This window comes from Bos mutus, chromosome 21 (genome assembly GCF_027580195.1).
Source record: "Bos mutus isolate GX-2022 chromosome 21, NWIPB_WYAK_1.1, whole genome shotgun sequence".
Taxonomy (NCBI): Eukaryota; Metazoa; Chordata; class Mammalia; order Artiodactyla; family Bovidae; genus Bos; species Bos mutus.
The window spans coordinates 63,120,107-63,263,752 of NC_091637.1; the positions used below are offsets into that span (position 1 = coordinate 63,120,107).

The 143,646-nt window shown below is 51.8% G+C and overlaps 1 protein-coding gene across 4 annotated transcripts; it reads right to left on the bottom strand.

Moving 5' to 3' along the window:
- Positions 1-13,755: 13,755 nt before the first annotated feature.
- Positions 13,756-115,939, bottom strand: BCL11B (BCL11 transcription factor B). Of its 4 annotated transcripts, none has more exons than XM_070357936.1 (4): positions 114,933-115,939; positions 101,237-101,602; positions 74,278-74,493; positions 13,756-20,770 (listed from the first exon to the last, which is right to left on the bottom strand). In XM_070357936.1, exons 1-4 carry the CDS (start codon positions 114,988-114,990, stop codon positions 18,699-18,701), a joined length of 2,712 nt encoding a protein of 903 aa, XP_070214037.1. In that variant the 5' UTR covers positions 114,991-115,939; the 3' UTR covers positions 13,756-18,698. The 4 variants fall into 4 exon arrangements, with proteins under 4 accessions (XP_070214037.1, XP_070214036.1, XP_070214039.1 ...); XM_070357935.1 differs by having other exon boundaries at positions 101,237-101,605; XM_070357938.1 differs by lacking the exon at positions 74,278-74,493.
- Between the last annotated feature and the right edge of the window lie 27,707 nt (positions 115,940-143,646).

Genomic DNA, 143,646 nt, shown 5'->3' on the forward strand with positions numbered 1-143,646 from the left:
ACACTCTGCTTACCTTGAAACACTACGATGGCTCTTCTCACACCAGCGACACCAATCAATATACGCCTTTTCTCTTTGGGAGCCAGGAAACTCAGAGACAAACTTGCCAATCAAACTTTAGAACCCTGTGTCTTGAGTGTTTTTATTCTCACTTCCTCTTTTTAAAGCAGCATTTGCCCTAATTTCATTACTCATATTATTCTAGTTTACTAAATGTCTTTCTTATCAGCCATCTCTTTATTTTTTTTCTTATGTGTGTGTGGAACAGTGCACTGAAATGAATAAATCATTGACTGTCTGTGGGTCACATCAGATATTCCCACTAACCTTCCATGCGAAATTCCTGACCTCAGCTTTTCATTCTGTTTATCCACTCCAGCCCCTTGCAAGCTACTAAAAATACCATTGGGTATTTAACAAGCCTAACTCTTTTAAGTTAGAAGAGCAACAAAGTCAGCTCCCTGCCAGCCATCTCTGAATTGCAGACTTCGCCAGCACCTGGTGGGCATGAAAGTGAAAGTGCCAGTCCCTCAGTCATATCTAACTCTGTGACCCCATGGATTGCATGCAGCCCACCAGGCTTCTCTGACCGTGAAATTCTCCAGGCAAGAATAATGGAGTAGTCTTGGTAGCCATTCCCTTCTCCAGGGGATCTTCCCGACCTAGGGATCGAACTTGGGCCTCCTGCATTGGCAGGCAGATTCTTTACCATCTAACCCACCAGGGAAGCATGGTGGGCATGAGACGATGGAGAAATGAGAACTTGTCCTGGCCCCACCAAGACAGTCATGCCTTAGATATGACTGAGGCATGGCAGTGGAAGCCGGCTGCCGGGGGAATGCCTGGTGTGTTGTGCTAGAGTGGTTACCGGGGTCTGGAGTCCCAGCAAACATGACATTGTAATCTCAGTTATGTTTTATTTATGGGAAGTGGTGGCACAGCGAGGGTGTGTTAACAAACAAAGATGATTGCTTCTGAGCCACTCTCGTCCTGAGGTAATTAACACACAGTAATGCACCAGTTGGGGGATTCAAAGAGCCGACAACCTTTTCCATAGGAAAATGATCTGCAACACCCAGGCCGAAAGGGTGGAATCTGGAGGAAGAAGGACGTGTTTTATCTTTGGTTAAAGGTGTCTCATTAAAAAGCACTGGCATAAATTACCCTTCCTTTAAAAAAAAAATCCATATAACATTAAGAAAACTACAGAGTATAAAATGTCAGAGGCAGAGATGTGTGGATTTGCAGCTGTTGGTAAAGTGGGCCGGGGGCTCCCTGTGTATCTTGCATGGCATAAATTAAAAATATTGACTGCAACCCAAATAGCATTTGCAATCAGCTCAATGTGGCAATGTGTTATACAGACCATTTGCTTTTAAAAAAATTAAAATATGAATCAAACTTGGATGACAAAGAAGTTCAACTTCTCGGGAAAAATCAAATACATCATCAAAAGGTCACAATTCGTAGACAAATTGCTGTTAAAATTTATGACTTGTTTGCAAAATGTACTGTTGATCATTGGTAACTGCTAAATGCTTGGGCGCCTTCTGACAAAATAAATAAATAAATAAAGCACTCTGCATTCATTAGGGAGAAAAATATGAAAAACTACCTGGGATGCTAATACCTAGCTGAGGGAGGGTAGGATGAGGCTGCTAGTCTGGGCGGAGGAGGAGGAAGGAATCCAAAAGCAAAGAGGAAGGAGCCACGGTCAGGCGAACACACGATCGCCCCTGGGGAAAATCTGAGATGGCCAATTGTCTACAAAGCACAGAAGTCAGAGCATCTGAACACTAAGCAGCAAGGTTCCTTAGGCCCCAGGGGACGTGCTTAGAGATTCTGTGCCATTCTACCCTTCCCAAGGGTGCCCCCGCTGACCCTCGTCTGGGCCGGGTTCTCCAACGTCATTCCCTGCAAATCTCCAAAGTCGCTGGTGGCAGAGACCATGCCCAGGTCAGAAGGATTCCCCACCAAACCCAGTGCCCAGCAGAGGACCCAGCATGGAGCAGGGCACACCAGAGGGCTGTGGGATCTCTCGCCAGCGTCTTCCGCCCTTCCCTCACTGGGTGGCACCTATAATCTGGGGTGGGGTAGAAACTGCCCCCCTCCATTCCCATCCTAGCCTGCCCCGCACCTTGCCAGCTGACTGATTTAGGAAACCAGGATTAACCAGCACCTGACTTTCTTCTGGCCCAGGAACTGATTCAAGAACCACCACTCGGACCGAAGGCTCTGCCTTCTCTCTCAGGCGGATGAGAATGGAGGGAAAGGCGGCTGGGGAATTCTAGGAAAGACGGTTGCTTCCTCTTCTGAGAGAGCCCCTGGGAATCTGTGCTCTCCCTCCTGGGGACCACGTGAGGTGAGGCTGAGAAATGAAAGGGAAGGGGGTGGAATGGGGCAGGTACACGGAACCCAGCAGTGACAGAGAACTCCACAGTGAAGCCCCCGCGGTGCCCTCTGAGGTTAGGTTGAGGCCGTGTCATTCGGCCTGCTCAAGGGGATATGGGGACAGAAGTGATAGTCTCCACCCCCAGCCCTGACCCAGCGGGGCATCTGTGTGTCACTCTCCATATCTCCCAATGCTGATGGCTCAGCACCGAGGATCCAGCAAAGACCCCTGAGATCCAACAGAGACCCCCGAGAAGACTAATCTTCAGAGGTGGACATGTCCTGTGTAGGCTGCCTGGTTTGATGGCCACTGGTCACCTGTGGCTACTGAGCCCTTGAAAGGTGGCCAGTGCAACTGAGGAACTGAGTCTTTAATTTTATTGATTTTAAAAATTAATTTGGATTTAAGCATTTGCCGGTGGCTACTACAGTTCTAGAACATGTCAGCAAAGCGAGAAAGAACGGGCTGGAATCCCTGAATCTCTCCATAGGAAGCTGCCCAGCAGCCACTTTATGGGACTGTAACATTAACAAGAAATCAACCTTAATTATGATAGAATGAGTCACTGGGATTTTGAGATGGTGTCAGCAGTGAATGGTCCTGACTGATGCTTATTGAGTGTTGACTCAGTGCCCTGCGTGAGCACCTTGCATGCCATATCTTATTTACGCATGGGGCTCCCCTGGAGGCTCAGCTGGTAAAGAATCCACCTGCAATGCAGGAGACTCTGGTTCTATTCCTGGGTCAGGAAGATCCGCTGGAGAAAGGAAAGGCTACCCATTCCTGCATTCTTGGGCTTCCCTTGTGGCTCAGCTGGTAAAGAATCCGCCCTCAATGCAGGAAACCTGGGCTCGATCCCTGAGTTGGAAAGATCCCCTGGAGGAGGGAAAGGCTACCCACTCCAGTATTCTGGCCTGGAGAATTCCATGGACTGTATAGTCTGTGGGGTCGCAAAGAGTGGGACACAACTGAGCGACTTTCACAGCTCACAGCAACAACTGGAGGACATCAGTAGCATTATTACCCACGTGTTACAGATGAGGAAACTGAGGCCCCAGGTGGTCACTCGTATAGAAAGAAGCTGAATGGGATCCCAACCCAAGTCATCCAGCCTCAGAGCTAAAATCAAGGGACCCATGATGGATGCTGTAGTCGAGGCCCAGAAGGAAGGCAGTGGCTACAATGGAGATGATCCCCAAATGGTTCTATCATCTAAGGGGGATCAGAGAAGAAGGCTCATGGCAAAAGAGGTGCCAGGGACCTGGTGGTCTCGGCCCTGGCTTTGACCTCCTCCCTGCTGCTGCCTCGGAGGGACAGGCAGCTGATTCCTGGGGTTTTGCACTCCCCCTACAGCAGGTGGGTGTCCCTCCACTGAGGACAGTGGGACACCTCCTCCTTCCCGAACCCATAGCCCTTCAGGACTCAGGGTGTTAACCGCCACAGGGGACCACGCCAGGGCTTAGGTGTCCATAGGTGAGAAAGCGTCAGGTGGTCTGCCAAGCAGGAGGTCCAGGAGGGGGCCTTGAGCCATGAGTCCCACAGGACACGGGGAGGTAGGAAGGGACAAGAGGAGGCAGGGACATCGTGGGAAAAGACTGGGTGTCTGGGAAGAGCCTGCGGTGTTCCCAGGGCAGGAGGCTTCCTCTGAGGGATGCACAGAGGCCAGTGAGGTGGACTCGGGGTTGTCATTCAGTTGCTAAGTGATGTCCAACTCTTTGCAACCCCACGGACTACAGCACACCAGGCTTAGGGAAGCCTGTCCTTCTCTATCTCCCAGAGCTTGCTCAAACTCATGTCCATTGAGTCAGTGATGCCATCCAATCATCTAGTCCTCTGTCGTCCCCTTCTTCTCCTGCCTTCAATCATTCCCAGCATTAGGGTCTTTTCCAATGAGTCAGTTCTTCGCATCAGGGGGCCAAAGGATTGGAGCGTCAGCATCTGTCCTTCCAGTGAATATTGAGGGTTGATTTCCGGGACTTGGGGTAGCCATCATTTATGTGGTTGTTTATTTAATACATCTGGGCTTCCCAGATGACTCAGTGCTAAAGAATCCACCTGCCAATCAGGAGTCCTAGGAGATACAGGTTTGATCCCTGAGTCGGGAGGCTCTCTTAGAGGAGGGCATGGCAACTCACTCCAATATTCTTGCCTGGAGAATCCCATGGACAGAGGGGCCTGGTGGGCTACAGTCCATGGGGTCCTATAGTCAGGCTCGACTGAGCACACACATTTATCATATCCATCACTTCCTACCATATATCTAGGAATGTAAATCCTTCAGAGCCTTTCCTCAAGCATCAATTCATCAATCCTTCAACCATGCTGTGGGGGGAGGGGACACACATCCACCCAGTTTGCACAGAAGGAAACGGGCTGATGGGACTGGCTGGAGCAAGACCTGGGAGAAAACACAGATGAGGAACCAGGAGGCGTGAGCTGGCAGGGACGGGGTCTGGGGAGAGGTCAGCTCTGAGGATGAGCACTCATTTGACCCACACGGGGCTTCTCACCTGTGAACTCCCCCAAATATCCTGCATCAGAATCTCTCAGGATTTATATTTAAAATGCACATTCCAGGCCCCAAACCTGCTGATAGAGAATCTCCAAACAGCGTGAGCTGGGAATCTGTATTTTAAGTGCAAGCTCCATGGGTTTTGGTGTGGGCGCTTTCCAGGTGGCACAGTGGTAAAGAACCGCCTGACAATACAGGAGACACAACAGTCACAGGTTCGATCCCTGGATTGGGAAGATCACCTGGAGGAGAAAATGGCTACCCACCACAGTCTTCTTGCCTGGAGAATTCCATGAACAGAGGAGCGTGGCAGGCTGCAGGCCCTGGGGTCACAAACAGCTGGACACACTGAGCGACTGAGCACCATGGGCCATACTCCTACAAGAAAGAGTGTGAGAACTGGCATGTGGACCAAGCTTGGGGGCTCCACGTCCTCAGGGAGCCTGTGGGGCTTTTTCCAGGGAGGAGCAGGCTTCTGGACAGGGCCACCGGTCCCTAGAGCCCTCAGGATGACCCAGATGGGTGTTGCGCAGCGTCTTTGCCCAGAGGGACGCTCCCTGAGGTGTATGCACTCTGGGTGTGCAGTGCAGGGGAGGGAGGAAAGAGCAGAGACGCAAGAACAGAAGGAGAGATGGAGGCAACTCAGCAATGACAGACAGACAGAGCAAGAAAGCGGAGGGCGAGGGAGGCGGGGGAGCAGGAGAGAGACAGGAAGACAGAGGGAGACTGTGCCACGTGATGGCTCCCATCTGCCAGGCCCCGGCCCCTCCCACGAGCAAGGGCAGGCCAGGCAGACCCGCACCCCGCCCACAGAGCAGCCCCCACCCCACATGCCAGCCACCCCCTGCCCAGCTGCCAGGCGCTCAGGACTGGGCCACGTGGGTGTCTCCGTGACTATGCCCAGCGAGGCGCCCCCAGACACACACACGGTGGGGGCAGGGCAGGAGGGGGCAAACCTTCCCAGAGCCCAGGAGTCTAGGGTGGGAGACCGCAGATTCTCTGCAGACTGAGGGGTGTGGGCAGGGGTGGGAGGCAGGGGGCAAAGAGGCTGGGGTGTGACAAGGGGCACGGTTGAGGGCTTGCTGGGAAGCTGAGACCATGACCCAGAAATGAAAGGGACAGCAAGTGGAATTTTGTTGGGCACCTTCAGGTATCAGGGGCCTTGGCTACCTTATGCTATTCGACCCTCACAGTTCTGCAGTGAGGCGATCTTGTCCCCATAGTGCAGATATGAAACTGAGGCCAGGAGATCACAGACCCCAGAGCCAAGACTCAGTCTCAAGTGCTTCCAATTCTAAATCCCACATTCTTTCCACTGCACGCAAGTTTCCAAGTTCACAAAACAAGGAACAGTACAGGAGACTTTGAAAACAGTTCAGATGGACAATACCAGGCGATCACAAGCTAGTCAGGACCAACCATAGACAGAGAAGTTCAGGGGTCTGGGGAAGCAAAGTAGTTTCAGCAGAATGTCTTGGGATGGCCCCAGGTGTGGAGGGAGTTATCTATTTATTTATTTACAATTCTCTAACTCACCATCTTCTAAAAAGTATTGAGGAGGTTACAGTAAGATCATATGTCCACGGTGCGTGCTTAGGCATCAGTCGTGTCTGACTCTTTGTGACCCCATGGACTGTAGCCCACCAGGCTCCTCTGTCCTTTGGATTCTCCACGCAAGAATACTGGAGTGGATTGCCATTTCCTCCCCCAGGGGATCTTTCTGACACAGAGATGGAACCTGCGTCCCCTGCATTGGCACCCTGATTCTTTACCACTGAGTCCCCTGGGAAGCCATTACATGTCCAGTGAGGCTACCAAAATAGAAACTCAAAAATAATATTGAAGAAAGGATATGTTTTTACATCACCACATGGATCAAAGGAGGAATATCTTTTTAATCTCAACCTAATACTGACTCTGTGATTGAACATTAAATTTATACGGAGCTTCCTGGCAGCCACGGCTTGAAAGGAAATGCAACACTTCACATGATTCAAATACAAATGAACTATATGGACTTATCAAAAGAGAGATTTATTTCCCAATGCTAAGTCCCGGAAATCAGGGATAAGGGTTCCAGATGAATAAAATGTCACAAACATGTGTTTTCCTGTTACATTTTTATATACACAGACTTACATATACATAACTACATACATAAAAGATATGTATATAACAATAGAGTAGTTATATACTTGTATATATAACTCTATGTATGCTTATAGTTTCATATATATGATCGTACAGACCTGTATAGCTTTATATACAGCTGTAGTTGTAGAGTTATACAGTATATAGTTATATATAGCATATGCATGCATCTGTGTGTGTGTATCTAAACTCAAATAAAGGGAATCCTTTCACGATAAACCATAATAGAAAAGAATATGAAATGAATACACGTGTGCTGCTCTTAGTTGCTCGGTGGTGTCTGACTCTTTGTGACCCCACGGACTGTGGCCCGCCAGGCTCCTCTGTCCATGGGATTCTCCAGGCAAGAATACTGGAATGGGTTGCCATTTCCTCCTCCAGGGGATTTTCCCAACCCAGGAATTGAACCCAGGTCTCCCTCATTGCAGGTGGATTCTTTACCATCTGAGCCACCAGTGTGTTAGTTCCTTGTGTGTATATATAAATCACCATGCTATACACCAGAAACTAACACAATAAAATCAACTGTAAAAAAAAAGAAGTTGGATGTAACTTGCCTTCCCTTGTGGCTTAGTGGTAAAAAATCCATCTTCCATGGAGGAGATGCAGGTTGGATCCCTGGGTCATGAAGATCCCCTGGAGGAGGCTATGGCAACCCACTCCAGTATTCTTGCCTGGAGAATCCCATGGACAGAGGAGCCTGGCAGCCTACAGTCCATAGGGTCTCGAAAGAGTGGGACATGACTGAGCAACCAAACAACAACAACAAAAAGCGGGAATCCTGGAAAGCAAAAGGAATCACAGCCAAAGCAGAGAGAGCTGACTCCACAGCAAGTGGGTTGCCAGTCCAGGAACAGAACCTGAACTAAGGGGTTAGAGTTCTGGCATCCGTCCCCATGACACTGGGCACCTAGAATGGATCCTTCTTCATAAAGCCTGGATTCTGAAGAACTGCTCTGCCAACAAAAGCTGGACAAGAAATGCTACACCGTCTGGAACACGAGGAAGAAGTGTGCGATCTCTCTGGACTTTGGGTGGAAGAAGTCACTGGGGCCAAGTGTATGTGGGATCCAGGTTTGCACTACCTTTCCAGACCAGCTGAAGACACTGGGGCCCTGCAGAAGCAGCCATGAATGTGTGCTAAAGCAGCTTTTATAGCAGAAGTCATCAGATTCACCCAGAGGGGAACTCACAAAGATGAACTCAGTCGGAAACCACAACCACCTCGGAGTCGGATCCACACCGACACTTAGCTAGATCATTTGGAATCACAGCATACGAATATTTTCTCTTCTTCTAAAAGTTGACATCATCTCAACTATTACCAAAGTCTTCAGCCCCCTCATTTCCAATGGATATAAATATTCCACTTGAACAAACTCTTTTTCATTCTCTCACTCCTTTTTTGTTGAATACAGAGGCTGCTTCTAACATCTTGCCATCGTGTATGTCATTCACCAGAATGCCTTCTCCTCATGAATAATAAGCGACGTGTCTATGTTTCTTTTTTCCCTTTAGGTACCAAGAAATGTGGATTCAGATCTATGATTTGAGTGTAGCAGCATATAGCCTGCTTCTCTAGGCTGTAATTTTACATAGGTGTATATGCCTAGCTCATCGTTTCATCTCTTATTTATTTATAACCCTGCTGCTTATTTATATTTTATTATGCTTCCTATTGGCCTCCTCAGAAATTTGTGGACCTGTTACAAAAGAATTTAATGAAATGTCAAAGTGACCATCTGTAGGCATATAACTCTTCCTCTCTCTAGGAATTGTTTGGTGGTTCAGATGGTAAAGAATCTCCGTGTAGTATGGGAGACCTGGTTTCAGTCCCTGAGTTGGGAAGATCCCCTGGAGGAGGGCATGGCAACCCACTTCTGAATTCTTGCCTGGAGAATCCCATGGAGAGAGGAGCCTGGTGGGCTATAGTCCACAGAGGCTAAGCACAGCACAGCACATACTTAGTACAGTTGCTGAGAATAACATGACCAGATCAAATGACCACAATATCATTTACCTCTTAATACACACAACCCCAGAGCTTTCAAAAGAAGATAGAGGAACATGGTTGAAACATGATAGAGGCAACAAAATGGAACCCTCAATTACAGCACCAAATGCAGGCCCAAAGCCTGAGTCAGGCTGGTCTCAAAGATGGGGTTGGAGGGCTGGGAGCCTCACCTGTGGTCTGCCTCTGAATTTCTCTCTTTCATTTACCAGCTCCTCACCGTACCATGGGGCGTGGAGTAGATGCTTTGTACAATCTTGTCAATGGAAGGAAGGAAGAAGAGCCAGGAAGAAAGAAGGGGAGGGAGATACCATCTCTGATCCGCAGTAGCTCCTGGCTTTCCTGCACGACCTGCCTACCCTTTGGAAATTTCAGCCTGCAATGCATTTTGAGCCAAAGACATTTCACATGGCTTGTCCCATGAGCGACATGTCAGGCTCGTTATAGCATCGTGGGGCTTGAACAGAGACAGGGACCACCCACTTCTAGACAGGACCTCTGGGTTCACCTCCTGGGATATGTCCCACACTAGACATTTCTCAATTTCATAGTTACACATTAAACCTCTCTTAGCTCCAGAGAAATGGCACCCTACTCCAGTACTCTTGCCTGGAAAACCCCATGGACAGAGGAGCCTGGTATGCTACAGTCCAAGGGGTCTTGAAGAGTCGGACATGACTGAGCGACTTCACTTTCACTTTTCTCTTTCATGCACTGGAGAAGGAAATGGCAACCCACTCCAATGTTCTTGCCTGGAGAATCCTAGGGATGGGAGCCTGGTGGGCTGCCATCTATGGGGTCGCACAGAGTCGGACACAACTGATGTGACTTAGCAGTAGCAGATGTTTCTTATTTTTTACATCTTTGATTATAGAAGGTCACGGGACACAGGTATATTTCGATCATGTCCTGTGAGAAGGAAACCACAGTAAAGGGAAACAGTTTGGATGGCGGCAGGACACATGGATGCCTGGGACAAGGACGGGGTTTCCTAACCTGTAACGAAGGACACGTCTCCTCCAGCCTCCTGCTGGACTCTGTGCTCCCATCCGAAAGACAGAACTCTTACTGTCGGTTCACTCACTGCATCCCCAGCTAACTGGGAGTCATCCAAGCCCTGGACTGCATCTCCAGGGCCTAGGAGTATGGAGCACTCAGGAGGAGCTCTGGGATCATTAAGGAAATAAACAACTGAATAGATGGGTGGATGTCCCCTTCTGCCCACTAAAAGGTAAACCCCAGGAAGGCAGGTGTGAGTCTTGATGATCTGTAACTTCTGAGCAGAGTCTCTGACACAGCATAGATCTTTGATAAATGTTAATTAATGAACAACTTGTAGATAGTTGGCTGGATGGATAAATAAATGGATGGATGATGGATAGAATGGTTGGATAGATGGACGGATAAAAGGATAAGAGGGTAGGTGGATGGATGGATGGATGGACAGGTAGATGGGTGGATGGATAGATAGATAGATGGGTGGATAAACAGACAGGTAGACAGACGGATGGCTGGATAAACAAACAGATGGATGTACTATACTTTAGGGTTTGGGAGAAGATACCTGTATTAGACGGATTTGTACTAGATGCTTTTCAGGGTCCAACTAACTATATGACTTTGCTTCTCCGTGGGCTTTACTGTACTTTCCCAACAACCATGTATTTTCCTGTGCCATAGCCTCTGCAAGACAGGCCATTTCTCCTCACCTGTGCTCATCTTCCTGGTGAACCCTTACACGTTTTTCAAAGAGCAGCACAATTTCCCGAATCCTCCCTCTCCACAACTGATCACTGCCTCCCTCCTCCAGGCTCCTCTCTGCCCACGTTGCCCCATCCTGCAGCCTTGTTTCATAAGGCATTTCTCTCATTAAACAAGGAGGCCCCCAAGAGCAAAGACCAGGCCTGACCTCCTGTGTGCCCAGGCCTGACCTGCAGCTCAGTCTTGGCTTTGGGAACTAAATAGACTTTTAAGCTCGCTCTGCTTTGACTTCTTTAGCACATCCTAAACGGTCTTTAACCAGAATCCTATAAAATTGTTTTGAAGGTTAGGCAGAGCAGGCAATTAGTGACTAAGATTTTACCGGCACATAAGAAAGTCAGAATTTCATCTTCCCTGGCTTGAAAGTCACAAGTTTCATTATCTGTTTCATCACATTAGCGTTTTTTATAAAAGCTCTATTCATTTTGTTTTACCTCCAAAGTAGAAGAGGATGTTTTCCAGCTTTAGTTGCTGAACTTACAGCTGAAGAGTGAGCTGTTCAGCAGCCTGCTCTGAGGTCCCTGTCATGCTTGGGACCACCTGGAAAAAGAGGAGACGAGACTCTATGACTTGAGACTGGCGACTCCGGGGTACAGCCACCAAAACCACGGGATTTTCTGTTGAGAACCCATTCTCACTCTGATTTTCACCAGCTAAATACGGAACATTTCGGACTTTAACTTTCCCATCAAATTTTGTTCCTCTCTGTGCACACGACATGCTGATCTGAAGGCTAAACGGGTCCTTCCAGATGACCTTAACACTCCATTTTACAGATAGGGAAACTGAGGCCCAGAAAAGGGAAAGGATTGGCCTGAGGTCCCAGAGCCACTGGTGAGACAACGAGGACTGAGTGGAGCTTTTCCTGTGTTTGCCCTGCTGGTGATCTCTAAACTGGGCTTCCTTAGAAGGGCTGGGCTGGAAGGGCCCCGCTGAGTGTGAATGACACGTCATCCCAAGCACTTTTTGTGCTCAGATTAGGTGCTTGTTCCTCAACGTTCAGATGGAGGTTCTTCCCCAAATGAGCACGTTCCCTCGTGCCCTAATCAGAAGGCAGCTTAGCATTTCAATTCTGCTATTTGCTCAGTTTTCTAGGCAGGAAAAATCACATGGCTCAGACAGGCATCCTAAAGCCAGTGAGAGATAGACTTGGAGCCCAGGACCTACAGAAAAGAACATAATTCTTCACAGGGAGTTTTTATTCTCAACACCCTAGAAATTTTGTTCATTGGAGGGACTGATGCTGAGGCTGAAGCTCCAATACTTTGGCCACCTGAGGCAAAGAGCCGACTCCCTGGAAAAGACTCTGATGCTGGGAAAGACTGAAGGCAGGAGAAGGAGATGACAGAAGACAAGATAGTTAGATGGCATCACCAACTCACCAACGTGAGTTTGAGCAAGCTCTGGGAGATGGTGAAGGACAGGGAAGCCTGGCGTGCTGCAGTCCATGGGGTCACAAAGAGTCCGACACGACTGAGCGACTGGACAAACAAACAAAACAAAAAAACAGCCTAGAAATCAGGGCAGGGCTTCTCCTGAATGGTTACCCACTCCATTTTGGGTGCTGGACTTTAAAGTTACCCAGCACGTGTATCTTTAACCCTGTATCCGTCCAGTGCTTAGATATGTTGGGAGAATGGTGACTTTCTGGAGACAGGACACAGAGGCACATATGGCCCTCACTCCTGCGATCACCTCTGTGGGCAGAACCCACACAGCATCTTCATAAACATAGCTCGGTGTTGTTTTCATTTTTTGCAAAGTCTTTTGCGAAGATTCCCAGGCTGCCCACCTGGTTTGTGAATGGCGTCCAGTGAGTTTGCAGAAAAGTGACTTGAGTGGAACATTTTTTGTGTCTTAAAGAGCCAGAAACATGAGAAGAGTAGTCAAGGGGGACTTCCCTGACAGTCCAGTGTTTAAGACTTCATGCTTTCACTGAGGAGGCTGCAGGTTCGACCCCTGGTTGGGCAACTGGGATCCCACATGCCTTGGGATGTGACCAGAAAAAAAAATAATAGTCGAGAACTCGGTGGGTCTTTGATCCCTTTTCACTCAGGGCTGGGCTCTGCCTCTCACTCGTAGAAGGAAAGCAGTGGTTTATTAAGTGGCTGAAACCCAATGGGAAGCTGTCATCTTCCCCTTCCATCTTGCTGACTGCTCCAAGCCCAGCACTGGGAAAAGCCCAGTGAAAGGCTATTTCCTTCCAAAAGACCATGCCTCCTCCTCTGGATCTGTGATATTATCCCCGAGAAAAGCATGCTCCAATCTCTCAACCTGTCACACAGCGGGCAGGAAGAAGGTGGTGCTCCTGTGTGATTCCATTCAAACTCATGGATGGGTGGAGATGCTCTGTACTCAAACAGCCTCCCTTCACGATGGGGACCCAAGGGTACCAGACCAAGGACACAGGGCAGCCAGACCTCTGTCCTACTCATTTCTGACCCCTCACCCAGTGGCTCTCCCTGGAAATTCAGGAAATGTTAGCTGAAAGAAACTAGACCCAAGTCTTGTCATTCCCAGACGAGGGCTTTTACTTTTATACCACTTGGTCTCAAACTTGGCTGTTTGCGAGTCACCTGGGTCATTTTCAAAAATACCGATGCCTAGATCTCGCCTCGAAAGAATCGGATAGAAATTGGTCTGGGGCGGGGCCTGGACACAGGGATTTTGAAAAACTCTCACGTGATTCCAACGTGTAACCAGGAGTGAGAACCACTATTCCGCATCACAGCCTCACAGAGGTCAAAAAAAGCACGGCTGGTCTCTCAGGCCACTACTGCCTGTGCTCTCGGACACGAGAGTAACGGGCCTGCGTCGGGAGAAAGATGGAGAGAGACCTTTAATTCACCCTTGGAAATAAGCTGTCCATCCCCTACCCTAGAAAGACACAGAAAAGGACAAGGTTTGGAGATCAAGTTAAATGTCCAATTTATTTTTATAACTTGAAACCAGAACAAACTTGGTTTTGAACAAGCGTACAAATGAAATGGCAGACACATGCTGAACAGAACATTGTGACATTAAGGGAAAAAAAAGAGGCCCAAAATCTTGTACAGAGAATAAAAGGAACAATAAATATTTTACTAAGCCATATTGAAATGACCTCCTGTCATCTCAACATTTTATCCATAATAAAAAAAAAAAGTGCCCGTTTCTTAAACAGAGCACAAATACCAAGCAATAATAAATAGTTCCAAACTTGTAGTAAAAGACAGAACCTCCAAGTAAACAACAAAAGCTCATACAATAAGTAATAGAAAAGGTAATAAAAATATTTCGCCTTGCCAGTACAAATGCAAACAACTTAACTCAATGTAACTTTGCTTCGCAGAGCTGATACAAGGAGCACCAAAATTCATGGGTTTGCCTGTGTTCCACAAAAATCCTTGACCGTCACTTAGGACCAGAACGAAAGGCTGACTTCCCTACTTTTCACATTTTTGCTTAGAGGAAGTCAGCCTCCTCCTCCTCCCCCATGAAAGACCCTCAAATGGCAAGTGGCAGGTTCCAATTGGGGGCATCTTTGAATCAAGTTGTGGCAGTGTGGAAAACCGGCCTGGGGTCAGCGGGGTCCCCCCAGGGCCCGGGGCCTCTCTCACTGGGTCATCTGCTTCAGTGTTGGCTTTTTAAACACAAAAAAAGAGAAGCAAAAATGCTCATTTCTCTGCAGTCGACAGAGACACAATCTTTGTGCTTTAGGATGGCTTGATTCTGGCATCGTGGTGACTTTGCGGAAGCTGGTGAGAGCTGGCTAGCTTTTGTAACTACAGGAGGATTGCCTTGGAGGCTGCTCAAGGACGTCCCCAGGGCACCCGGAGAAAAGGGCAGCCCGTGGGGCTTCAGGTCAAACAGGCAGGAAACAAACATCTCAGCTTGATCTTCTGCCTCCTCCCCCCTTTTTACTTTGCAAAGGTAAGTGGCAAGGAGGAAAAGCATATTAAACAGAAAAGCGCCCAGAAGAGAGATTTCTGCATTTGGTAAAGAAATTGCCCGAAAGGATGCTTGCTTATACTTTCATAACCTGAAATATAATGGTTTCTTAGAGTTCCTGAAATAAAAAATGGCTTCCTGATATAGGTATTTTTTTAAAAACGTATTATTCCCTCATCCAAAAAACCACCACTTTATTATCTTAAAGCTACTTGGCTTTAAAAAAAAAAAAAAAAGAGGGGCAGGGGTGGGGGGACAGAGAGGGAGAAATAAATCTGATAAACATGAGCACATCGAGGACCGACAGAGGTGGGAAGATGGAGAGGAAACACGTGGGAAGGAAAGAGAAAGAACTATGGAAAGGCACCGAATTCGTCCCAGGCCCTAGGCATTTGGAGACTGACGAATGTAGGTTCTGGAGAGAAAGCAGCGGAGCAAGTAAGAAAGACAGCAGGCCACCACTCTCCACGGATGAAAAGGTCCCGGCTGTGATGGGGACCCCTTCCTGAAATTCAATTTGCACTGGTCCCAGCCGCAGACCACGTCACCTGCGCCTGGCTGATATGCCAGCTCCCTTTATCACATTTTGTTTTGTTTTGTTTTGCTTGCTTGTTTGACGTTCTCTCAAGGACTAGAGAAAGCTCGGTTTGCATTTCTTTCTGCTCTGAAGGGTGGGAGAGGTGGTGGTGGTGGTGGTGGTGGTGGTGGTGGTGGTGAAGAGAAGGCGTGCGCTCTCTCCCCCATGTCTGACATCTTTACAGATGCCTCGTAGAGAAGGGAGGGCTCTGTGAAATGGTACCGACATCTTGACAAAAACTGATTTCTCCACTCAACGCGAATAAAGAATTTCCCATCCGGTCTGCTGTGGCCACACCAGGGAGCCTTGATGCAAGGTTCAGGGCATTCAGACTGAAGCCCTATTTTGAACAGTCCTTGGTAGAGGCCAATTCTGACAAAAATATATACAACTAAAATGATTTGTGAACCAAAGCATTTAGCTACTTCCTTTTGTTTCTTTTCCTCGAAGGTTGTCAAACAACCCTTTTTTTTTTTTCCTCCTGTACAATAGGACTTAACATACAAATTTTTTTTTTGCAATATTTTATCCTGCCAAATTAAAAAAATATATTATGGCAGCCTGCTTGTTTTTGTTTTTTTTTTTTCTTTTTATTTCCAAATTCACTAACAAAAAGGTACATTAAATCCCTTTAAAAGGACAAGCTTACAGTTAAAAAATTACAAGCTCCAGTAAAAATACAGCAAGTGCCTACATCATATGAACCAACCAATATATCCATTCCAGAGGGAGGTGGGAGGAGAGAATTAAGCACAGATCAGAAATGTGGGGGTTTTTTTTCTGCAAAGCAATAACAATATTAAGCACTTTTTTTTCTACATACTTTTTCTACATGGTGTAGCAATCCCCTTTTAATCCCCAAATACAAGTTTCTATACATTTTTTGAAATAAAAATTCAACACCCAAGGCAGAAAAAAATTTACTAAAACTCCGACTTTACAGTTACTGTGACAAGAACAAATTATTATAGACCCACCATTTAAATTTTACTGCAACATTTTCAAGGAAAAGAAAAGGGTTTTTTTTTTTTTCTTGTTTTGTCAAATGCCCAGGCATTCTCGATTATTACAAATACTGGTCCACTTTTACAGTAATCAAGAAATTTTCATATATATAATATATACTAAAACCCCGTCACCAAAAAAAAACAATATACACGCAGCCACTGTGGCATTTTTTTTAATAACCTATTAAGCAAACTTTGAAAAAAACGATCGCTCCAACACACATACACACAATTTTTTTTTACCCTTGTATGTATCCAATACTGTAAACGTATTTTTAAGACAGAGTGCACTAAATTTAACTTTAGAAAAAAATTAGCCATTGTTCCTGAATTGTTTTTTCATTCAACAATATCAACTTGTACCTTGTGTCACTTGAGTTTTAATTCAGCAGTAAGTCACCTCCACTCCACATCTAAGCAGCGTTGTCCCACAGGCAAAAGGGGCTGAGGTTAATTCAGCTAATGGATATCCAGGGTTGTGCTGGGTTTATTTCTTCATTTGATTGGGTCTTATGGCATTTTCACGTCTTCAACCAGGATTTTTGAAAATTTATTTAAAGTAAATGTGGCTTTGTTTCTAAAGAAATGTACTTTTCTCGTTTTTTTTTTTTTAAAGTCTTTTCATTGCAAAAGAAAAAAAAAAGTTTTGCATTTGTCTCAAGAGACTCAAATAGGAAGATCAGTTTTCAAGGCACTCACATCAAATTGAATGGCAGTAGAAACACTGTCCAATAAATTATTATTTTATTTTGTTCTTTATAGTGCCAGTACTGTGAATGCCACGCTTAGCAATACTGACACTCAATCTCAGCCATCCCTTACAGTTTAACCCACCTCTGGGCCAAAAAGAAGAAGATGCTGCAATTTCTTGTTGAGAAGCCATTTAATTTAAATGCAAACAAAAGCTTTAAAGTGCGGGTCAACAGAATTCAAATTCTAATCTGAACAGTCCAATGTTTAGTACCTTCCAACCTAAGGGGATAGAAAAAACAAACAAAAACGAAGTAGCGCTGGGCACCTTCAGATGGGACTCTTCCCACTTTGCAGTAAAAGGGGACTGAGATTGGCAAGATTCCCCCCACCCCATCTGTATAATGTCATCAGTGTGCAGAGGGAATACTAACTCCCCTCCAGTCACCATCAGGACATTGTCTGCTTGAGAAACGGCCTGTTGTCACTGGTAGCAACGTATGACTTAGGATTTCTGTGGTGAGGGTGATAAAAAGAGAGAGAGAAACTGTCAAGCCAGAAGAAGCCTGAAAGAACACGGCTGGTTTCTTTCCTTTCTGTGTTATTGCAGGCCACCACCATCTATCTACCCCCCAAAGTACCTTCAGCCTATTTTATTTAGTCTAATCTATGGCAAATAGCAGAAATGGCATTCCACGGCACACCGACATTCCAAGAAACGGATGGGATCTGCTGGGAATGCACAATTTTAGAATGCTCTTGGGCCATTTCCTGGGGCAAAGTCCTCAAAAACTCCTGTTTCTCTGGCAGTGCTGAGTATTTTGTTGTTGGGGGGCGGGAGGGGGCGGCGGGGAGGGAAGGCCCACCATTCAAAGGTTTCCTTATGTATGGCAAGGTTGAAGTCAACATAGAAAAGGCCTCCCTTACTCAGGACATCATCAGTGCTACATCTCCATTCCAATTCTGAAACAAAGTGCTACAACTTTAAAGATTGTTATCCGCTGTACATCCACCCCCCTCCCCCCCAAAAAACGCATGCCACTTTTTATTTCAGGACAAAAAAAAAAAAGGAATAAAAAAGTAAACAACTTTAAAAGTCATTTAAGTGTTGGCTTCTTCACAAGAAATTACACATGCTTAGCTTAGATTTCAAAAAAAGCAGCGCCCTCCCCACCCCCCAAATTATAATTTAAAATATAGCTTCCCCTCTACAGAGCTCAGGAGTCATCGCTCAGGCTACTACTGGGTTAAAGGAAAAAAAAAAAAAAAAAAAAAACTAAAGAAGGGATGGATACCCAACAAAATCTCTTAAAGGAATTTCAACAGAAAGAATAACAATAAAAAGTACCTGCACATGCCAAAAAAATTACAAAACCCAATAAATACAGAAATTATTGCACAGTTAAAAGGCTCCACAATTTTTTTTTGTTTTTACTGCCTTAATCAACCCTCGGGTTTCCATAGGACTTCGCAGACACAGGTTAGGTTGGAGGGCCACCTCCCCTGGGCCCCGGGGACCCGCGGGGGGCGCCGAGCGGCGGTGACGCGGAGGCAAGTGTCAGGTCAGCATTCTCTCGCTTGGCGACGGGGCGACTGTACAGGTGCGCAGGGTGGGGCCCGGGCCCCCGCGCGCGCGCGCACACACACACACACGCGCGCACACGCGCTTAGCTCCTCTCCGCCTGCTCGATTTTGACGTCGTTAGTCAGCAAGTGCTCGCCGTGCCACTTTTTCATGTGTTTCTCCAGGGTGCTATAGACGCTGAAGGGCATTTGGCAGATGTCGCAGCGGTACACCTCCTTGCCGATCTGCCCGTGCGTCTTCATGTGGCGCGTGAGCTTGCTGCTCTGCGCGCACGCGTAGTTGCACAGCTCGCACTTGTAAGGCCGCTCGCCGGTGTGGCTCCGTCGGTGCACCGTGAGGTTGCTGCAGTTCTTGAACACCTTGCCGCAGTACTCGCACGTGTCGCTGCGCCGCCCCTCCTTGGAGCTCGGCCGCCCGGGGCCCGGGCCGCCCAGATGCGGCGTGCTGCCCCCGCTGGCCGTGCCGCTACGGCCCGACAACCCGCCATCCAGCAGGTCCCCGGGCGGCGTGGAGAAGCGCAGGCTGCCGTTCTCGGACGAGTGCTCGGACGACGTGGCGAAGGGCGACTGGCGCGCGTCCGTGAAGCCCAGGAAGGGGTCCTTCATGAAGTGCCGCGACGCCGCGTAGCCCACCAGCCACTGCGAGTACACATTCTCCGACGGGATGAGCGCGGCAGGCGGCAGCTCTAGGTCCTTCTCCACCTTGATGCGCTTGGCCGCGCTGTTGAGGCCGGGGCTGGGCAGCGGTGCCGGCTTGCGCGGGAAGAGGCCCGGGAAAGGCTCGGTGCCCGGCGCGAAGCCACCGCCGCGCCCGTTGACCGCGCCCCCGGGGCCCGCGTCGCCGCAGCCCCCGGCGTCATCGTCGTCGCCTGGGTCCCCGCCGCCCCCACCGCCGGCCGCGCGCTTCAGGAAGGCGCCGCGCTTCTGCTTGTCAGCCAGCAGGTCGCCATAGGGCGGCAGCGCGCCCAAGCCCACGTTCTCCATGACCTTGCCCAGCACCAGCGCCTTCTCGTCGGCCAGCGCCTTGGCCGCGGCGCCGCCGCCCGCGCCCGGCACGCCGGCCACCCCGCCGCCACCGCCGCCGCCACCACCGTTCTCCCGGTTGCGGCTCAGCTCCGAGTCCATGCTGAAGCTCGACTCGGGCCGGCTCTCGTTCTCCAGCAGCAGCTCCTCCTCCTCCTCCTCCTCCTCTTCGTCCTCCTCCTCGGGCTCATGGCCCAGGGAAGGGTCGCTCTCGTGGTGGCGGAAGTCACCGTCGGCCGCCTTGAGGCCCTCGCCGGTCAGCTCGCTGGTGCCGGGCTCGGGGGAGCTGGCAGCCGAGAGCCCGTCGTCGGAGCGGCCGGCCAGCGAGCCGGCCTTGTGCATGTGCGTCTTCATGTGGCGCTTGAGCTTGCTCGCCTGCGAGCACGCGTGGTCGCACAGCTGGCACTTGTAGGGCTTCTCGCCCGTGTGGCTGCGCCGGTGCACGATGAGATTGCTCTGGAACTTGAACGTCTTGCCGCAGAACTCGCACGACTTGCTCTTGGCCGGCGGCTGCGGCGGCGGCGTGCCACCGGGGGGCATGGGCGGCAGCGGCGGCGTGCTCAGGAACGGGGACTTGGGGCTGGGCTGGAAGGGGTTCAGGAGCCGGTGCATAGGGTTGCCGCGGCCCGGGGACACGGGCGGCGGCGTGGAGCTGTTGCCCGCCAGCTCGCGGAGCCGCCGCGAGAAGTCCATGGCGGGCGAGTCGATGGCCATGGGGTTCAGGCGCATGACTCGGTCGAAGGCACTGGGGTGCTGGGCGACGAGCCCCATCTCCTCGGCGCTGAGGCGGTGCGGGTCCAGGTGGTGGCGCGGCGGCGGGCTGAAGAGCGGCGGCGTGCCAGGCAGGCGGCCCTCACCAAAGCCTGGGTGGTCCCGCAGGATGGGGCCCGTCATGCGCAGCAGGTTGAAGGGGTTGCTGTCACCCAGGAAATTCATGAGTGGGGACTGGGCCACGGCCTCGGGTCCCAGCGGCGGCGGGATGGTAAGCCGCGGCGTGAGCGAGCTGCTGGCCGGCCCGGGCTCCAGGTAGATGCGGAAGCCGTGCGTGTTCTGCGCGTGTTGCAGCAGGAACCACGCGCTGTTGAAGGGCTGCTTGCATGTTGTGCAAATGTAGCTGGAAGGCTCATCTTTACCTGGGGAGACACACGGACAGAAAGAGGCAAGAGAGACGTGAGATGCCGGCGGCGTCGCAGCTCTCAGGGGGTGGCACCAGACCACTGCAGAGCAGGCCCAGGCCAGCGACCCCCTGGCAGACCCCCTGGCGGACAGGCTAGAGAAGCCTCTGTGTGGCTGTTACTCCAATTGGTAGACCTCGCTCTGTGCCCTTATAACATGGTGTCTTTAAACCCATCATCTCAGAAGCCAAAGGAGATGTTATTTGTGAGAAAGCCTGATTCCAACAATGGGAAGTATACAAAGGCTGGGCTGCCTAAAAGATAGCAAGGCAAAGTTCAGCCATCATATAGATCCTGATAATTCTTTGGGGGTGGGTGGGCCACCTCATGCCAAGAGCTGACTCATTGGAAAAGACTCTGATGCTGGGAGGGATTGGGGGCAGGAGGAGAAGGGGACGACAGAGGATGAGATGGCTGGATGGCATCACTGACTCGATGGACTCGAGTCTCAGTGAACTCCGGGAGTTGGTGATGGACAGGGAGGCCTGGCGTGCTGTGATTCATGGGGTCGCAAAGAGTTGGACACAACTGAGCGACTGATCTGATCTGATCTGATCTGGGGAGTGGGAGGGGTACTGCCCTGTGCCTTGTAGGATGTTTGGAGGCATACCCACTAGAAGCCAGTCACACTCCCTCCCCTCCCAGTCATGAGGATCAAAAATCTCTCCAGGCATTGCCAAAACTCTTTGGGGGCCAAAACAACTCTCCCCCTCTCCACCCAGTCATGACTAGGCAAATCTTCGATCCAAGGAAGTTCTAAGAAACACAAATCAAACTGAATCACCTCGCAAACATTTTAAGAGCACTAGCTGATAACCTCTGCGTCATTTGGGAGTTGAACTACCGGAAATCGTAGGGTTTCATACACCAGTGTCTGTGCAGAAAGCACCGTCCAAGTTAAACAGGGATGCGTGTAGGAACAGGACTTCAGCATCGTAAGAACATCACTACTGGCGGACAGCTGCCCACCGCCCCCCCCATCACTGCCCTCGTGGCCTCATATACCCACATGCACATACACACACACACACACCTAACCACAGCATGGAATCTGGCCTTGAGACCCCCCGGGGCGGGCACTGGCCTATATGAGGTCCCTTGCCAGAAGGCTGAATGAAAGAGTGTCACCTCCGACAGGGCGATCGGGATGAACAGTGGCAAGTGTGAGTTTGTGACAAACTGGGCTCTGGCATTGGGAGCCCAGTGTTCGTGGACACTGGTGGCATGGAGCCGAAAAACCCTTGTCTTTGTCCATCATTGGGGGCGGTCACAAAATGGGAGCCTGGACCTTCCAACCAGCACCTATTTCGTGGCCGACATCCTCAACCTGCAGGTAAAACTGGCTGCTTCTCCAGCCTGAGGCTCTCCTAACACTCCACATGAAACAGGACAGGTATGGGCAGGCCCTGCCCTGCCCTGCCCCCTCAGACTCGCTCACTGGCCGGAGAAGGGAAAGGGAATATGGCATCACAGCCGAGGTCTTGAAAAAAAAAACCCTTTTTGTTTTTTCAGACTTCCTTGTACCTGGAAGATTTTAACACTGATAAAGTACAGTAGCTGCAAACTCCCCAGTGAAGCCAGAGGTGTGTGTTAGTTTCCAAACCCGGGATCAGGAAGGGAAGGGGAAGTACAGTCCCTCCTCAAAAGAGGGATTTCCGAAATCCCATACAGAGATGGAGTTTTTGTTTCTTTGATTCCCACCCGAGAAGAATGTTTCTTGGGGGTTTCACCCTTAGCAGTCAAAACTCTATGGACTCTGAGAACAAATACCCCAAGTTCCTTATGGGTTAGACTTGATGGCTTCAAAGGAGCCTGGACCTCACTGAGCCATGCAGTGTGGGGGGGGGCCTCCAGGAGTCAGGGGTCCGCGTGGAGATTCTCTGCAACACAGAACCAACTGGGCCAGATCACCCCCGCTGGGAACTAAGACATGCCTTCCAAGCCTGGTGGTCCACAGTCATCACTGCACACTCGTGTCCAACAGGACATGTGTCTCCAGGTTTGGTAGTGCGGAAACCAGTGGGTGGGTGATGGGGGAACGGACAGAAAGGGAAAAAGGATTCCAAAGCTCAGCTTCCCCTCGTTTTTAAACCCAGCTCCAAGAGAACTTCTGAGGCCATTTTCTTTCTCCAGGGTGTCTGGGAAACTTCCTTCTCCCAGCATGTCTGCATAAATTCAGTTCCCCGTGCCGGAGCCCCTCGGGAGAATCTCCCCCCGCGCCCCAGAAACGTGCAGGGAGGCCTTCCCAAGGCCCTGGGCAGCTGTGTTCCTCACTTTGGGAGCGGTAAGGCCACACCGACACTTCAGCCTTCCCTTCCTGCATGCCTCCCCACTGTCGCAACCAAAGGCCATTTTTTGGGGGGTGCATTTCATGGTCACATGACCACTGAGGGAGGCCAGGCCAGGACCACGTCCCTGCTGGCACATGACGATGCTACAGCCCAGAGATGCACAGCCTTCTTGGAGGTGCCATCTCCTGTCCTGGCTTACTAGGTGATATATGTGGGGAACAACAGAACGGTTCACCTCAGTCTCACGGGAGAGCTGGCCAGACGCCATAGTGTTTTGTCCTCCTCAAATCCTTTTCTGGAAACAAGGCAGAATAAATAAATAATAAATAAGACGATAAAGAAAACATCCCTCTCTGACATCAGGAGCTAATAACACAAATGAAGCACCACCTCCCACAAGGCCATAGATCTTCCAATTAAAGAGCCCTGGACTTCCCTCGTGGCTCGATGGTAATGAAGCCGCCTGCCAGTGCAGGAGACGTGGGTTCGATCCCTGATCTGGGAAGAGCCCACGTGCGGCAGAGCAACTCAGCCCGTGCACCTCAACTACTGAACCTGTGCTCTGGAGCCCAGGAACCACAAATACCTACCGAGCCCATGCGCCCTAGAGCCATGCTCTGCAACGAGAAGCCACCACAGTGAGAATTCAGAGCACCGCAACTAGAAAAAGAGCGCACACAGCAGCAAAGAACCGGCACGGCCAATAAACGACTTTAAAAATCCATTGGTTTCAACTGTAATTCAATAAAAATAAAATAAAAAAGAGCACTCTGGACTCTGCACCTGGGCTCCAGCTACTCTCAGTAACCGAGTTCCACACACACAGCAGCTCTGGTTCCTTGTATTTTCAAGTTGGGCCACCTCCCTTCCCCTAATCTCTTTTTCCATCATCTTCATTTCCTTGGGTCTCTCTGGAGCACTTCCTGTTTCTTGTTCTGATGGCCACACACTTTCTAGAAAGTTCTATTGCCCCTGAGGAATGCGGGTATCAAAAGACAGTGCAAAATTCTCAGGCAGGCCAGGAATGAAATGGCTGATTAAAATATATTTTTTTAAACTCAAGCAGCAGCTTCTGAGAAGCATGTAGCTGCACGTTCTGAAGAACTCAGAGGTTTCCATTTCTTGTATTTTTTTTTTACAGACAAAACAAAAAGAGTGGAAGACATTTATAAGACTCTATCTTAGAAAAGTCTAAGGAGGAAGTTTTGCTTGCTGTAGTTTCGTCCTTCAGTCCTGTCCAACTCTTTCGCGACCCCATGGACTATAGCCAGCCAGGCTCCTCTGTCCATGAGATTTCCCAGGCAAGAATACTGGAGTGGGTAGCTATTTCCTCCTCCAAGGGTTTCTTTCCGACCCAGGGATCAAACCTGTGTCTCCTGCATTGGCAGGCGGATTCTTTACCACTGAGCCACCAGGGAAGCCAGAGGAGGAAGTTAACCTGTTTGGAATTTATCATCAGGTGGGGAAGAGCTCTGTGCACCCACCAAATCGGACTCCAGGGTCCCAGATCATGCCAGGGTAAACGCTTTTCCTTGCCTTTGAACAATCTGGTCCCCTGACTTCCCTCCACACCAGGGCAAGATTCACAGCAGGGGACAGTCTATCCCAGGATCTGACAGCTTCCAGTGTTTTTAAATCTCCCAGTCCTCAAAGACCCTTCCTATACAATGCTCTTTCCACTCTCCCCCGTAACTTTCTTTTTTAAATAAAATGTTCATTTCCATACTTCCACTTCACGGTTATCTGTTGCCTAGAAGTAGCCTTGAGCACTGGGACTGCTCACTTTTGAAAACTGAACAATGTCAGAAAGGCTTTGAAGAGCCACTCAGAACATTCTTCTATTCAAAAACTCACTAAATATTTTAAAAGGCAACACACAGTCATGGACGGCTCATTTTTAAACATGGCAGAAGCCCCTTGGTGAGAGGGCTGCTTCGGACGCGGGGCTGTCCCTGCTCCTGGAGCTCAGGGCCACTTGCCCAGAGGTGAGTTGGAAGCTCCAGCTGGTGCCAGCTTTGCTGATGGCCCAGACAGGGGCCATGCCCCAACACGCTGCCACCGTGGCTGCCACCAAGGTTCCAACCGAGAGGTCAACGCCTAGATTATTTTGAAGCAACTTGGAAGTTGCAAAGTGTTAGTTGCTCAGTCGTGTAGGACTCTTTGCAACCCCGTGGGGTGTGGCCCGCCAGGCTCCTCTGTCCATAGAACTCTCCAGGCAAGAATACTGGAGTGGGTTGTCATTCCCTTCTCCAGGGGATCCTTCTGACCCATGGATAGAACCCACATCTCCCGCAATGCAGGCAGATTCTTTACCATCTGAGCCACCAGGGAAGCCCTGAAGCAACTTACCCAGCAACATCAAGCCTGGCCTACAGACCTAGAAATGTCAGCTGCATTGGGATCACTACATCGGGCTTGGCGACTCAGAACCCAAGGCCAGCGTGTTTCCTTGTTTGCTTCCTTCCCTTTTCCTTCCTCAGACATTTTTGGTATCCGTTGGCAGAAACCCACACCGGATCTTCTTTGCTGTACTGGCTTTCAAGAGAGACCCTGTGTTTTTCTTTAATTCAAAACCCTCCCTGAGATCACTGTTACAAGAACCCTGAACAGTGGCACGAGTTCATATCTTGCCATTCCCTGCAGGAAGATGTCAATCAAGGGGCTTCCCAGGTGGCTCAGTGGTAAAGAATCTGCCTACAATGCAGGAGACACAGGTTCAATCCCTGGGTCAGGAGAAGGAAATGGCAACACACTCCAGTATTCTTGCCTGGGAAATCCCATGGACGGAGGAGCCTGGCAGGCTATGTGTGTTGTGTCTGTTAATTGCTTAGTCGTGTCCGACTCTTTGCAACCCATAGACAGCAGCCCACCAGGCTCCCCCGTCCATGGGATTCTCTAAGCAAGAACACTGGAGTGGGTTGTTATTTCCTTCTCCAAAAGGAACTATAGAAATAAAGAAAGTGAAGTCGCTCAGTTGTGTCCGACTCTCTTTGACCCCATGGACTGCAGCCTACCAGGCTCCTCCATCCATGGGATTTTCCAGGCAAGAGTACTGGAGTGGGGTGCCATGCCTTCATCCATGGAGTTGCAAAAAACGAGTCGGACATACCTAGCAATTAAACAACAACAACGTCAACCAAGTCACTTTACCTCTCTGAGCTTCATTTCCTCATCGGTAGAACTGGAGAAGGCAATGGCACCCCACTCCAGTACTCTTGCCTGGAAAATCCCATGGATGGAGGAGCCTGGTGGGCTGCAGTCCATGGGGTCGCTAAGAGTCGGACACGACTGAGCGACTTCCCTTTCACTTTTCACTTTCATGCATTGGAGAAGGACATGGCAACCCACTCCAGTGTTCTTGCCTGGAGAATCCCAGGGACGGGGGAGCCTGGTGGGCTTCTGTCTCTGGGGTCGAGCAGAGTCGGACACGACTGAAGCGACTTAGCAGCGGCAGCAGCAGAATGGGAATAGCATGCCAGCTTCCGAAGAGGGCTGGGGGAGCAAATGAGATCCCACGCGATCCCTATAAAATCCACACATCCCCACGCATGCACGTATTATGGTTGGGCTTTGTATGTTTCGTGTTTTATTATCCACCTTGTACCTCGCAGTGGATGTTTCAGATGGTGCCCTTCTGTGTAACTCTGGCTGTAATAAAACCCTGGAGGAATTTTAATGCAGCCGGCCTAATGCATTAGAGGTTCCAGGGAAATAGAAACTTGCAAACGTTGAGGAAACATCATTTTTTATTGTGACTCTTGGGAACCAACACACAACTGGGCTCCTGCAATGAAATGCTGCTCTCCCTCTGCTAGCAGGGGGTGTGTGTGTGTGTGTGTGTGTGTGTGTGTGTTTGTGTTAATAAGCACTGAAATAATTGTTCCTATTATGCTGGTTACTCTAATAATACCAATAAAGGTATCAGGGATGTTCAATAAAAAGCACACCTTTAATTGAGTTATTATTCAATAAAAAGGCCGTAATTGAGAGCAATAGTTTAAAAGGGCTCTCCTAAGGCCGAGTGATACCAGCTAGAAGGGTACTGCTGCCTGCGGGGGATTTAGTGGTTCAGGGCTTCTCCAGAGCCACAAGCGGACACCGCCACCCAGCTCAAGTGGGGCCTGCAGTGATCGTCAGCCAGGGCCTTCCTCTACCCAAAGGTGGAGGCAAAAGTGACAGTCCTGACACTGAATGCTGAAGAACGAACTGAGTCTTGGCTTCACATGTCCCTCTATGGCTTGTGAAGCATTTAACAGTTGGTTTGGCATTTTCACAGCCATCAAGGCATTTCGCTCACATATGACCTCTGAGGGGGCCAGGCCAGGTCCACATCCCTGCCGCACACAAGGATGCTGCAACTGAGAAGCAAGAGCCCCCTCTCCACTCAAGAGCAAAGGGAGGGCCACGCCCCTGCATAGGCTTCCCCACCCCTGGCTCCATCCCAGCTGCCCCCCAGCAGCACCTGAGAGATGGACTGTTCTCTGCACACTTGTCGGGGCCTGTTTCACAATGAAAAGGTCCTCCTGCCACACTGTGTGTGTCCTCCCAGTGAAGGACATCGATTACCCTTTGGTGGAAGCCAGTCAGGTCCACTACGGGCTTGTCCCGGGAGTGGAGATGTTTCACAAGAGCAGGTGAGTCCCCAGGACAAGAGGCCACTCAGGACCTGGAGAAGAGGTGATGAGATGCTGGGCAGTCAGACGGAAGGGCAGGCTGCTGGATCCAGGGTCCCCCACCCTGGCCGCTTTCCCTCTCTGGGTTTTACGATGCCCAATGCCCAAGAAGAGGGCTGGATTTACTGGCCAACCACCTAGTCCTCCAACAGAATCTATGCCTGCTAACAGTGCCGTCTCTTCAGTCCCAAAATGATAATAATTATTATCACTATTATCAGATCCCCTGGATGAGGGCATGGCATCCCACTCTAGTATTCTTGCCTGGAGAACCTCATGGACAGAGGAAACTGCTGGGCTACAGTCCATGGGGTTGCAAAGAGTCGGACACAACTGAAGCAACCAAAGGACATTATCTCTAGATACGTAGACCCCTTATTAAAGAGTGTCTCCCCTTTCATGATCCCAGAAAGAAAACTGTCAATTGGTTTCCTTGGGTCAGGGGGAACCTTTGTAAGTTTCATGTTCATATCATTTCTGAGCATAGTCATCTACAAAATCTACAAGCACCCCTGCTCGTTCTGAAACAGTTCAGTTCAGTCGCTCAGTCGTGTCCAACTCTTTGCAACCCCATGGACTGCAGCACACCAGGCTTCCCTGTCCATCAGCAACTCCCGGAGCTTGCTCAAACTCATGTCCATTGAGCCGGTGATGCCATCCAACCGTCTCATCCTCCGTCATCCCCATCTCCTCCTGCCTTCAATCTTTCCCAGCATCAGGGTCTTTTCCAGTGAGTCAGTTTTTAGCATTAGGTGGCCAAAGTACTGGAGCTGCAGCTTCAGCATCAGTACTTCCAACACACGCTACCAAACAAACCTCAGCCTCTCCAAGAGAAGTGGTGGAGATGGGGGGAAATAACGGCAGCAGTAACAATCAACCGTCGTTAAACCCTTCCATGAGCCGCACACAACTAAGGCGGACTGTCTTCACAACAACCCTCGAGGTCAAGGACTGTCATCAGCACCACTTCACAGATGAGGAAACTGAGGACTGGAAGAGAGAAGGTGATCCGCCCAGAGCCACACAGCCGGCTGTGGTCTGGATAAAGGCCTGGTCATGAGAGGAAAGGGTGCAGACTATGGGGTCGCACAGAGTCGGACGCGGCTGTGCGACTTGGCACACACGGCAGTGGTGCTGCTGCCATTACCACCAACCGGCACCGACACCCAGCAGAGCACACCCACTGCTTCTGCACTCGATAGTCAGCAGAGTTTCACTGAGCTGTTGCAGTTCTCGCCAAGAACAACACGTCTCCACATCACCTAGCATGTGGCTGGGAGGAAAGGTAAGCGATCCCAAGGTGTACACGGCTGCCCTGTCTCCTGCCCCGGGTCCCCTGACTTGGGACCCTCGGAATCCTCTTGAACCCAGAGCTCTGGACAGCTGCGACTGCCATCCCTGGACCTCAGCTCACACAAGCCCAGGAAGTGGGGAACCAGGATACAGGGCTGAATGGGCAGGAAGCAGGGTGTGGCCTACACTTGCCTTTCATTCACTCACTGAACAAGCAGGAGCTGGCCACCCTGGATCCACCAGCTATTCTGCTGGTCTCCAGGGATGCAGCTCTCGAATCCCGGAGGAGATGAGAGTGCCTGGTAACCCTCTCGATCATTTCATGAAAAATATGAGTGTTAGGGTCAAGTTCAAGGTGCCGGGAGAGAGAAGCATGCAAGGGCTTGGCTGACTTAGGGGCTGAGAACCTGCATCACTCCATGTAGTCCGCCAACTCTATGCCTGTGATCATTTGCGATAGAGGCGGCTCAGAGAGCGCAAGCAAGCTCTGCGAGGCCACCCGACTGGCCTTGGGTTATTTATTTAAAATCCATCACCGGAATGGGAGTCCAGGCTCCCTGAGAACCGAGCTGACCCTGTCCACTGCCAGGACTCTGGCCACGCATAGGGTGATGAACGCACACGTGCTGCAGAGTCAGGTGTGCCTGTGTTAGCTGGGTTCTGTCTGCTTGCTCCCCTGCAGTCGGGGTCCCTGGAGTCATCAAAGGTAGGAGAAGGGCATCTGCCCGGGTTTGGGTGAACCTGCCCTCCAGGTGAGGCTCTCTGGGCGAGGCCGCCTGGGGAGCAGGGCTCAGCTCAGTGTTCAACAACACCCCGCGCCCCTGGCTTGCCAGGCAGAGCCCCACCCAGCACGCCCACGCCTCTCTGCTGGCTGTGTTCCACCCACCGGAGCACTCTGGGATCCAGGTGACTCCAAAGAATCTAGACACTCTTCCATCGCCCCGACCCACCTCTGAGCCACCCCAGCAGAGTGGGCAGGTAGGCGGGCCAGCAACCCTCCTGAGTCACAGCCTTGATGGTCCTGCTGCCCAGAGGAAGCGCCAGGCACTCAGCCTTCAGCATATGGCTGGACTCACTGCCCACCAGTGCCCTGGCCCCCACCCCCAACCCTCCTGGTGCTTGCCTTGCCCGTGCGTCTCACAGCTCCGTGCAGCTGCCATCCCTGCCACCTGGAAGACCTGCCCTTCCTTCTCACCCTGCAAGCATCTTCTGAGACCCGGCCCCAGGACAGCCCCTCTGTATCCCCACAGCCTTGCAGGTTTAGCTGCTCAGTCGTGTCCAACTCTTTGCAACCCTATTGACTATAGCCTGCCAGGCTCCTCTGTCCATAAGATTTCCCAAGCAAGAATACTAGAGTGGGTTGCCATTTCCTCCTCCAAGAGCTCTTCCCAACCCAGGGATCAAACCAGGGTCTCCTGTGTCTCCTACTTGGCAGGCAGATTCTTCACCGCTGAGCCACCTGGGACGCCCCCACAGCCTCAGGGGATTGCTACTTGACGTTCATCACTGCCTGCCATCACCTTTCCTTGACTTTGGTGGGCTTGACCCACATACAACCCGCACGAGCCAGTGGTGGCCTTGTGCTCTCCAAGGGGCACTCACAGAGGCTCTGAAAAGTGGGTTCTAATCCAGGTTCTGCATAAAAAAGAAACTCAGTTTCATCACAGTTAAGTGAGGGGCCCCAGGGCAGACAGCTGGGTCGCAGAGCCCAGATTCACACCTGGGTCTGAGCCCCGGGCCTGGGTTGTATCCGACACACACCTGGCTGCCCCTCCACCGGGCCTGCAGACTCTGCTGTAATCCGCCTTGAGGTGGGGCCTGAACCCACCACGGCAAACCATTCCACCGGCTTCCGTGCACCCCGGCGAGCTGACCGGTGCCGCAAGCTGCAGGCTGTGTGCAGGAAATGCCACGCGGAGCCTGGCTGAGAACAGAGCGGCCTAACATGTGAGAAACCTCACTCCACCGCAGTCCACTCACTCTGAGAGCATCCTGTGGCAGAGGTCACCTCTGTGCTCCAGGTGCCCGGAGTTACCTCGGGCTGGGGGACTGGGCCTCCAGCCTCCACCACAGCCTCACACTGAGGCCCCACCGTCCCGAGACGGCCCAGGTGCACAGAAACACCAGCGGAGCGAGAGCAGCATCTTGGGAAGTTACTCCACCCAAGGAAATCTAATCTTGTCCCAAATGGTTTAGGGACAGGCCTTTCCCATGCATTCATTCATTCATTCGCTCATCCATCCAGTCGCCATGTGCTGGGTGCTAGGACCCACAGCAGGACCTACTTGGAGGGATCAGCCGCGACCCCTCCCCACCCCCAGGAGACCACAGGTGGGGACCGGGGAGCAGGAGTGTGCTAAGCAGTGACACAAAGGATTCTGAGGCACACCAGGGCCTGCCGAGTGACCTCAGAGCATCCAGGGAGCAGGCAGGCAGGAAACACCACATGGAGGTGAGTTTCAGACAGACAGAGGGAAAGCGTCACCTGCCCAGATCCAGGGTGGGGGGCCGCTCACGAGTACCTTTGGGTGAACTGAACAGAAAGCAGCTCTGGTGGCTGCAGACGGAGGCAAAGGGGAGCAACCAAGGGAGAGACGATGAGGAAGGCCAGGCTCTGCGGAAAATTCTGCGGGCGTTTTCATATGAGGCGTCCCCCGCTGGCTCTGCAGGTTTCCAGCGCAGGGCTGTCTGCCCTCACCCACACACACCATCCAAAGCCAGGGCTAAACGGTCAGTGTGAAGAAGGTGCCCAGCTTTCAGTATTCTTAGTCTCCTCCTAAAAAGCCAGGAGCCCTTCAGGACAGCACCCAAGGTCACACTCCATCTCTACCCAGAGACCATACTGAGGAAGCAAAAGCCAGGAGGCTCTTCTCAACACGTCTATCCCTTTGTTCCTTCCTCCTTTCTTTCCTTCACACAGGCAGGCAGTATGTTCTGTGTGCCAGGCCGAAGCTGAGCAGAGGGATGCCCACACAGAGCCTGCACTCCAGAGCAAGAGGCTACTGACTCCATAAGCATCCACTAAGGCTTAGACCACTAGGTCACCAAGAAAGCATGTGCCCGGACCCAGAGGAGGAGAAGGTAACAGGCTGGGAGGACGAGGGGGACTTCTCCCGAGAGGAGACCCTGGGGCTGATCTCAGAAGGAAACGTGAGTCCACGCTGCAGAGAAAGAAAAGAAAGGGTGTGCCCTGCAGAGGAAACTGCAGGCCCGAAGGCATGGCGGTGGGACCCTGGATTGACGGAGGGGAGGGCCTGGATGTGGAACTGAAGAGTGGACGTGGGAATCTGTCTGCGGAGGCTCTGAAAACAGGCAAGACACTGAGCTGCAGAGAGACCACATTCCACTGCAGCGAATTCCATCACGATGAAAACTTTTTTTTTTTTTTTTTAATGAAGATTTTCAAGCCCATACTAGGGGCCTTACTCAAATCACAAACTGTTCAGTATAACAAAATCTCAGGGCAACAAAAGGATGGAGGTGAACCTCTGGGAGAGTTTGGTTTCAGACCAGACCTGCCCAAAGTATGCAACCGTAAGGCATAAAGACATGAAACTGGGGCGGGGAGAGGGGTGGGTAGAAAACACAAAGAGAGAATTTCAAACCCCATCTGTGAGGATCACTAGCCTAGGAAGCGAGGAGGCTTCTAAATCAGCCTCCCCCGTGTCAGTTCTGTTATGCCAGCCAGCCACTTATCCGAGTACCAAAGCCTGTGAAGCCACCTTCAGGAATGGCTCGGTCCAGACTCTCAGCGGAACAGGGAAGGATGAAAATTGAACCACAGCTGCAAGCACCATGCACCCCAGATTTTCCCCAAACAGTCTCGATTTCAACTGCTCGATTTTGTGGTCACACCAGGTGTGCAGTTCAGGCTCAGGAAGCAGCCGGCCGGCCCCGAAACAAAGCGACACGGCTAACTGTGGGGACATCTTGGGGCTGGGTGAGACCTGTGGTGTTCACTAGTCAGACGGAAGAGCCGGAGGCAGGACACACGGAGTCATTTTGTACGTGGCAACTCACTTACAGCATTCTCAGAAGCCTGTGGCCCGTTCCCCCAGACCATCTTTATACAGTACCCACGCCCCACGTTGCATAGGCATGCAAAGGCATTGGGAATAACATGTCTTCCCTGAGACAGACGAATACATCATCAGACTCCCCTGAAATCTGCCTTCTGTAGACTTCACTGCAAAGAACCTACACTTTCCCAGTGGGTGCTGATAAGCTGACAGATGTATATATTCTTCCCCCCACCCCAATATAAGGTTTTCTGAAAGGATTCTAGAATGCTAGGGACAGGAATTTAGCAGAGAACATGAAGAGGAAGCATAGAGCAGATCATCCTTATCACTTAATGAAAAAATACAGAGCAAATTAAGAAATTAAGAGGCAAAACCAATCATGCGGTGAGCTGCTTGCATGCGTGAATGCTGGCATGTACACACGTGTGCACAGGCCAAGCACATCTCACGCACACGTTCTGGCTGACACAGGAAGTCTCCCCTCTCTGAAATTCACGACTTCCTTCATGCAGCAGGCCTCCATCCTCCGTTTCCTTAAATCCACAAAAATCTCCACATTTCACCCCAAGAAGTATTACAGGGGCAGTAAATCTCATTTTAATGGAATGTACGTTTAGCTCGGAGGAGATAATTGACGTTATGGAGAGCCTCGACGCTGAGCTATATAGGTTAGCTGACGCAGAGGGGACTCATAGCCACACACCACAAACAAGCAGTAATATATGTATATTGTTCTGAGTGGCGTTACAGCAAAAGTGTTCGGGTCTGCGGGGATTGATAAAACACAAGGAAACAGCAGACACGCACTTGTAAATTTGCCTCATTTGTCTCTGAAGTTAAAGGTTATTCCCTTGTTCTGAATCTGTAATAAAAACACGCTAGCCCAAGGTTTGTGGAGAATGTTTGAATATTTAAATTGTGTATAATGATGGGCAATTATAGGGTAAAAACTGGACCTTATGAATGGGGCAGCGCTGTCTGGATCACCAAGTGTTTCCCCAACCAACGACTCATTTATATTTAATGCATAAGCACTTCCAACCCTCCCCCTTCCACCCCCACCCGTCTCCCCCACGCCCACCCCACCAAAGAGCTTGGAGGGACTGTTAACAGATCTCACCACCACTAACCGGTAACCAACCAAGCTGGGCTTTGCCTGGGTGAGCAGATTCCTTTCTTTCTCTTTTCTTTTCTCTTTTTAGTTCTGTTTTCTTAAGTATGCCTAGTACGTCCCTGCAACCAAGAGCTGAGACTGAGGTCATGACTCTCCAGGACAACTTCCGAGGCCTCATCTTTCCCGGGCGGCGGGTCAGTGCCTCTGGGCTGCCTGGGAGCCGAGGCCAGGAGGGTGGTGGGGGCGGGAGGTCTCCACCCCAACGTGGGCGCCTACTCCCCGGCGCCCTCCCTGGAGGAGAGCAGGGGGCCCTGCAGGGAGCCCCAGCTGTGCTGCCCTCTGAGGAGGCACCTTGGCTTCTGGGCTGGAACCGAGGTGCCCGGCTGGCCCCAACCAGGTTAACCAACTGCAGTGTTAGAGTAACTGCAGCCAGCTTGTCACCGAGCACAAAAGTCATCAGCAAGTGAATGTTCTTTTCTGCACCACAATTAAGACGAATCAATACGACGTGCCACAAATGGTATTTTACTCTCAATAAGAACTCGAGCTGAGTTTATTCAGAATATTTTAGCGCTTCCCCGGGGGATTTTGGGCCGACGCAGATGGCAAATAAAGTACTCAGCCTAAGGCTACAGCACATTATGGTAATTCTAATGTCAGATGTACTTTAATATACAGCTCTATTTAATCACCCCATTATTTCACATTTCCATATGAAAAACCTGCGGCACTTCTGCGACGCCTCGCCTCTGCCACAGTGCCAGCTCCCTCCAACCTGCGGGCAGCGGGGAGATGGTCATCCTCGCCAGGCCCGGCTTCCAGCGCCGGGGTTTCCGGATGCCCTCCGCACAGTGGAGCTGCCCGGCGCGATCGGAAGTCAGAGGGTTCGGAGAGGCGCCAGACACCTCGGGAGGTGAGGGCAAAGAGGAGGCCAGCTACACACCTGCTATACACAGGTTCACGCAAAAGTGCACGTGTACACACACACACACACACACTCAGGAAGGGGACAGAATTATACCAGGCTAACCCTCAGCCACTCTCCAAACACCAGCATCGAGGCTGGATGGCCCAGTAGCTAGACCCAACCAAGGCTCTAGCAAGGAGGCTGGCAAGACATGCCTCCTGCCCCGTGGCTGGCACAGCACCGCCCACCCACCGGCCCCACGAGGGCAGAGGGAGGCAGCAGCAAGGCCAAGGGTGAGAGGAAGTATGCAGGGGCGAGTGGAGGCTGTCTGGTGACAAAGGAGGTGGGGAGAGCGAGCGTGAGGCAGGCATATGGAGCAAGGGGGCTGCCGCCCAACCCGCCTGTGTGCCTGCAGGCACGAGGCCCCCAGGACAGTCCTGTGGGCTTTGCGCCGGACAGTCTGAAGCGGAGGAGCCCAGGCCCCAGGGGAGGTGGAGCCCCGTGGATTCTGAGTGGCTCGGCACCTCAAGGGCTGGCTCGGGCGGCCAGCTGGCGGGGAGAAGCCGGCGGAAGCCTGGGCTTTGGCTGAGCCCAGGAAATCGCTCACACGCTGTCACATGCAGACTTGGCCACACGGCGCTGCAGAGAGGCCCAGCACGAAACCCGCTGCCGGCCCAACTCGAGATTTCTCAAAGATGGGCTGCTGATGGGCGAAAGCAAACCCAGCACCTGGCACCTGACCCTATTGGGTGCCCCGTGAACGAGTCAGCATTTAAAGGCACAGCACAGGATTCCTGGAGACGGTTACAACAGATGTATCCACATGAGACTCCAGCCTGCGAGCAGGCGAGGTTCCACTCCTGACACGTGCATGGGAGGGGTGGGGGGGAACCGCCTCTCAGGGAAGGAGGGAGGCGAGCAGAGAGGAAGAGGTAGGGGGACAGAAGAAAGAAAGAGAGGCAATATAACTGAGACAGTCCTAGCATGTATCACCAGAAACACTAGCAAATTCCTCAGAACTGTCCATTTACCAATAAGGCGATCAGATACCTAATTCTAGCAGATATGCCTCGTAAGCGCAGTCAGCGAAAATTTTTTCTCGAGGAAAACTGCTCGATGACTTGAACGTGCAGATTCTGGCTATTCCAAATCCTGCAGGTACCAGTGTGACCACAGCTGACCCGCCGTCCACCACCTACCATCCACCACCCCTCAGAGTGGGATCATCCTGTGACTTCTTTATAAAACATACTTCGAGGGGGGAAATTCAACAGTGGGAACTCACTCTCGATATCCAAGGCCTTTGATTCCACCCTATTATTATTGGTGATTCGTGAACCTAAAAATAGATGCTAACATTCCCCAGTTCTCTTCCTGGTTGCAATAACTGCCGGTTTGGGGGGGGGAAAAGAGCTAGAACAGTGGTTCTAAGTGACGACTATTCTGCCCCTGTCTAGGATTTTGGCAATGTCTGGAGATATTTTCGACTGCCATGATTAGGAGGCTGGGGGTGCTACCAGCATCTAATGGGCAGAGGCAAGGATGCTGCTAAACATCCTGTGGCAAAGAGCGGTCCAGCCCCAAAGGACAGCAGTGCTGGGGTGGCCAGTCCTGAGCGAGATGCTCCACCTAGGTTAACAGGGCTTCCCAGGAGCACCGTGGCTGCACCTAGGAAAGCTGACTGCAAGAGAAAAGTGGGAATCAGGGTGGGGCAGAGTGAGCAGGGGAGGAGAGGGAGGGTGCAGAGAAGCTCTGAGACCGGAGGGGAGAGAGAGGAGGGGCCCCCATCACTGGCTTTTGGCAGTAAGCAGACTTGTGGAATCCCAGTCAATGTCATCATTATAGAAATCATGTGAATTCCAGAACTGCCTGGAGATGCAACTATCCGGGGCTCCTAGGGAGCTCTGTGCCTCGAAAAGGGGAAATGCCACCCTGGACAGGCAGAGGGAGAGCAAGCAGCCAATGTGTTAGCATCCTCTCCCCCCAGCCCACCACCAAAAAAAAAAAAATCCATCAGTGACGGACACCTCCCTCCAGAACAGGGCTCAGCCACCGATGAGTGCCAGGACGTCAGGGGCTGCCCTAGATTTGGCTGCTCAGACGTGAGCCTTGCAACAGCGGCTGCAGGAGATGAAAACCCAAATATACTTCCTGAAGTCAAAGAGATAAAAATACAATTTCTGCTGCGTACACCACTCTTCAACGCCGGCAGCAATCCTGACACGTGGGGAGCAGGGGGAGGGGGAGCAGGGAGGATGACCACGCAAGCTTAAGTCCATTTAAACACATACACACACACGTACGATCTGGAGAGATTAAATAAAAAGTACAATTAAGGACCACTCAGAATCCCAAGGCCTTGGAGGACGTGCTGCCTCCAAAATATTTTTAGAACAATCACTAGAGTGATTCTTCTTAGTTGCAGAAACACTCCAAATCAGAAAGTCAATTTTTCCTCTATTTGCAGAAGTGAGCTGGCTCCACTGGACAGAATGTGTGTGTTTTGCTTGGCGGCTGTTCACAACGCTGTCTTGGCAGCGTTTCCTTGGAGCGCGCACGGCGAACCTGGCGCTCACACAGTAGCACTTTCATCTGAAGCGCCCGGGCCACGCTTCCCTAATAACAGCCTGGGAGCTGCAAAACCCCTGCAAGCCCAGCCCTTCGCACGGGGAACAGAGCAGGGCTTTCGGGGCCCCTCTCGCCACAATCGGGACTGTAAACTGGGGCTGGTGCTTTGAACAAAACTACTAAAAGGCGGAAAAGAAAACAATGCCAGCGCATTCTGGCTACCTTTCGCCTCACCCCCTGCCACACACACACACACGCACACACACCCAACTCCAGTGGTTTCTCTGTCCCTCCCGCTGCCCACACAGGTACCAGATTATCTCTGGATCTGCTGAAGTTTGGATGGGAAGGGACACGGCCGCTGCAGAACCACACTGAGGCTGGGTCCTGGGGTCTGACAGATCTGGTTCTCCTGCTTGGTGGCCTTGGCTGAACATGAATGCGTGAACTCAACACTGAGCTCTGGTTTCCTTCTCCACCAATGGGGTTAATACCTGTCTTGAGGATCTAGAGCAGGCGTGTCAAGAATCTTAGCATCGGGTCAGTGCCCAAGAGAGGAAGCTCTTCAAGGGTAAGGCTGTGAATGGGTGAGTCAGGGAATGAATGGAGGAACAAGTGAATTTATGAGGGAAAGAATGAGTGGGTGAATAAATGAATGAATAAATGAGTAACTGAACGAATGAGTGAATGAGCAAACGAACGAATGAGTGGGTGAATGAATAAACCAGTGAATAAATCAATGACTGGGTGAGGGAGTGAACTGAGTGAGCAGTGAATAAATGAGTGAGTGAATGAATGGCAACAGGAGGGGCCAGGGGGAGGAGCAGGAGGAGAGGGAGCCCTCATGAGCCCACCCTGCTCCATCACTGATCAGGAGCCAGGGTCCCGCCCTCCCCATCAGGGAGCTGCCACTCAAAAAAGGGACTTCAGGTACCATTTCCGCCCTGCCCTGGCTTCAAGAAACGTAGTTATTTTGGCCTCTTAGAACTGGCTCATCATCACTGTCTCTGCTTCACACGTTCCTCTTTCTTTCTCTCTGTGTTGTTTACAAAGGTTTCATTATGTTTTCAACTAATCAGAAAGGCCCCGCTAATACACAATTAACATGTGATTATAAAAAAAAATTAAAATAGCTTCCAGAAGAAGGAAATGTAATTAAGTAGAGAATGCTTTTCAATAAGTGCTTGCTTTAACCCATTGTCAGAACACAGTCTACATTCGTCCACAATGCCTGGAACAGATGCCAAGGGCAGAATGTTAAAAGCAAGTTTAAAAAAAAAAAAAAGGTCATTATTTTCTGGGGGAATAATAACCATCAACTTGGCACAACATGCTAGAAAACTCAGATTCTGGCTGCAGAGGGCTGACCTCCCCCCACCCCAAATCCTCTCACCACCCTTTTCTGCAAAAACGCTTCCCTTCTAAAATATAAGATAAATGATTAAACCCAAATCTAACATAATAAGTGAAACGAAGTGAAGAAACAATAGCCAAACACACACATTTACAAACTCCACCATTAACAGAAGTTCTGGTCCAGACCCTGAAGAGAGCTTGACATCACCACTTTTTAATCATGTCTGGGATCATTTTATTTCAATTATTTCAGCCAAGTTTCAGAAGGAATCTGTCTTTTAAAAAAAAAAACCCAAATCTAAAATGGATTTTTAACCTCACGTTCAAGAAGCAATCTGACAAATCAAAGGGTTTTGTCTTCTCCTCCTTTTCCTGCAGCCACCCCAAATAATTTCTTTATGTCAATTTATTGGCCCCTATTGGAAAACTCCCTGATACTGGGAAAGACTGAAGCCAGGAGGAGAAAGGGATGACAGAGGATAAGATGGTTGGATGGCATCACTGACTTGATGGACATGAGTTTGAGCAGGCTCTGGGAGTTGGTGATCGACACGGAGGCCTGGCGTGCTGCAGTCCATGGGGGTCACAAAGAGTTGGACACGACTGAGCAACCGAACTGACTGACTGATGGGCCCCTATGTTGATGGTTTCTGCCGACCAAAATGGCGCCCCAGCAAACTGGAAGTTCAAAGAGTTCCCTTTTCCCTGAGAGGTCTGAGAAACGTGCATGTCCCTACACATGAAGCACCTGGTCCTCACCATAATTCTCCCAAAATAATGGAGAAGCAGCAACATGGGAAAGCTCAGGGCTGGTGGCAAGGCCAGCACACTGGTCACCTGCCCTCCCTCCTTCAAACCCGAGCACAGAGCAAACGCTCCCAGCCCCAGACTATGCCCAGATGCGGGGCAGGCAGGCAGTGAACAGCCTACTCCCAACCTGGGCGGCCAAGGGGCTGGGGCTTCTGGACATGCATCCTACCACGGAGGTCGCCTCTGGGCCCTTCTGGGCACCGTCCAGTGCTGCCCCCTGTACCCTGAGCTAAACACGAGGCACCAGGCTTCTGCTACTGGCATGGCAGCAGTTAGCTGGGCGACCCTGGGCGAGGTGCCCGACTCCTCTGGATCCAGCGTCCGGTGTGGCAGCCCCCATCTGTGAAACGGCCCCAAGAGGAAGCAAATTTCTCTTACAAGAAGAAAAGTGAGCATCAAAAGGTTTAGGTGTTTGACCCGAGGTCCTGTAGGAAGTGAGGAAATAAGAGACCCAGGCCTGGACGATATGGCCCAAGAGCCTGTCTTCTTAACCACAGGGCCAACTGCAGCCCCCTGGAGCCGACAAGACCCTCGGGGGTGCTGGGCACCCACGGGCACCACGTCAGCAGAACCTCACGTCATCCCACGAGGTTTGTGCTCTCACTACAATCCATGGGTGAGGAGCCCGCCCCTGAGGGTTTATTTGTGTCTGCCCAAGGGCCACCCGAAGTGTACAAGTAAGGAGGTGACCGCAAGGTCACTCAGCCCTCCCCATGGTACCAGGTGGGGAAACTGAGGCTGTCCATTGGAAGAAAGACTTTCCAAGTCACACGTGTGTTCAGCGAGTCAAGCCCTGGTTCCTAACCCGGCCTTCTGAATCCCTCGGCAAACTCACCCCAGGCACCAACAGGCTGGTCCACTCTGACCCAGGGCTCCCTTCAAAGAAAAGGAGGTGAGGTCACCAATGGCTCCCCACGCCTTTTCTGTGAGGCTCCCCTCAGCACTCCCATTTCACAGGTGAGACATGAGAGAAGAAGGCGCACAGCAGGCCCACAGCCTGCGCTTCCCACCCAGCTCCCTGTCACCACCCCACTCCACACCCACCGAGACTCAGGACTCTTCCCTGGAATCCCTGAGACTATGACCTGCATTATCTTCACGTTTCTTCACTAACTCCTATTAGGGTCACACATGGAGAATTCCAAAGCTCAGAGAGGTAAAGCAACCTGCCTGAGGTCACACAGCTGGAACCCATCCTGGGGCCAACAGCCCGGATGACGCTCAAAACCAAATGCAAATACGTTTCCCAATAACAGCACTCCCAACTCTCCCCTAAAGGACAACAGGTCTCTCCAGAGTGGGAGCCTCGATCCATCCATTCCTGAATCCCTTCATCACTCAGCACCATCTGACACATAATAGGTGCTCTTCCAACACTGGCTGGACCGAATCCTGCCCACCGTCCAGAAGAGCTGTTAAAATTCTGCAGCCGGCGCCTGCCGCGCGCGTCTGCACAGCGCAGCAAGAACTGACAATTCTTCCTAGATAAATATCTGGAAAGAAGTCGGGAAACAATTAAAACTAGAAGCTAATAAATGATGGAGAAGCCCAGGAGCCAAGTCCTGGCCCACGTCCCAGTCTTCATTCATGCATCAAAAATACCCCAGCAGTCCGAGGCTTCAAGAGGGCAGCTGGGCAGTGGGGCTGTCCAGCGTAATATAAATGGGAATTAGATATGATCGAACGTACTCATTGCATTCCCAACGGCAGACACTATCTCCCTACTCCCCCTCCTGTCTCTCCCCAGCCAAGCCCCCTCCTCGGGAACTCGTGACAGATGATCTTGTAACCAGGCAACCAGGAGGAGGAAAGGGTCCCGAGTTCCTCCACTGGGACGCGGACGGCTGCGTTCCGCTGAGGGCGCTCCTGGGATGCAGGGCCGTGACACCCTCTTGTGAACTTTAAAAAGTGGGGGGGAGAGGGGTGCACAAGCTATCCCCCCACCATGAAAACTTTAGTGCTCTGGCTTCCTCCTTCACCTCCTGAGCCAGGCCAGCTTTGCAGGGAGACAGGTTTCCGTGTCCCCCACCCAATGACAAGCATAGCTACTGACGGACTGGCAACAGAAGGTCCCAGGCCACACTCCTTCCAGAAAAGACTCTTGCTCTGCAGCGGCCCGGCCACCTGCAGCTGTCTTGACAAATGCTCCCAAGGATCCCAGGGAGCCTCAAAGGCTCAACCCAGTCAGCTGCACTCTGAGCAAATACGTGACTGCAAAGACAGCACTCTGTGTTCATGGGAGCACGCATGCTTACTCCCTCAGTCGTGTCCAACTCTTTGCGACCCTATGGACTGTAGCCCACCAGGAAGAATACTGGAGTGGGTTGCCATACCCTTCTCCAGGATTCATGGGAGGAGACAGAAAAAGGCTCTCGGGGTTCTAGACCGATGAAACGGAAGCTCTGTGAGCAGGGCGCACATATGCCCATCCGCTCTGACAAGTCAAAGTACTTTTGAGGCTGTGTTAGACACCTCGAGAGCTCTTTCGCTGGGCATCAGCCAGGTGTCTTCACATCCAAGGTGATGTTGGTCCTCACGGGTTAGGTGGGTGTCGTGGTTATCACGCTGATGGTGCTAACAGCAAGGATCGGGGCTAGAGAGCAGAGAAGGAACATGTAGCACGAGCTAGGAACTGGTTAGGAACCTGGCTGGAGGGATTTGCATACATAACCTCGTGAACTTTATTCTCAGCCTGGGACAATGCTGAGACCCAAGATCTACAACCAGAAGGCAACTGCATGGCTTCCTGCCTTCCTCACTTGTGCCCTTCCCACAGTTCAGGACAGAGCTTTTTGCTACCAGTCAGTCATCTTGGGTTAGGGAACTGTGCAGGTTTATCGTTGGTGGCACCGAACAGAGGAGTGAGAAGAAGACCACGGGCAGGCGGGCACATGTACACAAAGCCCAGCGCCCGCCAGGCACCACCCCAGGGTCTAAAGAACCCTCAGCCCCTTCCTGCCAGCTAGCTGAAGTCGGTATGCAAAGCAGGGTCCAGATGCTCGGAATTCAGGGCAGAGCTGTCATTTTCCTTCTTTCTCTCCAATAACCATGGTGCACTTAATAAAGAAAAGGAGTGAAGTCGGAAAATTGAAAATTGGAAAAAGAATAATTTTTTTCCAGGAGGCAAGCCTGTAGGAGGTTCCTGTGGGTATCAGAGGGTAAGGGGCACTCAGGGAGGAAATGAAGACCCTGTCTGGGGGGTGGATATGATCCAAGTATCTAATAAGGCTCTTCTGACGATGCTAAGATACACACACAGCCCCGCACGCTCCCTCTTCTGAGCTGCATGAATAGATGCGAATCTTTCTAACATCTCTATCGAAATGGAAATGACCAAAGACTGAGCAGACGCTAGAGCAGAGGGGAAGCAGAGACTTGGGTCCATCAACTCCACAAATGTCCTCACCATATTCGGCCCAGCACCTCTGGATCAAGCAGCCCCAGAAGAGGAGACCCTCTGACTCCCAAGTTGGGGCCACAAGAAGGGAATGGAAATCATGGCAATAAAAAGAAGATACCTCCCAAACGCACAGGCCTCCAAGCCTTCCGTGTTGGTGAGCCATCCATCACCACGGGGCTGACACGAGTGTTTTCAGCTTGTATCCCCCTGTTTCATCTAAGGGCTGGATGGTTTTCTGGGAAGTGGGAGGAGCTAATAAAACCACAAGCTTGGCAGAGCCTGAGGCAGGGTGCCGGGCTAAAAACTTCTCTTTCCAATCAGCCAAAGCCACCACAACTTTAAATCAATGTCACTGCATCTTCTGATTTTTAAAGGGACACTTTTTTCTTGTATTAATAGAAAACTTTACAAATGTAGACCAGATACGGAAGAAAAATAGAAACCATCAAAGTAAACTGCCGTTAACAATTTGGCTGTCCCTACAGGTCCATTTCCAGTGGACTCAGACACACAGACAGCTACCGATTGAGCGCTTACTGTGTACATTTTTGGTCTGTGCTTTTCTCTCTTGATATTACATTGGACGCATTTCCCCCACATCTCTGGAAACACTGTGATATCACTACTTTTCATTGCTACGTGATGTCCTGTCGTATGGCTGGAATGCTCACTACTTTTCATTGCTACGTGATGTCCTGTCGTATGGCTGGAATGCTCACTACTTTTCATTGCTACGTGATGTCCTATCGTATGGCTGGAATGCCGTTCATGGAATTATTCTCCTCCTATTGCAATCCACTTGCTTCCAAAACTTTCCACTATGCCAGGTGGAGCGAGTGGTAAAGAATCCACCTGCCAATGCAGGAGATACAAGGGACGCAACTTCAATCCCTGGGGCTGGGACGATCCCCTGGAGAAGGAAATGGCAACTCACTCCAGTATTTCTTGTCTGGAAAACTCCATGGACAGAGCTGGAGGGCTACAGTCCACAGGGTCCCAGGGTTGGACATGACAAGGACACCACAGGGACATGTCCACGTTATCAGGCATATCCCCGGTTAGTCTTCAGGATGGTGGCCCTGAAGTAATAACAGAATTCCTGGTTCCAGGGGTTTAAGGGATCTCGTTTCTTATTCCCAGTTATGCCTCCGACCCTCCAAATACTGCCCTGCTTGTCAACTCACCCTTAAAGGGCACAGGAATACCTACACGTTCTCAAGTCAAGAAAGCTTTCCGTTTTTTAGTGTCTTTTTTTTTATGGCTGCGAGACATGTGCGATATTCATTCCCTGATCAGGAATTGAACCGGCAACCCCTACATTGGAAGGCAAACTCTTAACCACCGGACCACGGGGAAATCCCTGAAAGCTTTCCATTTGATGGAAAATTTGGGAGAAAAACTTTCCCAGCAGGGCTGGCAGGCATGCACGCACGCTCCTGGTCCCTGCCAGTCTGACATCTATGGTGCGGTTGGATGGCATCACCGATTCAAAGGACATGAGTTTGAGCAAACTCCAGGAGATGGTGAGGGACAAGGAAGCCCAGTTGCAAAGAGTCGGACACGACTTGGCGACTAAACAACACCACCACCACCATCGTGCAGGACAGCTGTCTTCCCCAGGGCATCCCGGAAGCACGCCAGGGCACCCCGGAAGTGTGCCAGGGCACCCCGGAAGCACGCCTAGCCCCAATGACCCACCAGTGTGCCTCTCCGGACACCCTGGACACTGCCTCCCTCCCCACGGAATGATACCATTGTCCATAAACAATCACTTTTCAAAAAACAAACAGAAGGAGCATGTCGGCCCGATACTTTTGCGAGATAACTCGTCTGCTTCCTGAAAATGCGAGATAATGAATAAAAATGTTCATTACGGAATTATTCACTTTCCTCCCCGATTCACGTCTTGGTAATTACCGTGACCAGCCTAATAAAAACTGCTACAAACCGAAGGTCAACTGGCAGTTAGAAGTGTTCATTTTCATTTCAATGTATTCATCTCTGGCTCCTAATGGCCTCATTTTCTCCCATGCTCCTTAATAAATACCACTGAATTACAGGTTAAATAGCTAAATTAAATTATTGCAATTACAGCGTGCAGAGCCCTGAATCTGGGTTTACCTTTCCCAGTTCAATTAGAGGCGAAGTTTCAACAGCCGCGGAATTCTGATTGCTGTCAATATTCTCAATTGCTGAGAATCGCGCAGATGCCCAGATATTTGGTGAGAGGGGCTTTTTTCCCCCCTGTTGTTTCCAAGGGGCTGACTGGAGCGCTCTAGACTGAAACAAAATCACACCATCAAAAGTGGTTTTTGGAAAGCGACCACAAGGCATAATTGATTCTTTTCGAATGAAAAGAGAAAAAACTTAGCAGGGTTCTGGCTAAATGTTCTGTGTGTGTGTGTGCGTTTGTGTCTGTGTGTGTGTGTGTACACAAAAGAAAACCCCATCTTCTGAAGGGGAAAAGTACATTTCAATAAATCCTGACCCCCCCATCCACTAGCCCACAGTGATTTTACAGGTCCACATTAAAGAGCCTCCTCATTATTTAAATATATTCGAACATTTGTTGCTATTGTCTTGCCACAGGATTAATTATCCAACATCCCTTATAAGACAGAGTGTCTTAATAATACGGAGTGCCTAGGAAGGAAAAAAAAAGCCCTCGCCAGTTCCGTTTCCCCAAATCCCAAGATATGAATGTCTATTTCTTGTGAAACAGCTCCCCCTTACTTCTCCATCCCTCTGCTTCGGAAGGCACCACATTCCACCACGGACAGGGACTCTCGGCTCAGTGGGTTTGGTTTTGTTTTTGAACAATCTTATTAACACACAGCACGGGTGAGCTCGGAAACCCGCTAGGCCCACCCATGAGTGTTTAGAAACCTGTGACACTGTGGGGGTCCGCGTCACGGAGAAGAAAGCCCACCCACTTCCCTGCCCCGCTCCAAGCCCAGGGATGGTCAGACCTGAAGGGAGGACCAATCCCACCTGGGTGGGCAGGTGGGCAGGGGAGGGGGATGGGGGGCGGCTGAAATCCCATTTGGAGCTTTCCTGTCCCTGTTCTGAAAGCCCACGGCTGAGTGGGTGCCAAGCACCGCCAGGACCAGGGGGTGTGGGTGGCGACTGAGACCCCACCCACATCGGCTACCAGGGCCAGGGGTCTGCTCCCTGCACTTGGCTCGAGAACCCACATCTGGAAGCCCTCCCACCACGACAGACGTCCTCCAGAGGCCTGGGCACTTGACGGACGAAGCTCTGCCCAGGGCCCCAGGAAGACACCTTGCCCATAAAGCTGGCATGGGGGGTGGGGGTGGAGTCTGTGTTCACACCGGGAGGCCCACCCCTCCACCCAGGATCGTGGTCAGGACTCTGCCCTGCAAAGGCCTGGGCCTCAGCCCACCGGGGCCACATGCCCCAGGGCACAGGGCAGGAGGCTGGCATGACCGCTTCCAGGTCAACCCAGAAAAGAATCAGAAGCAAGGAGTCCAGACTGGGAGCTCCCCGAGGGTGGGCCTGCATGCGGGTCACCTCTAGGGCCTTCTCCCAGGCCTGGCACAGAGAGGCCCTCGGTCAATATTTGCTGACCCATACTGAATGGGAAGCAGCCTCCCAGCTGTCCACGGGCCGGCCAGACGGAGCCAGGCCTCCCTGCCCACAGCCAGCTGCCTCGGGCAGGCCCTCCACCCACACCAAGCTTTGCTGACATAGGGAAGTGGGCACAGCCAGGCCCGGCGTGGTGAGGAGAGGCCTGGGCACTGAGACAGATCAGAGAATGGACACACACCGTCCCAACTTTCCAGGCCTCCAGCACTTTCCTAAGGATGGGATTAACACCACAGAGCATCCAGTTTCCCAGGAGAGGTGGCCAGCGGCCCAGGCAAATATTTCTACAGAGGAAAATATAACTCCAGCCAGGGATTTCTAACCCTAGAAGCCAAACCAAGACTCATTTTAAAGAATGCCTAAAAAACAAATTGACCATTCACTGCTTAAAGCGGATCAGTAGTTGAAAAGTCATCACATATAATTAACACGTGAAACACTGGGGCTTTGCGGGGGCAGAGGAAGACACTGGAGATACAGCAGCTCTCCCGTGTACTAGGCTGGAGCCCACCTAGACCCTCACTCGAGCCTTGCAACAATCTGAGGACGCATCACCATATCACCATCATCCTCCAGTTTTCCGACGACAACCTAAGATTCAGAGAGGGGCAGGGACTTATCCAAAGTCACACAGCTGGGGGCACCCCATCTCCCATGGGAGGGCTGCCCCCTGGAGCAGAACCCCCCAAGCCTGGAACCTGGGTACCTCTTGATGTGCTGCCAGCAGCCTGCTCCGCCCCCTCTGCACCTTGGCCGGGCCCCGGAGTCAAGTAGGCTGCATGTAGAGTAGGAGAGCCTTCTCCCTCACACCCGGTGAGCCGTCACTCATTCCCTCTGCCTCCAGCGGCCTCCCATCCTCCGTGCAGACTGGGGAGGGACTCATGGCTGCCTTCATGTCCCAGGTCAGACATGCTTGCAGAGCTCTCAGCCTCCCTTGATGGTCTCTGGACCCATCACACAGTTTCTTGGTCCTGTACCTGCTGTCTCCAGGGATCACATCCCTTGTCTCCGCATCCCACTGCCCAGAACACAGAGGGGCCTGAGCAAGACCCTTCCCCTCCCTGGGCCTGGGTCTCTGGCTGCAGAGGGAGCCAGGCAGATGAACCCAGGGCCCCACAGCCCAAGTGCTCTGGGGCAGGGGCAGCCACTGCAAAGCTATGTCCAGGGAGAATCATGGGGGCACCCCTGGTCCCTGTCCTCGGCCGTCCAATACTGCTGGGTCTTGGACAGAACAGATGACAGCTGCCTTCCCCAAGCCTCCAGCACGCCCAGGCACCAGGCTGGGCCCTTCCATACGTCATCTCAATTAACTCCCCACTTCCTGGAGGAGGAAACTGAGGCTCAGAGATGGGAAAAAGGTTCCCAGCCACCGAGGGGGAAGGCAGCGCCTGCTCCACTGCCCAGCAGCCCCCTCTCATCCCTGAGGCCTCAGTAGGCAGAAGAGGCCTCGACGGCCACGTGAGCAAGGACCCATCAGATGGTCCGCCTCCGCACATACCACCATCATGGGTGTAGCCAGTTAATTACTCAGTTCAGTCTCGCAGTCGTGTCTGACTCTCTGCAACCCCATGGACTGCAGCACGCCAGGCCTCCCTGTCTATCACCAACTCCCGAAGCTTACTTAAACTCAGTTCCATCGAGTCGGTGATGCCATCCAACCATCTCATCCTCTGTCGTCCCCTTCTCCTCCCACCTCCAGTGCTTCCCAGCATCATGGGTATAAACCGTGTGTAAACAGCACAGACGTCCCCGGGCTCTGAGCTGGGCAGGGCATGCAATTATACCAGGACACCCCCCCAACACACACGCATTACACACGCGTTACAGCACGGCAGGAGGCAAGCACCTCTGCCCCTGGGGACCTGATACATCCTTCTGCCGCACCCCCACCCCAGCGCCTCTCACCCCCATCTTTGGGCCAAAGAACATGGCCAAAAGGTCCCAGGTACCACGCAGCCACCCAGTCTTCCCAAGACCCTGCAGATGGAAAGGCTTCTTCCCCCTGGTTGGGATCACCGGCCCTGCCCCCAGCCTCCAGGCTCTGCCCAGTCCTCAGAGCGTGGGCCCTCTGGGACCCCACTCAGTCCAAGCTAACCTTGGAACAGAAAGTCTGCGTCGGGCAGGATGGTGGGGTGTGCGGATAAAGGAGGGGGTGATAGTTCGGTCCTGGGCGGTTGCTGTAGACAGGATCCAAGCCTCAGCTGTGGAGTGCTCCCTGGGGAACTCTGGAGAACTGGCCATTCCCGGGGGTCTGGGGGTGAAGGCTGCATGCTCCCTGGCACAGGACAGAGGTTGAGGCTCTGGTGAAGCCCCAGCTGGCCTGAGCTGAGTGCCCTGAGCTCCCCCTGTCTGCAGTGACAGAAGGCATCTCACCCTACAGCGCAGGGTGGGCACAGAGGCGTGGAGCCAGGGAGGCAGGTGGGGGACCAAGGAATTTGCTCCCCCCACCCTGGCATTTCATCCCAGCAGCACACAGGTAAGGGCTACACGGAGACCCCTTTCCCCGCCCAACAAGGCTCCACACATGTCCAGCCAGTGCCCACCTTGACCCCTGAGCTGCTCACCCCAGAGCTGCTCAGTGCATCCTCAGTGACGGGGCCAAGGCTGAGCAGCTGGGAGCCAGACACGGTCATGTGCCTAACAGAGTCTTGACCCTTCTCCCTGAAAGGTGACTGACTGCCTTCCTCCCATGAACCCAGGCAGAGGGAGAGCTTGAGCCCAAGTGGGGGAAGAAATGTTTCAGACTAAACTGAGAGTTAACATCTTCCTCACTCCCTTGGGCCCCTGAAGATGGTCATGAAGTACATTCCTTGTTCAAAAAGGTCAAAAAAAAAAAAAAAAAAAAAAACACCTTAATAAACTCATGAACTCATCCCCAGTAAGGCCACACGGGGAACATGAACAGTCACCTGAAGAGAAGTTGCTCAGTCGTATCCAACTCTTTGCGACCCTGTGGACTATAGCCCACCAGGCTCCTCCGTCCATGGGATTTTCCAAGCAAGAGTATTGGAGTGGGTTGCCATTTCTTTCTCCAGGGGATCTTCCGGACCCAGGGACTGAACCCATGTCTCCCACATTGTAGGCAGACACCTTTCTGTCTGAGCCACTAGGGAAGTACAACAGTTACTTGGTTTGGGCCCTAACTTAAGCCCACATGGTGTGACAGCCTCTCTTATCAAGGGTACCTGGGACAGGACAGGTAAGCCAGGCCCCAGACCTGCGGGCAGGTGTTCAGAAGATGCACCTCCATCAAATTACTTTTAAAGGGAGGATGAAATGATTGTTGCTTAATGAAATGTGATTTTTCACAGCAGCAGAAAGGGGGAATTAAAACAGGTCCTTGAAGGAACAGTGGGATTGTCCCGGGAAGGTGAGCGTGAATTCTGGGGCTGGTAACCCTGACTGTGCTTTATTCTCGGGCTTCTCTTCAGGGTGGTGTGGCCAGTGGTTCTCCAGACCCCGAAAGTGAGAATCGGGGAACAACTCTTAACACAGACACCAGGGCCAGCTGGGCCCACGGAGAGCTCCCATCCACTCTGGGTGCCCCATCCAGGTTGCACACAGTCTGGGGAAATTCACGGATTTTCCCCAAAGCCTGCACCAGCCACTTCTGACAACAGTTAGCTAAAAGCAGCCACTCTGCAGGGTGTCGGCCACACGGACATCTAGGGAAAGGGGAAAAGTCAACTCCCGCACCTCCTATGTGCCAGCCCCACCCCAGAAGCTTTACAAACCTCCACTTTCCAGAGAAGGAAAAGGAGCTCAAAGTATATCTATGCAGTCCTGCCCCTTCGCAGCCCTTATAGAATGAGGTCAGGAATAAGTTAATAAGCAAACTGAGTGTAACTGGTAATGAGCAGAATTCACAGAAATCTATTGCCTCTAACCACCAAAAAAAAAAAAAAAAAATACCAGCCCAACTACCTCTTAATCGCTGTGGAGCCATAAAGCCAGCCCCAAGGTCTTCCTTCAAACACCTTTCCTTCGCAGAACAAGTTGTTGAAGGAACGTCAAGGTCACCCGGGAAGGGGAGCCAGGAAGCAAGCCTGTAGGACCGGGGCTGCAGCTCTGGCAAGGGAGCACACGAACCAGTGAGGTTCACCTGCCCGGAGCTGGAGCCACTGGCGTCCTTCACCGGATTCTCTCTCTAGGGACGAAGAAGCAGAATGGCGTCTGGGGATGCGGAATAAGAGCACCAGACCCCCCAGAACACGACGGCTCTGACGGTGCCATTTAGTGCGTGCATAACGTTTCGTCTCAACGTCTGCCGGCGTCAGTCTGAGAACGTGTCTCCACTTCTGTGTGCAAAAATGCCATCGCGATCCGTCCCTGTGATACTCACTGTTCCTTATCTCGGGGATCCTCGAACTACAAGTCATGGACTGGCTGCTATTTTTGCAAATAAAGTTCTATTGAAACAGCCACCCTCATCCAGTACACATCATCCACGGATACTCTTGCCCTGTGATGGCAGAGCTGAGTAGCTGCAGCAGAGACGGTTGGGGCCTACAGAGCCTAAAATACATACTATCTGGAACTTTATCTCAGATAAAGCCCTATCTTATCCAAAAAAAAAAAAGCCCTGTGATCAAGTCTCCCAGACTTGAAGTTGATGCAAAAAATCTTTCTATCCTAAACCATTATGCTTCCTTACATAAACAAATCAGAACTCATGATGTCTCCCTTTTTGCCAAGGCTGCCAGGAAGCTCAGAACTAAAGTCTGTGCTCCACTGAAGTGTGGGTTACTAGAACAACCTTTCCCATCCCTTGAAGGTAGGACTCCTGTTGTTTCATCATCATTCTAACACTTCTGTTACTGGTTTACTTACAGTAAGAGACTCCATATTCCTTCGTTATGGAAGCAGCTATGGTGTAAATATTAAACAGAGAAGGAGCATGGGGACAGGAAGACGCTGCAGCACAGGGGTCCTTCTGCACCCCATGATAAGCCTTTGCAGAGACCCCATTCTCAGAATTCACCCAGGGACAGGAACCCCATTCCTTCCCTTTGAATCTCAACTCCCTCCAGCTGAGTCTGCTGGACCAGGAAACCCTGCATGAAGCTGGGTGAGCTCCGGGCACTTAGTGGTCTTTTCCAGTGCCCTACCAGCTTCTGAAGGGCACACTCATGCACTCAGACCCTCCTGGGCAGGGCCTGGGGGATAAGACCCGGGGACAGACACACAAAACACAGAGACACAAACACAGCCCACGCCCTGGGAGCCTCCCGCTCCTCCCCACAAGGGCGCACAGTGAAGGGCTCAGTCCAGAGGTGTGTACTGAGTGCCGCCCAGCGGAGCCAATCCCATTCCAGAGATGCGTGTCTGTGGGAGTAAATGGGCTGCCCAGAGTGACTCCAGAGCTCGCCGGGCAGAGTGCAGCCAGGCCAAAGGGCAGAGATACCCAGGGCCCAGAAAGGAGCCCCGGAGGCCAAGCTCAGACACTCCCCAACCACCACCAGGGAAGAACGATGGGGTTCTGGCCAAGCTCCAGCATCTCACAGCTCCACTTGGAAACCAGGTGCATGGATGGGGTCACCCTGAGCTAACGCCCTCACACCAATGTCACAGCAGCAGCCTTCGGAACACTAGAGTATTTCATCAAACGAAGCTACAACAGGCGGCCTGGTACGAGGCGTGGAGCCCAGCGGCAGCTCTGGGAGGTGAACTCCAGAGGCTCCAGAGAAGTTTACTTCCCCCTGAGCACCCTGGAGGGTCCTGACACTTAAAAGCAAGAGCTCAGGGTCCAGTCCCTTGACCTCCTAAGCAGTACAGTTTGAACCTGAGATCAGCCAAGGCTGCCATCCCTTCCCCCTGCAGAAAAGCCCATAGGGAGTCACGAGGGTGTCAGCCACAGGCCCTGGGACTTCACTGAGCCCCGGATCCCAGGTGTGGACAGGGGCCTACCCCCTACAGAGGCCAGCGTCTCCGGGGCCATCGTCCACCAATCACCGCGTTGCTTACTCGGAGTTTATTAGGCGGTTGCTGCCACTGCTTGCTGGCAGGCTCTTCTGTTTACACCTAGCTTTCTCCAGCTCTCCCCAAGTGCAGAGGTAATAAAAGAGCCATTCCTTCGCAACGCAGACAGGGAGACTAACCCAAGCAAAGCCTAGCATGGGGCTGTGTTTAACAAGAGGAGAGGGGCTTTTGGGCTCCTTCTGGCTCGACTTGGGAATTCTGGTTAATAGCGCTTGCCTGGGAAGTGACCTGCCCAGCTGCCTCCATCCCATCCAGGGAGGCTGGGGGCACAGCCTCCACCCAGAATTCAGCCAGACTTGTTTGAGGCACTCCTGGCCCAGGGCACCATGGGTGGGAGAAAGGGGTGTTCGATGGAAGGACCACTCTGCCTGTCCACCCACTCGTCCCCCAGACCTCAGCAGGCCCCTTCAGTGAGCCAGGCAGGATGCTCACGTCGGAGAGGCAGAAGTGACTGAGTGGTCCCTGCCTCAGTCTTGGGGCAGGGGGCGGAGCGGAGATGGGACACACAAGCAGGACCTACACTACAGCCAGCAGCCAGGCCAGGACACCCAAGAGGAGAGAAGGAGCGGTTCCCTGCAGGCAGAGAGCAGAGACAGCTGCACAGGAGGGAGGCGGCTTCAAACCAGGTCTGAGTGAGTGAGTGAGTGAGTGTGTTCTCAGTCGTGTCAGACTCTTTGCAATCCTATGGACTGTAGCCCACCAGGCTCCTCTGTCCAAGGGATTCTCCAGGCAAGCATACTGGAGTGGGTTGCCATGCCCTCCTCCAGGGGATCTTCCCAACACAGGGATTGAACGGGCATCTCTTGTGTCTCCTGTGTTGGCAGGTGGATTCTTTACTACGTCTAGAGGGAGGGAAAGAAGGGCTGGGGCCCTAGAAACCTGGGACGAGCCTCCCTCTGCTGCTTCCTCATACCCTTGTGGTTCTACAGGAAATCCTTGACCTGTCTGAGCCTCAGTTTCCACATCTGTAAGATGGGAGTGGCCACTGCATCTCAGGGAGGCTATGATGAGGATTCAGGAGGTAAAGGGTTGGAAAGATGGGCCCCGTGGGGCCCCCATCTCTCTCAGCTCACATTCCTACTGGACCCCAAAACTCTTCTTGTTGATCAAAACATACAGCCTCCGCTGACATCAGCAGGGAATTCTCAGGCGACTGAAGAGCAGGCCACGGCTCTGGGGTGGAAACCCCTGGAGACCATGGAGGCCACGTGACAGAACAAGCCGAGTCCCAGACCAGGATCAGGTCAGTGGCAGGGCCTCCCCAGCCCGCAGCAGCTATGACGAGCAGCAGAGAGAAGCAGGAGGCCGCACTCCCGCACCCGCCCCCTAGGGCTCATGGTAATCTCAATCAGGGACCAGCGAACACAGGTCCCCGGGTGCCGGGTCGGGGGAATCCTCGGCCTCGGGTGGATTCTCCAGGCCTCCCACTTCTCCAGGCAGCCGAGTCAGAGCAAGATCCGGGAGGGCAAGGTTGGGGCCAGGACGCCAATGAGCTCACCTGCAGCTGAGGAGAGAGGCCCAGGATTGAACTGGCCAGGTCAACCATCCTCTCTGCCTCTCGGTCAGTGCCCTTCAGAACATTCAAGTAATTTATCAAACGAAGCTACAACAGGCGGCCTGGAGCAAGGCGTAGAGCCCAGCGGCAGCTCTGGGAGGTGGGAGAAAAGGCCAGGCCTTTCCCTCTCTGCATGTTGACCGCATCGCTGCCCCAGAGGGTCAGACTGGCCCCAACACACGCCGGCCCACAGCGGGGCAGCCATCATCTTTACAACTACATTTAAGCCAAGGCCTCTCAACTACCTCCTCCAAGATGTCCAGTGAACCCAGAAAGACCCACAAGACCCAGAGGTTCCCCTCAGGCAATGAGGAAATGGGGCAAGGTGCATCTCCTCTCCCATCATATTCCCTCACAGCAAACTCATGCCAGGGTGGAAATGAAATTTCAACTTCTGGGCTGATGTGGTCAACTAGTAGTGACTGCCCTTCCAGGCCCAGGCCCAAAGGACAGAGGTGCTATGATTGACTAGTAATGTCTGCCACGGGTACAGCAAGGGGCAATGCAGGCACGCATGCTATATACACACCTGATCTTAACACATCTCTGGACAACAGCATTCCTTCAGGGAGAAATAAACACAGACAGAACACGGATAACAGAAAATAGGAAAGCTGGGACAGCTGGTCCAGAAGAATGGCCAAGACCAGGGAGGGGAGGAAGAAGAGTTGCCTACAATTTTCATAAATCTCTGAACAACTGTGGTTCAGTTGCTCAGTCATGTCCAATTCTTTGTGACCCCATGGACTGCAGCACACTAGACTTCCCTGTCCATCACCAACTCCCAGAGCTTGCTCAAGCTCATGTCCATTGAGTCAGTGATGCCCTCCAACCATCTTGTCCTCTGCCCGCCCCTTCTTCTCCTACCTTCAATCTTTCCCAGCCTCAGAGTCTCTTCGCATCAGCTGGCCAAAGTATTGGAGCTTCAGCTTCAGCATCAGTCCATCCAATGAATATTCAGGACTGATTTCCTTTAGAATTGACTGGTTGGATCTCCTTGCAGTCCAAGGGACTCTCAAGAGTCTTCTCCAACACCACAGTTCAAAAGCATCAGTTCTGAACTTTACCAGCCAACAATAAACGCAAGGCCACGGGTTTTCTAGTCCATCTTGCCTGCAGAGGTGTTTACAGAGAAGGTTTTCTCCCTGGAGAATAGACCTCTCTGCTCAGCTAGCCACCTCCCTGGCTCCAGCTCCTTCACTCTGGGTCTGGAAGAGGCTCCCAGAGGAACTCAAGCAGCTTGCACCCAAGGACCAAGAAACCACCATCCTGAGAACTGGGCTCATGGCAAAGTACAGATGGCCTCTCAAGGGTAGAGACACAGGCAGCAAAACTGGGAAGCTGGCAGAGGGCAGGGGCTCCCAAGCAGGGTACTGAGGGCACAGCTTCCCAAGGGGCACAAGGAGGTCCAGGCGAGCCCCTCAGAGCAGCTCACATTGGTCCAGCAGGGGACACTTGGATACTCTAAAGCCTGGGGTCTCCACACACAGCATGGGGGCAGATTCCGGGGCAGGGGCCCAGCCTTCATCACCACGCCCTCCCTCAGCCCAGCTACCCCCAGCCAGGGTCACTGTGGAGAAAGAGAAGACAGCTTCCCCTCTACCGACAATGACGATGATCATCCTAGGAGAAAGGGCAAAGATGCCCTTCCTGGGGCCTCAGTGGCAGGCCCCGTGCTAAGTGCCGTGCACACACTGGAACCTAGGTAACTCCCTCCCCTCCATTCAGTAAGTGAGGAACCCAGGCTGCAAGACCGAGGTGAAGGGCCACCCTCACCCAGTTAGCAAGGGGCAGAGCTAGGACAGGCCCACGCCTGGAGACTCCCCGGTAGGGCTCTCTGCTCACCCAGCTCTGCCCCTGAACACACCAGCAGGGTGCTTTCAGCCAGCGTGCACCAGGAGAGAAAGATCCAGGGTTCCCAGGAGGGCCCGCAGTCGTGCACAAGGGCATCATCTGGGCACCTCACTCCCTCTTGGTCCTGTGCTTGTCTCACTGCTCCCTGGCCCTTCGCAAAGCATCAGAGAAGCCGGCAACGGACCCTGGTCCTCAGGGTGGAGCGTGGACGCACCATTCATGCACACACATGCATCCATGCATGCAAACACACAGACATGCAGACACGCAGACACACGGATACATACGCTTATGTGTACATGCAGGCACACGCACATGCCTCCTTCTGGATACTCAAGTCCACAGCCCTTACTCCCCAGGCTGACCTTCCTAACATAAATAGACCTGCTGCTTTGGGTCCAAAGGCTCTGACATGCTGGCCCATTTCCCACCCAGAGGTTCTCTTCAAACACTAACCCACCGTTCCGTCCTCCACCGTGGGTACCTCCGTTCTAAACCCTTGTTTATTTTCTGGGAAATTTAATGGATAAACAACCTGCTTTGCCAGCCTGTGCTTCTCATGGTCTACATTTCTTCTTACTCATAAAACCAGGAAACTTCAACTTGACAGAGGTAAATGAACTTGAACCTGTGCCCACTCTTACTCCACCACATACATCCCCCAAAAGATGTGATGATTCCAAACTTAAGAAACCACACTCCATGTCCAATTCCAAAGCAAGAATCTTCCCCTATCCTGGTCACTAACTTCAGGTCCATCTTCCCTGTCCCCTTCCATCTTGGTCTGTCTCAAATGTGTCCCAAAGCACCATCCTCATGCCCGGGGGTTCACCTGAGCAGTGGGCAGGCTGGAGCACCTTGCAGAATAAAGGGAAGTGGAAGCAGAATGGACCCCTCACACACACTCACACACACAAAGACTAAATTTCCAAAAAAATCAAGCGGTGCACCCAAGCCGGAGACGCAACTCCAGGTTGGTCTGACAGCTGCACCCTACAGGGCTCAAATCTCAGGTTTCTTCAATATGCAAGGTTGGCGTTTACCCGGCCCGGGCCCAGCCAAGACTCCCCCGAGGACCCCGCCTCCCTCCCTCCCTGCCCCTGCAAGCTATATGTGGGGCTGGAGGCCAGCCCGCCTGTTGCCCGGGCCCCTGGTGAGAGGGTGAGCAGGTGGGCAGCACAGGAGACCACAGCCCGGGTTGCTAACCCCAGCCTCACTGCATTCTCCATCCTTCCCGCCCACCTTGGTGTTGTTCCCCCAAAGTGGGGTGCAGACAAGAAGTCTCTGGGTCCACCCCTTCCCTCCAGGGACACCTCTCCACCTTGGTTTAGGACTTGAACACTGGAAACTCCCAAGAAAGATATACCAAATCCAGAGGCCAGTTTCTTGTTCGCTTTCTCTTTTTTATTTCAGGCTGCGCTTGGAAGCTTGCATGATCTTACTTCCCCAATCAGGGCTCAAACCCAGGATCCAGCGGTTAAAGAGCACAGTCCTAACCACTGGACCACCAGGAAATTCCCAAGACCAGTTTCTTAGAGGGAACAAAACCTAGCCTGTTTTCTGCACCCACCACCTGAGCAGGAAACACATGAGGGAGAGGGGACCCTGAGATTCTGTGCCGGGGCCAGGCACGGAGCAGGGAGCCCACTGCACCCCACGCCCATCTGCTTCCAATTCACATAAGCAGACAAGATAGGGAGTCTTTTCAACTGGACATTAATCATTGGCAGCAATTAGATCCCCGAGACCTCGCAGTGGGTGTGCAATGAGTCCAGGAAAGCAGGAGGCCCTGGAGCGCTGAACAGCAGGGCCGTGCCAACCTAGGTGCGCTGACACCCAGGGAAAGAGGGGCCCCGGGTCTGCTCCGCTCAGGTGCCGCCTGCAAAGCCCCGACTGTAATCAGATGGCAGAGGGCTGCGATGCAGAACGCCCGGCGGATTATTCAGCAATAAGGTGTAATTGAAAGGATTAACGTGAATGCGAGGTTTCCCTTCCAAAAATTCGAGGAACGCCAAAGCAACTCTCATCTGGGCTGGTATGACTCATGATTTAATAGAGGAACTTAATTTTCACTTCTGAGGAATCTGGGCTCCGGGAAACATTGTCTAAGAAACACTCATTTTGCTCCGCTGACAACAAGTACCGCCACCTCGAGAGTAAAAATAAAGATTTCCCTAGCTGGTCCCCTCCCCGCCGCCTCCCAGAATCCACCGTCAGCCACCGGGTGGACCCTCCATGGGCCTGGGCAGAGGCCAGGGTGTCAGAGGAAAGGGTGCGGTCTGAGGTCCACCAGGCAGGTCCTAACTCGATGGGGTGGCCGGGGACCAAGCCCTTCCCGTCTCGGAGGCACTGCTCAGGCTGGCCCGCCTGGAGGCACCTGGCAACCCTGCACAGGGAGGGACCCTGGCACAGCGCACCGTGTGGGCAGGATGCGAGGCTGCCCACCAGCACGACAGGCACAAGGGCATCTTCCTCCTGATGCCCGAAGGCTCCAGATGATGCAGCTCCCGGCACCTCCTGAAGACAGAAGGGCTCAGTGCCTAGAGCCTGAGGCACCGTCCTCCCAGCAGCACCGGCTCCAGGAGACAGAGCCCCAAACTCCCCACCCCCTCACTGCCTGACACTGGTCCTCACACACAACAGGGGCCCATGGGACCAGGGCTCAGAGGTCAGAGTAACCTGTCACCACCCACCAGCTATCTAGTTAGTGGAGGTGGGATTCCCCACCTCCATGACGAGAAGCTGGAGAAACGCCCAACCCCTCCCTCCTGGCTCAGTCCCTGTGCCCACACCCACAACGTCCCTGCCTCCCAGGGACCTTCCAGACCGGCCCAACTCTGCTCCAGATTCCAATGAGCATCGAATTTTACGGAAAAACTGGACCCATGGTGAGCATCTGGGGTGCAGATTTCTGCAAGCAGCGGTACCTGGCAGGCCCCTGTTATCCTGCCTCTTTACCATCCCAGCTGTATTTTCTTATTTACATGGCCCCAGCAGGTCCCCGTGCCCACAGCTTCCAGCTGAGGGATGGTTCCTGAAGGGGAGGAGAGATCAAGCGAGCTAGCTTGAGGCCACAGCACCCGAGTACCACCATCACACCACGGAAGGGCCCCACAGGTGAGAATTTCCCATCAAGCATGACTAGACACAGGATGCTCCAAGATACCACAGGTCCTCAGATGCTCACTGCCGCATCCTGGCAGCTCTGTCACCTGGCCAGTTGCAGCCAGGGTCCCTTCTATATCCTGCGCACCACTCACCGAGGTTTCCACGGGACCCAACGGTGACCAGGATGGGGGCCCCCACCCCTGCTCCGACCTTGCAACGGAGAACAGATACCCAGACCCCCTCCCCAACTCTTCCCCACCTCTGCTCGGGCCAAGGGAGAGGCACTCATTTATAAGTTGCCGATAATGTCACCCACCATTCATCCAAATGTGTCACTTACATCCCATTAGACTGTAATTATTTTTTAATTAAAACTAAGAAAACTGGCATGCCTGTGCCGACTTTATGCATCTGTTATGGGTTAAAATAGCTTTTAAAAAATGTTTCGGAGACCGCAGTCTATTGTGGCCACGGCCTCTGCCAAGGAAAACGCAAGCTTGCTTATTTTCTCCGTGGGGCGCGAGAGCGCCTGTGTGCGCCGGAACAGAATCGGCTGGCCGTGAAAAGAATTCTAAATAAAACACAAACATGGAATTTGGCAACGCCACAGAAGCAAGCTTAAGACTAATTCCAGCATGCGGACGGCTCTCACATAGTAAGTCTGGCTCCAGCATAAATGAAACCAGGCACTGTAAAATACCAAGCAAGTTGGAGTCTCAACTTAAAGAGACAGAACGCTGGTTCCAGGTATAAAAGCTTATTAAGCTGGGCTTGCGCTGGCTCCATAAATCCATAGGTTATTAGCTGTTTGCTTTCAGCCAATCCCTCCTTTCAGAGATGCATATGAGGAGAGAGAGAAAGAGAGAGAACAAGAAATGAAAACCATCACTTTGCACTTGACTTTTAGTGCAGCGGTTCTGGAAATACTGTGTTCATTATCTCGATTAGAGGAGAAAGATTATCAAACCTCAAATACACACAGACTGAAAAGGGAGATGGAGACGCAGGAGGGACTGAGCGATGCAAGGGAAGAATGCCCGTTGCACTGGAAGGATGAAAACGGTCCCCCTGGAAACCAGAGGCAACAGGAGGCAGGACTCGGCCACCGGGGGAAAGCCACGTGGGTGCTGGAGTCCCTCCACCCGGGGAAACGGCAATGGTAAGCCTTGTGATAATAAGTATATTTACAGCAACAATAAAAATAGTAGAGTAATACCTGCTACTACCCCTCCCTTTCATATATCATCTGCAGTTGAAGCCAGTATAGAGTTGATAAAGCAAGGATGGTTCTCAAGTCTAATCAAGCGGTTAAGGGCTCTGAAGTCAGACTCGCCTTGGTTTCCAAGTCTGCAAAATGGGATAACAGCTTGCCCTCCTCACAGGGCTGGGCTGAGGGATACTGAGGATGGAGCCCACAGTGAGCATTTAGCAAAGCACCCCTAACAGAGTCGGAACTTTGAACCCAGCTCTCCAACGGCAAAGTTGGACACCCCCTTCACCCCAGCACGCTCTCCTGGATGGGGCACCCTCCAGACTGGCCAGGTTTCCCAGGACTGGGAACTTCGGGCTCCCTCTGAGACTGGGGTGGGGCTAGGGACGCAGTCTCCTCCATAAGGCCCAGAGAAGGGCACTTCATCCACAGGGAGAGACTTGCCCTCAAAGTCTTCAGCGGGCCTCACAGCTGAAACTTGATCACACACACCGCAATCCAGGAAGAACTGCAAAGTTCAGGGAGGAAAAATAATCAGAAATGTCTCCACTATAAACACCCAGTCCTGGGCGAAACAGGGGCTCAGGGGAGGGCCCTGTTCTATGCTGACAGTGCTTCCATGCCACCACACACACACACACATATGCACAGACATGTACACACACGCACACATATGTACAGCCAAATGCACGTACAGACACATAGACTCACATATAAACACACACGTATACACTTACCTACCCTCACATATAGGGCTTCCCACATGGTTCAGATGGTAAAGAATCTGCCTTTCAATGCAGGAGACACAGGTTTGATCCCTGGGTCAGGAAGATCCCCTGGAGAAGAGAATGGCAACCCTCTCCAGTATTCTTGCCTGGGAAATCCCATGGACGGAGGAGCCTGGTGGGCTGCAGTTCAACAGTCTCAAAGAGTCAGACACGACTTAGCACTAAACAACAACATTCACGTGTACACAAATACACGCATACCCATGAACACACAACGACACACATTCACATACAGGCACATACACACAAATACACACCAAGGCACAAACACTCAGGGCCTTCTATTACGGAGTCTGTGCCAGGCCCCAGGACCCTGGCAGAGGCAATGGGAAAAACCAGGGAGAAAATTACATGAGGCAACGTTTGGCTCTGAGTGAAAACGCCACGGAACGTTTTCCCTCTAGTCTTGGTGATTCCTGCAGGTCCACTCAGACCCGGATTATCACAGCCCTGACCATCTTGGTCCCAGAGCTGAACCAGCGTCAGTCCTCCCAGTGGACCAGGTGTGGTCACAGTCAGGCCACGCAGGGACTATCCTCCCAGCAAAGACCCGCACGGCTACACGGCTGGGCTGCCGACGCTCTCACTCACCCATGACCCGCCTTGCTCCAAAGGCCCCTGCAGCCTGACATGGTGACATCACACATGTGCGTCTTCCTAAAAAGATGCTGGACGTCTTAGAAGATGCACACTAAAAATACTCCTGGCTTCTTAGAGGCGGTTTACAAAAATAATTGTATTTTCTTTAAAAAAAAAAAATAATAAGGTTATAGGCAAGTATGTGTCCAGCTATTTTTAGCTTCTATTCAACTCTACTAATTTTTTTTCTCATAACAGTCATTGCAGACTAGTTTTTAAAGCCACCCCCTCTGTTAATATGTGTGTTCTGAACTGGCATGAGGCCAGAATTGGGGGGGGGGGCAGGGGGCAAGGGGCGCACAGCCTTCCATAAACCACGCAGGTCTGAGTGCTGTCCAGAGAGGACCCTGTCAGAGAATCATCGCCTCCTGGGGCAAAGAACATGTGGTCATTCCACTGAAGGTCAGCTCCAAGTTCAATCCACCACACATTTGGGGGGGGTGCCCTGCCTGTGCCTGAATCTGTGCCAGGCATTGGGAGTTCACAGAGGGCACCAAACTGGGGTTCCTGCCCTGGAGGGGCTCACAACCCGGGAAGGGGACGTGTTGTGGGTTGCACGGCCACCCCTGAAATGAAGCGTTCTTAGATGTTTCTAACCAAATCCTTAGAATCTGTGAATGTGACCTTATTTGGGAAAAGGGTCACTGCAGACAGAATTAAGCTCAGGATGTGAGACGACATCATCCCAGATTATCCGGGTGGGCTCTAAACCCAATGACAGTTGCCCTTTTCGTTTTAATTATCCCAGAGAGCAGACAGATCCCCAAGGAGGAGGCCACGTGACCACAGCGGTAGAGACAGGAAGGATGCGGCCACAAGCTAAGGGACGCCTGGATCCCCCGGAAGCTGGAATATTCTCCCCTTCGGAGGGAGCGCGGCCCTACTGACACCGTGCTTGTGGACTGGCAGCGTTCAGAACTGTGAAATAACAAACTTCTACTGCTCGAAGGAACCCAGACTGTGGTCATTTGCTTCAGCAATCCTAGGGCCACAGAGAGAGATCAAGCTCTGCGTGATAACCCCCACCCTATCCCACCAGGGCTTCCCTGGTGGCTCAGGAGGAAGAGAATCCACCTGCAATGCAGGAGACCCAGGTTCGATCCCTGGGCCCGGGAGATCCCCTGGAGAAGGGTATGGCAACCCACTCCAGTATTCTTGCCTGGAGTATCCCCATGGACAGAGGAGCCTGGCAGGCTACAGTTCACGGGGTCACAAAGAGTCAGATGCGACTGAGAGACTAACACGTTCACTCTTCTGCCTTTAACAAGGACCCGAGGCCTCTTGATCAGAGGAGCAGACGCAGGGCGTTGCCCATAGTCCAGCTCAGGATGCCTGTTCTTCAACCCCTCCCATACCAGCAAGGCTGGTGTGACGAGGACCCCTGCAGACAGGAGAGGTTCAGAGAGGGGCCACGCGGACCCTCAGACACCAGCCGGCTCTCCCTGGCTCCCAAGGGTCCCCACCCTAAATACACGCTCTTCCTGCTGACCTGAACCCAAATCAACACCCTGAGGACACAGCAGAAAGGACAGTGTAAACTGTCCATTTGCAAATCTTCCCCCCAAGGCTCAAGCTAACGGAATGCGTAGCTGACCGCTGAAAACCAGCACCCAGTCAGATGGGGCCACTGTGGGGAAGCCTTTACGAGTGACGTTAGAGACCCTCAAAGGGACCGAAGACACTGGCCCAGGACCACAGCCGCAGGCACCAAGTCTGAGTCCGGACGCCGGTTCCTGCCCGGACTCTCAGGTTTACTAACCACATAACCTGGGCCAGCTGGTGTCCACATCCCTGAGGCTTGGAGTCCTCAGCTATAAACCCCAACGGTCAGCTATGGGTGAGGAGGTGGAAATACTGGGCCCCTTGAGCACTGCCGGCGGGAATGTAAGAGGATGCAGACGCCGTGGGAAACAGGTGGGTGTTTCCTCAATGAGCAGAATTACCGTGTGATCCAGCAATTCCACCCTGGGTACTCGACCACCCTGAAAGCAGGGTCTCCAACCATTACGCACACACCCGCATTCCCAGCAGCACTATGCACGGTAGCCAAAGGTGGAAATAAACCAGTGTCCAGCACAGGATGAATGGCTCAACCGTGGTCCATCCACACAGTGAGTATGAGTCAGCCTTCAACAGGAAGGTATAACACATATGGGAAGAGAATCAGAAGGAGAATTGGTATAGGCATGCACTCAACTGAACCACTTAGCTGGACACCTACAACTCAGAGAACATTGTAAATCAACTATACTTCAGCAAAGCAAAGTTTAAAAGGATAGATAAAAAGCAAGGTGATCCGAACACATGCCGTAACGTGAATGAACCTTGAGGACACGGTGCTGAGTGACCCGCGAGACCAGTACTGCATGATTCCACTCACGGGAGGCCCGCAGAGCGGTCAAGTTCAGAGAGACAGGAAGGAGTGAAAGGTGGTTGCGGGCTGGGAGCGGGGCGGATGGGCAGAGTTTCGATCTGGGGTGACAAAGTGCCCGCGATGGACAGCGGTGATGGTAGTAGAAGGAGGTGAATGGACTTAATGCCACTTGACTAAAAATGATTAAGATGCTAAATTTCATGCTTTGTGTCATTTACCACAATAATAAAAAAATATTTTCAACACACACAGCCTCACACTGTTGTGAGAAAGAATCGGTGGAGACGACTGTATGCAGCCCGAGAACACAGTGGGTCCTCAGGCCATGGTTTCCCTGCTGTTAGAGCAAGACAGAATTGTGCATGCCAGCTCACTCACTAAGTCACATCCGACTCTTTTTGCAACCCCATGGACTGGAGCCCACCAGGCTATTCTGTCCATGGAGTTTTCCAAGCAAAGAATACTGCAGTGGGTGGCCATTTCCTCCTCCAGGGGATCTTCCCGACCCAGGGATGGAACCTGCATCTCCTGCATTGGCAGGCGGATTCTTTACCACTGAGCCACCAGGGAAGTAAGAAAAAACTAGATGCTGGTTCATAAAACACCAGGAAATTCACGAAGAGGGCGCCTGCATCAGGAAACACTGGTTACACACGGCTCCAAGGCCGACTCAGGCGCCAAGAGCCTGGTCCCACCAGCCCTTCCTCACCTGTCGTGCACAAAAGGCCATCATTAAAAATGTCTGGGCTTAGGAAAAGATTCCAACTGCTCCCGTCTCTGCAGGGAGTGACTCCATTGTTGCATTGACCTCCTTGGAGAAGAACTACCGAGCCCTCTGACCCCTCGTGCTGAAACCATAAAACACAGGTCCTCCAATCGGCCCAGGCTTGGGCCAGCCCCGAGCAGCTCCCCTGATTCATTACCTTGCCCCTCTCCCTCACACCTGCCAGGTGGAAGGCCAGAGGGGTGGGCAGTCCAGAGCCAGAAAGGGAGAAGAGCAGCATGTGGCCCCCACACCCAAGGGGACCTGGGTTCAAATCCCACCTCTGCCCTCTGGCAGCTGTGCTATGTGAGGCAAGTCAAATCACCTCTCTAGTCGAGGTCACCTCACGGGTGACCTACAGAGTAGGTTACCTTCCTAAGAGAGATGCTTAAGTGTGTGGGAAGGCCCCCAGCAGAGAGCCTGAGGCTGGGGAGTAGGGGGGGAGGGACACACAGAAATGATGACCTGGCCATGACCTGATGGCCCCCTGCTGCACGTAAGGACCCCAAAGGGAGAGGAACTCACCGTGGTCGCCTCCCCCACCCCGACCACACACATGGTCACACGTCATCCCCCACCCCGGCTCTCGGATTATTATTAAATAACGCCCCCAAGGAGGGGGTGGGCGCCTCGGGCAGGCTACAGATTCCACCCCCCCACCCCCGCCGGTACAACGCTGGGTGGCAGAACACCACAGAGGGACCCCTGCCCGCCAAGGGTTTCTTCCCACTGCTTTTTGGATTAAATTGGCCAGCCCTGATTATGTTTGGATAAACTTTATTTCATGGTTTAGACGATTTTGGTTTGATTGTGAAATATGTACAGCACGCAGTCCCTCCTCTGCCCCGCCCGGCCCTCGGGTTTGAAAAGTCAAGGACATCTTGTTCCCCCTACCAAAAAAAAAAAGCAGCCACGAACACCTCCAGCTATAAGGACGACAAAAGTGGGTTTCTTCTGGAGGAGAAATTGCTTCCAGGAAACCACGTGCAAAAACAGGAGTGCATCGCACTCGCGCGTGCCTCAGTCTGCTTGCGCTCACAGATGTGAGCACGCCTTTGTGGGGTCTCAGCGTCCACCAGCTCCAGAGGGCCGGGCCAACTCAAGTGCTGGGAAGACTGAGAAGGGGCTCCAAGCCAACCCGGCACGTGAAGGAACTCAAGGGCAATCTGATGACACAATCTTTCTCCACACTCCAGGCCTCGTCTTCAATGTCAAAACTTCCCCATGGGGGGTCTGAGGGTTCGATACTCTGTGCTTTCATAAGTCACTAACAAGTCGGACCCCTTGGGGGCCAGCTGGGGCTACAGGGGGGCTCATGGGGTCAGTGGGATCCCCACGCACACATCTGTCACCCGGCCACGCCTGGGAAGGAGTCTGTCCCCCCCCACCTCACCTCCACGAGGAGAACCCAGTGGTCCTCCGAGACCCTCCCAGCTCCCACGAGCCCAGTTGCGTAATTTCCCTCAAGCAGAGAAAGGCCTTAAGGAGGGTGTGCCTCCCAGTGTCTGTCCACCCCCCACCACCACTGTGAGGTCCTCCAGGGCAGAGTCCCCAGGGCGCTCATTCCTGGACCTCCACGTCCAGCCCAGATCAGGCAGCGGCATGACCCGCGGAGGAAGGAAGACACAGGGGACTCTCCCAGGACCATATCCGAACGCGACCTGGCTTCCCGTGGGTGACCTGCCTTTCTGTCGCCTGCCTCTGAGCCACCAAGCGGCCCAACAAGGCAAAGCTGCAGGGACAGCCCAGAACACGACTCCAGGGCGGGCCAGACCCACGTTCCAGTCTCAGTTCGGCTCTTTGTGTGCTGTGTGAGCCCTGGTGCGTTGCGCAGCCTCTCTGAGCCCCAGTATCCTCATGAGCAAAAGGATGGGGCTGGACTCCCTGTGGCCCCGCGGTTAAGACGCTGCACTTCCACTGCAGAGGGCTGCAAGTTCAATCCCTGGCCCGGGAACTAAGATCCCACATGTCACATTAAAGAGAAAAAAAAAAAATCTGCAAAACAGAAAGGATGTGGCTGCCTTTCCTTCCAGGTGTCACGAGGATGGGTGCCTGAGTGAGGTACATACAGTGCTCAGAAAGGTGCTGGGTCCTGTCAGGCCCCTGAGACACAGTGGCAAGTCTTAGGGGCAGTGATGGCGCTGGGCCTTCCTCCTCTTTCATTCCTGCTAAGAAAACCTCCCAGGACAGACGTTCAAAGAGATGGCAACCAAGTCACCGGAGTACAGAGCACCCAAGGCCAGGCTTCTCCTTCCTGCCCCCCAAACTTCCCTTTGTCTGTGCTTCCCCACATGCTGGCAATCAGCTGTGACCACCCCAGGATGGAGGCCAATCAGGGGACCCTCCAAGGCAGGGATGAAGAGTGGGTACTTCTAGGGTTCCCATTTCTCAGATGGGTAAACTGAGGCTTGGAGAAAGACAGCGGCTAGCCCAGGGTCACACAGTAACACCAGCGCACCTTGAGAACAAGGAACGAGCGCGGTTCCGTCTCTGGAGCCTCCCACGATGCCTGCAGCACTTCCACCAATGTGTGTCCACAATGGCATTTAATTTCAAGCATAAATCCATGCCACAGAAGAGATGAGCCACAGAAGGGACAGGGCAGCCAGCAATCAAAGGACAATGACAGAAAGTCTCAAAGCTGGGACGCATGGACGCAGGTCCCCACCGCAGGTGGCAAAACTGGGGGTCCAAGAGGCTAGGTTCAGGGCTCCCCAAAACAAAAATTCTAGCAGCTGCCAAATCTAACTGCACGTATCACATGGCTTCAGCTAGATGATAAGTTTCCCTCTCCAGTTTCCAATATGAACTCAAGACGGGCAGTGATGTCTAGTGGGCAGAGGCTGGGGAAGGACAGAGCTGTGCCACAGCACATCTTGTGGCCTCTTCCCCCATCTATACCTCGGTGCCCCCCTCTCCGGACGATGAACAGGTTGGGTAAGATGATCTCTCAGAACCCCTGGTCCCAGATCATTAAAAAATTAACTCAAGTCTTCAGGTCACTGGAGGCAGACCCATTTCTGGGCCACTCCATCCATGCAGAGGGCGCCCAGCCTCCTCCGCCCTGTTTGGATTTCCTTTCAAGCTGCAGAACGTGGCCGCCCTGCTCTGAGATCTGTGATGTCGGTGGCCAGTGCTGGTCCTTCTCATCCACTAACAGCTTTAAAGCGCTGCACCCAGCGCTGCATTAAAAATTAATTACACATGCTATTTTATTGCCAGTGCATAATGTAATGAGCACCAGCTGTGCTAAACAGCCAAACTCCTTTTTAAGACAGCTATAAAAAAAAAAAAAAAGGAAAGAAAGAAAGAAAGAAACTGCACTTCCAAATGCCTCTCCTGTCAGAGCAGAAAAACAGCAACATCTTGTGCGGATTTTGAACAGAATTCTTTGATTTAGCTCTGCCTTCAGAACGTCTGAAGGGCCGGCTCGGAGAGGCAAGTGGAATCTGGCGAGGCAGTGCAGCAGTCTCCACTTGGGGATGTTGCTGGGACCCCCCTTTTATCTAAGGACAGTCACATGAGTAGGTGCCCCAGACCCCTACTAGGCAGCATGGGCCCCTCCTGGCCCTCAAACCCCCTCTGATGCCTGGTGGTGTCGAGATCTGGGTCTGCAGCTCTGGGGGACAAGGGGACTTCCCTGGAGTCCACTCAAGCCCTGCTGCCCTTGGCCACCTCCCCCAGGCTGGAGGGGCGGCTTCCTCTGACCGGGGGAGCCGTGCAGCCCCCAGGAAGCCGGCAGACAGACACCAGAGCAGACGCCAGTCACCACTGACGGTGGGATAGCCGGCCCCCTCCAGCGATGGAGACATCAGCGCAGGGCATACAGATGACTCTTTACATTTTTAATAACTCCCCTGAGAGCCCTTCCTCCAACAGTGAGCCAACCCCACCACAGCCCCTGGGACCTGGTGAGCCCAGAAAGACCCCACAAGGCACGTGACTCTGCAGCGAGAATCAGGAGAAAGGCAAGGGTGTGTCTGGAACCTTCCGGGACAGAGGGCTTCTGTCCACACACGTGCGCCCACACTCAACTTCTCTTCCTCATCCCATACTCACCCCTCCCTCCAAGGTCTCCATGGAGGCCCCCATGCCCCAGCAGTGCGCCTCTGCACCCACCCCCGCCCCAGAATGGAGGCGGTGCCCCAGCGGGGGCCTGATGAGCACTGCCATCTTGGTCCACGTCGCCCTGTGGCTGCCCACTGATCCTCCGGTGTTAATCAAACCCAGTCCGAAATGAAACTACGGCTTGCTTCTCGTTCTAGTATGAAATGTGCAAAGCGCAGACCATATCATTAACATAAAACTTCCAGAAATAAGACCACTTTCCAGACAGACTGTATTAATTGCATCAAGCTTCCACAGCTAGGGTGGTCTCCTTCACGGCGTCCCATTGGAAGGCTCCAGTTATAAAAACCAACACAAAATGAACACTGGGATATAATTGAAGGAGGAGAAAAACGATAGATTCTACTGTGAAACCCTACTATTTACTTACAGGTATTCTTTTATCTTTATTGTCCTTTTAACCCATGCCAAGAAACCCCAGACTGGTTAAATAACACAGCAAGCACAATTTCAGTAGAAAAGTAAATTGAATTTAACTTTACAAGATTGCCCTGTGATTTCAGCATATACTAATGACTGCAACTGACTCCTTCTATTAAATCCAAACACTTCACTTCCCCGAGCCGGGATCCTGTGTGTTCTTGCTGGAGACCTTGAACTTCACCAAGCGCATGTATTAATCACTGTGGCTGATGACCATTTGCGGCTTTTAAATATGCAATGAAGTTTCTCGGTTCCTTCACCACCTCCCAAAGCTGGTACACCGCCTGAGCCAGCCAAGAGGCTAAATGCCTTTAAGAATGGAAACTAGGGATCCAGCTTCAAGTAAGATTCCAAATGGAGCCAGGCAGGTAATGATATAATGATGTGAGACTCATCCTGCTTGTGCATGAATCAGAATGTCTGGAGGGTTCGCTCAGCAAGAGGCATTGTTCTCAGCACCTGGCGAGCATGACCTCATCCAAACTTCAGAACATGCTTTCAATGACCCCATTTTACAGGTGAGGAAAGTGAGGCAGAGGGGTAGAAATGATTTGTCCAAGGTCACACAGCTATACAGGACAAAGCAGTCTTCACTCTGCAGTCTGATACTCTCTCTAATGACTGCCTCCCCATCATGGAAGCCTCAGAACAGGGAAAGGTTTGGGAGTCCAAAACCCAGTGGTTCTCTGAAAACCCCAGCCCCACCTCGGGAGCCCTAGCCAAATCCCACACAGGCAACCCCAGCATCTCAGGAATCGAAACTGAAGATCAGTATGAGAGAGGAGCCTTGCTTTTAAATGCTACACATGTACCACATGCAGAGAAGGCACTGGCACCCAACTCCAGTACTCTCGCCTGGAAAATCCCAGGGACGGGGGAGCCTGGTAGGCTGCAGTCCATGGGGTCGCAAAGAGCGGATACGACTGAGCATCTTCACTTTCACTTTTCACTTTCATGCACTGGAGAAGGAAATGGCAACCCACTCCAGTACTCTTGCCTGGAGAATCCCAGGGACGGGGGAGCCTGGTGGGCTGCCGTCTATGGGGTCGCACAGAGTCAGACACGACTAAAGCGACTTAGCAGCAGCAGCAGCAGCAGCAGCAGCATGTACCACATGGGCTTCCCTGGTGGCTCAGTGCTAAAGAATCTGCCAGCCAATGCAGGAGACACAGGTTCCATCCCTGGTCTGGGAAAGTGCCCTGGAGAAGGAAATGGAAACCCAGTGCCTGATTCGTGTCTGGAAAACCCCATGGACAGAGGAGCCTGGAGAGCTACAGTCCATGGGGTCACAAGAGTCAGACACATATATACAAACATATATATATGTATGTATATATATATATATATATATATATATATATACACATACTAAGTCATTTAAGTAGTGTCCGACTCTGCCAGGCTCCCCTGTCCAAGGGATTCTCCAGGCAAGAATACTGGAGTCGGTTGCCATGCCCTTCTCCAGGGGATCTCCCCAACCCAGGGATCAAACCCACATCTCTTATATCTCGTAATTGGCAGGCGGGTTCTTTACCACAGGCGCCACCTGGCAAGGCCAGAAGGGGAAACTGACATCCAGAGAAGGGAAATGACTTATTCAAGGTCACCAGCCAGGTGGAGTCAGGGCCCGGACCAGAGCCCCAGACCTTTGACTCCCCAGGCACCTTGGAGAAGTTCGTATGTGGAATTTCCCAGGGAACACATTTCAGTTTCCAGGAACACCCCCAAGTCAACAGGCATAAAGCAAAGGGGACCCCTAGTCCCTTCTCCTTCCTGTGACGATCAGAAGGTCTGGCATTGGGGTCCTGGGAGGCAGGGCTGTTTAGGATGCTCCCAGAGGGAAAGGTACACACACACACACACACACACACACACACACCTGTGTGGTTTTCGCCCCCATAAAATCTCATCCTCCTATAAATAACCTTGAATGCATTCACAGGCAAGCGATTAACCTGGGTGAACACGGTTACACCAGGGTTTCCCATATTAATTTGAAGACAGAGGTTCAGTGCATCCTGATCCAAAAAGGGACAAAACAAAGTTAAGGACGGCAGCCCCTTTCCGTCTTTACAGAGGACCGCTTCTTCCTAACGGGTTACTGGGAATTTAATGACTCCTTTCAAACTACTAACTAAACAGGCACTAAAAACACTTTAGCAAACAGTCCAGTGCCAGGGACAGAAGCCACAAAGGGACAAGCATCACTGGAATAGGATATTTTTCAGGTACTGACACTGATCTGAAAACATGATGGCACAACCTGACCCAGGCTAATTACCGAAGATCCAAGGAGGAAAGAGCGGGACTAGGGATCGGGGCAGAGCGTCCGAAGCTGAGAGCCGACCCCTGAGCAGGCCATGAGGAGAGGCCCAGGGATCCAAGGGACAGACACGGCCACATCTCGCCCCGCCCCCCCCAGCACTGCCAACAACCACAGGGGCTGCTCCCAAGTTCTGAGCCCTGATGGCATCAAGTTCTGAAGTCCAGGAAGGCCTCTGAGCCAGGTGAGCCAAGGCCAAAGGGGAAGCGGGTGCAGGATGGGCGGCCGGGGATCAAAGCCCACCTCTGCCCTCCCAGCCCCTCCCTCTGGTCCCCATTCCCGCTCCACCACCTGGCCCATCACACTGCAAAAGTTACAGGAGGGCTGGGACCCGCCAACTGCACCTCAGTTTGCACAAGAATGAGTGAACGAATGAGTGAACGCATGAATGGGAGCCTCGATACCTCACGTCTACGGGGCTCATCCACAAAGTGGGAACAGGAAAGCTACCTCCTAAGGTGACTGTGAGGATTAAATTCAAGAAGGCACACCACATGCCTAGTACAAGGCAGCACACAGTAGGCTCTCAGTTCACGTTCCCTACAAGGAAAGCAGGCTGCACTGTGGCTAAGCGGGACAGAGTAAGAACATTCCCCAGGACGTCAGCAGAGGGGCATGGCCCAGTGGGAAGAGGGGTGGCCTTGTTGGGAGACGGCCTGGTGGCAAATCCCAGGTCGCAGCCCGGCCCAGCCACTGGCCCCCCCACCCCTGAGCCTTGGCTTTCCCATCTGTAAAAAGGGATTAATTAACTCGCGCTCAGCCATAGCTTCTAAGCAGAGCCAGAGATTAAGCACAGCGGAAGGCTGAGCCAAGCCCTAGGCAACTCCACTGCCAGGGAGAGCCTGTTCCTGCACCAACTTGACCGAGTCCAGTCATGAACACTCAGGCTGACCGTCAACAGTACGACCCCCCACCCAACAGCTGCAGCACGAATTACGGGAAGTCAAGAGAGCCATGCGGCCACCCAGACGGAGTAGGTGCCCTGCACTCAGCAAGCAGGGGTCACAGCACAGACCCACGGAGCTAGGACAGAATGCCCCATCGCCCTGGGCACCCGGGCGGCTCGGGACAGGGAGCCACCCTCTTTGCAAACTGTGCAGATGCCTTCCTGGGTGATTCAGTCTCTGCTCTGTGCATTCAGGACCCAAGCCCAGTACCTATGACATCAGCATCTGTCACAGGAAGGGGCACCGAAGGCTTCAGGCCACCATCCCACCAGCAGGAAGGCCTGGGGCTGGGCTGCCCACGGTCCTCTGCAGAGCTGCGTCTCTAACAGGGGCCACCCCTTGGGACAGCTTCAGCTAAAAGTAAAACCTGCCCCCCAAAAAACACAAGTCTCTTTTTCAGTGCTCGAGTCAAGAGAAAGCCAGCAACACGCCTAGTGCCAAAGCAGGGACACACGGAACCTGCCCTGGCGGGGCACTCACCCTGTCCTTTCCTGGTCCCTGCGGGGCACCCGCCACCACCCATGTCTGTATCAGCATCAAGGCTCCTGCAGCCTCAGTGTCTTTTACATCAGGCTCTGCCGAGATATTAAGCAGGAGAGGCTGGGATGAGGGGTCCCCGCCTGCACATTCCAGGGACCCCAGGCCGGAACAAGAGTTTGGGTTTTGTTTGTGGAGGGAGAAGGGAGGTATCACAGCACAGGTCGAGTAGCTGCATTGCCCTGTCTGCCCATCTGTATAATAGGTGGCTACGCCAACCCCGCCCCCTGCCCTGTGGGCGCCGCCCCCCTTACTCCGCACACCCCAGAATGTTTCACTCCCTCCCAGAGCCGAAGCTAAAAGGCTCCTCCAGATAAACTTTGTTCTAAAAGTTAATGGGCAACATATTCTCGCAAAGAGAAACTCAGCATTTTGGAGGGCTCCGGCGATGTACACAGACAACCAAAGGATCATCTCCTGACCTTGTATTGGAGGGAGGGGCGGGGCGGGGGCGGTGGGTAGTGGCTGGAGTGGGGAGAGCAGTGGCGAGGGCAGAAGAAAACCTCAGATGTTGAGCGTTATCCAATTAAACTTTAGCTAAACAGCCGGAAGAGATGAAATTTGGAGACTGGGAGTGAGATCTCGGAAGGGGAGGAGGCATGGTTCGGGGGGAGGACCACCTGACCAATGGGGACCCGGGCTCTGGTGTAGAGTTGTGTCATCAGCCTTGGCATCTCTCCCCTGGGCCCCCACACCTTTGCCCCAGCCCACCTGCGAGAGAGGCAGCCGACAGCCCTGCCCACGGCATCCCCGCACCCCCGGGAGCCCGCCCCTATCCCACCGCGGCGGTCGGTTACCTGACAACTGACACTGACATCCAAAGGGAGCCTCCGTCTGACCCTCACCCTGAGTCCCGTCACCCGAGCCAGGGAGCGCGCTGCAGCACGGCAGGGGGACGCAGGGCGGCAGAGCGCCCAGGGCGCGCAGAGGCGAAGTAATCGCGGATGGGTGAGGGTGGGAGGAGGTGGCAGCTATGGGGGCCATCGCTGGCAGCTGGGCAGGCCTGCACGGCCCTGGAGAGAAAACAATAGAAAAGGCTGGTCAGTCGGACCCTGGACTGTGCGAGGGCTTCGGGGAGTGGAAGGAACGGGGCCCGGGGCAGAGAGGCCTGCAGGCCGCCCTTGCAGGGTAGGGGTGCAGGGTGCCAGCCCCTGCCGTGGGGGCGGGGTGGGGGGGGGCAGCCAGGACTAGGGGCGGGGTCAGGGAAGTGGGCGGGGCCTGACGGGGTCCTGCGGCTACAGCTGCCATATGGGTACCAGACTCCCATCCCCGGGAGGTCTAACGCCGGGGCTGGGGCACCCAGGGGCCATCAGGACCCCTGATCCTAGGAAGGTCTCCCCAGGTGGGGGCTTCTGGTGCGTCCCGGAGCAGACTCCACTGGGATACTGTTTTCCCCCACATCTGGGCCACCCCCTCTGGAAGAGCCAGGAAGTCCCAAGCTGCCACTGTGCGCTCTGTCAGGATGGGCTGTCTGTGCAAGCCTGGGGCACCCCAGGTGGTCCCCTCCCAGCGCCTGGGCACTGCCCAGCCTCCCGCCTGGAGGAACGCCAGCCGGTGCCCTTTCCAGCCCAGAGCAACTGACACCAACACACAGCACCCAAGCCCCAAGGTCTTTTCGAAGGCTTTGAACCCCGTCCACCGCCTCGCCCCAGAGAGCCCTGGCACCACTCAGCACCCCCTCTTCACACCTCCCCGTTTCTGACAGTCGAGACGCCCAGCCAGGGGCCTGCCAGTCTCCACCCAGCCCCACAGCTAGCCCGGGCTCCCCGGCAAGGCCTGCGTTTGATTTGGCCGTTTATCTTAAATGGCTAAGAGACCACCAGGGCAAAACATTTGTGTGAAGCCCTTGCCAAAACCACAAGTGAAGAAGCCCAAATTCCCTGGGTAAATAATTGAGCGGGGAAGCATCAGAGAAACAAAAGGGAAACATCAGCAAGATGACGGGCAGCTGGGCTCCAGGGCCGGCTCTGCCAGGGACGCTCCCCTCACCCACAGGCTGCTCTGTGCCCTGCACAGGTCTAGGGCGGTGGGGATGTGCCCACTCTACAGCCATCATGAGGGAGCCACAGAGCCCTGCAAACCCTCTGTCAGCCAGCAGCCTGCCAGTCTTCATCATGAGGGAGCTTCCCAGCATGCCCTGGGGGCAGGGCTCAGCAGACCCACTGCACAGACCAGGAAACTGATGACATGACCACAGAAAACTGCAGACAGCGGCAGCCAGACCCACCAAAACCCTGCTGGCTGTCTGGCTCCAGAACCAGGGCTCTTTCTCAGTACCTCATGGGTCTCCAAAATAGGTATTATCTTGGACCAGGGGTATCAGAGCACGTGAAGACCGCCTGCACGTGTTCTGCCAAGAGGCCAGAGCTTAACACCCACACCAACACCCAGTCCTTCTGGGCCAATGAGGACCGTGTGCTAGGCTAGGCTCTGGGCCGAGCCATTTCTGAGCCCATGACAGCCCTGGAAGGTGTGGCCAAGACCTCGTGTGCTGTTCCAGCCACAAATGCGGAGCAGAAGGCCGTGCCCGAGATTTGATGCAGGAACCTCAAGAAAGGTTACCTGATCTGAAACCAGTGTCCCCGGCCTCCTCCCAGAAGCCTGCCCTGCCCGACCCTTGCCCGAAAGTCCCTGGGGCTGGAGACAGCACATTCATCCTGTCCACACCTGCCCTCACACCACGGAAGACACAGTGGCTTTGTGCCAAGCACCTGTCCCAAGGAGCTGGACTCATTTCACCACGAACACCCCGCTCCACAGAGAAGACCACCTCCAATCTAGGGGGTGGGGCTGAAGGGGACTGAGGCTTGGGGAGGTCTGGACTTGAACCTGGAGTGTCTCCAAAGTACGGAAGTGCCCTGCCTCCCCTAGGGGGTGAGGAGAGTGCTGCAGCATGGATGGGGGGACCAGGGCACCCCAGGATCCTGAGAGGCAGGGCCATTAGGGTTGGGAGGAAGCCAGAGGGTCCTTGGGCTGAGTCGGGCCTCCAGAGCTTGCAAAGAACAACTTCTGGCCCCCAGGTTCTGGGTGAGGCCACAGCACACAAGCCACCACTGTTTCCCACGGCTGAGAAAACCAGCTGGAGCATCCAGGTAACAAGCATCCAGTCCCAGGCTCGAAGGGAGCAGAGCCTGTGTGTCCCTGGTTGGGAGGAAGGGCCAAAGGGCAAGTCCAGTCACACCCCTCTCCTTCTGGAAAGGTCAGGCTTCAGGAGGCCAGAGTCTACAGGCAAAGTCATCCTCCAACTCGGACGGGGGCGGGGGGCCGGGTCGGCCCCCAGAGGGGCTCCCGGGTGACCTCATTAGACTTCTGGCCTCCTAGAAGTCCACCTGCTCCGAGGAGCCGCTTCATGGAGGCAGAGGAGGGCGCAGCAAGGGTGAGGGGGCTTCCAATTCTAAGTGGCCCACAGAGGCCCCCCAGGGTGCTCTCACAAGACCCCTCTGCCCTGGGGGAGGTCCCCCTATCCCACCCAGACCAGCTTAAACCAGAACCCCGCCCACAGGCGGAACTCCAAAACAGCCTCTTTCTGAAGCTGCAAAAGCCAAAGATGATACAAGGAGCCACCTATTGTATGATGACAGGAAGTGTCCAGAAGAACAAATTCAGGGAGACGATGGAAAAGGAGAGGAGTAGCTGTCATGGGCCTGGAGCTGGGTGAGCCTCGGGAGGTCAGGGCTAAAGAGCGCAGGATTTCTCTGGGGGTGATGGAGACATCTGGCATCAGAGACTGCTGATAGCTGCACAGCCTTGTGAACAAACTCCAAACCACCGACTGCGCGCCCTAAACTGGCGCATCTTACATTATGTGAACCTTATCTCAATTTTTTTTTTTTTAAGCTCGACATGAAGACTGGCCACAGCATCTGTCCCAGACCATCTCCCAGCCCTGGGCGTGGCTACCTCGCAAAGTGCAGCCAGGGAATCCAGAATGCCCTGGACAGAGCCCTCAAGACCCTGTGACCAGACTATGCACCTACAGGTGGGCAGAGCAAGCGCTGAGCGCAGAGGCCCAGATGCCTCGGAGTCCGGCTTCTGCCCTGCCATCTCCCGGCCGCGTGACCTGGGCTGAGTCACCGTCTCAGAGCCTCGCCTTTTAAGGAAGGTCAGGACACGCCTGGCCAGAGCCAGGCTGCCAGTAAACACCCAATAACCGTCACTATCATTCATTTACTTTCCGTTCTGGAACTTTCCCTAACTCCCTATGCCCCTCCCCGAACCACCACCACCACCACCGCCACTACAACCTGGCAGCGATGGCCCCCTACGAAGCCCTGCAAGTCACTCCTTTTAAAAAGACGCTTTCTTCTGAGGTCCAGGCCGGCTTCCCTCTGGACCTGTTAAAGACACACGTGCACCGAGGTATGTGGTGGAGGGACGCCCAGACGCCATCTCGGCTTTACGAGGGATCCAAGGTGGCTTAGAAATAAGACCTCTGCTGGCTCCACTCCTTGTCGTGGAAGTTCACTTTCCTTAAAGGAAAGAGAAGCCAACAATGGCTGCGCATGTCATCTCGTTGAAGCCCAGCAGCTTTCCTATCAGATGGCTATCACACGCCTCCTGTCCACAAACAAGGAAACTGAGGCTGGATGTCCGAAACCACAAAGCCCAGAGGGGTGGGACTCTCGCTCCATGCATACAAGGAGGGACAAAATGTCCAGAAACAGGACCTCTAAAACGTTTCGAAGCTTCAAATCTGGGAGATTCTGAACGCCTCCCTCCGGTGGGGGAGTCTGTGACCATGTCCCTTCTGGAGGGGGGCCCTGCAGATGGTCCTCCGCCCTCACTCCGCACACATGCGCAGTACCCAGCAAACACGCCCACACCGACCGAGACAGACACAAAAAACTGCCTGGAAAAGCCCCAGCCTGGTTTCAAGGCGAAGGCTCGCCTTTTTCCCATCGCTGCATCCTCGTATCCCCTCCCACATGGGAGGATTACAGATCTCTAGCTAGCAAAGAGAAGCTGTAGAATACACGGGTGCAGGAGATGTATATTTTTCTCCCTACTGCTGCCTTTCAATTGATACATTTTTTAAGCCAAGAACTCCTACCCGTAGTGCAAAAATGAGTCATAGATCAAGGAGGGGAGACAGACAGGGAGCGAGTGTGTGTGAGTGCGGACCACTGACAAGGAGACCTGACAGTCCCCGCGCCCCCTCCCCCCATGCCAAGACATTAATTCTCACAAGTCGGAGAAAATTACTATGCATGAATGCAAAAAGCATGATCAGGAGTAATTAACATGGCTTCATATGCAAATTTTATTAATGCAGAAGTACAAAGTCATTATGCAAATGAGACTTACGTCAACTCTCTTGACAAATATTCATCTCTGAGGCTCAAGTTTCTTCCTTTTTATTTATTTATTTAATTTCTCTCTGCACCCCCCCTGCCAACACACACTTTTTTCCCCTGGTTGTTTGGTTTGGTTTTCTTGTTTTGTTTTGTTTTTTTGCAGGTGGGGGCAGGTAGCGCTGGTGGCCGCTTCAGTGGCAGCAAACCATGAGGACTGTTTGACAAGTTTGCAGAGTTGTTTTTCAACCAGAGAAATTTATTCTTGCATTGTTGATTTTTTTTTTTTTTAGAGGTGGGGGGGCTGCTGCTGGCAGGTACAAGACAGCTCATAGGAGAAGAGGAAAAAAATTAAAAAAAAAAAAGCTCTGGGCAGCAGCAGCCAATCACAACGCCAGAGCCTATAATGAGGGCGATTGATGGCTGTTTGGCTTTTACTGCAGGGTAATGAACGAGACACCAGTCTGAGGAGGGGGAAAATATGAATATTCATGAGACTGTGCTCCTGCCTTTGATGATTAAAGAAATTTTTAATATTCAAATAAGCACTTGCCAAGTGATTAACAAAGAACATGCACGCAGAAATATGGAAATGGGAGCCGGGAAAGATTTGAGAGGCGAACAGACTGCAGGAAAGGCAGCCCCGAATTTCATAAACAAGATAGGCAGATAACCCAATTCGCACGCGGGCAAATAAAAACATTTCTTTCGGATCGCTTCAATATTTTGCCAGCTACTTTGTCTTAAGGATGATTTAAAAAAAAAAAAAGCTATGTATTAAGCAGGGCAGAGGGGGTCGAGGCGAGAGAGAAAGAAAGAGGAACCACAGGAAGTCAAATGCTGCGCTCTCACTGAAGAATCCTGGTTCTGGTCCTAGCCCAGCCCCCCTCCAACCCTGATGGGGAATCGGGAGTCCTTCCGGTTAGGTAGTGGAGAAGGAAATGGCAACCCACGCCAGTAGTCTTGCCTGGGAATTCCCACAGACAGAGGAGCCTGGTGGGCTACAGTCCACGGGGTCGCAAGGAATCGGACCCAGCTGATCGAGCCGCTGGTCCGGTTTGGTAGAGAGGGAAGACAGAGGGAAGCCAGCTCAGACTTGAAAACCCAGCGCTGGAGGTTGTGGCCTGCCTGTCTGGGGCACCTCGTGGCGGGGATACAGCCTGGGGTCGCCAGGTCTATCTACAGTACGTGGTCATTTATTGCTTCAAGGCCAAAGGCAGGGGACCATGACGTCTAGAGCAAGAGAGGGTGTGATTCTCGGGGTCTTCAACCCGGAGAGCTCAGGGCCTCCTCTGCTGAGGCCCTGGTCAAATCACCTAAGGTAGGTGGTCACTGGGGAAGATGGGGACCTCTCTGGGAGGCGAGTGGACTCAGACTCCAGCACGGAGTCCGGCGTGGCCCCTATGGGGCCACAGAGGGAAAGGGCTCCATGGATCCCGCAGCCTCCCTGAGCTGTCTGCCAGGGCCACAGGCTCCTATTTTAACAGTTCCACCATGGGTTCACAGTGAAGCACATAATAAGGGTATTAGCTGGTAAAACGATCCTGCAGTTAAAATACATCTAATTAGCAGCCAATGACATCCACTTTGGCAATTTCCTATTTGAAAGAAGCAGAGTGCTACCTTAAATGAGACAGGCAGCGGGTACTCACCCGACAAGCCCCAGCTTTCCCATCCTCTGTGTTCTTTCTCTGTCTTTCTTTTTGGGGAGGAACAAGGGAGGAGGCAGGGAGTCGGGGAGTGGCGGAGACGGGGGAAGAGACAAGACAGAGCCTAAGCAGTCTTTGTTACTCAGTTTCAGAGCTATATGGGTCCCCGGGGAGGGGTACTCGGAAAATAAATTCCTTCACTCTACAGGTATTATTTCATGTCTTTTTCTTAGTTTTTAATAACCAAGTTCTGGGAACCAGCAAAGACTAGAACTCGTTCTGCATTTCATTATAAAATATGTAACAGTAAGTCAAAGCAGAAAGGGAAGTGGACGTGGTAAGTCACCATGAGAACCTGCAAGCCCAAGGTCAGGTCCCCAACCCTGGGTGAGTGGGCGTGAGGCACGGCTGGGTCACTGCACCAGAGCGTTTGGGGGACCCGGAAACCCTCTATGTGAGCTGGGACTTGGGGAGTCCCAGCTCCCACTACTGGATTCAAATTTAGTCACTCGAGTCTGAGCACCCATCAGGTGCTTGACTGCCATGGCCTTGGGCTTGGGGATACATGGGTAAGTATCCTTTAGAAAAGAAGCAAGGAAAGGGAGAAATGAAGTCTCACGGAGTGTGCACAGCTATGTTTCAAGTGTTCCTTCAGGGTCATTCCAGGAGGGGCATAAAAACATAGCTCCCATCCATTTTGGCCTTTACTGGGGCCCCGTGCTGCAAACAGCCACCCTCTACCTGGCTGGGAAGTGGGAATCCCAATGCAAGTGGAAGGGGCTGCTTGGAGTCCCTCATCGCAGCCTGGGTTGGGCCGGGCTTAGAGAGGAACAACCATGGGTACCCGATGCCAGGCAGCAGAGAGGGAGGAGCCTGCAAGAACATCTCTGGGCTTAAGGCCCCGTCCACTGCCATTCCCCAAGGACCATCCAGAGACCATTCGGAGCCCACAGTGACCTGCCCGCACATTCTCAAGAAGACCCGGCCTCTTCGAGGAGGTCAGAAGCACAGCCCTCCTGACACCCCAAGCCAGGCAGCCTCCCGCTGTGTGCGCCCCCACCACCCGCCCCGTGCACTCCTGAAATCCGACACGCTGAATCACCCGCTTCAACTATTTTTGCTTCCCGCACCCCAGAAAAGGGAGAAGCGAGGACAGGAACAACCGTGCCCCCCAAACCCACCACCAAGCTCGCTGTCTTCCCTCCATCAGGGCTCAAAACGGGAACACCCCCCCCCCAGCAGCTGCGTCTTGCAATTAGAAGCAGGCACATGGTTCCCCCCGCCCCCCCCCCCCGCCAGGTCCAAAAGCAACTGTTCCAGTGCCTCCAATCCCAATCTCCGCAAGACGCCAGCTGCTAAAATACACCGGGCAGCAAAACCCTTCCCACGACCTGAGTCAAGGATTGGGGAGCTGAGATCACCAATTCCAGAACCTTCGATGGCCCTTCCAAAGGGCCCAGTGAGGGACAGAAGAGACTTCAGGCGCTGCTGGGGAGGCAGGCTGAACCACACCCTGAGGACCATTCGGGGTAAGACAGAGGCAGCTGACCAACTACTCGGGGCTGACCAGGCCAGCCCCCAGCGGGCACCAGCAGGAGAGAGCACACAGCTTAGACTCCTTTTGCTGTCTTTTGCAGAAATCTGTGGAGCTCTCCGAACTGCTGGCAGGCCAGTAAAGACAACCACTTGACCGCCAACTGGGAGGTGAGGCCTGTGTACCATAGCTTCCAGCCACACACAGATCAACAGGTATGAATCCTCTGGGGTGACCTCAGCAGGAAGGGTCGGCCAAAGGAGGACCCACAGTCCTGGAATGGGCAGGCCTGGGGACAACAGAAGGTGAAACCACATGTCTCACTAGCTAGAAAAATGTATGCACGCACATCTATTATAGAGAGATTATACATATACGCATACACGCACGCACGCGTGCATCAGCAACATGGACATGTTAAAATGTCTGCATGTATTCCGTGCAAACTGAAGACGCCAAGGACAAACCCAAATTGACAGATTCTATGAGTCTCGCCAGCAAAAACAGCCGACCAGTACCTAGCAGAGGAACGTCCCCTTCCCCCTGATCTGGGCCTTCTGATCAGAAGCTGGGCAGTGGCTTCCATCTTTAGCGGTTTCTGCCCTGAAACACAACACATCCAAGAGCCTCCAGCAATTTTCTCTTGGGCGGCATCAGGAGCCACAAACAGTCGACTACACGTATCTTCACAAAGCAACGCTGGCCAAAAAGCTCAGTCTACATGTGGAAATCAGAAACCGGTTAGATCATTCGGATTTCAAGCAGGAAGAATCTGGGACTTGGGGTCAGGACGCTGTGACTCTTTCCCTGATGGCCAGGGTCCAATGACCAGCTTGGCCAGGCAGGCCTTAGACACGTCCCCATTCATTTAAGGCAGAGGGGAGGGGTGGGGAGGAATCCACAGCCAAGGCAGAAGTCACGTGTCACATGAAGGGAAGTAAGCCAGGAAGTGATTCTTCAGATTTGGTGCCTACAGTGGGTTTTTAACTAAGGGCATGTTTATCTTTTGCATCAGCATCCACTGGGTCTGGCACGTGAGGGAATCCTGGGAATACTGAATCCTGACACTCGTTCACAAGCTGGTGAGCTCACGGGTGGTCATGGTTTGCAGATCCCACCAACTCCAACACCGGCTCTGCCACGCACAGAGTGCATGATGGCATCACAAGGACGGAGTCTGAACTGTGAGAGTCCCAGAGAAGTTAAGAACAAAAGCAAAGCAGCACAACCAATGAGAAGAACTTCAAGTCAGTGCAGCACCCAGCAAGGAGGTTCCCACGATCACTCAGTCCAGAGGAGCAGGCAGGCAAAGGGACCAGCAGGTGCAGATGGAGTTGTGGGTTTGAAGAAGGTAGGCATCGTGAACCTCCCAGCTGGCTCAAGAGTAAAGAATCCGCCTGCCAATGCAGGAGATGCAGGTTCGATCCCTGGGTCGGGAAGATCCCCTGAAAAAGGAAATGGCCAACCCACTCCAGTATTCTTGCCTGGAGATTCCCATGCACATGTAGCCCTGGCGGGCTACAGTCCATGGGGTCGCAAAGAATTGGACACGACTGAGCACGCACTTGCACACACGAGCATCATCAACCGCTTTTTATGATCAGACCACAAAACTCTCTACCTGGGAAGTAAGAGAATACGCAACCACAAGGGCCAGCAGAGGTCCTTGTTTTATAAGGACTAGAAATTTAACTCGATTAGTGGAATGCTTAAAAAACAATAAATAGTAAAGGAAGGGAGTAAGAGAAGGAGTAAGGGAAAGGGAAAAAAAAAAAAAACAGAAAAATCTAATTGTATTTAAAAAAATTTTTTAAACCTGCTATAGCAAAAATGCCTTTTCTGGTTTTAGCTCTATTTATTAGAGTTACATGCAATTGATCTCTACTGTTGTAATAAAACCCCAGCTCCCCACTGCATTTGTTGCTGACTGAGTCTATTTTTTTTTTCCTTTCACTTCTTTTTTACCTTTTGCTAATGGACATATAGAATGTGAGGTTCAATGCTTTGCATCACGTAAGAACAAAATCTTTCTATGGCCTCTTTATGTTTCTAAGCCAAGTCTGAAATGTCACCGACTAAAACGTGAACAGGCCTGTAATTACTTTCAACAAAGTAGTTCCCTTTAACTGAGTTTTCTGTATGTAGATGGCATTTCACATACATATTGTGAGCCTTCCTTTCAACGCAGGTAGCATTTGATGGCGAAAATCACAAATTTCTCTTCTAAGGGAGCCGTCTGACAGCCACCCTCTTACTTCCTTTTTGACACGAAATCATTTTCCTCTCCCAACACACCAACGGTGACGTACAGTGTGTGCACAACAAAATTTGTAAAAATTAACACTTCGCAGGATTAATTTAATAAAGATTGTTAGCACATTAACACCAGTAACACTGCTCCTTGCGATTCAATCTAGCCTCACTCGCAGTGCCGCTGTAACAGGGGTTTACATTCAGCTGAGGTTTATACCGCTATTTAATGTAATTAAAGAAACCGGTAATGCGGTCCTCAATGGAAATATCATTTCTGTTGCAGAGTATTCCCATTAGAAACTGGGGGGAAATCAGAGCACGCTGACTTTGATTTTGTTGTCATTTTTTTTTTCCCCTCGGCTGTCTTTGAAGCAGAGCCGATGTCCTGCACTCAGACTGAATTAACTGCAAAGACTCCTTGATAAGACCAGCCCGGCCTCCTGGCAGGAACACCCAACATTTCTGTACCACTGTTTTGATTTTGAAACTTAAAAAAAAAAAAAACCTGTATTTTTTTTAATCTGTAGTTAATATATTCGGCTGTAACTCTCTGCCCAGCAAACAGCCTCACACGGTGAAAATGACTTTTCAGAGACCGACCAAACAGCATCGTGGATAAAAACCCAGAGGAAGGGACGCCTCCCTGGCTGCTCTTCTGTATAAACAATGATAGTTTAGCTAGAATCCCAACAAGTTCCCCTCTCCGAACCTGGACCAGACTCGAGCTTACAACCTGAGGGTGATCAGAGCCAGCACTGCTCAGGAGGCCTCTGAAACTAAACAGATACAAAACCAACCCAAAAACAGGGGGAAAAAAAAAAAATCGTGTACCACATCATCCAAAGTGGCAGAGAAAATTAAGTCTTGGGGCTGAAATGAACCTGACTCAGCTCTCCGGGCCGAGACAGCCCCTTCTCATCCACCGGCTGCCTCTGGCCCCTGGGGCGGCCAAGTGCGAACAAAAGTGAGACCCTTTCTAAATCTGCTAGACGCAGGTCCCCATGCTGTGGGGTGGGAGTGACTGGGTGGGTTTTTTTCCGCCCTCCCCTTCCCTAAAGTGCATTTTAATACCCTCAGTCTACATCCTAATTTCTTTGGGGAGGAAAAAAAATTAGTGTCACTTAAAAACCGTCACTCTGTTTTGCAAAATGCAGCAGCTTCCTTGGCAGAGAGAGAGGCTGGCTGGCATTATCCCCTCGTTTGAGAAAACTACTATTTCTGGGCATGTGCTCAAAAACAGGTAGGAAGCAAATGCTGAGAAATAAGGAAGTAAAAACAGCCAACAGATTTTTCACTCCCAAGAACGCCAAGCGTAAACATGATTTATTTAGCTGTGCTTAGCGTCTGTCCTCCACGCAACTACGAGCCCACTTGGGTTGGAGGAAGGGGGGGGGAAGGGAGGGGGACAGTGGGGGACAGAGAGAAGACGGGGGGCGGAGGTGGGGGGCCGCGCAGCCCGGAACCCAGGATAGATGAGGACTTTCTGAATGGTTTCGTTCAGAGTTTTAGGAGAACAAGACTCTTTTTGCCCCAAAATACATGCATGTGTCAAAAGAAGGCAGCAGTAATCGGCTGCTTAATTAACGAGCTGCCACTAACAAAAGATAGAAGACACAGTTCATACAAACAGTATTTACACGGGTGCAGCACGATCCTGTACACCGCCCCCCCACCCACCCAGCCACCCATTTGCCTTCCTCTTTTGCAAAACAGGTGAGCTGGGTGCAGGGACCAGGGAGGAAGCCCTCCGGGTTGGGAGGTTCTGGGCTTCCAAATCCAAGGGGAAATATCAGTGCCTTCGCTGCCCACCCCTGCATGCCCATGTGGAATTGACTGAGATCTGTATTCAATTAAGGAGCACCAGCCAGCTTCTGGCTCCAAGCCTGCACCAACACAGGCTACGCGGATCTGCCATGCCCCCGCCACCCGACTCCAGCTCCCACGCTGATGCCAGGGAACCAGGGCTCCACTACGTCCCCCATGGAGAAAGCAGAGTGCCACACTCCCCACAATCCCACCCTCAAGTCTGGGGTCTTGGCCCTCCTGGAGGGAACCAACCAGATATACCAAGAAAGCATTGGTATTTTCCAACTAGCAAACTTAAAAAGCCAGAGGTTTGGGGCATTGCCAGAGGTGATTCCTATTAAAAATCGAATTCAGGTCATTCAGGATTTGCTGGAAAAAAGATTCAAAGCCTCACAGAAAGAAAAACAACAACAAAAATGTAAGAGGAAGCCCCAACAGGACACGTGGGCCTCCCATTTCCCTTGTGAAGGTACCATTTCAGGGGAGCCAGCTGTGTGCTCAGTGGGCATAAATGCCAATTTCTGTTAGCTTTGCAATGCAGTGGCATAGCAAACCGAGAATTTCCTCACCAGTCTGCACCGAGCACTTTCCTCACCTGCACCAAGCAAGACTGTGCACTTACAGGCTGCCTGCTGTATGCATTCCTCCCCAACCCAAATCTACACTCTCTTTACGCTCCTCTCCTGGAGCTAGACACAGAATATCAAGAAAGACACCTTTTCTGAGGTGCTCAGGTCAAGGACAACAGCTCTGTACTAGGCTTCTGAGTCACATGCCAGCCCCCAACAACAACCAGGAGCTGAGGGAGAGGGGGCAGCTCCTTAAAATGAAAGAAGATGAGGAAAGGGGTCTCCTATTGCTATCAGGTCCCTCAATTGGAAATTCAAGTCCTGCCCCTCACACCCCTCCTCAACCCCCTAAGTCCTTCCCCTCGTAGAGAATGACAGGCTATACAAGTAGCTGTTTGGTTCCTTTCCCTTTTGCAAATTAGTCACCCTGCCCCCGTGGATTAAACAAAAACAATCAACACTTTCATGATGTCTTTGCAATCAGCAATTACTGTACTTCACTCCTCCAGAATGGTGTGTTTTCCTATCTGGACGGAGGCAGGAGTGTAAACAATGGAATAGCCCCATTTTACAGATGAAGAAATGAAGAGATGAACTGGTCTGCCCTGGGTTGTTTAAGAACAAACCCATTTCAGCCCTGTAGGTGTTTGTGTCTCTACATCAGGGGTGCTCCTGCACACATCAGCACAGGGCAAAGACAAGCTTAACCCAGAGTCAGATGCTGCCTTGGAGGCCACGCTCCTAGAAAACCCTCTAAGAAAATCTAGATTGCTCAAAGTAGTAACACTGAAGATGCTTAATGTACCTCTGGAGGAGGCCTCCCTGGGTCCCTCTGGCTACCAATTCCACGGGTATTTCAACACGATCCAACCCACAAAATCCCTCATTCTCAAGCAAAGCTTCCACACATGACAAGGCTAGCCACTTGGGCCCTGCAGACCTGTCCCACGGCTCAGAACAACATGCCTCAAAGGCAGCCCACCGGCCACTTGGACACAGAAAGGTGTGTGTCCACCAGAGGAGGACGAGGACTCGGGGGGCTGTGGGCTCACTCTGAGGATTCTGAACGAGAACCTTCCACCACTCTGCCCCAAACCTTAACCGAAATCGAGAGGGAGAAATCACTCATAATTTTCCTCACTGTTGAGTCGTCAAAATAAAGAAAACAGAAACAAGGTGGCCTCCCCCTCCCTGTGACAGCCATTAAATCACCAATCGCACGTTTACCTGTCTCGCAAGCAAAACCTGAACAGTCACCCCACGCCCCTGCCCCCCACACACACCTTGTCTCCAAAAATCCCGAAATGGACATCTCTCTAAAGGAACTGCACAGACCCAGGACGGGGCCCCTGGAACACACACCCATAATTAGTGTTTCTTCTTTCTTTTTGTAAAGGAATCCGGTAACATAAATATTAATCAAACACGAGAATCTGCCTCTTCAGTCTTGGACCATTATGCGTGCGGGATTGTGATCTTTACCCGTATTTACAGATATTCAAAGGCAGATTCTATCTTGTTAGAACTGTTATAAATGGACGTCTGAGAAATCAACAAGCAAGTTCAGGCACATAAGAAAACCTTCCTGTCCAGGACTGGCAGCGGCTTTGAGTTCCCAAGTGTTGAATTTGTTACCTTTTCCGTAGGCCTTTCAAAAAAAAAATTGACAAATGCCTTCAGATTCCTCCAGCAGAAAAAAAAGCAAGCTGCTCAAAAGTTCGGGTAAGCTAAATATGAGATTTTTTTTTTAAGATCAACTCTTACTCAAAATGCCATAAAGGCATTGTTTACAAAAAACGTGAGCCTCTGAGAGCAGAGAAAGTGCCATATTAATATTCTGTTATGATTTGGGCCAGCCCAAATCATAAATATATATGTATATACATATTTTTTCAAATTATCTTGACTCTCGTTACAGCAAATATATTCTGCTTGATTCAGACCTATTTCTGAAATAATGGAAAATAGAGACATGGTTCCAATTCTAGCTAGAAAAGCTGTCATGGTGAAGGTAAACTTTTAATCTTCTATAGGCAAACAGCATACATTTTTATTTCCAGAGCAACAGCTTTGGGAAAATGTTTGAACATTCTCTTAAGAGCTTTGTGGTAAATACATTGGGCGTCCAACCAATGCTTTTCTGGGTCTTTAAGGGCCTGTTGGAGTGCTTTAAACAATTGGAGGCCAATTTTTAGGAAGCAAAAATAAAGAGAGACTCCTAGCAAGGTGACCATTTGCATTCAAATTCTCTTTGGGGGAGTTATTGTAGGAGGTCGGCCTGGAGGAAGGGCTGACATTAATTCCCTGTAATTCCAGGAGGCTTTGTGCCCCATTCTGGTGGAGGGTTGCATTCCCACACAATTGGGAAAACACTTTTGTTCTTGAGTGTTTTAAATCCCAGCCCCAGGAATTCCCTCTAGAAAAGCAGGCTCCCTCTCCTCCCCACACACACACACACACACACACACACACACACACACAACTACGAAGAACACCACTTTTGGACAGGGCTTTTTGGCTCCGGACGGACACAAATTATGCACAACGGGACTCTTTGAGGAAGGCGTCTTCCAACCGAGCCTCACCTGAATGTAGGGAACCGCCGGGCTCTGTTGGGCCAAGGCGGGTGGATGAGGGCGGCACGACCCTCCAGAGCTTGGGCAGCAGGAGGAGAGGGGACCCCCCCAGCCCCTCCCCAAGATCCGGGACCAAAGCCCGCGAAGGAACGCCACCCCAGCCCAGGAGGCCCGCCCCTTGAGCACGGCGGCTCGGGGAGGGGGGCCGCTCGCAGGACTTTTCATGGGTCCTGAAATACAATTCCCCACGCCCCAGGAAGGTCACCAGCGCGGGCGCCCGCCGGGGGTCCGGGGAGGGAGCAGCGGCAGCGGTGGGAGGAGGGGGCGGCCCAGAGCGCACAAAGGGGCCCCCCGGCCGGCGGCCTCCCCGCCCTTGACCTTGGGTCTCCGCCTCCATCCATCTCCGAGCGCTGCCAGGGAAAGGGGCTGGCCCGGGGCCAGGGGCGAGCTCGCTGGGCGGGTTCGGAGCAGGGGGCCGCCAGGGGGCCGCCTGGGGCCGGGGGTGGGGTGGGGGGGAGGGTCTCGGAAAGAAAGACTCCGGGACAGCCAAGTGCTCCCAAGAAACCTGCATTCCAACTCCGCGCCTGGTGGGTCTCGGATACACTGCACGCCTCCGCCCCCAGGGAAAAGTGGCCTGGAGGCGCGAAGGAAGCCCCCTTCCCCTAGGCCGACCCGAGAACTCGGCCGCCCCCCGCCCTCCTCGGACCCCGGGCCCCGAGGGGGGAGGGGAGCTGTCACGGGAGGAAGAAAGGAGCGCGCCTTCCCGGTGAGGCCAGACGCGGGCAGGGTCAGCTGCGCCTCCTCCGCCCGCCCCTCGCCGCCCAGCTCGGGCAGCTGGTCCATTAAGCCCCCGAATTATGCATGGGCCTGGAGCCCCCCTCGGCCCTCCCGCCCCTGGAAGACACAGGCTACGCGCGCCGCCGCGGCCCGGGACCTGGAGGGCAGGGAGGAATGGCTGCTGGTCGCACAGCCCGCGCGCCCGGGGCGCAGGCCGGAGTGGCCGCGGGAGTCGGCCAGCCCGGCTGCCGAGAGCGGGACCCAGACGCGCCCAAAGACCCTCGAGCGGAGCCTCGGCCTGCCGGATCAGGAGAGGGGCACCGGCCGCAGGGGAGGCCCCGGAGCCATCAAGAAGTTGCCAGAGTGTCCGCCCATTTCCCGTACGGGGTCGAGGTGGAGCCCTGCGCCCCCGCCGGAGCTCGGCGTTACCCGCCACGGAAAAGGCTATTGTGTGCCTGGTCTCGGCTGGGAAGAGGGACTAAGGGACCCCCACCTTGGAGGGCCCCCCGGGGGGCGGGGCCTCAAGTGCTGTCCCCGCCCCCCTCCCACGGGGGAGCGGATGATTTGCAGGTGGTGGGCGCCGTCGGGGGAGGGGAGGGAACCAGGCCCGGGGGTGGGGGAGTCACTGGAGACCCTGAGGGGCGGGGGGCGCGGCCAGAGGCGTCTTACACGTGGCAACCATCCGGACACACGGACAATTGCATTAGTGGTGGGGCAGGTGGCGCCCGGTTTAGGAGAGCGGGAAAGAGGTTCAGTCTCAAGAGTTGGGCGGAGTTAAGATGTCCATCTTCCCACCCTCCCTGCTTGAGGCCGACGACCCAGGCCCCACCAGCGACCCCGGCCCCAAAGCGCGGGGGCAGCCTCGCCCGACTAGGGGAGCCAGGCATTCCCCGCACGCAGCAGGCTGCTTTCTGCATCTGGGACCGCGGGGCCGCGGGCGGCACGACCCCGACGCCAGAGCGCGGATCTTGTTTGTGTCTTAGGCCCCGTTTGCGTGTCTTCCCCTCCTTCCCGATCTCAAGCAAAGGCCAGGTCAGGAAAATTACATACTTCTTTTTCCCCGGGGAATCAAGTCGCCTCGCCTCCTTCTGCAGGGAAAGTTTTACAAGCCAGTGATGTCAACGATGCCGGGAGAAGACCGCACTGTTTAGATTTCTTAATTGGCTGGCTTTGAACTCGGGGTAGGAGGGGGAAAGACTCCACTGGCTCCCTTGGAGAACTTGGTTTTGTGGGGTCTAGCAGCCTCAACCTTTTCAGCCAGTCTCTGGGGTGGGAGGGGGCCATCAAAGGTTTGTCCTGCTTCTCCTTTGAGGAAGGACCCTAGATGACTGTGGTGATACTAAACCCAGGACAGGCAGTCCCTGACCCCCAGCCCCAGGGGAGGCCCCCTAGAACCCTGCTGGTTGTGTGGGGCAGGGGCGGGGGGTGCGGGGGGGAGGTGGGGGGGGGGGGACGGGGTTTGTGCTAAACTCTCCAGATGCCATTCTCTGGCCCAAAAAAGCCAGAGGACCAGGTACCAAAAAAAGCAGGCGGGCTACCCGCTTCCAACGCAAGGGATGTGGGTCAGATCCCTGGTCCCTTTATTTTTTGAAATAAAGCCAGTGCTTCCTCTGCTACTTTCCTGGATCCCTTTGGTACCTGGTGTCAGGGGTGACAAGCATGTTTTCTGGACGCGGCTGGGTTAAACAGACGTACTCCCCCACACACCATTGCTTCCCAGGCACTGGGGCTGACAGGCTGCGGGTCTCTGCACATGAAGGTTCATCGTGGGTGGGCAAGGACCTGTTACACCTTTGAATCTGGACTCACCTGCCTACACCTAAGGCTGTGTCCACACTGGCAACATGAAGGCCATGGATGCTGCCCAAGGGTCAGCAGCCCTGATCAAACAGTGCCCTGACTTAGAGATCGAGCTGGCTGTCGCAGGCTGGGGGGTCCACCCGCTTTGGAAGTCACATCCAAGTAACTGCCCTCTCCTCTCCACCAGGAAGGGATGATTCTGACTTCTCACCTTCAACCAAAGACCCTTGCATTGCTATTTTTCCACCCCAAGGAGCCTGGGGGTCCCAGTTTCCATGCTGTCTGAACGGCAACAGGCAACCCCTCTCCCAGAAGGGTCTCTCATTCACAAGGTGCCACCTCTCCTCCCCAGGCCTCCCCCTCCCACATGATCCAGCCTCCCCACAGACTCCTCCTTCCTGGGGACGGCCCCCTCCCCCAGGGGCGGAGGGAGGAGGCCTCCAGATCAAAACCAGAAGATGAAGAGTACCCTAAGGAAACCCACTTAAAAACAAAATAAAGCGAAGCCTTGAGACGTCCCTGGCGATTAAGACTCTGTGCTTCCAACGCAGCGGGTGTGGGTTAGACCCCTGGTCCACAACCAGGATCTTGTACGCTGCCACAAACAAACAAGATGAAGTCTTACATTCTCCAAAAAGGCCTCCCCCAGCCCCGAGGCCTGATCCACCATGCCATCTGCAGCGCCTGCCTGGGCTCAATTCCAGCAAAGCTGACACTCCTGCCCGCTTAGGTCACTAGTTGCCGCTTAGCAGTGCCTGGGCCAGGGTGGGTCCAGATTTTGTGGGGCCTGAGGTTTATACAATTGGGGAAGGAGAGGTTCTCTTAACAACCACACCACCAGCCCCCATCTACAGGATGAGGGACAGTGCCCAGAAGGGGCCAGGTCACTCGAGGGACCGAGTCTAAACTTGATGCCTGTCACAGGGCAGCACCAAATCCTCCCAGAAGAATCGTCACAGCTTGGAGCAGAAAGAGACCCTATGTATCCTTTAATGTAATACTTATCATTTTCAGTCACCAATATCTTCTAAGAAAAATTACTTCCTAAGCCCACTATGTAACAAATGAGGAAAGTCCTGGAATGAACTTTCTTTATTCGATAAAATTAAACTTCTAGGCTTCTTTAAAAAAAAGGGGGGGGGAAGGGAATTTAGGTGGGAAGTTGGAGTCCGCCCCTCACCCTGCACAGGCTCTTGCACCTGTTAGAAACCGCTGGTCACTCCTTTTCCACTAAGGAAGCTCAGGCCCAGAGAGGGGGAGGGTCTGCTCAAGGTCACACAGCATTCAGGGGCCTGCCTCTCCCCAGGCTTCATGCAATAAATCCACAGGGCTGTTGCTAACCCAATCCTGACCCTGGTGGTCAGCTCCTAATAAGATGGCTTTTGCACAGATGGCAGAAGGCACAAACAATCCACAGACAGGCACAGGACAGCAGTGGGGTGCACCCCACACTGCACCCCGGGTTCCTCATCTGCATCCTTGGGAAACTGGGAGCAGAAGGGGCCCTGCCAGCCACAAAGACCCACAGGAACCCCGGGTGCCTGGGCTCCCCGGAGATGACCGGGTGAGGACCCCCATGCCACCCTGTGAAGGTCACTTCCTGGCTGGAAGTCAGGAGCCTGGTTTCTAGACACGACCATGCCGCTGACTCACAGGACATGAGCAGGTTAGGCAGGCATCGTCCCTCGCCCTCCGACTCAGCACAGCACAGGGTGGCTGAGCAAGGCGCCTACCCTCGCTGTGACTCAGTTTCCTCATCTACAAAATGAAAGTAGGTCTGATTTACCGCCCTACTGGGGTGGAGACAGTGGATGGGAACGCGGGATGAAATATGACCACGGGCAGTACGGGCTTCACCACAGGAAAGAACACGACTGCCGGAGTTCACACCCGGGGCCCTCGCTCACTGGCTATGTGGCCCTGGGCCAGGGACTTCAGGTCTCTGTGCTCTAGCTTCCTCTTCTGCACAGTGAGGCTGCTGGGAGGGTCACATCAGTTAACATGTGTAAAGCCCTTCAAACAGTGACTGGCACGTTGTAAGCTCTAATGAGGATGTGTTAAATTAAAAACCCAAATACGAAAAACTCAGATCTTTTTGTCTCCTCGGTGAAAGAGGACTCCAAGGGCACAGGGTGACATCCAGGCTGCCTTATTTATGGAGCTGTCTTAGCCCACTCCTGAGAGATTCTGGAGCTGCTGGTTATGCATTAGTCAGCCATGAAAATTAGGGAATGGGGGGTGGGGAGCTGTCAAAAGGCTAATAAAAAACTTAAGTCAACTGCTAACTATTTACTGCCAAATAAAAACCCTAATAATAATAATAATAATTGAGGCTGAATGTTGGTTAGGTTCTCCTCTTGAGAGCCCAGTGCCTTTTTCTCTCTCTCTTCCTTTACTTTCCTTCCCCTTTTCTGCACTCCTGCTGGAAGTATGGATCCACCTATATAAATCAGATTGTAAGGTCCCTAACCTAAAAGGGGGAGGAACTGACCCTTTCACTGACCAATATTTTGCATCTCCTTCTTAGTTCAATACAACTTCCAGCTACGACGTAGTACTACAGTCATGTTGTGGAGCTTACTGACACTCTTTGCCATGGTGTGAACAGATTACAAAGGTTACCTGCTGTCTCCCACCTCCCTGAGACCACCCATCCCCGTTTACAGGAGAGGAAACCAAGACTCCAAGAGAGGAAACAGTTTGGCTTGAGCTGCGGGGCTGGGCACCCTGGTGTGGCCAGAGCCCTGCCGACAACCAGGTACGCAAGCTCAGACATGTCTCTTAACAGGCGAGGATGGGCAAAGGCAGAGATCTTTCCAGCTCAGGCCAGAACCCCGCTCACTCCACTGGCGACTACTATTTAACAGTTACAAATGCATAGGGACCTAGCCATAGGCGTGTGTGTGTGTGTTCCTGTGTGTGTATGGGTGTGTTCTCAGTCACGTCCGACTCTTTGCAAACCCATAGACTGTAGTCCGCCAGGCTCCTCTGTCCATGGGATTCTCCAAGCAAGAATACTGGAGCAGGTTGCCATTTCCTTCTCCAAGGGAACTTCCTGACCCAGGGATCGAACCTGCGTCTCTTGCACTGCAGGCAGATTCGTAACCACTGAGCCACCTGGGAAGCCAGTATACACATACGTTGTCTAAACCACACCTTAGAACAAGCCTGACAGATAAGAAAGGTTAACTCCATCTAACAGGAAACTGAGATTTGGACAGGTGGACACTTAGCTGAAGGTCCTACAAGAAGTCACCGGCAAAATACCAGTTCTAGCCCTGGTCCATCTGAATTATTGCTTTTATGTTATTGCTCTTCTGCCACCTGTCTCTCCAAACCTTTACCGGCAAGTGTGGGCAACTGTATTGAGCATGCCTGGGACTGCATCAAGGTTTCTGGGGGCCTCAGGTTTCCTGGCAGTGTTTCCAAGGGTCACACCTGAGACAGGCTTCAAAGAACACCTTGAATGGGGTCTGGAGATAGTGCCTGCCGTCAATGGCTCCACCAGCCAGGCAAATTAGAATCCCTCTCCCTAAAAGCCTCCATACTCTGTGCTATATGAAGAAGCCAGGCAGACCCAAGTCTGATTCCACTTTGCTGTGTGACCTCGGGCAAGTCCTTAACCTCTCTGAGCCCCAACTCAAAGTGGGATTAGAAACATCTATTTCAGAGTGGTAGGTTAACAGTATCTGTTTCAAGGTGAGATTTCAACCCAAGAAAAGCACCTAGCTCAGTGGGTGGCCCCTCTTACCCACCACCCACCAGCCCTGCCCAAGCTCTGAGGTCAGTCCTGCAATGCCCAGCTTATCCCAGCCAGAACCTAGGGCCATGTCCGTCAGACAGAACAGTCCACAACCCCTTGGTGCAGACAGAACTAATAATTAGCTGTCACGATTTAATAATAAAAAAATATAATCCATGCCACAACACACATGGATTTAACTAATCTTAATTTGAAGGAAAAATAACAACTCTAAATATATCAAATGCAGGGTTTTTTTTAAGACAACCTGCAAGTGGGGTTTATCTCCAGTTTCCAGCACGAGCAAGTTATTTAGTTTCTCCCACTGGCCAAGCTAATATTCTTTTCTCACACTTATTTTATTTATTTTTTACAGTCTGAAACGAACGTTCTCCAAGCAGCAGTGTAAATCCCCTGGCTGAGCAGAAGCCCTTTTCTGCAATGCATTTTGTCAGCGGGACCCCAAACCGAAGCCCTGGTGCGTGCCCTGCCCGCCACGTGAACGCTGCCCTCCACCCCCAGGAGCATCTCCAGTCCTTCCCGGCTGCTGATAAAGGAACCAGATGGAGCCATCACGGCACGGACCTGCCCGCCACCTCCAGCCCAGGGGGGCCTGCCACCCCCTGTTACCTGCTGCTTGTCTCCGCATTGCTCCAGAAATCTGACACTTGGCGTTTGGGGGAAGGAACAAAGAAAAGGCCCACCTATGGCTGACAGCTGATGGCTCATTCCTCCCTTGATAGCTTCATTTGGTTGTGGTAGGGGTGATAACGCGCAAAAACGAAATACCTGTGATCAGGGGCGATACAGTGGGAATTCTAAGGCGGAATGTGGAGGGAATGGCTGAGAGACATTCATTAAAAGTTTTAAGGACACTGACTCTGAAAGGCAAGCATCTCACACCACCAGGCGGGGTCCACGCTCTTTTCAAAGCTCTCCAGATGCTTCCATTTCTCAGGGGTCTATCTGAGCCCAGACCCTGTGCCGGGTGGGCGCTTAACACTCTCATCTCATTGAATTCTAAGCATGAAGCCAAAAAAGCAGGTGCAGACGAGGAAACTGGGATCCAGAAAAGTGAAGCGACTTGCCTGGGTGGGCTCAAAAATCCCACCCTGGGCGACTGGCACTCTCACCTTCAACCCTCCACACCGCTCCTCCCAGGCAACTTGCCCTCAAGTTGTCACCAGATGACCAGTAATGTGACCGAAGACGGGAAAGGAGGGGCCACACACCAGACGGGACACGCAACTGTCGTCCCGTTGTTTCCAACGGGCAGCCTCAGAACCCAGTGGAAATTTCTCCCAGATCCCAGGGAGACCAACAGTCACCATTCTAACACTGGGAGATGATGGAGCCAGAGAGAGACAGCAGAGCATCCCTGAAGGAAGAGGGGCCCACTTGTTTTCACAGCATGCATGCCACACACACGTCCTTTCTAAATGTCACAATTATCGTTAGGTAGATGAGGACCCTGCAGCTCAGAAGGGCACGTCACACTGCAAGTGGCCGGCAGAAAGCAGGGTGGGCCGCAGACTTGAGCTCCCCAGTGGGGATGGCAAACCCAGACACCCCTAACCCCGCTTCACGACACCCCTCCTCGGGACGCTCATCCCAGAGAAGAGCTCAGAGACTCATGCTCTTGGCAAAGCCTGGACCTTGCTCACCTCCCCTCCCAGGGTTCACTGCTCCTGCTGCCCTCGATGGATGGGTCCCCGAGTTCCATCAGAACCCTCCTCAGAGGCAGGGATGACGTGGCGGGAAGGGATCTTAAGAAACAGGAAGAACTCCTATACAGGTAGATGTGTATCAGATGCCTGCCCCTGGGTCAGATCTCCAGCCAAAGCCCCTGCCTCTGGCCAGCACCAGCCCTCCATCTGCAGGGGGACCTTGGACAGAAGCTCGAGGGACCTTCTCCAGCCCCGGCACACTGTCAAAAAGCAGCACCCCAGAACTCGACCGTACACATCAAGGTGGGGCAGCTCACACCCTGCTCCCACCACGCGCCTGCCCCATGGGGGCTCTTTCCAGTGGGGATGTCCAGGGTGGCGGAAAGGCAGGAGGTTCTAGTTGAACGAATAAAGGAATGCAATAGGACGGGGTCCCCAACCTCCAGGATCTAACACCTGATGAGCTGAGGTGGAGCTGATGTAACAATAACAGCAGCAAAGTGCACAAGATATGCAATGTGCTTGAATCATCCCCAAACCATCCCCCCCACCCTGGTCAGCGGAAAAACTGTCTTCCACGAAATCAGTCCCTGGGGCCAGAAAGGTTGGGGACCGCAGCCCTAGGAAACAAGGCTTCAGAAACATCCTCTCTCCACTCTCCTACCCCTCTATCATTAAAAAAAAAAAAAAGTAGTTAACTAATCTCTTCATACCCATCTCCAGAATACCATCCCAAGGAACGAGTGCCACTCTGGGGTAATGACTCACAGAATTCCAGCTCAGTTCTCACCCTGGGGATGTCCTTAATAGTGGAAGTGCACGCGTGGCTCAGTCACTTCATGTCCAACTCTTTGCAACCCTATGGACCACAGCCCGCCAAGCTCCTCTGTCCATGGGATTCTCCAGGCAAGAATACTGGAGTGGGCTGCCATGCCCCCTCCTACAAGGGATCTTTCCAATCCAGGGATCGAACCCATGTTTCCTGCATTGCCTATATTGGCAGGCGGATTCTTAACTACTGAACCACTGGGGAAGCCCCTAACAGTGGAAGGGAGCCCCCACATATTTACAGATCAGCCCTGCCCAGCCCATCTCTGGAGCCCAGCCTCTAGAAGCACTTGGTAGGAAGAGAGTTGGGACCTGCCTGTCTGGACCACGCTCAGACTGTGGGCTCCAGGAAAAGCAGGACCCTCACGGCCACATGGGTGCCCCGCCTCAGACCACCAAGCCAGAGGCCAAGTCCTAGGAATCAGCACCACCCACACCAGCTACCACAGGGGTGCATGGACAGGATGGAGCATCCCCTCCCAGCCACGGCCAGGAAGCAGGGACAGGAAAGGCCTGGGTAAGGCCAGCAGTGCCCGGGGCTGGGGCAACAGCTGTGTAGATTTCCGGAAGCCCGGGCGGAGAAGCGCCTGGAATTCCTATTCCCCCTCTTAAAATATAAAGACTCAATTATCTTTGAGCAGCTTGCTTTACACATGAATTGACACATTTATTTTACAATAAATAACTAAAAGTTATCTGTGTTTCCTTTACTGTTAATCTACACAGAGAAATAATAAACAGGGCTTGTCTACAAAAATGCAACCACCGCAGTCCTCAGAATTCAATTAAAGCTAAAATAATTAATGCTCCCACCATATTAAATGACTTTAAACATTTAGCTACTGAAGTTTTTATTCTTTAATCTTTCCTTTTTATTAAATTTTTTTAAAAAAAGAAGAAGAAGGAAAAACTTGGTGTCAAAGTAGGGAGGGGAAAAGGCAAAAAAGGAGCCTGGGAAGGAAAAATCATGACGGGCTGTTAAAACGGAATGGTCGTCTTTAGCTGACACAGCATGGAGACTGTCTCGTGCCTTTGATTAAAATAACATTTTAAATGCTTTGAACAAACATATCTCCTTAGACTTCTAAGGGATTATTTTACATATTTTTTCGAGGATGAAGAAATCCATTCGTCCTGTTGCTGAACAGAAAAGGCCAAGAATATCTTTCGTCACACACAGAATAAAAATACTGTAGGCCGCTGCAGTATTACAACCCCGAAAAAGGGAGGGGTGCAGAGGGCGGCGGGGGGAGGGTGGGGGTTGAGGACAAAGCCGCCTTGGAGATTAACTTTGCCTTTTATGAAATCATATTTAGTCGCTTTCTTAAACAAACCTACCCACAATGATCTGCAGCCTCTCATTGGAAAATACCTTCCCTGTGAAATGAGGATTTGGATGGGCCCTGGCGAAAGCAGAAAGCCTTCCCACTGAACCATGAATGGGGCCCCTCTCGCAGGCAGAAGCCACTCCCGAAAGGTCTGTGTGCCCTGATGCCAGGTGTCTGTGCCACCGGTGAAAACTGTCTCTCAGCGTCGGACAAAGAAAGACAGACACAGGGGCCCAACACCTTCCTCCGCGTCAGGGCTCCGGCCCTAAGGAAGGCGGGACCACTTAGACCTGCTCTGCGCTCTGAGAAACCGGGGCTGACGGGACTTTGGCCTGAACACGTCGGACACTTTTCTCAACGCCCTGGGCAAGTTAAGAGTGTGGGAGATTTCACGCTAGGACGCCCGCCAGAAGGCCAGCCCCACAGGCCAGTCTGGTTGCACAGGGTCTCCCCAGGGCCCAGCCCATGCTTGCAGGACTCGACACTCCACTGCAGGCCAGAGACAGAGTTCATTAACCCCATAGTACAGATGGGCAAAGGGAGGCTCAGGGTCACAGAGCTGCTCGGTGGCTGCCCTAGAGCAGCTGGGCTTGCTGCGTCACCAGACTGACTGCCTCCTGGGTGATGGCAGGGTGGGGGTGGGGGTCTCCTGGCCACGCTCATATGTCCCACCCATGGGAGCAGAGTGTCCTGGTTCCACCAAGTTCACCCGCCCACCCCAAGTAGCACCCAAAGCCTCAGTCCGCCCAGCATCTCCGCTGGTTTCCATGACCCAGACGCAGTGGAGATGGATACAATCTTCTCGGCCAGCCACCTGCTTGCGGGTGCGGTGCCAGAAAGTACCCCCAGGAGAAAAGCCCCACTGGCAAAGCATTTATGGAGCTCCTGCTCTTTGAACCTACCCACCCGGCCCGCCAGGACTGTCCCTCCTGGTGACACCAGGAGAAACTGAGGCTCAGACCCCGAAGGAGCTCGTCCGAAGTCTCCTGGCAGGATCTGAGCCCTGCACACGCTCCGAGAGCGTCCCGCCGCTTCTAGGAAACCCGGGCCAAGTTGGGCCCTGAGCTCAGGAGGACAGACCGGAAGCCACCACTCTGTGCTGCATGGAGCACAGGCTCCCTGGAGGAGGCCCTGGCGTGCCGTGGCCTTGACCCGAACAGAACTTGAGGCCAACTCCCCAGGCCTGCCCGAGGACACCAGCCCCTGCACCTGTTCTTCAGGTGATCAAAGCCAGCCATCCAGGTGGCCCACCAGGTAGGCGTGCCAGAGGCAATGGCCAACCTCCCCCAAGGAGCACCAGCTCCAGCCAGGCTCCCACGAGCCCCTCCCTGGGCCCACTGCTAGCACCAGGCAACATCAGAAGGGGCCTCTTTAGACAGATGGGAAACTGAGGCCAGAGAGTGGATGAGAAAAATGAGGGCCCCCAGCAGGCCCTGCCCCCACGCAACATCTCATCAAGCCTCACAACAACCCTCAACAGATAGGTCTCATTCACTCCATTTCACAGATTGGGAAATTGACTTTGTCCAAGATGTGAAGAAGAGATTCCAACGCGAGACGGTCGGGCTCCAAAGCCAGAGACTAAGCCAAGAACACCAGCAAAGTCAGGGCCAGCAAGCCTTCCCAAGGTCCGTCCTACCCTCCCGGCCAGCTGTGAATAAGGCCCCCACCACGGAGTCCGTTGCCAAAAGCAAAGCAACCCTCAGCCCGCTGGGCCTCTCCGAGCCCCAGGCCTCTCTCCCGCTGAGGGTCACCCGGATGGCAGCCCCTCGGCAAGGGCAAGCCCATCCTGGTAGCCCCGTGGGCCCTCCCAGCACCGCCACCCTCAGACAGAGGGTGAGCCCCTCCCCCGGCACAGCGAGGGGCGAGGGCGGGCCTGGGACCCGAGGGGTTGGGGTGGCTTCTACAGCGGCCGGGCAAGGGCAACGTTCCATACCTGCGAGGTTCTCCTGCTTGGGGCAGACGCCTTTCGTGGGTGACAGCAGGTGGTCATCCTCATCGGGGGTCACCTGGATCCCGATCTCCACCGGCTCGGACACTTTCCTGAGCTCAGAGCGTGAGGAGGGCGGAGGGCTGCCCTTGTCCAGGCCTTTGTCATAGCAGGCCCCCAGGCTGCCGCCACACTGCTTCTTCTTGTGCTCTATAAAAACCAGGATGTCTCCCAGGGGGAAGTTCATCTGACACTGTCCACAGGTGAGCAGGTCAGGGTCGGGGCCACCCACCATCAGCCCCAGGCTGCCGGGCTCCTCTATCTCCAGACCCTCGTCTTCCTCGAGGATGGCGGCCTCCACATGCTCAGGCTCTGCTGGAGAGAGAAAGCACAAGGGGAGGGGCAGAGAAGACAAGATGGGCTTAAGGAGTCACAAGACCCATCGTTCATTCCAACCCTTCCCCACCGAGAGGCAGGCCCCTCCGCTGCGGGATGCGAAGGGTTCACCACGTTCCCCGCCCAAGACTCCTGGAGGTAAGGGGTTCGCCATCCTGCGTGCCACAGATGGGCAAACTGAGGCTCTGGGCACAGCCCTTGCAGCTCCCAGAGGTTGCCCCTTAAGCGGTACGGATCTTACGGCTTTCTAGTTTATTTCCTGCCAATTTCCCCTCAGTTCAGCATAGGGACACGCGCATGACCGCCTGCACATCCGCACAATCCTGGTTCCACCGGGGGCTGGACCATCCCCAGGCTGGTGGCAGCATGATGGAGAGGCATCTCGAAAACTCTGCAACATCTCAGAACCACCTGGGAGCTTTGAAAACCCCCAGGCACCCAGGCAGTACCCCAGACCAATGACACTGGGAGTCAAGCTTCAGGCTGTCTTTTTTTTTTTTTTTTTAAAGGCTCTCAGGTGATTCCAATGGGCAGCCAAGGCTTAGAACAGTGAGCCAGAGCTGTTTCTCCCTGCTTTGGCGGGAGTCGCACACCCCTCTTCCCTCCCACCTTTCATTCAGGTCCTCCCCATTCATGAGCGCCCCTGCTCGCATTCCTCTACCTGAGACCTGGCTGCACACCAGACAGGAAAACAGAAACCCAGACGGGCGTCCCGGGGCTGGTCTTTCCGAGAGAAAGAAAGGACCGGGGCTCAGAAAGCAACAAGTGAGCATTGGTTCAGAAAGAAATATCGAAGGGGAAAGAAAAAAAAAAAAGCAGGGAAAAGACGCGGCTAGCCGGCTGAACGAGGCAGCCGGCTCCCCTGCCAAACACTCTGCTCCTGGTCAGACTTCCATCGCTTTGTAGATTTTGCCGACACTCACCAACTCCCTACTGTCTTTTTTTGTTGGTCGGTTTTTATTTCACTCCCAGTAAAAAGAAAAGAAAAGAAAGCTCTTCAGACTCCAAAAGCATTTCTTGGCAGATGACAAACCACACTTGCAATGGGCTGAACGTTTTCATATTTCTTTAGCAGCCGATCTACCTACCTCCTTTCATTTTTGTTTTGTAGGGGGCAAGGGACCCAAATATTTTGAAGCTAATAAACACCTCAAAAAGCAGCAACCCCCTCAGGAAAACCTGGGAGACACAGCCAACCAACAGGTCATAAATAAGGCAACTGGACAGCAAGGTTGCATCCACGCTCAGGGTCTGAACAAACTCGAGGTGGGATTTGTCAAGAGCAAATGTCAATGGCCGTGTAGACAGCACCAGTGGGGGGGGTCTTCCGAGAAGCCAGGGGGCAGCCAGGGGTCTGAAACCCGAGGAGGCAGGTACGTTTTAAGTTGTGTGGCATTTAAGAAAGGATGATGAAAACCACAGAAGAACAGAGGGAAGAAACAGAGTGGAGGAAAACACATTCCGTGGCAGTGAAGTTATTGACGGGCCAGAGCCAAAGAACAGATAATTTAAGGAAAAAATCCTGTGGCATCTTCCATCCTACATTATAAATCACGGCTCTGTGTGTTCTGAGCACAAGCTTCTTCAAGGCCTGTGAGAGTCTGTGTGGAAGACCCAGCAGACGGCACAGGACACGGAACACACATGAACCATGCATGCACGGGTAGGCGCCCAGGTGTTGCGGAGAAGGGAGGTGACAATCTGAGATCCCACCCGTGCTTCTAGAAAAGCAAACAGAGCCCTCGATGAATTACATGTAGAAATGCACTGGCAATGTGGCTGCCCAAAAACACCCCACAGACGAAGAAATCCAAAATCTCTTGTCTGCATACCTCTAACAACAAAAAAAAAAGGAGCCTAGAAGGTCAGAGAAAACAGTGTGCACAAAGGCGGCCCCAGAAACCATTAATTATACTTTAAAAAGAAACCAGAGTTTACTTAAAAGGGAGTTGGAAGACAATGCTACATAATTAATTTACAAATTTATTTTATGAAAAGATGCTTTGCTATGGTTAAAATGTAATCACAACCCTCACGCCGAACAGTGTTTCTAGGGGTACCCGGTTCCCCGCACACGATTTGTCAGAATGTTAAAGGTAATTATTCGGTGCCTCTTTTCCCTTTAATGATCTAACATTGAGCAATACTGTTTATATTGAAAAGCTCGCACCTTTAATTACCAATTACATATACATAATTTCAGAGCCAAAGGAGAAGGGCTGTGAAAACAGTTCTTTAGAAATATAAGGACGTATTGTGCACCATTGCTAGAGAAGGAACTCTTAATAAATGGGAGGAGGATGTCAAAATATTGTTTTGTTAAAAAAAAGAGAGAGAGAGAGAAAGAAAGAGAGGCACAAAGGAAATGAGCTGAAAAAGCAAAAAAAAAGGACAAAATGAAATTGAGAATTCAAATCAAACAGGGGTGAGTTCTGTGGTAGGAAGAGTGGAGGTACCTGGCCCTCCTGAGCAGACCTGGCACTCGGCAGCATCTGTTAGGGCATTTGATAAAAAATAAAAGACAATAGTTCATCCATCCGAACCGCAACCTGATCATCCTTTCTGTGGACAGGGAGATGTTTTCTGTCGTCTAATTTCATCTTGGCTTCCCCGTCTTGGTTTTGCTTTTCATTAAACTTTTTCAGCCGAGTCCATCAGTCCGTTCTCCCCGGTGGGAATTTTGAGAAGAAGCCTGAATAGTTCCTCTCTGCTGGGGGATTTTAAACTACATAATCTCAAACTTCTTTTCTCTTGCAAAAGAAACAGGCTAATTTAAAAATGAGCAAAGTTCACTCAGGCCTGTTCATAGGTATTCATCCTTCTCCTCTCCATCTTTTGCTAAGGGACTCTACCAGCACTTTTTCATTTTCCTCCTTTTTTTTGTTTTGTTTTGTTTTGGTAACATCTGGTATTCCTTCCTTTATTTGGCAGTCTCTGCCTTTTCACTTTCCTCCTGCTGCAAGCCTCGTGAGCCCCAGTAATTGAGTTTGAAAGTATCCGAAGCCGTTGACTGGGCTGCAGGTCTGAGTTCTGCCTCCAGGCCTCTTGCAGCCAGCCAGCCTGGGCAGCCAGGCTCCGCTGGAGTCCTATCCCTAAGACCGCTCTGAACTCAGGTCCCTAGACCCAGGGTCCAGCCCTCCGCCTCCTCCAAAGGGACCCAGGAGGAAAAGAAACAAAAACATCTCCCTCCCCTCCCACGTGCGGTGCTGAAAGTAAAACTCCTGGAGATGACAGGGGTGTTCACCCAACTTCAAGGATTGGGGTTTCCTCTGCCCACCCCACCCCACCCCCTCGGGGCGTGGAGCCCTGGGCTCTGGCTGCTGTGGGAGGCACTTCCCAGGAAGGCAGCAACGTCACCCCAAACCCCCAAACTGTCAAGCTTTTAGGTCAGAGCGGGTGGACCAAGACAGTTTGCTGAATCTCATGCTTGAGGCCTTCGGAGACACCCCCAAAGGCGGGCTGTGGTTTCATTTCCGCTGGCAGGCGGATACCGAGCTGGGCGTAGGGGTGCATGTGTGTGCGTGTGTGCCTGTGTCCCTTCTTAGAAGCCGATCGCTCACAGAAGAAATAAAAGGAGAAAGAACCACTTGCCCAGGCTCAGAGAAGGGCACAGAGAGATGGGGCCTGCCCCCCCAAACCCTCCTTCCTCAGTCCTGTGGGCGCGGGTGGAGACCCACTATCCCGCACAGGCTCAGAGGACCGGGCCCCTGCCTGACAGGCAGAGTCGCCCAAACTGCCACCCAGAGACGAGAAAGCACCAGGAAAGAGAAAAGTCACACATACACAAAACAGCCTTTCAAACTCCCAGACCCTACCAACCAGCCCCTCTGGCTGCCTCGTCCCACAGACTCCAGTCTTTTAAAAATAAAAATAAAAAAAGAAGGCAAAGATGAGGTCCTTTCCTCGGAGAGGATTTCCGCTTTCACGCAAAGCTCCCCCAAGAGTCAGCAGCTCTGGAAAACCCTGCTGCCCTCACTGTCATGAGCCGAATAAAGTCGACGGATCGCTGAGACATTTGACTCAACAGGAGGAAAGATGACTGAGTGCAGCTGATGACTTGTCCCAGCAGCAGGTACCTGGCTGATGGGTTCTGAAACGTGACATCCTGAAGCACATGGACAAACATATATTTACACACACACACAGTTACACGTTTGTTGTCATTTTCTTTTACAACAAAACCACATTTCATTTACAAGGCGAGGCCTCCTCCCAGCTCATCAATACACTTAGAAGCAGTGAAATCAGGGTTCACAGATACTAATGGACATTCCTGTTAAGTGGACGGGGAAACACTTGACCCTCGGACCAGTTCCCCCATGCCTTGGGCTGGCCGGGAAGGAATTTGGGCAGAAGACAGAAATGGAAAGACATCATTAACACCAACCAGGCCAAGCAGCCCACAGGCCCCCCCAGCAGCTGCAGAGGCTTAGCGGGCCTTACCTGGCCAGGGACCCCCACCACCCCCCTCACACGCTGGGCTCCAAGGGCCCTGCCCGCCCTGGGTCTCCTCTAACAATTGCCCCTGCAGCTGCCCTTCGGGGGAATTCCAACCAAGGGGCCGGCCTCCTGCTGTCCCCAGAGCCCAGAGCATGTGCCCTGCCGCACACACAGCACACAGGCCTGCGTTCCCTTAACCCTGCGTTGATTCAAATCCAAATCTCTGTCCTTAATGGCTAAGCCACAGACCAGGAGAAACCCATGGAGAATCACTGTTTCGGTGATGGGGGTGGGGTGGGTAGGGGAAGGAGGTGGGGGGAGGGGTGCCAGGCTCTCAAAATCCTTTGCCACCGACGTCACCGCCACCATCCTATTTGTACGCATGTTTACAAGAGACGAGCATCCACGCGCCGGAGCGCCGCATCCGAAGGGAGGACACGTTACACCTGCTTCCTACGAAGACAGCCTCTGCCAGCCAGCTCCAAACCAACAATCTGCGAAAGGATTTGTCACTCTCCTCCGCGTGAACATCCAAGGAGGGGCCGAAACCCCTAAACGCCACCAAAATGCACCCCTCGACGGAGCACACTTTCTGAACCGCCATCAACGTTTAATTTATTGGATCCAAGAGAAAATGACAGTCGTTGCAGGCGGGGGTCGGGGGTGGGTGGGGGGGCAGTGGAGACGGGAGAGAGAAGGAATCGATTCCTGGCAGAGAAAATAATCTATGACTAGAGGACGCCTAAAGGCTCGACAAGAGGTTTACGAAGTTGGAGGGAATCACGCGGGGCCGGCAGGGGAGTCGGAGAGGAGCCTCAGCCGAGCCAGGCACGTGTTTCCAATGTCCTCAAGGGGCCACCAACGCAGCCCTGTCTGGCCTCCAGGAAAGGCCTGGGGCTGCTGCTGGACCCGGGGGGGGCAGCCAGGCTGGTCCCAGGCAGGTCCCACAGGTCTGGGCTCTCTCTTCCTGGCCCACCTATCCTCCTGGGAGGAGCAGGACGAAGATTCCAGCCTGCCCCAGGTGTCACATCGCTGGGGGCCCAGGCCCCGCGCCACATTCACACTGGAGGGAAGGGCACAGGCCGGGGCCTGCCACCAACCCCACCAGATCCTGCCTGCTCCGTGCCAAAAGCAGCACCCGCCTCAAAGTGAAATCTTCCATATTTCTGACATCTGGACAGAAAGAAGGAGGCCGGGGCACAACCTTATCTGTAATGTGGATTTCCCTGTCCGTGCAGATGACCTGGAGTCTGGCTGACCGGGCCTATCGCTGCAAGACCCAGGCTTGACCTGCATTTCAGGAAAGTGGGGACTCCTGATCCGAGGAGATGTTTGGGACGCAGGAAGAACCCAGTCAGCACTCTTCAAGAAGTGGGGGGGGGGAGCGTTCTGAGGGTAAGAGGAACACCCCCCACCACATACACACACTGTCCTCTATGCCCCCAGCCTGGTTTCAGGATACTTAAGCATGTTAAAATCGGCTCCCTGAAAACTCCCCTAACTTGCTCGACAGACTTAGTCCAAACTCCCCACCTCCCCCAGTGTGCCCGCCTCTCCAGATCCCCCAAAACTGAGCTCCAGAGGCCGGGTCTCACATCCAAAAGCAGGAAAAAGATGCCACAAACAAGGAAAGCACCGCTCAGGTGTATTCACAGAGCCCATCCACTCCTACAAGATGACTGAGAAAAAAGGCAAGCCCATGATGCCAGAGCATGGAGTGACCTATGTTTTGAGAAATCAGATAGTTCTTTAAAGAAAAATGCTTTGCTATAGAAATCCTTCTAAACACATTCAGAAGAGTCAATAAACGTGCAAACACCTTAAATTTTCAGACACGACAGAGCTCATAATAAAACATAGAAAAGCACTCTTTGAGGCCCAATGAAGAGATTTGTTTTATTTAATGCTGCGCCTTTTCAAAGGCGTTAAACAGAAGAGAAGGACCGTCCACACAGGATGCTGAACTGAGAGCCTTTAACTGGAGGCGAGGCTCTGAGGCTCACAGCAGAACAGCAAGAGTGGAAGCTGCTTCCAACATCTCGTTTCCAAGGTAGAAATTTAAACCTGATTCCCCCCGCTTTTTAATTCTCAGCAGTGCATCCATTTCTGAGGCGCACGTTCATCACAATAACGCTGGCACTCAACTTTCCTGAGTCATTTTTGCTTGCTGTTTTAGTATAGAACTCGTTAGAACATTCTCAACTGTATTTGCATTTCAGCAGTTCAGTCGAAGGGGGTCATAAAAAAGTTGTGTAAAACAGAGGATTTTTTTTTACTTTGAAGTTACCTAATTCGGTGTGGTCTGGGATTTCATTATCGTAGCAGAGCTCGGGCTGGCTAATTCAACACCCAAGCAGATTATCAACTGCCTCAGAAAAAAAGAAATAAAGAATGAATTTCTTGAATTTCAGCAACTACACAAAAGACTTGCATATGTCAAAATGCCGGACGAGAGTCCCCGTGAATGTAGCACCATTAATCAAACCGCGATCTCCTGTCCCTTTTGCCAGTAAAAAAAACGGTGCTTCTCCCCTGGCTCCCCTCACTGGCTCGTGCGGAAGACGCTCCAAGTGTGCCCCTCTGCTTTCGCGTCTCCAAATAGCCTGCTCTCGGCACTTTTTATACATGCCTGGGGAAAACCACTGCTCAAGGGAGCCGGTCAGCAAATGGCTTTTCTTGGGGAGGGGACCACAGCTCGGGTAGATCTCACTGACGTTTGGCTGTCCGGGAAGGAAGGGTTGTGGGATGAGGAACAGGGGCTGGAGGACAGAACACTCAAGCCCCCAGGCCCCATCGTGGGATTAAACAGAGAGCTGGAAAGTGACAAAGCCACACTCACAGCAGCCGGGTGACACAGACATCCACCCCTGATGTTCTGCCGTGCCCTCTCCCTTAAAAAAAAAAAAAAAAAAGCCAGCAGGCCCAAAGCTAACGCCACCTTCAGAGAAGGATGCATGGCCAGCATCAACAACTTGACTGTGGCCACAGTCCCCAAAGAGCATTTATTTTCCCTCGTCCTCCCAAATGTGACAACAGCATCAAACCCAGTCCAAAGTGCTTGGAGAGTTTTAGCTAAAGGTAGGCCTAACCAGACAGCCAGAGGGTCCTTCCTTAAGCCATAGGAGATGCAGGAGATGGTCCCCAAAGGTCAGGAACCCCATACTGACCCTCCTCCTCGTATAATTATTTTCTTCACACGCTGTCGAACCTGTAGTCTGTATTTAGTTACAGCTTGTGAAACTCCCCCAAGTTCCAAGGCAAAGGATTGGGGATTTTTGAAATGACTTTCTTTTTTTTAACGGTTTTCTGCAGGCCAGAGGCCACGGCCCCAGCCCAAGGGTTCAAGACAACAGTGGTGCTTTATCTCTGAGTTGTCAAATGAGCTCACTGCCGCATTGTGCTTACAACAGGCTTGATTCAAACATTAAATGAAGTAGAGAAATCATCAGATAAATTGCTGGCCCTCTGTACTGCAGAGTGAAGGCTCTTTCCCCGGCTGATGACAGCGCTAGGCTTTTGTCTGACCTAATTTATTTCTCTTTCAGGTTAGAATAAAGCACTCCTTTCCTGTCTCCACGTAACCTCTTCTGCCCATGGACCGAACTCAATACAGGAGACTCAGGGTTAACTGTGCTGTCTGCAGATTTCTTGAACTTGGAGAAGAAGACATTATAGATCCAGAAATCCTGTGATCAAAAGCACCCATATTCCCTAGCACGAAATTACACGGTTAGGGGAGAAATCGTCTCATTAAAGGCCATCCATTAAGGGCACCGTTCAGGGTGAAAAGCATTAGCAAAGCTGGGTCTCGCAAGCACATACTCCTCTCAAACAAAGTTTTACATGTTATTTGAGTTGGCATTTTATCTCTTTGGGGACTGATGCTTTTTCCCTTAGTACAGTGGGAACATTACCTAATAAATGGAATTGAGAATCCGAGTGTTATAAAATCTGAGCTGAAAGGATTTCCATTCATCAAGCTGTTTTAGACACATGACTCCCCAAGGCAGCGGCAGATCCCGGGGTCTGTGACATACAACACAGGAACGGACAAAACAAGCTTCACGTTTCCCAGACACTCCCCCACAGCCCATCCCGTGTGCCTCGACGACCTAATGGAATTCATAAAGTCAAGACCACAGAGGAACCAGAGGAAACACACCCGTTCAAAACTAAGCATTGCAATTGTTTTCCAAAAAAAAAATTAAAAAGAAAATTGTCCCCCCATCTGCCTAGCGAAGGCTTGTAAATCAATGCCGATAGCTTGAAAATAGATTTCTCAAACTTATATTCTCATTTTGTCCTGCTCGACTCTCTGCAGGAAAATCAATATTACAACTTCACACTTAAGACATTTTGCAGCAAGTAAACGGCTCTCGCGGCTGATGGAAGCCCGGTCCGGCCCCTCACGGCGCCGGCTCCGCGCATGACACGGGCACCGAGCTCCCCCTAGCTGCCAAGTGGCGCCAGGCATCGCTGGGCGTTGCAGCCTTGCCATCCACCAAAAGCCAATTCAACTGAAAGTTTATTTTGGAAAGTCTTTTTTATCACAACAAGCAACAGAGAATGCAAAGCGATCGGAGAAAGGAGATGAAAAGGAAAAAGGGAAGGTGAGGGCAAGCCGTGTTCTGAGCCCAAAGGCAAGCGCCAAGAGCTCGATTCTGACAAGGAGCTAGAAACTTCGTGCGCTCTGCAGCGGGAAACTGGTAAGTGGGAACCCAACTGCTCTGCCTGCTTCCAGTTCCCCTGAGACAGAAGGCTAATTACTGCCCAGTGCACCCGAAGCTGGCCTGCCCTTTAGAACCCTAAGACCCAGTTAGCCCTGCACAGTGGCCACCAAAGCATCCCTGACCTCAGCCTCCATCCATGTTCCAAAGGCCGGCTTCCCCAAAGCAGCTGTATTCACTCCGGCGTTTGAGAAATGACTCGCTTTTCTCTTACGACATATTTTGAAGGCCAGACAAAAATCGCCAAGGCCAAAGCACAGACAGAGAGCAACACCCCACCCCCCACCTGACCTCCCATCCTCAATTAAAAAAAAAATGCCACTGTACATAATTTTCAGGGAGGGAAAGACTACCCATTAAAAATACTAGGGGTTGTTAAAATATGCTCATGGCTGTCTCCTCTCAGGTGTGAATTACAAATGAATAAAATCAGCCTGGCATAACACCTTGGATGAACACGGTTTTACTCTCCCTTAGAATCAGAGCAGCTGACTTATGTCACACTTCTAATGATATGGGGTTCCCTTCTGTGCAGAAGGGGGACAAACTTCACCCCCGCCTCCCAGAATTATCAAAAAAACAGAGGGGCCCAGATCTGATGAAATTTATCAGAGGCCCAATTTTGAAACATACGTGGACACCTGGAGATACACTCTACCCTGGGGAGTTAAGATAATTGTAAGCACAGCGGCCTTCAAAACATACAGCTACAGCAAAACCTAATTTAAAAGGCAACCATGGAATTAACACGGTGAGCCTAACTTCTGCATCAAATCTTGGGTCTCTCTAGTTGTTTTGCAAAATCGTGAACTCATACGGAAAATTACTAATCTTCCAAGGAAACCTGTTGGGGCGGGGGCGGGGGGGTGTTGTTGAAAAATAAAATCACCTGCATTGGAGCTGAGTTATCTACCCCAGGCTTGTTATTTCCTTCGGGAAGTCTCAGGCTGGGGCTCATTTGCCTCTCCACTCGCCCTGCCTGGCACAGCCAGCTCACGGCCCTTCCCTCTCCGCCTGGTCAGTCCACTGTCCCTCATCCTCCCCTCTTCACTATTGTCACTGAGTTGTTTGTGTTTGTTTTTATTAATAGCTGTGTCTGTCCTCTGGCTTTAAAAGCCACATCCATCTGGGTCAAACATTTTGAAACAAACCAGAAGCCTAGGTCTTCATCCCCAGCTGTCTCCCACACTCTCCTCCCGGGCTCCTCTTCTCTCTGGCCCTGTCTGTAAATTTAACTAGCTCATTATGGAGTCCTTCTCCGCCTTGCCAGCCCCCCACCCCCACCCCAAGATTATCGACGCCGTTTGTGTGCTCTTCTGTGTCTCAGGCCATCGGTTATCCCAAGTTGCATCATCTCGAAAGAACCTGAAGCCAGCGGGCTGCCACCCAACTAAAGATGTACCCCGCTTTAGGTGATTTCTTTCCACATTTACAAGCTAAAACGTGGGTCCCCGATCAGGGCTGTGACAGCACCCATTTGGCAGGCCAGGGCTCCAGAGCACCTGAGACCCACAACTCCTGCATCGTTGAGGAGACACACTTGAACAGGCCCTAAGCCTAAACTGCATCCCATTCTTGCCTTTCCCCTGCCTGCATTCCCACCTCCTGGGTGACACAGGACAGACAGAAAAGCCAGCTGCTTTGGGGATAATAAATAGCCTTGTCTGAGAACTGGTTGGACCACTCTCCCTTCTTAAACCCCTGCACATGCCCTGGACTCCATGGGCCCCTGAAAAGCAGGCAGGATATCCTTTGCCCCCACCCCCTGGTCTCCTTCTCCCCATCTCTCCTTCCCAGCCACTGCTCCAGTGTCAGCCGGGCTTTCCCTAGCACTGCTCTGAGCAAGGCTGAGACAGCCATGGAGCCAACGAAGGAGGGAAGGATGTCGCACCAGGCACCCCTGGCACCCCACGCCACCCAGCCGCCACCAGTGCTCCCGGCCAGGGCTTGTTCCCGAGGTCCCAGGAATGCCAGAAGGGGAGAGAGTAAAAGCAAAGCGAACCTACCTGCTTCTTTCCCCTTTACACACGAGTGCAAACACTCCTGGCTTCTTCGCTGCTGCCAGCTTGGCAATGCACCCCCCCATAACTCCCCCTTACCAGAGCACCCCCCCAACTTCCCCCTCCTCAAAAACAACCCTTGCAATTATACAGAGGTTCTGTGGGGCAAATTGTCTCCTGGAGAAATTAGGTGTCTGCAACTACAGACATCCTAACAGCCGCTCCACCATCTAAAGGGGGGAGTGGGGGTGTAGAATAAGAGATTGCTAAAGGCTCCATAAAGGACTAAATGTCAATGGGCGAAAAGGACCTTGATCAAACCAGGCTCAAATCTGGTTGCAAAACATTTTGTTTTAAATGCAACCAGCAAGTCTTCTTTGATGTAACAATGGTGAAAAATATAGGAGAAGCCCTCTTTCCTCCCTCCAGAAAGGCGTCCTTCTCCCAAGGCAAGCCCACTTTCATATCTATTCCCCTCCCAAAAAATAATCATAAATCCACAAATTCTTACTAATGTATGTGCTGTAACAAAGGAGAGATGGCAGCAGCGGAGGCTCCGAGCAGATGGCTCCTATGCTGGGTTTTCCGGGGAGGGGAGAACCCCTTTATATATTTATTTATTTATTTAAATTTTTTAAAATATAACATAAATATTCGGCTCTCGGCCGCCCCGCAGCCAGTCCTCGGCGACGGATGGGCGCACAGCCCTCTCCAGCTCCGCGCCGGCAGCCGGGCCCCAGCCTGACAAGGTGATCGGAGGATGGCAAGGAACACAACCTGCCCGCGGTTTCGATGGCACCCAGAGGATGTTTTATTTCTATTGCAATTTAAAAGAAAAATTAAAAAAAAAAAAAAAAAGCAACGGCGACTCGGCACCGCGAGAGAAAGGACCGCGGGGAAAGGTTTGCGCGCGGCGGAGCAGCGGCCCCGAGGGCTGCGGTGGGCAGGGAGCGCGGCGAGCCGACCTTCCCGGTGCAAGTTGCAGGCACCCGGGCGAGCTCCCCTGCCAACCCCGTACCTGGCCCGCTCCCGCACGCTTCTTCCCTTCGCTAAATAAACCCGACCGGGACGCTGGAAGCGGCTGCGTCTCTGCCCCCTTGCCTGACTTTGCCTTCCCCGCCACTTGCTTGAAATCCACACGATTTCAGCGGGTGGATTTCCACTGCGACCTGCCTTGTTTATTTAGATAGGGGAAGATGAAAGATCTGAGATAGGCGGATGGGTAAGAGATGGATAGGTCTCTTTCCCTTTTTTCCCTCTTTTCTTTCATTTTTTTCCCACTATTTTATAAGCACGTCCCTCTCTTCCCACTCTGAGCTGACAACCCTTTCCCCCCAGCCCCCTCGTGGCGGGGATTTTTCACCAGCCCCCGATGTCCCCCACCTTTTTTTTTTTTTTTTTGGAGTAGGGGGGGAAAGAAGACAAGAACATCCCAGGAGACAGACGGAGGTGGGGAAATGGGGGTGGGGGTGCAGGAGCCCAGCAAACAGCCGCGCAGCTGGATTCTTTTGCAAATAGCACGAGGAGGGGAGAGAAAGGCGGCAGCGGAATCCGAGAACCGGCGTGGCCGGCGCCCTGCCCGGCCGGGTGCCGCGACTGGGGGGACTCGGAGCCGGCGGCCACCCCTCGCCCTGCGTCTCCCCCAGGCCCGAGCGCACCCCGCTCCCCTCCGCCCGCGCCGTCAGCGCGGACCCACGCTCTCGCCAACTTTTCCCCACTTCCCGGCTCCCCCCTCCCCCTCCGCTCCCCCAACCCCCTCCCCCCTCCTCTCCAAACCCCGCCACCAGCGCCGCCGCCGCCACACACGCCGCTCGGAGGGGCGAGCGTCCAGCCGGGCTCCGCGCGCACACACACCTCCTCCAGCCTGCGGGCCCCCTCCCCGGCCCCGGAGCCCGCTCCGCAGGCCCCCGAGCCCCGGGCGCATCGGACTGCGCAGCGCCCGGACTCCCCGGGCTGCAACGAAACTTTCCTAAGGCCCTCCCGCCCCCCCAACCAGGCTCTGGGCCGACGCCGCTGCCCCTGTGCAAGCCCGCGGGCCGCCCGGGCACCCGGCCCGGCTGTGCCCGGCTCGGTGTCCCCAGCCCTGGGCGCCCGGAGCCCCACGCTCCGGCCCCTCGCGCGCACGCCGCAGACACTTACGGGTGATGATCTCCCTCTGGGACAAGTGCTGCGGGTTGCCCTGTTTGCGGCGGGACATTGCCCCGGCATCTATTCTGACATCGCCCGGAGAGCTGGACCGATGGGGGGAGCCGGGGTAGGGGGTCCGAGCCGCCGCCGCTGCCGCCGCGCCGCTGCCGCCGCCGCGCCTCCTCCTCTGCCCGGGTTGGTGTTTTGGGTTTTTTTTTTTTTTCCTTCCTCTCTTGCCCTCTCCTCCTCCTCTTCTTCTTCTTTATTTTGCGCTTTCTTCTATGCTGTTTTTTCTTTTAATTGCAAAAAGAAAAAGAGAAGGAAAAAGAAAAAGCAAAACCTCTCGATCTAAAATAGGAGAAAGAAAAAAAAAAAAAAAAAATCTGCTGCTGCTTGCCGCGGACTGGCTGGCTTCTTCAAAAATATATTCTTTTCAAGGAAAAAAAAAATTGCATACACTTCTTCAAACTGCTTGGCCTCCTGGACTTCCAAATGTCTCGAACTTAAACCGGGTTTTGCACCGGCTCCTGACACTTTCAGGGTCTGGTAGGTGTAAAGCGCACTTCTACCAGGAAGGGCGGGGGGAAGGGGGGGGGGAATGCAAACAAATAAAAAATAAAAGAAAAAGAAAAGAAAAGGAAAAAAGCCAAGAAAACTTGAGGACTTGTCTCGTACCCCCTCACCCCGCCCCCTCAAAAAACCCAAAGCAATGTAAAACTGCCCCGGTTCGGTGGTTTCTGGGTTTTCTGCGGGCTGCCTGTTTTTTTCTCGGAGACTGACCCTTCCGAGGCTCTGGGGGGACTCCAGGAGCGGCTCCTTCCCAGTTCACCTGGCAGGCTGGCGCCGGCCGGAGAGGCTGCCGGGTCCCCGCGAGCGCTCCCCAGCGCTCCCCTGGAGCCGCTGGCCCGGGGGGAGCTGGGCTGCGGGGCGGCTCGCCCAGTGCGCCTGGGTCGGTGCGGGCGCGGACTGGGAGCTATAGATTGCAACGTGAAGATGGCGGAGTCCGGGTTCTCTGGGAGCTCTCGGTCTCTCTATGGCTGGGGCTGCCTCTGTACAATGGGATAAAATTCAAGTTCAAGTGCGGACGTGACGTTTAATCTGCACTAGAGACAAAAAGACCCAGAGAGTCGGAGCACTGGGGGCGACTAGCGGTGGCTTTTTAACATTGTACCCTGTAAGAGAACAAGAAAGCACACACACACAGAGACACACTCGCGCGCGCGCGCGCACACACACACACACACTCGCCCGTGCGCACACCCGCAGTTCAGGCCGGCCACACGTGCGGCGTTTTGTGTGTGTGTGCGCTCCTCTCCTCCCGGTGCACTGGCAGCGCAAAATGGGGGGAGGGAGGGAGGGCCGTGGGCAAGATATTTTTAAATAAAAGAAAATCCTCTCCATCCCTCCTCCCCTCTAGGGAGCTGGACCCCCAGAGAAGGGGGGCGGAGTGCGGTGTGCGTGGAAGTAAGTTGAAGCAACACAAGTCCCCACCCCCTCATTCGAAAGCTCTTGGGGGGTGGGGGATGGCTATGAAAGAGTGTTGGGGTCTACACGGGGACTAGGACCACATGGTCAATTACTCCGTCTCCCTAGGAAAGTAGTTTGGTTGTTTTCACTTTGATTTTATTGAGGGGTCGGGTTAAACTTCCAAAAAGTGTCTCCATATAAATCCTGATATTTCAAACTGGGAGAGCCAAGGGGACAAGATAAAAGATACTAAGAGGAGAGAATTCGGGGCACATTGAGGGGCGGGGAAACGTGAGACCTTGTTTGAGTCCCATTCCGAAGGCATGTCCACCCGAAATCTTTGCGCTCCCTGCACCTCATCCCATTCAGTCTCGGGGTCAAACACGGAGCCCACCCCTAACGCCAAGGTTTCTCGGAAGCATGGGGGTGAGGGGCAGGAGTGCTCCACGTGGGAGAGCGTCTCATAGTTGCCGACCCAGAAGTAGGTGTGGCCGATCTTTGGACACACTCGCGTGGGTGACCCCCTCGTCCCCCAGTCCCCTCCCACCCCTTGACAATTACTGCAGCCTGGAAGTAACGCCCCCCACCCCCAGGGCTCCTCCGCCCAGGGCAGGACTTGAAATCGCCCGTCAGTCTGGAAAGGAAGGACACAGCTGCCTTGTCAGCCGTTTGATCTCCAGCCGGCGAGGCTGAGAGGAGGTGTGGGGGCCTGTCCGTGGCCCGGGGACAAGGCCAGGACGCGGTCCGCGGGGACATCCACAACCCTCTCCCCCAACCTCCCCGTCCCTCCTCCGGCCACGGCCAACTTCATCCGTTTCGCGACTTGACCTCCCGGCTGGACGAGCCACGCGACCGGCCCCCTCGCCCTTCCCAGGTTTCTCGGGTCTGGGCCGGGAGGCGGCCAGGGCGGGTCGGGGCCTGGCTCGGGGCTGGGCTTCGCGGGCGAGCCCAGCTGCACCCACCCCACCCCGCCCCCAGGCCGGGCTCTGGCGGCCTCCTGGGAGCGCGAGGCTGGGCTGTGACGCCTCCGGGCGCGCCGCCTCCCTCGGGGCCTTTTCCTTGGAGGGGTACGGGGCGGGGGCGGGAAGGGGGGCGTTGTTCGCCCCCAAGGTCTTGGGTGGGGCGACGGCACCAACAACTTACCGGAGCGCAGCGCCCATTAGCGAGGACAGAAAGAGCTCCCTGCCCAAGCCACCCCCCACTAAAAAATAACAATAAAATATGTTCTAGCAGGCAGTTTTGCGGACCGGGCTCCAGGGTCGGGGGACGAGCTGGTAGACTGGGCGGAGGGGGGTGAAAGGGAGCGGGCGAAGAGCCAGTCCGCATGACCTCCCCACCCGGGGCTGCATGCCCACCACCCACCACCGACACCCCACCTCCACGTGGTCCAAAGTCTGGAAGCACCTCCCTCTCCTCCCATCCAGCCCCGCCACGAAAATCTTTCCAGGAAAGTGGCCTAAGAAAGAAAAAAAAAAAAAAAATGCCGACACGCACCTTTAATAAACTTCTCAAGAATACCATACACCGGCCATCCCAACTCGCCCACATTCTTAAACTTGGGAGAGCTTTTTTTTTTTTAGCTGAGAACTGGCGGTGTGAAGTCCAGAGAGGGTGAGCGTGTGGCCCAAGGTCACACAGCGCACGGAGGCAGGTCTGGACTCAAATTGCCGGCGGTTCCCCACTGACTGCGCCCAGGCGCCCGAAATCCCAGCACGCCGACCCTCGCCCTCCCGGGGTTGATTGCAAGGATGGGGACTCGGGTCTGCGGGCAGTGGGGGTGGGACTGGGTACCCCCCCTCCTAAAAAGGGACCCCCCCTCCTGTGGACTGCACGAGGCGCCCGGGGTCGGGGGTTTGGGGGCGCAGCGGCAGCTGCCAAGTCGCGCGCGCCCGAGCTGCGGCGTCTGGGGAGGGGGCACCTCGCCCCACCCCCAGCAGGAAGTAGCGGGCGAGGGGCGGCGCGGGCCGCGACTGACCCGGGGAGCACTTCCTCATTGGCCCCGCGCTGCCCCGACGGCGGGAAGAAGGACGCGCGGGCGGGCCGGCGCAGGGCTGGACACGCCGCCGCCCGCCGGCGCGCTCCACCTCGCGGCGGCCGGGGAGAGGCTGCCCTGCCCCTGCCCGGCCCCTGCGCTGGCCCCTTCGCCTTCCTCCTCCTCTCGGGAGAGGCGGCCGGGCGCAGGCAGCAAGCGATCCCAGCTGCCGCTCCAGTCTCCTTTTTTTCCCTCTGCCCGTCTGGCACGGGCATCATTAGCGCTGAAAGCTGTTAATGTCTGGTCTCACAGCTCCCCCTTTAGTCTTGCTGGGCTCCCTGTCTCGCGTTCCAAGCCGGATCAATAGCCGCCTCTCCGCCGACCTTGACCTCTCCCTCGACCCCGCCCGACTTCGGCTTCGGCAGCTGGCCCGCGCTAATGTTTCCCCACTCGCTTGATGCCCAGACAACAGGCAGGCGGAGAGGGAGGCGGGTGGCGGAGCTCGGGCCCCAGCCCCAGCTCTGTTACCCTCCCCAGGACCCCTGGCAGGCCAGCGATCCAAGATCCTTCTGAGAAGGTTACTGCACACGCGCGCGGGCGCGCGCACACACACACACACAAACACACACCATACCCTGATCTACCGAGGCTTTGTCTAGAATAAAAGTCACTCCCTTCCCCAAAATGGAGGGGAGGGGGTGCAGGTGCTTAACATATGAAACTAAAAGGGGAAAGTGCAAGTACAAATATGGCGCTAAATACCACAATACTTCCAACTGGGTTCTCCAAAACCTGCTGCAGACCTACTGTGTGCTGGGCCCAGAGCTGGGTCTTTGTGCAGACAGGAATCAGATGGAAAGAAATGCCACATTTTCTGCACTCTTTTAAAATAAAGAAGACGGTGTCAGAAAGCTTTTTGAACTCACAAATATTTCTAGCTTCGCAGTGCACTCCAGCAGATAATCCTTCATATTTTTCAGTCTCTTTAAATTTCTTTATTGAGGAATAGTTCGAGAATCATAAATCGTTTTGTCAAATCAAAGTGCATTTTTATTAACCTTGTGTGGGGCTCTGGTTCCCAGTGTGGCTGCAGGGCCCAGGCCATGCAATGGGGGCAGATTAAACAGTCACATGACACCCCCTCCCCCCAAGCCAGGCTTTTTAAAAATTCTTTGAACAATTCTCAGTACTTAACTCTTAGCACTATTTGAGATTCTGCAATGTTATCTTTGCCTTCTGAGCAGTTATATTTTGTATTACGGCTTTACCAAAAAACCGGAACCAATAAAGATGTGTAGTGTCAGTAAAAATGGGAATTCTCAAAATTTCTGCAGAAAGAAAACGGATGTTTCATTTGTTTTTTTACACAAGGCTCCACCCTCTAAAATGTAGTCAGATAACTTTGTGGCAACATAAAAACTCAACGTCCTGTCTTATCAAATTATCTTGGGCTTTATTTCTGGTGCTTAAAAAAAAAAAAATCCAGGCAAAGAGAAGGCGAATCTTTTCATATTCACAGGTGGGCAAACTGAGAAGCAAACTGTATCTAGTGATTTCTGTTCCTCAGCGTCTGTAAACGCTATTGACTGTGAAGGTGACAATAAATAAAATGCATCCATCTGACCAGTGGATTGACTTGTTTTAAACTTTTTAGGAAACCACAGTGGAAGTCCTAAGCAAATCATATTTACGTACATATTAATAAGGCCCCCAAGATGGTCCTTATCTCCTTCCTCACTGTTCGCGAATCTCTAGGAGTTTTCAATTCCAAAAGACAAAAAAGATATCTTAAGCTTCCTGGCATATCTTCTAGAATTATTTTATGCCATTTCTGAATATTACAGCAAATTTCTGGGACCCAATAGCTCTCAATGAAAGCTTTGCTAGATTTGGAGTTTGGTTTTTGTTTTGTTTTGTTTTTTTTTTTTTTTTTTGCATTGTCACCTTATAGCAGAGGCTGAACCACAAAACTTGCCTTCCAACAAGTGTTGGGTTGATTCTTTCCATCCACCGAATGTAGCAGCATTGCTTTTCTTAAAGCATGACATCATTCACACCTTCTTCGTTTCTGCAGTAATACCTGGGCTTGATACAGTTATAGATTTCTGACTCCCAGAAGGATGGAAGCTCTTGGAAATCTGTGAGGCTTCCCTGCCTGCTGTTTTGATAGCTGCAGCCTATGAGGGGTTAAACCAAAGTCGCTGTTCCTGATTCATGTATTATTTTCCTTAAAAAAAATACTTACCCAGCTCTCCGTATATGAAAAAGACTTACACCCACATCGAATGTTCCTAGCTCTGTCCCTGTCATCAGAAATGATATTGAATGGCTCAGTACTAGGGGATCTGGAACTATTTCTACAGCTTTCTCACCTCATTTGGAATTTTCTTGCCTTGCTAATTTTAATTCTTTAGTTGAGTCATCAATTCAAATTTGGTCGGGATTGGCATCACCCAGTTGGTCGTTTTGGTGGGAATACTGTTCACAAGGATGGTCAGACTTCACCAGACCCCACCCACCATGTCCACAGAGATCAGTGCGGCTGTGGTGAGTGTGTGTGTGTGTGTGTGTGTGTGTGTGTGTGTGTTGCACAGAAAGGGTCTCTCCGCTTTCTGTCTTGTCATCAACTCTCCAAATTGCATATCTGAAAATGCAAAACACACACACACAGACACCAGCTTGAAGTCAGTGGTTTAGTGACCGTCAATCTACCCTCTTTAGAGCACAGACTAGGAAGAGAGAGTTAAAATGGTTCATTTGGGGAAAGAACTGGGATTCAGAAGAGCGTTTTCAGACCCAGCTCTGGCTGTCAGAGGCTGTCGTTGGAACTGGAGCTACAGTGAGGTGTCTGGTGATAGGAAATGGTGGGGGTGGCCGGCAAAGAAGGCAATAATGATCACCTTCTTAACAAGGCTTTTATGAGGCTGTGAGGATTAATTAGTTTGTATCCTTAAGCAGTTTGAGAAAGAGGAAGTTTCAGTAAATGCTAAGCTGGAGTTGTAGATGCATCTGAGTCAGTTGTGAGCTCGCCCCCCCCCACCCCCCAATCTGAACGCAGGCTTTGAACACTCCTGTCTGCGCTGTGATGCTCTACAAAGGAAGTGGTGAAAAAGGGAAGTGAGGGGGAAGCACTCACTTAGCAGGAACGGAGGAGAGCGAGGCATGAGTCAGGCAAAGGCACCGCTACTGAAGATGCTGCAAGGGGGCGCTTACCAAAAAATAAAACTAAAAACCGGCCAACACCTCGCTTCGGCGCTGCCTTCCAGAGCTGAAAAAGACAGGGGGATCTGGGAGACCTCATCTGCAGTCTCGTAGTTTTAGAAGCAGCCACGTACGCTTTCGAGTGAATTCAACAAAGGTAGCTTGTATCCTAGAAAATATTTAAGGGCCATTCCCTCCACTCACTAGAGGAGGGTGAAGGCTGCAAGCTGACAAATAAACAAACCTCTGCAACTCAAAGTTTGAACTGCAGACGCATTGGTAGAGATGGAATAATATGTCTACAGAAGGTGGAAGTTGTCAAAGTTCTTGCATTGTGTGCATTCTAAAACGCTGCCTCTTCTTGAAGACGCACAATCTACAAAGCTCAATTTACAAGGCAGACAATTTGCAACAACAAAAGGTAATTAATGCTGCCCAGGGAAAACTGAGATGCTGGATTGCTGTGCATTCTGGTATTAGTTTAAACTGGGTCCTTTAAAAAAATTATTTCGGTGTGATTCTAAGCCTTTGGAATCACTGAAACAAGAATGGCTTCTAAAATATGGATGTGGCAGTAACGTTTCCCATTTGAACTTGCGACAAAGCCACTCTGCTTCTCCCTCTGCCCATCTTTCTTTCTCTCTCTCCCTCCCACGTGTCCTGAAATGGAACCCTGCACAGGAGCAAAGACACCGATCTCTGACCTGTCTCTGATGGTCTACCATCTACACACGGCAGATTTATGGTCGATTTTTTGCCACATCTGAATTTGGACCTCCGGATTCCAACGCATAGATTCATCAGCTGCTAGGATTTAGCACAGGCATCTGCAGTTTCATTATTTGTATCTGCTTAACAGGAACAATTAGAGAACTGAGGAGTGAGGACGCCTGTTTGGGGACCGCTTCGGTATTGTACCCAGACCACACATTCCAGCCGGGTAGGAACACAGTAATGTAGAAAGCATTAGTGGATTTAACGCTCTGCATCGTGTTTGGGGAATCGAATTGTCGTTGTTTCTGGCAAGAACTCATACTTCAACTGATATCTATCAAACACCTTAATTAGCTCCAGTGGCGCTGGTGGTAAAGAATCTGCCTGCTAATGCAGGAGATGGAAGAGACGTGGGTTCGATCCCTGGGTGGGGAAGATCCCCCGGAGGAGGAAATGTCAACCCAATCCAGTATTCTTGCCTGGAGAATCCCACGGACAGAGGAAGCTGGTGGGCTATGGTCCATAGGGTCACAAAGAGTCAGGCACGACTGAAGCAACGTGGCCCGCACACACCTAAAGGCCCCCAACCCAAAGCAAGCCAGATAGCAGGAGGAGACAAAGGCAGGAGCTGTGCAGGGGTGCCCGGGCCTCCCTGACTTCCCCAGGGTCCCGTGGCCTCAGTTTGGGGACTAGGATGCACAGGCCATGGTGCAAAGTCAGACCAGCCCTGGCTCTTGCCGCCACGGCCACAGGGGACAAGCTGGAGGGTGTTTGGACGGTTTGATGGGTGTATGCCACCAGGGTGGGAAGAGGCCACAGTGACACGCGCCGTTGCCGACGGTAACTGAAGTCTTTTCCTCAGCCAGCCGTTCCACCTGGACTTCAGCACAAATTATTGTTTTCAATTACCACCTGTGTATTCCTTCCCATGCAACTTATTGATGTAAAATTACAGCTACACCGGTATAAATAAGTTATGCTGCAGTTGTAAAATGGAAGAAATTTTGTTGTAGCAATTATGTTCAGCAAGATGACAAAATAAATTTCCAGAGCTGTGCCTGCAGTAACCTGGGGAATTTAAACCTCATAATTTCCATTCATTTCAGATAATTTGGAGTAATTTCTATATGTAATAACTTTGTAATGAAAAACACAGCGGTACTGAAGTGATTTCGCTCCGTCTTTTTTTCTTCTATGGTATACATGGCACAAAATAAATGATAAAAATAATATTTCCTTTTTATATGTGTGTGTGTTGAGTAATTCCTTCAGCAAAAAAAAAAGAATCATAAACTAATACCCAGACTAAATCTCTGTCCACAAAATGAAAAATAAATTGAGTTAAAGAAAGTGAAAAAGTATGAAAGGCTTTGGATGTTTTATTGTGACTTTATTGAATTGTCTTATTCCCAGGTTTCTTCCGATCTCTGAGGGTTACACTTCCTAAGTAAAGGGGTGAACGCAGGCCAGCCCCCAGGTTCCCAGGAGAGGGCCACAGGGAGACTCCCCCCCCACCCCCAAAAGCTGGAATATCCAGACCCGGTGGCGATGTCGTTCCCGGAAACTGTTAGGAAAGACAGTCTCATGCTGCTTCCCATCAGGTCTTTAATAGCAACTTTCTCCGCAACTGGAGACAACTTATTAGGCTGAGCAGTGGTCACAAGAGGGCCTCGTTTAATTAAAGACGTGGCCAGAAGGTGCCGCTTCCCTGGTTGCCCCATGCCCTGCCCGACCTCTGACAGTGACACTCACCAAGAATGCAGATGGCCCCCGAACGCCTGGCATGATCCCCCGGAAGCTCCCACTGCGTCGTTAGAGGTGACAGGAATTACAGCAGCCGCATCGCTCCCAGCGCTGTGCAATTAGCCTCCAGCGCCCATCAAGGCTCTCCTCCACACGAAAAATGGAGGCTGGTTCTGGATGAGTCATCGGCCCCTTAAACGCTGCCTGCCAGGAGAGAAGGCCAGACCTCTTGTCGGTGCCCAGGAGAGCTGTCTGCCACCTCCAACTCAAAGTTTCTCCCTCGGATCCTGCCGCTGCGTGCAGCTATGGGGGGTGGGGGGCAGACCTGGGGTCTTGGGCTGTGTACCAGGTGCCCACGGGCCGGTTGGTCCAGAGAGAGGGGAGAGGACCTTCCTTCTCAGCTCAGTGACCTCCCTGGTCCGATGGAGCTCCAGAGCACCTGTGGGCTGACTGTCTGAGCAGAGGTGAGCACTGGCCGGGTCGCTGGCACCCAGCAGTCAGCCCACAGCATCACTGTGACTCACGCATCGACATCACACGTGGATGGGGTGGATGGAGGGCTTGCCACGCACCGAGCACGTCCGTGGCACCGAGACAGCCATATGGTTCCTCATCCAGACAGACCTGAATTTGCTCTCCACCCCTGCTCCGAGGACTGTGCAGGGAAGCAGACACAGAATAGGACCACAGTGGCCTGTCACAGCCCACCGAAGGTTCCCATGGCCATGCCTCCCAAGCGCCATGGGAGCAAAGCAGGGGAGGGGTCAGGGGTCCTAAACACCGAGTACAGAGTTCTTCCCTGACCCTCAAGGCCTGCTAGGTCAGAAACTCGAGAAGTTTATCTTATCTGATCCTGGGAAGAGAAGGACCTTCATCCCCAGGAAGTCCAAGGCCAGTCTCGAAGACGCAGAGCAAGAATCACTGCAGGGCTGGTGTCTGGTACAAACATGCCACCAGCCTCTGGCCAGACTGGCTTCCCAGCCACCCTGCAAGGCGGCCCCTGGAGGCCCCGCTGGGTGTGGGATTAAGTCAGCAAAGGAAAGTGAGTGCAGGCAGGACCAGGACCCAGGGAGAAAGAGGAAATGTAAAGAGGACCAAAGATGAGGTTAGGAGAGGAATCCCCCACACATACCCTGGGGAAACAGCAAAATTCAGAAAACATGACCACGGCTCTGAAACCAAATCATCTAGAAATGGGACGAAGGAGCAAAAATAATAAGGAAAATAATAAGCAAAAATAATAATAAGGTCTGGAGATGCTGAGTGTCATAAAGGACTCAGCAGAGGAAAGGGGCTTGACGTGCAGCACAAGAGAATGGGGGTGGACAGAGGGGTCTGCTGGTTAAAGTCTAGGTCAGACAAATCACTAATCCTGGCACAGATTGTTACAGAGTGCACAGCCCGGTCCCTTCCCTGACTTGGATCTGTGCCTTCCAGCAACCTCGCAAGATGCACAAGCTTCTTGATCCACACCTCCGAGAAGCACAGGGGTTGGGTCCCCACTACCCCTGATGTTTGCTGGCAGACCTCAAGCGAGCTGCTTCCCTTCCCAGCGTCCCAGGTCCTCCTATCCCAGTCCTCCAAGACTCTCAGCAAGGATTACATCACATAATCTGTTTGAAAGCTTGGAGCATGGGACCTGGCCCATAGTAGGAATAGAGCAAATTATAGATATTATTATCATGGAGCCTTACGCTGAGGTCAAGAGGAAACTCACATCCAACCCAACCTTTGGTATACACTGGAGTATTTTGTTTCAAAGTGAAAAGAATAAAGTTCCCTGGACTTCATTCATGAGCATATTTATGTTGGTGAAGCACCTGTTATGTACTGGAGACTGTGTCTTTATCAGCACGCAGGCTGTTGCAAATCACTGGGCTCTGAGCTCCTCAAAGCAGATGGCAGGATCTGCCTCCTCTCCTCGGACAGTGACAGACACATAGTGGCTTTGAACGAACGAGGCAGCAAGACCTAAAAATGCCTGCACAGGGGCCCTGAAAAAGCCAAGCGCACAGAACTACGGCTGAGAGATTTGCAGGCGTCATCTCGGAGATGGGGACCAGAGGCTCACCATTCACTTCCTTCTGTTAATCTCCAAGTTCCCCAGAGTCGACATTTACGTTTTGATAATCAGCCACAAGAAATTAAAAATTAAAAGTTGTGGCTTCTATATACTCTGTGTTAGGGAGCAGGAAGGGAGAAAAACTGACCACCTATGAAAAAAAGACTGGAATGACAACCACTATTGTGTTAGGAGGGCTTCCCTGGTGGCTCAGACGTTAAAGCGTCTGTCTGCAATGCAGGAGACCCGGGTTCGATCCCTAGGTTGGGAAGATCCCCTGGAGAAGGAAATGGCAGTCCACTCCATTATTCTTGCCTGGAAAATCCCATGGATGGCGGAGCCTGGTAGGCTACTGTCCATGGGGCCGCCAAGAGTCGGACATGACTGAGCGAAGGGAAGATTGTGTTAGGATGATGGGATTAGCAGGGCTTTAAAAGGGGCTCCTAGTAGCTCAGAAGGTAAGGAATCTGCCTACAATGCAGGACCCTGGGTTCAATCCTTGGGTTAGGAAGATCCCCTGCAGAAGAGAATGGAAACCCACTCCAGTATTCTAGCTTGGAGAATTCCATGGACAGAGGAGGCTGGTGAGCTACAATCCATGGGGTCACAAAGATTTGGACACTACTGAGTGACTAACAGCGCTTTTATAAGAACTTATTATTTCAAACCTTCTAAAATGTCATAGAAGACCTACCTTGCATTTTTTGTAAAAGAATCAGGGGAGTAGTGACTGAACTCTGAAGAGCTCTGTGGTGGTGGGGGGCGGGGGCAGGGGGGGAGTGTGGCATGCACCTGGCTTTGAGATGCAGTGAACACTGTCCTGGCAGGGTACCATCCTGGGGTCAGGGGCCACTGAGGGATGAGGTTAGGTGGGACCCTTTTTAAAAAGCTGCCTTTCCCAGCTTCTTTCCCTTCTGTTTGGGGGCCTCCGTTGCCTGATGCCGCATGCCAGATTCTCTGAAGTCCAAAGGGGCAGGTGTTAAAAGCACTTCTCCCCACTGGCCAGGGACACTAAGAAGCTGGGGCTGTCCCCTACCCATCAGCGTCCGCTGTCTGGCTGGGGTCTGTGCAGGGTTTGTGCTAAGTGGGGCGGGGGGTGGAGGGGTGCTCTTAAACATGCACAATAAAGAATGTCCTCTCGAAGCTTCCCCCTCCTTCCCACCTTCTGTCATCCGGGGAGATAATTCATTTATGCAGCTTTCACAGAAGACTGACATTTTCGACTTTTTTAGCAGAATAAATTTATAAGGTAAATTAGGGGGTGGGAGCCCTAGTGTCCTAGGCAGATTCAAACTGGTAATTACAGAGGGCCTAATTATGTATTCACCGTGGATCTTTCTGGAACTGGGAAGGCTACAGGGTGGCTCTTGTTCCTCCTGCAGAGGACAGTCTCCCCTGGAAGCTTCACAACCAGTGTTTGAGATGCTTTTGCTTCCAGCCCCAAGCCGTCGTGCGGAAGAGCTTCTGTGAGCTGTACCCATGCCCTGGTATTTGCAGAGAAAATCCAGATCCTAGTCAGGCCACCCAGATTTTCCCCAGAGATTGTGAGGTCAAGTATTCTTCAGATCAGGGTAAGGGGGCCTGACTTGGATAAAATAAAATAAAATTTTTTTGAACCGCAATTTTTAAAAAACCCTGCTCTGTCACATCTTCCCGTGATTCCACTTCGAATTGGAGACTTACATCTGCAGCCTGTGGTATCAAAATTACCATCCCAGCCATCTTCCCTGCTTGGCTGGGAGCTCCTTGAAGTCGAAACTGTATCTTTTACTTCTCCGTCTAATTAAAACTCGGCTTGGGGTCTGGTCTCTCTATAGTCACTTAATGAATAGAAAGGCCTAGAAAAGGGCACACGTGGCTCTCGGAAGGGAAGGACCCTGGGCCTCCAAGTGGTGAACTGGGTGAAGGCCAGCCTTTCTCAGGCATCCGAGCACGTGTGGTGTTTGGACATATCTGAGCCTCTTAGTTGCAGAGCCCCCCTGTCTAGAGCCAGCTGCCCCTCATTTTCCAGAGCCCTCTCTGCTGCCCTGGTGTCTGATCATTCACTGGGTAAATATGGGCTGTGCCCTGTTATGGATTGAATTGTGTCCCCGCCCACCCCCAAATATGTTGAAATCCTAACACCTGTACCTGGGTATGTAACCTTATTTGGGAAGAGTCGTTTTAGATATCACTAGTTAAGGCAACCTTACGCTGGATTAGGGTGAACCCTTAATCCAACATGACTTGAGTCCTTATAATAAAAGGAGAAGACACACAGACAGAAACACAGAGAAGGCAGGATGTCCATGGAGACAAAGATCAGTCCAGCAGCCATCTGAAACTAGAGCGGCAAGGAAGCATCGTCCCCTAGACCTTCAGCAGGGGCATGGTCCTGCTGACACCTTGATTTCAGACTTCTGCCTCCCCGCCCAGAACGGTGAGACAGTAAACGTCTGCTGTTGTAAGTCCCCCCGTCTGTGACACTTTTGTCACGGTGGCCCTCGGAAGCTGGTACACGCTCCCATCCTGTGCCAAGCCGGGATCGAGGCACGGAGAACAGAGCAGAAGCTGAGATGATGTACGGCAGGTCCCTCCTTCCGTCCTGGACCCTCAGGTGTGCACCTCTGCTGACCTCTTATTCCCGCTTGGCACTTGCACGAACTTCAGACTCCCATTATAAAGGCAGAACTTGGGGAAGGGCAGAAAGTCAGTGGGGGAAATTCTAGGGGTGCAGAAGGGCCTTCCCATCAGCCTTCAGATCACACCCCTCCAAGTAAACTCGCACCCAGCACCTCCACAAAGTTGAGTCTAAAACATGAGCCTGCTCCTCTGAAATCCTTCAGCCACTCGAGGTGTTAGCTTAGCGTGTGGTTTCATTTTCATTTGGGGTTTAATAAACAAAGAATTTTAAAAAGTCAGAGACAACAGAGAACTAACTACTTTGCAGTATAGCTGACGACCACGCAGGACTAAGGATATGGGTTTGGATAAGAGGTGGGTCTCTGGAGTTTTACTGAAAAGTATTTGGGGTGAAATAGAAGACCCACTGCCCTCTCCTCCCCCACCACCCCCCACACTAGTGAATCATCCAAGCCAACAAGACCAGCCCAGCTCCTACACGTGCCAGATGGGAAAGAAAATTCTTTTCTTCCCAGCACCCTCCCCCCTTCACCTCCCATGGACCCCTCTTAGGAAAGCTTTAGCCTGGGCAGGACTGATCTGGATGGCTCTGCCACCTTCCAGCCTGTGTGTGCAGCCCTAGGGGAGCCGATTGGAGAGTTCACACTTCTGAGAAGTGCTGGGTCCACGCCCAGACACAGGCGTCTGCAGCTTTGACCAAACGCAGGCACGAATGACGTGGATGTAACAGGACTGTCTTCCTGTTAGGCTGCGAAGGAGTGGAAACACAGGGATGGGCTTCCAGACAAGAACAGAAACAATCTGGGCCCCTACTATGCGCCAAGCATGGGCTGGACTGTTGACATCTACCCTTCCAATGTCCTTACCCACCAGTTGGATATCGCTTAGTTTCCAGGAGGGGAAACCAAGTTCCACAGCCAGCCCAGTGCTCTAGGCAAGAGTTTCAGAGTTAGGACTCCCAGTCTGGTGATGTGGGTACCATTCATTTCTACATCCTCACATTAGTCAGCCTCAGACAGGCTGTGATGCAGAAACAAAATAATCGCTAATGGTAAGAGCTTGACACAAGAAAGGCAGTTTCACTGATTTCCTATACTTTGCACGTTAGCAGCCCTCCTGACTCTCTAAGCCACTCCTGGTGGCCTCCAGGGCCATAGCAGGAGAAGAGGGATATCAAAAAGTCCCACTGGCTCTTAAATGCCACAACCCAGAAGGCACACATGTCACTTTTACTCACAGCCCCATTGGTCAGAGCTAGTCACGTGACCCAACATAACCTCAAGGGAGGCTGGGAAACATGAACCAGCATCTGGAATGCTGCAGGGCTGTGCCTGTCAGTCACCATAACCAGAAATAGCATGAGCCTGAATAAAAGGGCAAATGGACCTTAACTGGAAATACCTCCACCGGTCAATTTGGGGAGCAGAAGTATGGCTCCAGGAGAATAATAGAATGCCTGATTTGTTACATAACTGTACTTAGGATGCTTTTTCTGAGCTTCCTCACACCCCTCCCCCCATCCTCTGATATTTACTGATGGCACTGCTTTTTTATCCATCTCTCACTGAGCTTGCCCCCATCACACTGAAGGCATGAGGGCCTTCAGAGTAACACAGAGATGTTCTTCACTGTGCAACTTCCCACTGGGAGCAAACAAACCTACAGGATGTAGAGGGGACTAGTCAGCTCCTCAGAAGAAGAGGCTCACGAGACAGAGCCCCTCTGGTCCAGAACTGTGTTCGTTTGAGACGCTTGTCAAAAGAGACTTTCAAACTCTGGAAGGTGTGAGATAACTGCTGTTGTTCAGTCTGAGAGTCATGTAAGACTTTTTGCGACCCCATGGACTGCAGCACGCCAGGCTCCTGTGTCCTCCAGTATCTCCCAGGGTTTGTTCAGATTCATGTCCACTGAGTTGGTGATGTTATCTAACCACCTCATCCTCTGCCACCCCCTTCTCCTGCCTTCAATCCTTTCCAGCACCAGGGTCTTTTCTAATGAGTCAGTTCTTCGCATCAGGTGGCCAAAGAATTGGAGTTTCAGCTTCAGCATCAGTCCTTCCGATGAATATTCAGGGTAGGTGTGTAGGTTGATGTAAAACACCCAGGCTTCACTTCAAAACCCTCAAAATAGTGTTTGATGGATGGATTTAGATCAGAGAACTTTTCAACTGGGAGGAGCCAAGAGATGATGCAGTCCACCTACCTCAGAGGGAATCTGAGGCCGGGGAGGGGCTCACCCCCAGAGGGAGACCCCGAGCTCTGCGGGGTGCCCCCCGCCCCTGGCTCCCAGGCGGTGGCCGCAGCCCCAGAGGCCCCAAGTCCCCTTTCCAACTGTCAGTCAACACATGAGAAATGATCGCTTAAGAAGCCACAGGACTTTGTCTCCCGTAAGCCTGACAACAGCTTAGGAAAGCTCACAAACCTCAGCCACCTCGGATGACAATAGGTGACAGGAAAATGAAGGGCGTGATGGGAACCTTCCATCTTCAGGGGAAGGAAAGGGCAACTCAACACAGGGCTTCCCTCCCCCTACGTCCCCCCGAATCCACCCCTGGGTGCCACCTGCGCCCTGCTCGAGGTCAGACAGGCAGCCCTCACCTGAGCAGGGTGTTGCCTTCAGGGAGGCCACCAGGTCCTAAAGAAGCAAGAACTGACTCAGGAGGGACAAGGGCATGGAGGTGGGGGGTGGGGTGATATCCGGGTCGGGGCAGGGGTCTTGCCTGGGTGCGCAGGCCACCCAGAGGCGAGCCTCTCCACTCTGCCATGTCCCTGAGGGTCATGAGGCCCAGCATCCCTCCGAGTGAGAAACCGAACCCCCAGACTGCCCCAGACTCGCCATCCTGACGGGTAGGAATGGACACCCTGAGAGCTGAAGGAATCCCAGGATGAGTGGCTGAGCCTCAGTTGGTGACAGATGGGGAAACTGAGGCCCACTGAAGCCGCATCCCCAGCCGGGCCACACCCTCCCTGCAAACCAAGCCCGGCCTTCCTTCCTGCACGCCTTCCCTCTCCCTGGGGTGGAGCAAGGGGCTCCGGCCCTGCTCCTGCACCTTGGAAGCCCGTCCCCCTCACCGCCCCCCTCCTCAGGGGCTGGCTCCATCCTCCTGCCTCCAAACCTCTTAGCCCTGCTCCGGGGGCTGCCACCCCCACCCCTTCCCAGTCTTCAAGAATTTTCCCTCGGCCCAGATTAACTGCGGGCAGAGACCAGGGCTCACTTGCCTGCGTGTGGCCAGCCTTCCTTCCAAGGAGGCCCCTAGGATTAATGAAGGGAGCCGCGAGGGGAGGGGCAGCAGGTGGACGCGAGGACGCGGGGCTCCAGCACGCCAGCGGGGGCGGGGCCGGATGCGGGCCGGACGGGAGTGACTCAGCGCGGGGCTGCCCTCCCTGGAGGAGGAGGCAGTCTGCTCCCTCACCAAACACAGCACCCAACACCCCGCATGATCGCAGCTAAGAAAAAGAAGCGTATGAAGGAAAATCTTCTCGGTCATTTTTAATAAAAGGAAAAGAAAGAAAAAGAAGAAAGGGAGAGCAAGATTTAAAGGCAGAAAGAAGGAAAAAGGAAAGAAGAAAGGAAGGGAACTTCCCCTCTGATCCAGTGGCTAAGATTCCAAGCTCCCAATGCAGGGGACCCAAGTTCAACCCCTGGTCAGGCAACCAGATCCCGCCGCCACAACTAAGAGTTCGCGAGTCGCAAGTAGCGGTCTTGCAGACCACAGCAAAGACCAAAGAGCACGCGCACCGCGACAAAGACCCAGTGCAGACAAATAAAAGTAAACATTTTTTTTTTTAAGAAAAAGGAGGGGATGGAGGAGAGGGGAGGGGAGGGGAGGGATGGGGAGAGGCCACACGGGGCCCCCTGGAGTTAGCTTCAGTTTTCCCCAAGGCTCACTCACCTCTTGGCCCAGGCTACCAGGTATAAACCACTCAGCTCCCCGCAGCAGGTCCTGTGAGGGGTTACCAGGGATGCAAACCTCCTCCGAGCTGTATCTGTGCAGCCAGGAGACAGTCTCCTCCTCTGGCCTCTGAAAAAAAGCCTCACTTCGTTTTTGTGTCATCTCAAAAAAAAAAAAAAAAACCATTTCCTGAGCCCCTGCTATGTATAAATTCCTTTGACGTGAAGTACAAAGGTTGCTAGATAGGGACCAAACCGAATTCGTATCAGAGCTGATACTGCCTGGCAAGCGGACCTCGGACAAGGCACTTCACCTCCAGCATCTCAGTTTGCTCATCTGTAAAGCTAGAGTCTTAACCAGACCTCAGAGCCCATGAGAACTCACCAAGCTAAAACAGGGGAACGTACTAAGCATCTGGGTATGGCAGGTCCTGTACACATACATAGGCCGCAGAACGAAGCAAGTTCCAAGTAGCTGAAGATGCGGGATGCTGTGCGAAAGGAAAGGCACGATACCTCTGCGTAGGCAGGTCAGGGAAGGCTTCCTGGTGGCGGGGGCTCCTTGCCTCCCTTTCAAGACTCAGCACAGTGCCACTTCCTCCAGGAAGACTTCTGTGCCTGCTCAGCTGGGCCAGGCCCCTCTACAGGGCTTCCGCCAGTCCCTGGGCTTCTTCCCTCTCACCCCAACCCGCCTTGGGGTGTAAATCTCTGTAGGCCCATCAGTGCTGCTGAAGTGCATGGAGGGGCAGAGATGGTGTCTCCTTACCTCTACGTCCCCAGAGTCTCATGTGAATGACACATCCTAGGTGTGGAGTAAACAGCTCCTGTATTGGGGGTTATAATTAAAACATGCTGTGATTTCCGCACACCTCTCCCAGGGGACCACCCCATTTCTCCAAGAAATGCAGATCTACTCTTATTCAGTTGAGTTGCTGCCTCCCATCCCCTCCAGAAGCCACTCCATCAGCTTTGGCTCAGTCAGCTCCAGCCAGCTGCTCTTGACAAGGTCACACTGCCCTCCATGCTGCTAAACCCAGTGGTCACACTCGGTCCGCATGGTACCAGACCCCTCAGCAGCCTACAGTTCAGCCAACCACTCCCCGTTCTTCCGTGGGCTTCCAGGAGGCCGCGGGGCCCCAGTCTTTTTGAAACCCATTGCACTAGCCAGCGGTCTTCTTTCTGGTCCCTCCCCATCTCTCCACCTCTGGACACAGAACAACCCCAGGGTTCATGTCTTGGACCTCTTCTCAATTCACTCACCCATTTGGTGACATCAACTTTACAAGTCCTTTCAAAGCTACATGACACTGACTCCCAAATTTATATCACCATCCCCTGCACTCTGACTCCATCCACCCAAACACCTGCTTGATCTCCTCACGGGGTCCCTAACAGGCACCTGACTCTTAAGCTCTCCAAAACCACGTCCTGAACGTCCTCCCCAAACCTGTCCCCCTAACGGAGCAAATGGTTATAGCTCAGGCTAAAGTCCAGAGAGTCCATCTTGACCTCTCTCTTTCTCCCAGACGTGACATCCACTCCGTCAGTCCATCCTATCAGTTCTACCTTTAAAGTCATTCCAGACAAGACCAGTTCTCACCACCTCCTCTGTTACCTCCCTGGACCAAGAGCCTTCCTCTAAGCTTTCCCTCTCTACCCTTGAGTCTGCTCCCAATAGCCAGTCTGACTGAAACGTAAGTGAGATCTCAGCTTATTCTATTCAAAGCCCTCAGTCACTCAGAGTAAAAGCCAAAGACCCTGCAGTGGCCTGGATGCTCACAGGTGGTCTGGACTCCATTACCTTCCTGACCTCACCTCATCACTCTTCATCTCTCTTGCTCTCCACTGGCCTGCATTCTTGTTTTCAATTTACAGGGGACATGCAGGCCTCAGGGCCTTTGCACCTCCTGTTTCCTCTCTCTGCTATACCCGGCCCCCTCCCCAATATCTGCCTCCTTCCTTCAGGTCTCTGCTCAGTGAGCCCTGCTCCTCCCCACCTCCGGCCTATTTTTACATTGAAACACAGATAACTTAGATGAAATGAACTAATTTCTTTAAAAACACGACAACCGAAATTGACATAAAAGCAAGCAGAAAATCTCAGCAGTTGTGTCTATTAAAGATTAAATCTGTACTTTAAAATCTTTCTCCCCTCCTGCCTCTTCCCCTTTCTCTCCCCACCCCAAGCAAAAACAAAAACAAACCTTTAGGTCCAGAAGAATTCACTGGTGGATTTTTCCCAACATTTAAGGAAGAAATGGTACCAATTTCACACAAACTCTTCCAGGAAACAAAGTAAGAGATAACACTTCCTAACTCATTTGATAAGGACAAATATAATGATACACTTGATCTTAGACAAAAGGCCAAGAAGCAGTAGGACAAATAATGCTCATAATTATACCTGAAAAAGATACTATAAGAAAAAAAATGACAGTCCTTTATCCCTCATGAACACAAAGGTGAAAATTCTAAACAAATTATTAGAAAACTTGATATCACAATGTATTCAAAGGAAAATACACCATGACCAAGTGGAATTTATTCTAGTAATGTATACTTGCCTCCTTATTCAGCAATTGATGTACTGATGTGGAATGATGTCTAGCATATAGTAGAGGGTGATAAAGTAAAAGAGTATCTATAGTATATTACATTTGGTGTAAAAGAAAGTGAAAAATAAGAAAATATACATTCATCTGCTCATCTGAACAAAAAGAACAGGAGAGATAAACCAGGGACCAATAACACTGATTACTGTACTAGCTTTCTCGGACTGTCATCACAAAGTACCGCAGACTGAGGGGCTCAAACTATTGACATTGATTTCCTCACCAATCTGGGGGATAGAAGTCCAAGATCGAGGTGTCCTCAGGGTTGGATTCTTCTGCAGCCTCTCCCCTTGGCTTGTGGGCGGCTGCCTTCCCTTGGAGGCGTGTCTGTGTTTCACTCGCCTCTTTGAAGAAGGGCACTAGTCCCATCCACACGACCTCATTTCAGCGGAGTTATATCTTGAAAGGCTCTGTCTCTGAATACAGCAGGATTCTGAGGTACTAAGGGTTAGGACTTTAACATAGGACTTGTAAGTTTTGCAGTTCAGTCCGTGACAGTTACCTACAGAGCCTGGGTGAGAATGGGGTGGGAAGGATGGAGGGGATGGCAGATGGCAGGAGAACATTTCTGAGTATGTGTGTGTGTTAGTCGCTCAGTCACATCTGACTCTTTGCAAACCCAGGTTCTGTAGCCCACCAGGCTCCTCTGCCCATGGGATTCTCCAGGCACGAATACTGGACTGGATAGCCATTTCTTTCTCCAGGGACCTTCCCCACCCAGGGATGGAACCCGGGTCTCCTACTTTGCAGGCAGATTCTTTACCATCCGAGCTACTGGGAAACCCTTCTCTGAGTATATTATTTTATATAATCCTGACCATATTAATGTTTCACATTCTCAAAAAAGAGATGAAAATCAACAAGGATGGAGGGAGAGACCTAAATTAGAATAGAAATCAAACAAGAGCTGTATTTAAAACAAATAACTACACTGAAGGGAGAGAACTAAGTAACTTCTGGACCCAGTATTTGCATTACATGCCCGCAGACAATAGAAAAAAGAATCTGAAGCAAATATTGAATTCTAATTAGGAAACTTCCTTTTTTGCAGAGGTGGTTGTTGTCGTTCAGCCGCTAAGTCTGTCCGACTCGTCGCGACCCCGTGGACTGCAGCTGCTGCCCGTGGAGTCACAAAGAGTCAGACACAGCTTAGCAACTGAACAACAGCAACCGCTTCTGCAAAAAGGAAGCTTACTAATTACAATTCAGTGTGGGTTAGCAATTTTGAAACTACTCTCCGCACATTCTAGGATGGGACAAATAAGTGAGTAGATTATTGATAACAGGAGCCAGGCTTTCCACTGTTGAGAAGGGAGTTACAAATATAGAAAGAGGGAGGGGAACTTCCCAGGTGGTCCAGGGGCTGAGACTCCAGGCTCCCTATGCAGGCTGCCCAGGTTTAATCCCAGGTCAGGGAACAAGATCCCACATGCCACAGCTAAGAGTCTGCATGCTGCGACTAAAGATCCTGCGTGCCTCAACAAAGATCAAAATCCTGCATGTGGCAACTAAGACCCAGTGCCGTCAAATAAGGAAAGTCATTAAAAATATAAGTATTTTAAAAATACAAATATGGAAAGAGGGAAAGGACATGAATATGAGATACTGGTGGAAATTGGAGTTGTTAGTGTGAACTCATAGTTTTTAATATATGTATAGGTAGTTAAATACAGAAGTATAAAGCCATGTGGACATGTGTGTGTGTGTGTGTGTGTGTACAAAATTTCCCAGCTCTGCTGATAACAGAGCTGAGTAGCAATGAGCATACACCAAGATGAGATCTTGTTTTATAAATAATATTCTCCACTCAAAGTTACCACTGGCTGATTCCACTGGTTCAAGGGAAGCACAGAGGAACAATTTATAGCAAAAAGCAAGAAAATGTTCAAAAAAATGATGGAGGCATGTCAAAAGTACAAAAACCAGACCAAAGCGGTTTCCACTAGGCCAGTCTGGGACAATTCAAGCATCAAAATAAATAATGACAACAAATGATTATAACCTACAGAATAAAGTAAGACTCTGAGTCCATATGATTCATAAATAAACAAAAAGAAGGACTCCCTTACAGTAGAAAGTCAACTAATAAAGAAAGAAGACATCGTTAGAAAATCACTATTTGGTAGTAGTAATAATGATAACAACCCATTCTATCAGTAGAATAAATGCATAGAATAAAAACCATTTTAAAACATAAGTGACCTGTGCTCTTTAAAAGTATCAGTGCCATAAAACAGGAGGCTGACTGAAGAGGCGTGATAAATTTGTCCAGTAGATGACCTTGGGTTTCCTTCTAGAATAAAGGACATTATAGGGACAATTTGTGAAATGGTGAAATCTAAACGATGATTTAGATAATAGTTTTGCACCAATATTCATTTCCTGATTTTGATGACCGGACCGTGGATACATATACATATGTATAGATGGATAGATAGATATATAAATACACTGATATGTATCTGTATATATATGTATACATGAGAAATTCTTATTTTTAGGAAGTATAGACTCTGAAATATTTAGAGATAAAAAACCATCATATCTACATCTTACTGTTGAATAATTCAGGAGAGAGAAAGAGAGGGACAGAGAAATGTAAATGTAGCAAAATATTAGCATTTGAGGAGTTTGGATGAGTAGTATCTGAAAATTACTTGTACTGTTCTTACAGTCTTGCTGTATATCTTTGTTGCTGTTCAGTCACACAGTCACATCCGACTCTTTGTGACCCCATGGACTGTAAATCTTAAGTTTTGTTAAGTAATTAGTCGATATAGTAAATTGAATACCATTCTTGACACTTTCCATCTTCTTCCTGTGCTTTCTTTTCTTCTGTAGCAGATATCGACATATATCAGCGTAGTATATTTTACTAATTTTGTTTGTTGCCTGTCTTCACTTGCCAGAATATAAGCTCATGAGGGCAGGAAGTGGGATCTATTTTGTTCTCTGCTGTGCCTCCAGCAACTAAAACAGGGATTGCCACAGAATTTTAACAATAAACGTTTAAATAAATCATTTGCCCAGAGTTGTGCTCAACATATAATTGTTGAGCGCATTAGTAGGGTGGGGGGGAATGAATTAAGTTGGGCTTGAATGCAGCATTCATGTGGCCTCAAGTTTAACATCTGAATGCAAAGGTTAATGGAAAGCACCCTCCACATTCCATCGGGCTTCCCAAGTGGATCACTAAAGAACCCGCCAGCCAATGCAGGAGATGCAATTTCGATCCCTGGATAGGGAAGAGGCCCTGGAGGAGGAAATGGCAGCCCACTCCAGTAGTGTTGCCTGAAGAATCCCACGGACAGAGGAGCCTGGCGGGCTACAGTCCACGTGGTCGCAAAGAGTTGGACACGACTGAGCTATTGAGCGCGCACGCGTGCGCACACACACACACCACATCCTGTCCCTGGAGCTTGCTCTCCAGTGCTGCTGCCTAAACCTGGCTTTGATGAGTCTATTCCCACCTCCACGAGGGCACTGTTGGCCCCAGAAGAAATGTCTGAGACTTAGCTGTCCTTAGCTTCCAAGGTGAAATGGAAATAAATTCTCTAGCAGCCACCAGAACTCACCAAGATCAATCACAATCCCAGGACTATGAGTCAAACCTCCCCAAATATTCTCTCTGAGTGTACTCACTGCTTCTCCTAGTAGGCACGACTGGAGGGCAAAGGAAGATCTAAGAATGCCTGATTTCTAGCACAATTTGGGGAACAGCTTGGGAAGATGCAAAGGGAACCAAGGAAGTGAAGGTAGCAGAAAAAAACACCTGCTCCCTCCTCGCTGTCTCCCCTCCTGTCCAGAAAATTTGTAATTCCTGGTGTTTTAGCATTCCTAGTCAGTTTCTCATCATAACCTCCACTCCTATTTTAAAACAGTTGTTCTCCAATTTGTAGGGCTGTGAGACTCACCTTAACTTATACGCAGAGTATATCATGAGAAATGCTGGCCTGGATGAAGCACAAGCTGGAATCAAGATTGCCGGGAGAAATATCAATAACCTCTGATATGCAGATGACACCGCCCTTATGGCAGAAAATGAAGAAGAACTAAAGAGCCTCTTGATGAAAGTGAAAGAGGAGAGTGAAAAAGCTGGCTTAAACTCAACATTCAGAAAACTAAGATCATGGCATCTGGTCCTATCACTTCATGGCATGTAGATGGGGAAACAGTGGAAACAGTGGCTGACTTTATTTTTGGGGGCTCCAAAATCACTGCAGATGCTGTTTGCAGCCATGAAATTAAAAGATGCTTACTCCTTGGAAGGAAAGTTATGACCAACCTAGACAACATATTAAAAAGCAGAGACATTGCTTTGCCAACCAAGGTCCATCTAGTCAAGGCTATGGTTTTTCCAGTAGTCATGTATGGATGTGAGAGTTGGAGTATAAAGAAAGCTGAGCACTGAAGAATTGATGCTTTTGAACTGTGGTGTTGGAGAAGACTCTTGAGAGTCCCTTGGACTGCAAGGAGATCCAACCGGTCTAATCCTAAAGGAGATCAGTCCTGGGTGTTCATAGGAAGGATTGACGTTGAAGCTGAAACTCCAGTACTTTGGCCACCTGATGTAAAGAGCTGACTCATTTGAAAAGACTCTGATGCTGGGAAAGATTGAGGGCAGGAGAAGAAGGGGACGATAGAGGATGAGATGGTTGGATGGCATTACCGACTCAATGGACATGAGTTTGAGTAAGCTCCGGGAGTTGGTGATGGACAGGGAGGCCTGGTGTGCTGCAGTTCATAGGGTCGCAGAGAGTCGAACACGACTGAGCGACTGAATTGAACTGAACTGAGACATACCTCAGATACTGATGCAATAGGTCTAATGAGAAGTCCTGGAATGAGTATTTTTAACAAGATAAAGGACCAGAATTCAAATCCAGGAATCTGCCTCAGAGCACATGCCCTCAACCACTATGCTATGCTCTTGTAATAGAATTTTTTTTAAAGGGTGCAAAAAGTAATTACTAGGATGTCCACTACAGGATTTTCCAATATTACAAGTACTGGAAACAAACTAAATGTTTACCAACAAAAGAGTGATTCATTAAATTACGATGCAGTGGGATTCTGCTCTCAGGATGGAGAAGCTTTCAGGAGACCAATGTGTCTGTTAAGAACAAGTATAAAATCCAGATAAAATTTTAGAAATTCTTCTTAAAGGCATCATGGCTATAGGCAAGAATGTAAAGCCATTCTCAGCAAATCTGAAAATACTAAAGTCATTTACAGTTTGTTCTTGAACACTGGTGTAATTAAGTCAGAATTCAATAACAACAGAAAAACCTGAAATGCTGAAAACGAAGCAAGACATTGAAAGGTTGAAACTTCATGACCTAAGTATCTATTTCAAGTTAGGAAAAATAAAAGCATACTAAACGCAAGGGAGTTGGTGATGAACAGGGAGGCCTGGCGTCCTGAGATTCATGGGGTCGCAAAGAGTCAGACACAACTGAGCGACTGAACTAACTAGTAAAGAATGAAGCAGAAATAAAAAGAACACAAGCATATACTAGAAAATTGGCAAAAATAAAAATTAGTTCTTTGGAAAAAGATTAAAATGGATAAACATTCAGAAAAATCAATCAAGAATCAAAGAGAGAGAAAATTAATTACCAACATTAGAAATGAAAAGAAGACTTCAGTACAGATCTTATAGGCATAGAATAATCATTTTCCAAAATATTTGAATGCTTAGATGAAATGTCCAAAGCCCTGGAAAAGTGCAACTTTTCAAAATGACACAAGAAGAAATAGAAAATGTGGCTAGTATACTAATATTTTTTCATTGTTTTGTAATTCAAAATCTTCCCCAAAACAAATATCCAGGCACATATAGCTTCCCTAGTGAATTTTTTTGAACATTTAAAGGAGAAGTGATGTCATCAACACTACACCAACTTTTCCAGAGAACAAAAATAGGGAGATTACTTCCCGACGAATTTTATAAGACCAGCTTTATCTTGATGTCAAAACTCTGATGAAGGCATATCAAGAATATAAAATTTTAAGTCAATTCCTCTCATGAAGAGAGATGCTAAACTCCTAAACAAAATTTAAGCAAGTTGAATCAAGTGATTCATAAACTGGCAACATGTGATTTATCTCAAAATTGCAAGGATGGTTTAATGTTTGAAAAGTAACCAATTTGATTCACTAAATTCTCAGAAAATGTGGCAAAATTATAATATCATTTGATAAAATTCAGCATCCTTTCCTAAGGAAAAAAAAGTCTTAGAATTCTTAGAACACAGCTTTCATATCCAGATAAAAATCATCTATAAAAAACTGATAGTTATAATCATCTTTATCTTTGCTTCTTAATATAGAAAAGAAGACAAGGATCTCACTACCATTTATATCAACATGGCTCTGAAGATTCTAGACAGTGTGATAAAGAATGACAAAGAAATAAAGGATATAAGAATTGGAAGAGATGAAACAAAACTGTCATTTTTCTCAAATAACACAACAGTGTATGTAAGAAATCCAAATACACATATGAACTGTTAAAATTAAGAAGGGAAGATGACAAGACTGTTAGATACTAGCTCAGTGTGCAAATATCATTCTTACTTCTATATAACAGCAGCAAACAATCAGAAAATGAAATTTTGAAATGATGCCACTTATACTTCTGGCCTGTTGTAATGGCAGAGGTAATTGGTTTGGCAACTACTCCCAAAGATAACAATTGTAAAGCCTGCACAAAATTTATTAAAAGGAAATCTATTTGAAGGTATTTTAAAGTGATAAAAAGGAAACAGAGACAGGAAGAGACTTTGGTTAGAAAAGAGCCCACTGCAATGGGATAAAAATGGAAATATGTTGATTTTTCTCCCTGATGTGACTGAGAGTGATCTCCAAATCCCCATACAACCTATGGCAGAAAACTTCAGATTTCCAGGCTTGATGAGGTAGAGGAGCTATTTCAGAGACAGCAGAGTAACTAAAAATTTAAAGGGGGTGGGGGAAGTTCCTAGAAGCAAGAGAACAACAGAAAAAACAAGGCTCAAAATCTAAGTGTCAACTCTGCCCAAAAACCTGGGTGATTGCTCACTTTTACATGCATACTGAAGAGCCCAAGGAGCTTAGTGAAAAATCACTTGGAAATCAGAGAAGCACCTCCCTTTGAAAGACAGAACTGCTCTGGAAGAAATTTGAAAGTTTGTTGCATTTTTTTTTTACTAAGGCTATTCTTCAGTATGCAGAGCAGGCTTTAGAAAGTTGAACTGTTACTGAATATAGAGATCAGAGCTCAAGGTTGGAAAAACAGCTGGAAATTTAAGACAGAAACCATAGGAGCAAAGAAGTCAGAGAAAGAGTGAATGACAAATTATGGGTGTGTCTAAAAGCTATGGTTTTTCCAGTATTCATGTATGGATGTGAGAGTTGGACTAAAGAGAGCTGAGAGTCGAAGAATTGATGCTTTTGAACTGTGGTGTTGGAGACGACTCTTGAGAGTCCCCTGGACTACAAGGAGATCAAACTAATAAATCCTAAAGGAAATCAGTCCTGATATTTATTGGAAGGTCCTGATATTATTGAAAGCTGAAACTCCAATACTTTGGCCACCTGATGGAAGGAGTTGACTCACTGGAAAAGACTGTGATGCTGGGAAACATTGAAGGCAAAAGGAGAAGGAGACCACAGAGGATGAGATGGCTGGATGGCATCACCGACTCGATGGACATGAGTTTGAGCAAGCTCCAGGAGTTAGCGATGGACAGGGAAGCCTGGTGTGCTGCAGTCCATGGGGTCGCAAAGAGTTGGACACGACTGAGTGACTGAACTGAACTGAACTTTCATAATTTGGCTAACCACCAACTTAGGCTGGTACAGGGAAGACTCCAGAATCCAAGCTAAAATTATAGCAGCTAGAAAGTTGAAAAACTAAGGATAGAGATAATGTTTTAAGATGGAGACCTGGAAGACTACTGATGAAAGTGAAAGTGAAAGTCCCTCAGTGGTGTCCAGCTCTTTGCAACCCATACAGTCCATGGAATTCTCCAGGCCAGAATACTGGCGTGTATAGCCATTCCCTTCTCCAGGGGTTCTTCCCAACCCAGGGATCAAACCCAGGTCTCCTGTATTGCAGACAGATTCTTTACCAACTGAGCTATCTGGAAAACCCTAGATTGCTGATGAGCTAGAACCAAAATACAACAATCTTCAGAAGAACATAACAGAATCTGAAATAATGTGTTATCCATAGTGTCTGCTGCTGCTAAGTTGCGTCAGTCGTGTCCGACTCTGTGCGACCCCATAGGCGGCAGCCCACCAGGCTCCCCCGTCCCTGGGATTCTCCAGGCAAGAACACTGGAGTGGGTTGCCATTTCCTTCTCCAATGCATAGTGTCTAGTTTTCAACAAAAACTTTAGATATGCAAATAAGCAAGAAAATATGACATATATCCAGGAAAAGTTAGTCACTAGAAAA

Bases quoted from the DNA above. Each gene is read 5' to 3' on its own strand.
- BCL11B (XM_070357935.1), bottom strand. From the start codon at position 114,990: ATGTCCCGCCGCAAACAGGGCAACCCGCAGCACTTGTCCCAGAGGGAG. The intron at 101,606-114,932 runs GTAAGTGTCTGC...TTCTCTCTCCAG, and splicing joins CCAGAGGGAGATCATCACCC to CAGAGCCTGAGCATGTGGAG. The intron at 20,771-74,277 runs GTAACCGACCGC...GTGTCTCCCCAG, and splicing joins ATGTCAGTGTCAGTTGTCAG to GTAAAGATGAGCCTTCCAGC.